Source organism: Perca fluviatilis, chromosome 13 (assembly GCF_010015445.1).
Source record: "Perca fluviatilis chromosome 13, GENO_Pfluv_1.0, whole genome shotgun sequence".
NCBI classification, from domain to species: Eukaryota; Metazoa; Chordata; class Actinopteri; order Perciformes; family Percidae; genus Perca; species Perca fluviatilis.
Window position 1 is genome coordinate 8070490 of NC_053124.1, and position 144179 is coordinate 8214668.

The 144179-nt window shown below is 40.7% G+C and overlaps 2 protein-coding genes across 2 annotated transcripts; one reads left to right on the top strand and one right to left on the bottom strand.

Moving 5' to 3' along the window:
* Positions 1–547: 547 nt before the first annotated feature.
* Positions 548–80828, bottom strand: LOC120571509 (collagen alpha-3(IX) chain). The gene is made up of 43 exons (XM_039820488.1): positions 80720–80828; positions 70953–71081; positions 69645–69751; positions 53406–53517; positions 52849–53012; positions 37711–37870; positions 33232–33320; positions 30213–30284; positions 29113–29242; positions 26319–26715; positions 25252–25332; positions 22915–22932; positions 22005–22094; positions 21846–21881; positions 18645–18716; positions 18438–18482; positions 18299–18334; positions 18174–18197; positions 18018–18071; positions 16237–16308; positions 13519–13557; positions 13307–13363; positions 11336–11389; positions 11013–11066; positions 10784–10837; positions 10601–10654; positions 9367–9420; positions 9229–9282; positions 9078–9131; positions 8619–8672; positions 8035–8079; positions 7521–7574; positions 7358–7411; positions 7175–7228; positions 6839–6910; positions 6695–6730; positions 6538–6582; positions 5543–5575; positions 5108–5254; positions 3932–3986; positions 3623–3817; positions 3043–3129; positions 548–1432 (listed from the first exon to the last, which is right to left on the bottom strand). The coding sequence occupies exons 6-43, from the start codon at positions 37737–37739 to the stop codon at positions 1230–1232; spliced, it is 2853 nt and encodes a 950-aa protein (XP_039676422.1). The 5' UTR covers positions 37740–37870; positions 52849–53012; positions 53406–53517; positions 69645–69751; positions 70953–71081; positions 80720–80828; the 3' UTR covers positions 548–1229.
* fam135b (family with sequence similarity 135 member B) lies at positions 43231–106890 on the top strand. Its single transcript, XM_039820487.1, has 20 exons — positions 43231–43396; positions 56727–56823; positions 62243–62322; positions 74531–74670; positions 79196–79266; positions 80744–80917; positions 83369–83495; positions 90492–90651; positions 91360–91409; positions 92703–92858; positions 94894–94967; positions 95052–95206; positions 95312–97289; positions 99234–99400; positions 100328–100419; positions 100560–100657; positions 102942–103093; positions 104608–104718; positions 105274–105387; positions 106592–106890. Exons 2-20 carry the CDS (start codon positions 56747–56749, stop codon positions 106795–106797), a joined length of 4182 nt encoding a protein of 1393 aa, XP_039676421.1. The 5' UTR covers positions 43231–43396; positions 56727–56746; the 3' UTR covers positions 106798–106890.
* The last annotated feature ends 37289 nt before the right edge of the window (positions 106891–144179 follow it).

Below are 144179 nucleotides of genomic sequence, written 5' to 3' on the forward strand. Positions count from 1 at the left end.
CATGCAAGCATGTTCCAGTAAATCCAATACAAGTATAAACCTGAAAATTAGCATGTGTCCCCTTTAATAGCTGAACCCTCTTTATCTAAGGGGGTTAGATGAATATGTAAAGGAAAGCTGTGCACCCTTTCACTTTTCCATACAACCTCAAATCCACTAGCTCCATACAATGCTACAATCTAGGACATCCCTACTGGGATGGCTGCTATGCTAACTCTTTCCAGCAGCTTGGTAAAGGTTATATTTGATCTGTGAATGTATTTGTGCTGTGCAGACAGAGGTAGGGATGATGTTGACTGTCCTTTGTAACTAGGCAACAGTAATTCCCTCCTGAACAAAACCATTTCACTATAGATGGGCTGTGGAATTTCATTGATCAACCACTTTTCCATGTGCACACCAATCTATTTAATCCTCTGTATCGTGCTGTGTAATAATGTGACTCATTGTCACTTGCATATCTTTTTTTAAAATAATAGCTGCAGCTGCTCTAAGAGACATTTTATGCACCATTAAATGGGAAACTTAATACAGTAATGTGCAACACTTCCAAAACATATCACTTTATTACATTGCTTGAAAAAGAACAAATTCATAGGACAAAATCAGGCAAGACAAATGTATGATCCTAAAGGAAATGCACATTATTGGACATGTCAGGTCTGCACAATTTTAAATGTTAATGTGAACCTTTTTTCATAGTTATGTTTTGAAAGCAAAGCCTCAAAACATAGTTCCACTTCCTAATTGGCTCGTGACTGCAGTGGAGAATCAGTGGTTCAAAATTGCACCTGGTGTGCTGTGGGCTTTACATGTAGCTAAAAGAGTAGAAGCAATGCTTTCAGGGAGCTTATTCAAGGAATGAAAAAGTACACGCATAAGAGAGAAATCAGAGAGAGTTGTGAGTACAAGTTGTCATATTAGTTTTCCGGGTCAACTCATGGGCATGCGTGCCTGTCGTCGGCTGGAAGAAGTCGCTTTGACATCAGTAGCAGCTATCTTTGAACATTAGATAAGCTCTCACTGTAATCACATACAAGTTAGAACGTCTATACATTATTCTACAATTGTGCCTTGTCTCTGTTTCCCTTTGCGTCTCTTAGATCCGTGGTTCAGATGGAGACGTTTAAGGACTCCCAAAGATCACCACGTCGCCCGTACTTCTGAGTAGCCCTGAAACGTGGTCGCTGCAGGATGAGATCTGGAGTGTGTCAAAGAGCTGCGATGTCTCATGGGTTTTTGTAGCCGGCGGACTTCTTTCCACTGACCATGTAGAAAGGTGGAAGTCTGCCTATACAGGTTGATGGATCACAAAGCCCGGGCGGACCTGAAGTTCCCTTTGGACCGGCTGCTCCTGGGACACCAGGACTTCCTGTCTCGCCGCGTTCTCCATTCTTGCCATCCTTGCCGATGCCAGGAGCGCCTGGTGCACCTGATGGGGAAAATACAAATGGTTAAATATAATAATATAAATAATAATATTTAAAGTATATACAAATATATCAGTTAGTTTTCACTGACATTTTTAATTACCAAAAAGAAGACTGACAATGTTGGTACTGTAATTTGATTGGTGCAACATCTGTGTGGGTGGTCACTGAAAATAATTCTTAATATCACTTAAATCCCAATGGCTACACAGATAGCTGAATGTTATTTCCCCATTCTAGAGTCCCATTTCAAATATTCTTTACATGTTATCCACAATGTCTCTGAAGTTACATAGAAAGCAGAGACCCTCCTGTATAATATAAGGATCCTAGAGGTTTATGTTAGGATCACCAGTTGTATTTATTTCAACTGTGTGTCTGAAAAGATCATGTTCTGTCCATTATTTTGGCACAGGGCTCTTCATACTTCAATACCCATGAGCCTGGGCTGCTGTTGATAGCCAGTCAGAGGCACCAACCAGAGAGAATTCAAAACGCTGCTGAAAAATGAATGGGACTTTTACTTCCTGAACCAGGAAAATAGCTCCTCAAACTTTGCAACTCCACTGATTTCAGCACTTTCCTCTCTTTTCTCCGTACGTTAGCTAGTTAGCCGAGCTTGCTAGCTTCCCTTATTGAGTGGAATACAGACTGAAGAGTCCTCCCAAAAAGCAACACACATCTTAAATTACTTTAGGACGTTATTTGATGGTTATGTACCTGCTCAAACGCTATGGTACACACTATGTGGCCTTGTATAAAAAAAAGGCCTTGTATTGGGCTGTGATGTATTCCAATCAATAGTGCACCACAGTTAAAGGTACCCTGTCGAGTTTTTGATCACTAACAGCAAGTAGCGCTATGGAGCTGTTTTTCCGTCCCGGTTGTCTCGTAGTAGCACATTAGGCCTTCCATGCATGCTCATGTGTGCACAGATGATGCAATACACAATCCTGCCGATGGTTTCTCACTATTCCACTGATGATTCCACTGGTGGCTGTTAAATACCAAGAAGCGCAGTAATGCAACAGCAAAGGACAGGAAAAAGACAACTGCTAGCAAGCAGACATCCATGCAGGATGTAAAATATTTCATACAACAGTTTTGCATGTTTTATCCGGTGGGAAATGCATTCAGCAAGTGTTTTAGTGAGTAACCCTCAATATAAACAATGTAAAAGAAAGTCTGGCCTAGCGAAGTTCGCCCTAAAAAGTCAGTCAACCACTGCCATGGAAATGCCCACCCAGTGGCTGGAAGCCTAGATCCTGTTACCACAAATAGCCAAATGTCCAAAAACAGTTTTTCTCTTTTGAAAAATGGACAATCTACACAAAGAGATCATAGCATTATGGTTTATATTTCCTTACACAAAAGGTGAGGAGAATTTCACTCAATGGTGTTTTAAGCCCCCAACGTTGACTTCAAGGCAGCACTGCGACCATCGACTTCAAGGCACCTAACCCTAACTTTAACCCTAACCCTAACCATTGCCTAATCCTAGTGCCGTTCTGGGCTTAAAACACCAAACACAGAGAATTTCAGTTCCAGTTGTTAATAAAGAGGAACATTCTCACCAACAACATGCTATAACCATGACAAGAACGAGCCTCACCTGGTGAACCCGGTTCGCCTGGGCTTCCTTTGATTCCTACACCATCCACTCCCTTGTCTCCCTTGTCTCCCTTCTCCCCAGTATCACCTGCAGAACAGAAAAGCATGTAGAGGACACACAAATAAATGCTAGGATGAAATGGAGAGACATACTGTTTTCACAGTTATGGGGATGTAATCAGGAAACTGAATGCCTCTGACTCTGCCTTGTTTAGTGAGTAATTAATTGGATATTGTTATGCGCGGGTGAAGCCCTTCCATCCGCTGAGCACTCTGCATAACTTCTTTCAGTGTGCTCTGGCAGTGTGAAGACAAAGTCTTACTGCCTTGTTTTCTCTAAAGGCTCCACTTATTTTCTCGCCATTACTTCCACTGTATGGGTTCTGGAGGCTCTCCAGGGAAATAAAGGGGAAGCAAAAAGCTATCACAGCGGCACAGCTTATCTATCACAGTGCTGGGGAATCACATGCAGTATTTACAAAGCACTAAAGGCTTTGCCAGAGGTTGCTAAAGGCAGCAGATTGGGCTATCTTAGCACTGGCTTTGGTGGAGTATTGGGCAATTAAAAAAGGCTCACTGACCTTTCTTGCCCGGTAAGCCCGGAAGCCCAAAGAAGCCTGGATGGCCTTTGGCACCTGCCGGACCTGGAGTCCCTGCTGCTCCTGCCACTCCAGCTGGTCCAGGGGGGCCGGGAGGTCCTGCCGGTCCAGGAGTACCAGGGGAACCAATGGCTGCCGGCCTCTTCAGAAACTCTTTCATAAACTCTGCTAATTGTTCTAAAAGGACAAAGAACAAATCAGCTTAAAACAGGAAGTATCCATGAATAGTTTTACTATGGCTTGAATATAAGTGAAGATATGGATGTGATTAATTAAAGTCAACAACTGCACCTTCAACAACAGCTGAGCACATATCCCGAAGCTTCTCGTCATTCACTTTTGGGCCCTGTGAACGGATGAATAAAAATTAACTCTTCAATGTGATTGCTGGTTGTTGTAATCAAGACCATAGATTTGTACAATTTCAATCACCCCTGCAAACCACATCCTGATGGCTTAAAAGCAAGATATATATATATAAACAAACTGTTATGGGGTCAGAATGCACTGCTTGACAATAACAATACTGCAACTCTACAGCCATGCTGGCAGCTCTGTGAGGCTGAACGGGAATGCTGAAGAAGAGCTAAATGCTAATGTCAGCATACTAACATGCTACAATGACAATGCTAACATGCAAATAATAATAAAAAAATATAATAAACTTTATTTCTATAACACTTTTCTTAACAAGGTTACAAAGTGCTTTTCAGAAAAAACAGCAGATAAAAACCAAGAACAACGATGTTAAAGTTCCAATAATAACATGTTTACATGCTTTAATGTTCAAAAACACATTATTTTCTCAAACTGTCTGTCTGAATATACCAGTAGTCACCCTGAAACCCATAGTTTTAGCATCTGTCTCTTTAAGTTGCTCTCTTGAAAAAGCCCAGTCTGCTCTGATTGGTCAGTGTTTTCATGTCTTCCACATCTTCATTCTCTGCATCATCATTGCAGCTGGGGAATGACTGTAACGATGCTATAGTGACACTTAACATATTAGCATTAGCATATTAAGTCAATTCATTACACATTTTCTCTGTTTTTGGATTCTTAGTTCACCGTGGAGGCATGCCAGACACACTCATTTTTCTTCAAGAATTCAGGGTAACACAGGGTGAGTAATTGATATACAAATGGTCATTTTGAGGGTGAAGTACTCCTTGAAGCTCAAAGTATAGCTGAGGCTGAGGGGAATGTCATTAGCTTTGCAGGTCTCTGGCCATGAACCAGAGCAATGGACAAATAACAATGTTGACCTGATGATGGCGCTGGATGAAAAGTCAGAGGATCACCAAAGTCATTACATCATATGTGGACTCTTGATTAGAGTTCTCAAGTCGTTCCATCTCCACTCATGGCTGAACTGTCTAAGTTTAGCTCTTGAAGGCCACTATGGGTAGGAAATGTGCTGCTGCTGAGGATAGTGTGTTCATTCTGTATATTGGCAATGGAAACACTCACAGGAAGACCTCTGGGGCCTGGTGATCCAGGAATGCCTGGTTCTCCCTCCAGCCCTCGAGCTCCCATTGGACCAGACAAACCGGAGTGGCCCGGCTGGCCTGGTCTGCCCTCGTCTCCTGTAGCTCCTCGTTGGCCTTTCTCTCCACGCTTAAGGTGAGAAAAAAAGAATTACTATCCCCTTCTGACATTAGTGAGACTACAACTATGTCCATTACTTTTTTTAACTGGTAAGTCTCAATTCCTTATTATTGTTATATGTGTGGGGATTTAGTGAAGATAGTTCATCTAGTTTACATTGTTTTGTTCACATACAATGCAAGCCACTAGTAATAGCAGGTGTTACAGTGCAGTGGTGGAATTATCAATTTCTAAGAGAAAAGATCCTTAGGCATCAGAAACAGAATTGTGTTGCAGTAAAGTCTGTAGTGTTAATACCTCTCCTTTGATTCCAGTAACACCAGGAGGGCCCTGAAAACACACAAAGATTAGTAGACATCTTTCAAATCCACTACCAGACATAGTGTTGCATTCTCTATCATAGACTGTAAAAACAATGGACAAAGCTTGCTGGCCTGAAAAGTGAAGCCAATGTGAAAGTGCCTCAAACATGCATTCTATTTAATTTCCAGCAGGGGGCGACTCCACTCGTTGCAAAAAGAAGTCAGTCTCTATAAAAGTCTATGGAAAATGACTGTACTTCTCATTTTATTAGCTCAATAAACATTTTCATAATGAGTTTATGGCCTCAATTGCCACTTTCCAGTCTTCTTAAATACAGCACGATGTTCATTATGTTAAATATAGTCCCATTTATTTTAAAATAGACAATAAAGCAGGGGATGCTTTAGGACGCTGACCTGTCAATCATGACAGAGGCTTAGCAATACTAACCATTGCCCTGTGTACATTAAAATAGCCATGGACTTGTTTTTGGGTGTGGTCTGTGTTTTCGTCTCAAACTTGTACCCTCTCACTGTGTGTTTTCACTTCATCAGAGTTGATTGAAACATTTTGGTTGCCTAAAATTGTTTTGGCGTTATGCCAAGCAGGCTAGCTAGCTACCGCTAGCGTTACTTGGTAAGTTATGGTAATGTATGCCAATTTTCTGTGTTTGCCGTACATGCAGATGAATGGCGGCAGTACCCAGAGGTCTGCGTTTACCAGAAGGAAAATCTCCACTGGATAACTCTCTTCAGAAGGGTTGAAAAGAGACAACCTTCCCCCTTTAGCGTTTAGCGCAGCGCCATTGCAACTATAAACAGCACTGACATGGCCGCGTCATCCTCCCCAGCCCAACTCTCTTGTCAAAAAATCGTCACATCCGACCAAGATGGACACGGCCATATTGCCAAAACTTGAAGCTATTTTTGCAGTCTATGTTCTCAATACACATACTGTACGTTCTAAAAACAAAACATAGCTCCACATACCTGGTCTCCCTTGACCCCAGGATCTCCTGCTATACCTGTGTCCCCCTGTAAACAAAAACAAGGTACCTAGTCTGCCACTGCTGGACCAATGAAATGGCTGCGAGACGTCATTCACAGACAAATTTTAACCAAATACAGGGGTTATAATAGTTCTTACCAAACTTCCTTTTGGTCCCATTGGTCCCATTGGTCCCTAGACAACACATGGGAAATTGAATTGTATTTACTTCACCACACCTACGGACTCTTATCATTATGGATGTGGAGACACATAACATTGGTAAAATGAGATTTGTCTAACCTGATCACCTTTGTGTCCAGTATGACCCTTCAGTCCTGTGGCACCGGTGCTACCTTTATCTCCTTTGTCACCCTGGAAATACAAGATGAATGAGCTAAACATGGTGCTAACTTACGCTGTGTTTGCACTGTTGATTCACTGATCAGCGCTATGATCTCCGTATGCGCACAAATATTGATTTAAAAATGAATGTATTGATTTAAAAATGATGAAAACTTTGTCAATGCCAACGGTCTGTTATACTTAGCAACCGTTTTGTTACTGTACACAGAAATAGCAGACCGCCGAATGCTGTGATAGACCAATCAGAATCAAGTATTGATAAGTATGTCTCACCTGGATGCCTGGAGGACCTGCAGGCCCAACTGGCCCTTGTTTTCCTGTTTCACCCTGGTAATTGATTATAGATACAGTTTACACTTCAACTTAGTAATATAACTAAACTACTAAACACGCCAAAAAAAACATTAAACACCAAAATCAATACATCTGACAACACACAAGTAAATATAAACTCACGGTTGATCCTTTACTTCCTGGTTTCCCATCTTCTCCATCTTTTCCAGGCTCCCCCTGTATGAAAACAGATGTTGGGTTTGATAATAGGACTTGCAGCACATTCATCAAACTAACACATGAATATGACGAGAGTGTGATAGGAGGGTTGATGAGAGAATCTCACAGTCTTTCCAGGAAGTCCGACTGGCCCGACAGGTCCCTCAGCACCAGCGTCACCCTAAATCCAAAACAGGAATCGTGTTAGTCTCTGCATTTCTATCCGCTCAGTCTGCTTGGTCGGTTCAAGGTTTGATTTTCTTTATTTGTCATGTGCACAATTACAGAAGTAATCGTTGGCAATGAAAATCGTAGTCCAAATTCCAACAATGCTCACTAAATAACTATAAAAAATAAACACACAAGCAAAAGCAAAACCTGAATCTAAGACCATTGAAAAAAAATAGTGCAAGTTAAGATAAAGGGCTAAAAACTAAGCAAATACAATATGAATAAAGTAATATAATTATATAATACATGTATGTAGACATTATTAGTATTGCAAATGAATAAGACTGAATGTAAAAAGGAAGGTAGTGCAGCATACTTAGTGAGTTCTGTTAAGGTCTAATGGTGCAACGATAACATTTTGAAGGCACTAGGTGGACATGCCTCATTAAATAGGAGATGATTCCAATTACCTTTGCACCAGAGGGTCCAACTACTCCCTGCTTCCCTGGCAGCCCCTAGGAACGACACATCATACGAAAAGAAATTAAGAATTTATACTGTATTTAGTGGAGGCTCTGTAAAAAAAAAAAAAATATTTCTAAGGTGGCTTTGCAAATTATTTACTAGGAAAAGTCCCCATTGTGCACTTTGTGTAATTTCTGAACATCTCTCGCCAGGAAATAAAAGAGGAGACTGCACAGCTTCTTCTTCAGAAGATAAGGGTCTAAAACATACTTTTTGTACTGTGCCATTTTGTAGACTCAGTTAAACAAATTCTGAGTGAGAAACCATATCTGTGTCCTTTCACCTAACACACTCAGAGGCAAAGGTACTGTAGATGTGCTGTTGGCATTAGATTTGTCTTCGTGCTGGTTGTTTGACTTAAATGTTTTATTGATCTGCCCTGCTCTGTTGCTTCAGAGAGGACCTTCTCCTCCATTAGTTTTCCTTGCTTTGACTTAAAAAAAAAAAACTATTCAAACGTAGCAAAATGTAGCAGACAGTTTTTTTCATATATAGAAACACTTAGAGAAACATAGAAAGTTGGACTTACTGGAATACCCACAATCCCCCTGACACCACTAGCTCCAGCAGTACCAGGCTCTCCCTGTTGAGTACAAGTGTAGTCATACAAATACATTAATGAATAGGGTTAGATTAGTAGTTATGAGTCCATACACGTTTACTGCCGATATAATGGGGCACACCTGATTTGATCTTTGGAAACGTACGCTTTTTACTTTGCATTTTGCTGTTCATTATTTTTGTAAATTAACATGACATTGTATATTTTGCCAAAATAAATGATAAATCTCTCTGACAATTGAAAATTTCAATTTAGTACATACACACGTTGCTGATACAAGTGCATAAAGCGAGTTTCAGTGTACCGTGATGGTCTGAGCGTTAAAAATTAACGTTCGACTCAATATGTGGATATTTGTGGTCACAATATTTAAAGACATTTAATACTGTAACAAAAAAATATTTGCTGTTGAAATTGAGAAGTCACCTTGGCTCCATCAACTCCAGGAAGTCCATCCAAGCCGTCCTTACCAGGCTCTCCCTGTAGTGTCACACCACACAGTTAGAACCCGGCCACACTCTTAACCACAGTGGGCTAAAGAATGAATGAGTTCACCCAATCCCATTAGCGTACTTACAACGTCTCCCTTTTCCCCTGCAGGACCCTGTTCTCCTTGAGGTCCCACAGCTCCCTAATCAAAGTCACACAAAATATTTTATATATTTCAGGTAATATTTTTTGCAACATAATCCAGAAGGTGAAGTGTAGAACTCACCTCATCACCCTTGGCACCCTCCAAACCCTGACGTCCACGGATTCCCTCCACACCCTGAGAGAAGAGATCAGAGGCACAGCAGAGAGTAAGAGTTTTCAATTACATCCTGCCCTAGTGCTGTTAGAGTGAATGACAACGAGTAGAGGACATAGAGCCGGTCAAACTAAGACTGCTTGCTCTCCACATTTAAGAGTAAGCTTAGAACTCTCCTCTTTGATAAGGCTTATAGCTAGTGCTGGCCCAGGTTTGCCTTGGACCAGCCCTTAGTTATGCTGCTATAGGTTTTGACTGCTGGGGGACTTCCTATGACACACTGAGCTCCTCATTCTTCCTCTCTCTCTCTTTCTCTCTCTCCATCTGTGTGCATTCATGTCCCAATAATGCATGTTACTAACTAAGTGGTCTATTTCAACGACGACTCATATAAGGAATTGCTCTGGTGCGGCCGGAGGTTCCGCTGGATGTCCCTCATTTTCGGCTGATAATCCGTCACCTTCCACTTCCTTTGTGTTGGCATTCTAAACTCCGGTGGATTTATGAGAACTGTGGTTAACTGCTCCTCAGATCTCTGCATGGTAAAACAATGTTTGAACTTGCACATTCCACCAAAACAAGTTCCTTCCCGAGACTATTTTGCAGAGACAATGAGGCTCCGTCCGGCGCTTAGCGCCACCCAAGACGATTGTGATTTGTTTAAAGAAATGCCAACAAACCAGAGCAGGTTTTTCTCCCATCTCGGAATGCTGTGTGGACTAGCCAGACCCTCTTCCGCAGCGCTGTGGAGGAAGGTCTGGCAATGCGAGACAACTAACTAAGCCCTTTCCCCAGAGTCCTTGTGCTTTCTCGCCTCGCAGATTTCCTTGGATTGTGGTGGCACCTGGATCGTGGTTGCAGCTGCTGAACTAAACTAAACTACTCAGTTAGGGTTAGGAATAGATTGTGTGTGGGGTTAAAAGTTTACGTGACACAAGGGACAAGAACCCCAGTCTCCTGCCCAGTGGACTGCTACGCCCTGTTACGCCCCGGACTGGTACTACCATTATTATTCATAGTTCTATTATCTTTGCTGTTACTATAATTGCCACTGTTCATCATGTAATTCAATTTTACCCACTGCTATCATTATTGTCGCACCCAATACTTGCTCTTTGGGGCAATTGTGTGGTCTAGACCTACTCTAGCTAACTTCTGTTATGATTTGACACTATAAATAAAATTGATGTGAATTGCTTACAGGAGCTCCAGGCGGGCCGGTAGGTCCTGGGACGCCATTGAAACCCGGAGGACCCTGTGTACAGAGAAGAGTCAGTTTTTATCTGCAAACGTAATGCTGCAAATGTTTAAGCTTAGTACATTTTTATTTTATTTTTATAAGCAGCCCTTAGTAGAAAAAATGTGATGGTTTGTTTGAACATACTCTGTCTCCCTTTTCCCCCGTGCTTCCAGGGAATCCAATGGGCCCTCTTTGCCCCTAAAATGACAAAACAGCATATTTACATATACATATATATATATATATATATATATATATATATATATATATATATATATATATATATATATATATATATATATCTCACTTTCTTTCATAGAGTCACGTACAGTTGTATAGTAGCACACTGTAATTGAGCATTAAGTTCCCTTACATCATCTCCCATGCGACCTGGTGGCCCCTGAGGACCTTCCTCTCCAGCATCTCCCTGTGGAAAATAAGATTAATTAAATTGTAACACCAGAGATAATCATATTAAGCTGTTTATTGGCTGCAATCGCATCATGTTTGTGCACGTTATTTTGGTATCAAACTCTTCCCATACCTATGAGCTGTTACTGGAAATGGGAATTCACACAGTAGCTTGTTAATGCAAAGGGACCTTGTTTTTTTCAAGTGTCAAAAGTAAAGGAGGGATATTAAGCAGGAACCTCATTTGCTGACTAAATATCTTTCTGTTTTTACTCTCTCACATACCTTTGCTCCAGGTTCCCCATCTTTTCCGGGCTCACCAGGCAAACCTGTGTGTCCCTAAAGGCAACAATCAATTGTATCAACAATGTTATACAACTTTATCAACACATTTATCAGGGTTTACCCTTTTACTGATTACCAACGGCAACAGCAACGCTGTGATTGCTTTTAACTTGCAAGTGTGTGTTTGTTTGTGTGTGTGTCATTATGGCAAAATTAGGTCTTTCGGCTGATTTTGTCCAGTGACACTGGCGGTATTGCAACAATAAATCCCTCTGCGACCCAGAAAGGATTTTCCCCACAGGCCACCATTGTAAAAGAGACAAGGCTGGACTGAGGTAAAAAATCAGCCCTGGACTTTTGAGACCCAGACCAGCCCACCAAAATCGGCCGGACATCAATCTTGCACTCCCCTTCAACACATTGGTAGAATGGTAGATTTGCTTGACTCACCAGCCCCCAAAAAATAATTTTAACATTCACTAGCCATTTGGATGGTGGACGCTAAGTTAATTTTGAACCCTGCATACCAGCCCCTAATACTCTCACTAAGCTGAGTGGTAAGTAAGGGAGTATGATAATGTACTCACTGATTCAAAAAGGCTGCCTGGCTCCTGATGACAAAATGGCTAAAGATTGAGGGTGGAGCCTCGCTGTCATCAAGATGTCTTGTATAGTATGTTTACAAATCTGTAAGTTAAACTAAAGCTGCATTTTGTACACAGTATGCAGCTTATGCTAATGGAATGTGGATGAATCAGAAAGTTATAGTACTATGTTTGCAAGTGCCTTAGCTTGCGCCACTGAGCTACTCTCATAGGAATGAACAGGGCACCGCCATTCTTATAATGCATCCATTAAAGACACCTACTGTAGCGGGAACTACCACAGACTCTGTTTTCAGGTACTTTGCCAGGTCTTATTTACGTTCTAAAAGGCCACCATAAGTCGTTTGTTCAAGCAGCAATTACGATGCTTATTTATGCTTATAGAGGTGGAGCCTTCTAGTGGCCATGGTCATTATTTTGGGAGTAATGCAGTATCATAACCAGAAGTGAACTAACTTCACAAATGTAATGATTAAATCGAAACCATGATCCTTTTTTAAATTTAAGTAGTTTTTTTCTTAACGTAAACTGAGATTGTTTTACAACGTTAATGATGTGTTTAAAACCACCACATTATGTTCTTAATTAGATATGAGGATGGAAAATGCTCCTGTGGGTCATATTTCCTGTCACCACTTGGTCCGTTAATTTATGAAAAAGGTCCTGTGGGTCATATTAGAGGGTAGGAATAAATTACCTATAAGGTTGTATGACTTGGAGGACTTGATGGACCGTAATCATGGGACACTTCTATTTAACGTAACGGTCGCGGTTTCAAACACGTAGTAAACGTTGTAGAACGGAACTAGTTAAGTTTAGGCAACACAAATACGTGAGGTTAGTAAAACATCAGGGATTGTCTTTAAAAAACAGTTACATGTACAATATGAGGACAGGCTGAGGTATGTGGTCATGAACTCAACTATTGGACAAAGTGAGATGTTGACTTGATGATGATGATGATGATGATGTTTGTGTTATGAAGAGTTAAGGGATCACCAAAGTTATTACAAATCATCTTCTGGGAACCATGAATGTCTACACACAATTTAATGTAAATCCATCCATTAGAAGTTGAGATATTTCAGTCTGTAAAAATCAATTTTTTTATTTAAATATTTTGTCAAAATTTGAATAATGCAATAGAATACAGCGCTAATGGGATATTCAGGAATACTTTGTTGTGTTGGACAATGAACAGCAACTATTTTACCTTATTAACTAAGCTAATAAAATCTGATCCTTGGGAATCCTACAGAGGGAACAGTTCCCAACATGGTCTCAAAACTAAAACTAAACTCAAAGCTAAAATAATAAACCAAATCTAAGGTGTCTCTAAATCTAAAGTGACATTGCCATTCCTCACCTTCATCCCTGGTAGCCCAGCCAGTCCCTGTGGGCCTGCAGGGCAGGCAGCAGGACACTAGGAATGAAAGAAAAAACAGTGAGATACTCAAGTATGGCTGCGGCAGAGCCACTTTAATGACTCCATTGTTTCATCAGATAATTACTGTCACCAATCCAATTGCCATGCATCCAGGACACATTTGGCAGCGTGAAAGACAGTAAAACACTCACAGCTTCCCCGCTTCCCTCATTGCTGGCACCAGGCGGTCCCTAAAACACAGCAGAGCGACATCTAAAACAGCCGCGAGGGTTTAGATGTCCACATAAAATCCACCAGCAGAAATCCCCAGAGAGGTAATGTGAAAAGAGACCGCAGCGTGAAAGGTCACCATGCACTCGTGATTTCGTGATTGTATGAGTATCCAAAGAGATGACACATTAGTATGGGGGGGGGGGGGTTATACACCTGTTCAGCAGGTGGTCAAGATGCAGTATGTGGCTGATGTTGAGCTTTAATTAAAAGGCATGCAGATACTGATAATTCCGTTTTGTCAACTTTGGCATGACAACAAGGCCCCAGACCCCCACTGACCCTGAATCTGAACCCTAGTCACTACACTTGTCACTAACCTTCATCCTGGACTTCACATCTGCCCATTGCATATACTATATATTCTTTGCAAAATTTGCACTCAACCTATTTTGCCTTTTTTCTTATGCAACTGTTACTTTGTATGTACAATATATATTTGTTTTTCTGTATTAATTGTTTATTTCATATTAATGTTCAATATGTGTTTTTTTTTTATACATGCACGTTTCACCAAGGCAAATTCCACATAAGTGTACTTATTGTGGCAATAAAACCTTTTCTGATTTTGCAGTGCCCTGCTATGCCATGAATTACTACAACTACTAGTTCTAGTCACTGATCCATTATCTTTATTGTGATTATTATTGCCACTGTTCATCAATTCAATTTTATTTATAGTATGAAATCATAACAAGAGTTATCTCGAGACACTTTATAGATAGAGTAGGTCTAGACCACACTCTATAATTTACAAAGCCCCAACAATTACAGTAATTCCCCCAAGAGCAAGCATTAGCAGTGGCTGTTGCAACAGTGGCGAGGAAAAACTCCCTTTTAGGAAGAAACCTGGGACAGACCCAGACTCTTGGTAGGCGGTGTCTGATGGGGCCGGCTGGAGGTCTGATGAACAGTAGCAATAATAGTCACATTAAAGATAATGGAACAGTGACTACAATGGTAGTTGTAGAAGTTCATGTCATCACACTCCCAACCGGCACCGTCAGACCAAGAGCCTGGTTCTGTCCCAGGTTTCTTCCTGAGAGGGAGTCTCACTGAATGCTTGCTCTTGGGGGAATTACTGGAATTGTTGGGTGTTTGTAAATTATAGAGTGTGGTCTAGACCTACTTTATCTGTAAAGTGTCTTGAGATAACTCTTGTTATCAGGGCTGGACTGGCATTTTCCTGGTGGGCCGACGCACTTTTGGGCCGAATCGCCGATAAATTGGCCTTTTTGTTTTTTTGTGCCCATTGGTTAATTTTCTTTATTGGCACTGGCCTAACCCAATCAAATCCAGGAACCCCCTTTCCTACTCCGGGCCGCAAATTTACGAATCCCACTATGGCCACACCTCCAGGCCCTGAGACACGAGCTCTAATAGTTTTGCTGGAAGTTAAGCAACCACGTTAAAATGGACAAACGACCACCAAAGCGCAAGGGAGGTGCAGAGCGAGTGGGAGCGAGTGAGGAAAAGATGGAAGAGAGAGTAGATGACGATGTGGTAAGGAGTAGGCAAATTAACAGGGACTCTCAGGAAGGGAGGGTGTGTGTGTGTGTGTGTGTGTGTGTGTGTGTGTGTGTGTGTGTGTGTGTGTGTGTGTGTGTGTGTGTGTGTGTGTGTGTGTGTGAGAGTGTGTGTGTGTGTGTGTGCGCGCCTCACGTCATAACAATAACAAGCACTTTGGCTGTAACATTAAGGTTATTGGCTATCAGGTATCATAACTGCTAAGCTTACATTGAAAATGCTAGCGGTTAGCCTGTTGGGTAGCTGAAAAGTCTGTGTGATCTACAAAATCAGTGTTGATACAAGCATCAGTGTTCCTTGAATTGCTAAATTAGCTCTTTTCCAGGGCATATACTACTCTCAGCTTTATTGTAGCTTTTGGGAAGGGTTATGGTTATTGTATTTAGCAGACACTTTTGTCCAGAAAAATAGTAATAAAAACAATAATGACAATACAACATAAAATATCAAAAATAAAAAATAACAAAAATACCATAAATATACAAATCATAACTCTAAGAATTAATTCATTATTTAAGTGTAAGATCAACAGATAAGTCTTGAGACCCCTCTTGAAGGATCCAAAACGATCACATGAACGCTGAAAACTAGGCAACTCATATCATAGAATGCACGCATATTTTAAGAGGACTGTCTGCAGGGAATGTGTCTGACCAATCACGGTGGGTGTGGGCTGCCTGGGCCAAAAATGCCAGGGCCAATTTTTTGTCCCAGTCCAGCCCTGCTTGTTATGAATTGATACTATAAATAAAATTGAATTGAATTGAATTTGAATTGATTTGTGATTTCTGATACAATCGGTTGTACACCTACAAGGTCTAGGTCTGGAGACACTGGAGTCATTTAGCATCGCAATGTCTAATATCTGTCTAAAAGGCTTTTTCCAAATAATAAATGTCTGCTTACAATATACTTATAATCGTTGGCGCGAAAAGTGTCCAATTCAAACACAGTAATATCGACAGTTAGCAGCTGTAATCATAAATATTAGCATCTGCAGATAAGCTTCCACATATTGAAGATCTAAAATGCCTGTATTGTATTGTATGAAATGTATAAAAAAAGATAAAGTAGTAGTTGTAAACCAAACATGGGTTAGATTTGGTTCTCACCGCCGGCCCTGGTGGACCAGGAGGGCCAGCAGGCCCTGCTGTGCCGGGTTTCCCTCTGGGTCCAGGTTGACCCTGCAAGTACAGGAAATATTATCATAACATTTTATATCCAACACTTATGAGCAAGCGTTTGATATATGACCATGACAAAATCTTTAAAATATCAAACTGTTTTTATAGTGCTGTAAAACCTTGTGTCACTGTGTGTAAACTATGATTACAACTATTTCCAGTGGTGGAAGAAGAACCTGGTCCTTCAGTAAAGGTAGCAACGCAACAATGTAAAAATACTCCATTACAAGTAAGTAATATCACCAGTGTATAATTACTAAAGTATTATTCAGCAACATTTAATTAAAGTTTTCAAAGTAAAAGTAATAGTTCTGCAGAAAAATGTCCCCTGGGACTAGTTCCCAGGCAAGAGGTCAAGAGATCACAAACCAAAAATGTTGTGAACCACCAGCTTAATCTTTAACAGTGTATTATATTTCATGAGCATATGTTTTCTATGTAAAATCTTAAAGGAAGTAGTAACTATAGCTGTTGAATACATGTGGTGGCAGCCCTGTCTCCTAAAAATTAGGTTTCCATACAACAAAACTGCATTCTCAGTTATGTTTCAATTGAAACGTATTTTTAGTTTCTAGAGAAACATATTTTTTCCCAGTTTGTTTTTGACGTATCACAAAAATGTCTCTAATCAGGGGTGTCGGACTGGGGGAGGGGACTGAGTATGCAGGGCCTTCATGTGAGGAGGGCCCAAAAAGATGCTAGAATGAATAGCTGTGGATATGGGGAGGGGCCCATAGAAAATGCCTTTCTACAGGGCCCAGAATTGTGTGCTACGCCCCTGTTTCTAATCAAAGTCTGCATAGGGGGAAGTTCAAGGGGGATGGATGGGTCAAACAATCATGGGACTTTTACCCAGGAGGTCGCTGCTTGTGTCCCATGTTAAACCAAAAGTCAACATTGACTTATCCTGACTTAAGTCCGCAAATTAAACTGATGTAACGTACTAAACTTACGTATATAACTTAAGTTATATAATACGTTAAAAACATACTTTTTTTTTAACCCAAACCATGATATTTTCCTAAACCTAACCAAATAGTGTTGATTCCTAAATCCAACCTAACCTAGTTTTGTTTCAATTCACATTAAAGATGCAGTAGGTAAGACTTATGAAACTTACTTTCTGTCATATTTGCTGAAACTGACCCTATGTTCCAGTAGAACTGTATGAAGCAGGTCATTAAAAAAAAAAAGGCTCCTCTGGCACCACCTACAGCCTGTAGTGCGATTTGCAATTCATTCTCCCTTGTGGGGGGAGAGGCTAAGGAGACCGTTTTGGGCTTTAGCGGAAAGGGGGGAGGGATTGAGAAGTTGTCGATGTTCAAATTTTTTGGGCTATCTTCGCAATCCTACCTACAGCACCTTTAATTACATGTTTTAAACTGCAACCGTTTCACAACGTATGCCTGTCGCCGGTACCATGACGTTTTGAAACAAACATAATCTGGGAGAAATGTAATTGAGAATGCAGTTTAGTTGTAGGAGGGCGTCATTTTTAGGCGAAAGAAATGGTAGTTGAGTAAAGAGTACAATATTTCCCTCTGAAATGTAGTGGAGTAGAAGTATGAAGTAGCATAAAATAAAACGCACAAGACCTTCACACAAGTATAATACCTTGGTAAATGTACATAGTTACTTTTCAAAACTGACTATTTTCACATTGGTTCATATCAACATGTATTCAAACTTAAAATGTTTGTTTGTCTGACCTCAGGCCCGATGTTTCCCTCATCTCCTGGGATTCCTGGTTTCCCTGGTGGTCCCTGTCCCAGACAGACACACAGCAGTTAATAAAGCAGCACATGTACTGTACGAGCATTTCAACAATGTGTCAGAATGCAACAGAAGATGTAGCAAACACATACAGCGGGGCCTTCACTTGCTGGGCCCTGTGAAACGAGAGACAGAAGAGATTAGCGTTGTCAGCGTCTCCATACGGCCGTCAAATGCAGTGCCATTTCCACGTATGTTGCTTTGATAAGATACTTACAGCGGGACCTGGAGGTCCTGGAAAGCCAGGAAGTCCCTGCAGTCAGGAGGTAAAATAAGTCAGAAACATTGTCTATGTTTGTAAAGAATTATAATTCTTATAACTGAATGATTTCAGAGTACTATAAATGGTTTCTCACTCTCTCCCCCAGAGGCCCTATGGGACCCATTGGACCAGAAGAACCCTGCAACAACAAACAAATAGTCACACACAAACAGTACTGGCAGATATTAGAAATACTGTGTGTGTGTGTGTGTGTGTGTGTGTGTGTGTGTGTGTGTGTGTGTGTGTGTGTGTGTGTGTGTGTGTGTGTGTGTGTGTCAGGGGATATAGTAATGTTTCCTACACTAGCTCCTGGAAGGCCAGGCAAGCCTCTCTGTCCAGGAAGACCGATCTCCCCCTTCTCCCCTTTGCTGCCCTAGGAAACAGACACAACAGGAATAAAAAACGCTTTATCTCCTTCTTGCATCTCTCTGCACCGTTGCTAAGATACACGGAGGCAGTGACAGTCAACATTTAATCAATGAAAGGTGGGCCGCTCTCGCTCCTAAAATAAAACATCCCAAGCTCGTGTAAGGATACGCAGATAACAAGTGGGTTGGACGGGAAGAGAGCGACAATAAAACGACAACAAAACGAGGCACCAGTAAACGTGTCGCCTCCACTTAACCCTCATGTTTGATCAGTAACAATTGTTAAAGCCTTTCAGGTCTGTCATGTGTCAGTGCAAAGACATTGTGTGGCGTTATATGTGTTATCTGTAAGAAGAATGACTTTAAAGAAAACTACATGGTGTTAAATTAATTATACAGTACAGTACATTGTCCGTCTTGGAGCTAAGAAAGAATGTCTAGATTCCATGCATTTTCATTTAAAAGATAAGAAATTGTTACAGTAGATCTGAAGAAATCTGGTTCCTTCACCAGATTGCCAATTTCTTTTTTTTTTTGATGGGGACATAGATGGGGAGTGGGATGTCTGTTACCTTTGCACGGCAGCTAGATTCTCACAGGATAACATATCACAAAAAAATCCATCTATTCAGGCTTCAAGTAATGCATTTGTGTCTGTACTACCAACTTACCGAACCAATCGTGGTCCGGTGAGGAGCGACTGGCTGCAAATTTGCGTTTCCTAGGATGGCGAAGGCATGTCCCGCCCTACTCTGCCTTTGATTGGCTAATACTTGTTGCCTTTGTTGGTTGGATTGGTTAAGTTTAGGAATGAGGAGTGAGACTAGGGTAGGGTAAGAATACCAGGGTGAGCAGGGCGGGACATGCCTTCGCCATCCTATAACCAGCTCAAGCGTGGTTTTGTTGTGGCAATGGCGGACGCGATAGACAGATGGTTCATCACATCACCTGCCGGGGAATATCTTTCAAACGTGCCTGCCCTTTTCCAAACAGTTTCCAATGACGGCTTATCAGATGGTTCTGTTTAATTAACCATCTGGCCCGTCAGGTTAGGATGTCTGGGCTATGATGGTGAAAGGTGAAGAACCATTAGAAATAAGCTTGCTCGTTAGCACACATTGTCTTAAACAGTATGGAGCTAAATCAGGGCCAAATGTTTTGTTAATTTGAAAAAAATATATATAGTTGAAAAACTAAAGCTTGAAATTGAAAATTTAAGTTTTGGTCTAAAACTTGAAAAAATAAAACCATTTATTCAAACTAAAAACAAGCGTACCATTTTTTCTTTCAGTTTGAATAAAATTTAGATTAAATTCTGCAATTGTTTTGAATAAATTATAAATTTATAAAAAGCCGTAAAAAAAATAAGTTTTGAATCTGAAAACATGAAATGTGGAACTGAAAACAAATATAAAAGTGAAAAATGAAAATGTATTATTTATTCAAAATAATTCCAGAATTTAATCTAAATGTTATTCTAACTCAAAGAAAAATTGGTACACTTAATTTTAGTTTGAATACATGGTTTTATTTTTTCAAGTTTTAGACCAAAACTTAAATTTTCAATTTCAAGCTTTAGTTTTTCAACTATATATATTTTTTTCAAATTAACAAAACATTTGGCCCTGATTTAGCTCCATAAAAAAGCAGCCCACAACTTTTTCTGAGAGTTTCTGTGACTTTGTGTCATGCATTTTTGTAATCCTGGAAGACAAATTAAACAACTTTTCTTACAACATAAGGTTTATTTCAACTGACATATTGGACTGGTCCAACATGAATATATAAGTAAGGACCATGTCTACAGAACAGGACATGTTTTACTGGTTATACAGTATAAAATATATAAATAAAAACAACAGGACACAACTTTTCTTTCACTTCTCTGATTCGTTCCATTTTGTTGTCTCTGTCTATTTCTTCACTTCACTCTGTCGAAATATACACACACGTGGTATGCTCCATAGAGTTTGTTACGTAGTGGACCCGGGCGCTGACGTGTACTAACATGTGCAAGTGGCACGGTAACTGGCCAATGGAACATGATCATTATAGCGTTTTAAGCGAGCTCTAAATCAAACCCAACTAAGCCACACAGCCAACGGACGGGACGCAGCGCTCCACAAAATAAACGCTATATTGCGATAAAAATAAAGATTGCGATAACGATATTGAGTCGATATATCTTGCACCCCTAGATATAATATTTCGTAACGTGATATTTGGATAACGATAATGAGTCGATATATCTTGTACCCCTAGTCACAACAGTTAAAGAGTAAAAAGAAGACACGTGGAAAGTCCTGATAAGTTTATCAGGACTATGTGAGAAAGGAACAGAAGACAGATGATAAATCAGCAGAAGAAGCTGATTGGTTTAACAATATATATACAAGCCAGAACATCCCCCCCCCCACCCTACTGTATCCCAGAATAGATAAGCGGTGAAGCCAGACCATGCTCCAACGCTGACACAGCGCTGTGGAGATAGGTCTGGCAATGCAATACTACATCTACCTTAATGCACAATGCGGAGAGCACACTATATGACCCAAATCAAACACACCAATGATGCGACCTGTACAGTAGCACCAGTCGCAGTGTCCATAGACTTTTTATGTACTGTTGTTAATTATTGTTTAATTATCTGAGTTTTGTTTCTTTGCTGCTTAATTTTAGTAAAGCTACACACAGGAATAATGTTGTATATTTATAATTGATAATTGAAAAAGTTGTAGGTATAATTCTATGGAAATGGTATTTACTGTTGGTTTTAGACATGAGGGCTCATGTTGTTGATGTCGTTCCACTAGCGACCAGTGACTTGACATTTATCGCAATTTATATTGTAGCCAAAATACTAACAGTTTTCGTCAATTCCTTGGAATTTCAGAGTAAAGGTTTCTGGGTTGGCCTACATAAAAATTCCATCTCCAGAATTCAAAAATATAATGAAATGCCAAGTCATAGCCATGTTGTCACGGACAAATCAATTTGTGAATTTCTGCCAATGCTTGACCACAGAGGTAAAGTGAATAATTTCCCTGAGGTACTGCATTACACAAAAAGAGGGAGAATGGATCCACAGCCTGCAGAGTATTTTGGCAGTAAATCATTTAGCATTTCATACTTACAGGATTGCCTGGACTGCCAGTAGAACCTGGAAGACCCTGGAGAGATGAATAAAACAACATAGTTAAAGAAAGCACAGACATAAAGCTCTGTATCTTAGACAATAAAGGACTTTAGGAATTTGTAGAGAGAAAGAGAGTTATTAATGAGGAAATACTTACATCTCTTCCATCTCTGCCGTTTTCTCCTGCGGGCCCTCGGGGGCCCTCTGGGCCAGGGGCTCCTGGGGGACCTTGGACAGATTTGTCAGGCTGAGAGTGGAGACAACAAGTCAGCAAATGAAAGTGAAATGACTTAATAAAAAACATGAATTAAACCTTGATTTAGAACAAATTATGAAATCACAACGCCTAACTTGGATTTATCAAATCATTGTTCCAGAATGGCAAATTCTTTATTTCTTTATTATTTATTTATTTGATATATTATGCTTTTCAAGAAATAAAACAGTAAATTGGACAAATGTATATGTTGTATTGTATTGTTAATGTAACAATCTTAAAGGTGCAGTAGGTAACTAACTTGCTGTCATATTTGCCATGTTCGAGTAGAACTACATGAAGCAGGTAAAAAAAAAAAAATCCGGCTCCTCTGGCACCACCTCCAGCCTGTAGTTCGATTTGCAAAAATGTTCAGATGCACCAATCAGGGCCAGGGGGGGTGTCTAATTGCGTGTCAATCGCTGCTCATGCACACGCATTCATTCTACCTTGTGGGGGGAGGGGCTTAGGAGACCGTTCTGGGCTTTAGCAGAAAGGGGGCAGGGACTGAGAAGTTGTCGATGTTCAAATTTGGCTAAATTTGGCTAAATCCTGGATCTTCCCAATCCTACCTACAGCACCTTTAATGTACATGTGTGTTTTTACAGCCTGCAGGCACATTTTTCAAATTGGGGTTATTTCAGGTATAACTCTACTCTCTGTACCCTAAAAAAAAAGCAAACAGGCAAAACCACCACCATAAATGAGATTCAGAACAAAGCATTGAGGCAAGTAGGCAACCCAAAGCACCGAAGTAGATTATTGGCTTAAAATCACAAAGCAAAAAGAAGTAGAGTAGATAAGTAATTACCTCAGCATTGGCATACATCTGAAGAAGCAAGAGAAATCAGATAAAGGGAGAGTTAGTGAAAGTAGTCACACCAACCTCACCAAAAGTGTCAGCAGAAGCCTGTTCATGATCATAGTAGTGAGTATATCATGCTGTCGTTTGAATATACAGCCCATAGTACCAACACTCCCCATGTATAGAACCACCTCACAGCTTGATGCAGGAATGTTGGCCTACAATCTAATAGAGCGCACCAGGCCAGGAAATGTTTCTGTCTTTAGTGGGAAGGAATATTTGCATCTTGATCCAAGTGATTGAATAAAAAACACTTGAGCTAATTCTAATTCATTGCACTGCAGACTCTAAACAGAACGAGATGTGAGACAGCAGAGTGACATTTTCATTACAGGCTACAAGTATTTCTCTCAGGCAGAAATCTTATTGTGATAAAGCCACACTGAAATGAAAGATAATATTTAATCATGAATGCCAAAAACCATACGCAGCCTTGCATAATGTGTTTGTTTTTTTGCATTGTCAAACTTTCCTACTGGTTACCAAACGCTTCATTTGTAGTCATAATCAGGCAAGACAGTTGTAAGATTGGCAGAATTGGATGTGTCAGGGTTAAAACGTACTGAGAATTGGGAATATAGCACTTTATCAAGTAAATCTAGATGTCATTACTTTCAGTGAGGGATTTTGACTTTCATGCAACATCCTTATTTGTTTAAGTTTATGTGCACTTCCATACTACTAGGTGCCAAGTTGACTTTCATAAAAATCGGACTTTTCCAGTTATAGTTACAACTTGGTTGTTGACATGAAATATTTCGCCAAGTCAAATCTGGTAGTTACAATAAAAAATGTACATGAACTGACAGCATAACCAGGAAATCACTTAACAGGACAGAACATGCAGAACATGGCGGCAGCGTGATTGTGTACAAGACACCAAGGGTTGCGCAAAAGTCTCTTTGCGACTTAAAAATGTGTCAACCAAGCAAATACATTTGAGCTTCCGGGGGCTTTATAAATTGACCTCATAAATGTACGAAAAGTATGAGAGGAAAAAAGGAGAGGGATTGGAGGGAAACAATCGAAATCCAAAAGTCCTGAGTTCAGATAGAGGCTGCATACATTTCTAGCTAGCTTATAGCTAACGTCTACAGTTTGTGTATTAGCTGTTGCGTACATCATCCAGTGGTCAAACTCGCGCAAATGAGGCTAATATTTGCTTTTCTTTCTGTCTGAGCACACCTTGAGAATATTATTTCTTCTCTAAAAATAATTTATTTTCCGTCTAACAGAAACCCTATGAAAAATGCAAATAACATACAAGGAATTTAGCCTAATTTATGAAGCCTGTTGCCCATATTACTAGCTAAAAAACTCATGCTATGGTAAACAATCTTTCTTAGCTAGTTAAGCTAAATGACCTTCTAAATGGGAGGTAGTAATAGTCATTTATACTATAGTTAGTAAGCCTGGTGACACTCCATCATAGCAAATACAGTAAAGAAGGTATAAATGATTGAAAAAGTGATATTTCCATGGCTATTTTTTTCTCAGAGAACACTGTTTAGTGTTGCCAGTTTACTGTGCAGTCCTCAGCAACAAGGGTGGACAAAACCACACTTAAATGTCTTAAACAGCAGGCGGCAGGTGTTAAATTGCATTCCTGTCAGCTGATAATCAAGTAGCAGCAGGTAGTGTGCCTGTATTAGGAAAGTATTATTTCAGGCAGGGAAACATACTTAACTTGTTAAAACATTTTTAATTATACTACATTTTATGTACCCATTACCAAGACCTTTAATTCATCTTACCCCAGTATGTGTGTGGGCAAAGTCAGTACAATAACTTTTCGGTTTAGATGTAACTATGCAAAACCATATTGTTGTTGGGCTTCATGTTGTTTTCGTGTTGCAGGAGCTGCCAAGCCAAGTGGCCCATTTGTGTGCATACAGCTGTATTCTATGCTGACTTTAGAAGAAATGGTAACCACAAACATCTTGCACTATGCACACTATGCAGGTTGGGTTTCTGATCTCACACTATTAAATTGTTCAGACTTCCTCATTGTTATTTGCCAGCTTCTGTAGCGAACTAACTAATACATGTTTGTAGCAACTACAACTCCAGTTTGCTGTTGTCCAACTTTGCAAATTGTTTTAGATGAACTGCAACCTCTGGGTGTACTAAAGGAAACTACTTGGCAGTTTGTATTACACTTCTGCAACTCCCTCTCAGCATTTCTGCCCTTGTTTTCTCTCAGCATGCTGGAAGACCTATCAACCTGAATGAAACCACAAACCACAGGAGATGCTGAGCAGATCCGAGTCCTTGTTACTGTACCTCGGTGGCAGGCAGCTCGTTGCAGCTCTCCCGCTGGGCCCTCTTTGGGTCACAGTGAATCAGCATCCACTGGAGTTCAAACTGAAAAGAGATGCTAATGTTACTGCAAATACAATACTATGCATTCGTTTTCAGATGTAACGCTGACATGATAAATGTTGAAGTGCTTAGCAGTGTAGTTAGTGTAGTTTTTTATCAGTTCCCTCTATGGATTGTTGAGCTTCCACTAGTCTGGATCAACGGAAGTACATTTCCAGGATAATTGCCTGATGTCCCTCACCTTCCGCTCTTTGCGTGTTGCCGTTCTTAAACTCGGTTCGCTTCGGGAAACAACGCCAAACTTGTAGCTTGCAAGCTACATGCTGAAAATGGCAAGTTTGCAAGAAAATTTGGATCGTGCATCAACGCAGGCCTGATTGGTTCTTTCGAGGAATAATTGTAGACTTACAAAGAATATGTTAACTGGGACGTTTTGGGACAGATTGGTGAGGATTGCTGTGGACGAAGCACACACGGCGATACACTGGTAAGAGCATGTGTCCAGCTAATTTAAATAGCTCACGTTACTGCATTGTGTGAACAGTTAACTTCATTTAATATTTACTAATCCTTCCAAAGACCATTTTGCAGAACGAATGTCGTGTCCGTAGCTAAGCCCTGCCCAAGGCAATTGTGATTGGTTTAAAGAAATGCCAGAGGGTTTTTGTCTCCTATCCTAGAATGTAGCTGTGGGGTAGCCAGACCTTACTTCACAGTGGTGTGGAGATAGTTTCTGGCAATGCGAGACTGAGAATACACCAATGCTATTTTCTGCTGGGATTAGGTTTTTCTTTTTTTCCCACTGGAATCCAGCTGAGCAGCTTTGCTGTGACAGCAACAATTTAGAATTATTTCACAGCTCAGCACACATAAAACCTTAACGTGTTTGTTCACAGAGAGCACCGTTTCACTGATGGAGCCTGTAAGTAACAAGGGAATATCCCCAGTGTGGGACCAATAAAGTATATCGTATCGTAGAGTCAGTGAGCATGATTGAATGCAGCAGGCACTTCTCCATCCCCACTTACCACTACGGAGGCATCGGGATCAGCATCCAGCCTGCCAATGAGAGTGTCTCCCTCTGTGTTGATGGGGCCTTTGCCTTTGATGGGTCTCTGATCCACAGGCTGGCAGTCCACGTACAGAGTGACCTGGTCGCGCTCTACGCCAATCATCACTTTGTGCCACTTGGTGTTGAAGAGCACAGAAAGGCCGGGGAAGGTGACGGTCTGCAGGTTGCCGTCGGCGCCCATCAGGAAGTACTCCAGAGCCAGCTGGTCGCCATTCAGCCTCAGTCCGGCTTGTTTGTAGCCGTCTTCGTCCACTATTTGCCAGACGTTCCACACCTTGTTCACCGTGTTCTTAATCATGCGGAAAGTCACCATGAAGGAGTACTCGTCGGGGAAGCCGCGAGGAAAGTTTAGCCTGAGAGGGAAATCGAGCGCAAGGGTGAGGTATCAGGTTCAAATTTTGCTTTTTTATTGAATGGCACTCAAAGGAAAAGCTCAAATAAAAGATTATTCTCAAAATATCCTTTACGTCAATTCAATTCATGATCACAAAACAGACACAATCAAGCACAAGATGTGGATAAAAATGCGATTTTGTGAAAGAGGCCGCCTTAGTGCATAAATCACTGCTTCATTTACAACATGCAGTCCTGGTTAGCATCCACAGTCTGGTGCTTTCTGTGTCTTTAACAAGCCAGATTCTCAGTAGGTGGTGCATTCATAGATGGGCGCTGCAGCCGGGCTTTTACCATCTTGTAAACGATCAAGGTGAGCCAATAAAAAAAGAGTTTCCTGTGAGCCAATAAAACAAATGAAGACCACTCTCTAGCCTTGCCTGAGGTGAGAAAGTCTAAAGTATGTGCTGCTTTTGTCCTGCAGAAAAAAAAGTTGAGGGAGTGCAGCATAAAGCCTGCTGGAAGGGACGGACTTCAAAGCACAAGTCTGTGCCACGGGACTTGTGGAGGAAATAAACATGTATTTACATTCAGTGTGACAGGCCCGGTTGGCGTAGGTGCAGGGTGCCAGAGAGTTACGTAACAGCTTTTTGAGAAAAGCTGGCCTGCAGGAAAAGATTAGCCAAAACAGAACTGGAGCAGGCACACAGGGAAACACCAGGAGACGCCTTTGGTTATGTAAAGTGGTGAAGCCATTAACCTGCACACTTTGTGCTGGAATCAGTGTTGTGAAATTGTCTTTTTGAACAGCATGTCTTTCACTTGTTTAATAAAGTGCAAAAAGCTATAAATGGCTTTATTTTGACCAGTGCAGTGATCGTTGAAGTGCTTGGCCTGTGATATTACTGCTTGTAGCTTTCTCCAGAACCATTATACCCCGAAATAACTTGCAGAAGTTCCTCAAAGCAACCCAACTGTGTACTACTGACTCGCGGTGTACTACCTCTTCAGAAGAAATCACTGTACTACTACATTTAACTGACAGAGAACTGTTACTGCTAATGTTGGAGATTCAGATTTTACTCGTGAGTGAATTTAAGCCGGGCTTTTATTGTGATGGGTATACACGGAAGAAGTGAAGCCAGCCTTATGCCAGCGTTTTTTTTCTTCTCATTTATTTTTTATTTTTTTGACAAGAACAGTGCTCATTAATCAACAGTAAGTAACTGTAATGAGCCAGAGTTAGCTCAGCAGGCTAATTTTAATCGGTTGTCCCTGTTCTTCAACCCTTATTGTGCAGTTGTTTAGTTTTGTTCACATTTTATTCATATCCAATACCCAACTCTGTCCAAACTGCTCCAAATTTCAAACGCCAAGTTCTTTGGGTACCCAGGATGCCAAGTGTGAAGTAGATCGGATGAACGGTTCTCAAGATATTTGACAACGGACACACACAGAGGGTCCTTGATTCATAGTTACTGTAGATAGTGCAGTTGCTACAAAGGGCTGCATTATAGACTGAGCTAAGTGGGAGGCTTCCCCAGGACCACGGACCTCAAAAGCCCCTACACCCCCAGGTCCTCTTTTTAGCATTTGGTTCATGGTAATTTGATTGGCATTGACATGGCATTCAGTTTACTCGCTTTGATGAGAATTACTCAGTTTTGTCTCTTGGGGGAATTTTCCCAAACATTTTTGGGGCTTTTTTCCCTTTATTTCAGAGTGACAGTGGATAGACAGGAAAGGTGGGAGAGAGATGGGGGATGACACGCAGCAAAAAAGGGCCGCAGGTCGGATTTGAACGCGGGGCGCTGCAAAGGACTCAGCCTACATGGGGTGCACGCTGCTGTTCATTTTCTGTTCAGACTAGTAGATTGTTTGATAAATTGATTTGTTTCAAAATAATATACCTTTTTTTCAAAGGGGCGTGGGTTGTCTCAATAGGGGCTCACAGCTTATTTTTGCCCCAGGGTGCCAACCAGGATAATCCGTCTTTATTGCTACAACTCACCGATAATTAAAAACTAGGGGGAATCCTAACATGAAGCCAGTGCTGCCTTTGTTCAGTCTAAACCTTTAAAGGGGTATGCACAACAGAAGACAAATCATTGCCAAAAGGCATGGTGAAATATCGCTTTACTGTACATTTCCTGTAGATCCAAAGGTCCAAAGTAGGGTCCAAAGGGTGCTTTTACAATCCTCCACTCCCTCAAAATCATACATACACAAACATGCCTCTCGTCTGCCTTTGTGTCTAAGAGATGCCAAGGTTCAGGTTCAGACATGTTTTTCTCTACCAATTATATGCTGCTCGCCATGCAGTAACATCTGTGGCGGACCTGTAATAACGCAACACCTGCATCAGGATTTCTGTGCGTTTTATCTGTTTTCTTTTAAACCCTCTTTACTGTACTTACATGGTTGGAATTTGGAAGTTGGCCTCCCTGTCAAGGCGGTAGGCCACCTGCAGGGCAGTGGAGCCGTCCACCTTCCTCACACCTTTCAGAGGGATCACATCCAGCTGGAACTGGGTGATCAGATCAAAACCTACGGAGGACAATGTATGACGTATGGGATGGTGCCAGAGGCTGATAAAGTGTGTCATTTTAATGCCTGTCGTTCTTATTACAGTAAGTAAAACAAATTGGCAGTGGTAGCACTTTAAGTTACAGCGGAGGTCAAAACAACATTAGCATTAGCATGTGATTAGCATGGTACACACTACTATTAGCAATAGGCCTGGGCGATGTGAAGAAAATCAAATATCACAGTATTTTTGGCAAATACCTCCATAGCAATATTGCGACCATAGTGTAGGGTTGACTATTGGTGCTTTAACAAAAATATTTACACAGTTTGATTTGAGATGAAATCATCAGTAATTTGGATATAATCATCAAGTGGGTGAAGGCAAATAATAGAACAGTTAGAACAGTCTGGTAAGTTTAGAATATTACATCACTTTAATATAATGCAGCCTTTGAAACCAGGAAAAGACAAGACTTATGTCATATTACGATATCCAAAATCTAAGACAATATCTAGTCTCATATCACGATATCGATACTATATATATATATATATTAATTAGCAATCATGACTTTATGAGTGTTACTGTAAATGTATGATAAAGCTTATGAGGGAATCACATGTGAAATTAACTTTTCTAAAAAGCAATGCATTACTTTTCCAAACAGAGAGCAGCATGAGAGCAATGACCGCATGTGTTTTCGAACAGGGCAGTGGTGAGCAATTACAATCTTGCTGAGTTCAGATTGTTCCAACTCAATTTCCGTAAAGCTCAAGTGGAACATTTTATTTGCCTCATTTGAAATCTAGAGGGGTTTTGAGGCATTAGGTCGGCCCACCCTGTTCAACTAATTAAACTCACCACCTTCCCTTGGATAGTCTATTTTCTCATTTAGAAATTTTTCGAGGCTTACGGGATGTGGTTTTACGACAACTTCAACCGCCGCTTTGAATTTAGTTCGATACAACCCGACTACAGATAATTTACCTGGAAGGTCATCTTGGCCACTTCTCATTGGTGGGCAGACTGTATCGCCATCCAGTCGGTTGAGGTCTAGTTCTGATAAGACAAAACAAAAAGCAATTATCTTGTTATCCTTATCATCCAGTTCGTTGCTGAATTTAAAGGAGCAGTGTATAGGATTTAGTGGCATCTAGCGAAGAGGTTACAGATTGTGGCCAACTGAATACACCTCCGCTTACTCTATATCCACGATGTTCCACCTCCGGGATTGCTCCATTGCCGTAGTTCACTCATTTAGGCCGGATATCCGTTACCTTGGGCTTTCTTTGTGTTGACATTTTCCAACTCCGGTGGATTTATGAGGACTATGGTAAACCTTTTCTCAGATCTCTGTAGGGTAACTCCAGCTAGCTAGACTAGCTGTCCAATCTGAGTTTTCTGTCGACTAAAACAACCTTTGAACGTATGTTCCACCAAAACAAGTTCCTTCCCAAGGTTATTTTGCAGAGGCGCCGTTGCTCCGTACGACAATTGTGATTGGTTTAAAGAAATGCCAATAAACCAGAGTTTTTCTCCCATCCCAGAATACTGTGTGGACTTGCCAGACCCTCCTCCGCAGCCCTGTGGAGGAAGGTCTGGCAATGCGAGCCCTCCGCTTAACCTTTCCTTTCCAAGCGCGCAGTAAAGCCTAAGGTGGCCTATCTGGTAACGTAAAACCGCGAAAGGCACTCTCTACAGCCAGTGTTTGGTTTGCCCATTCTGGGCTACTGTAGAAACATGGCGGTGCAACATGGCGGACTCTGTGGAAGAGGACTCACTCCCTATGCAGATATAAACTGCTCATTCTAAGCTAATGAATATACAATGATTCTTAGTTTCGAAAATATAATAAAGACTATTATATTCCATTTCTGCCAAAAGATCCCCCTAAATCCCACACACAGCTCCTTTAACATATGCAATATATAGAACTCAACAGTGACCGCCCACTTTTTGAACGGCTCAGGTTCAGGAAGTGATAATCCCCATTTAATATCTCCACTGAGGTTTAAGAAAATGCTCATAAAAACAGTTTTAAGCCTGAACCCAAGCCAACCAGCTACGAGATGAATTGTGACCATAAAACATTTAGTTTGGCGCTAAGAAAAAACATTTTGAAATATAAAAAAAGACAAATGTACCAGACCGTGTACATAAACGATAATAGAGTTTGGTGGTAGCAGCTCACTAGCCACTCGCGGTTTAACGAGTGGGATACACATTGCCACGGTAACAGCGAGCTCCACCAATATAGAGACGTCGCTGTTACGCTTAGAATTGCGGGTAGTGTAGTACTTCTCTGTGACATCACGAATAAGACATGTTTTTCTTAAAACAAGGTCGATTTTAAACAGACTTCTAGTTTCTACAGGGGTATACATCATTGTTTCCCAATCTCGTAGCTTGTGGTAAGTCTACCTTGGTTGGTTTTTGACATTATGGCTAATAATCAAAATCCTTATGGAGGAAATAATTGGGAATTTCATTTCCGGAACCACACTGTTGAGCTTTATTATCAGTCAGTTTAATTCAAATGGAGTATTCTGCAGACAAATACAAGGGAAAAGCATGGTGTTCAATGTCAGACGGGATTAACATCACAATGCACTGCGCTGCATTTTTAATGTGAGTTTCTCTTACAACTCCACTTACAGCATTTCACATATTCACACATTTCAAAGCATGGACACAAATCAACATAGTGTTTGAGATATATAATGCAGACGGCTCATACACCCTCCTTGTGATCCAAACAGGTCCTCAGAGACGGAAACATAATGTTGATAAATATAGCAGCTAGTGTTGCATGACTGTGGCCAAAGCCGTACGTCATGGGAGACATTTTAGAAGGTCAATTTGGCAGGTGAGCCGCTTTCCGTTTTATTTATGTGTAGGATTTATCAAGATGGAAGTCTCGTTTGGTGGAAACGGCAACCGGCAATTCATCACATCGCCATTTGAGCTGATCTTTCATCATGACTTTTTATCAGTTGTCTAAATCTATACTGTTTTTGTTTTTTTTATTCTACAAAATAAAAGACTGGCCTAGTGTTTGCATTGCCATTGACAAAGAGAAGAAACTTTATTTAAAAAACTTGATGTAATAGAACCTCATCCAGTTTCAATAGAACAGCTGTTTAGTACTTGGTACTGTACGCATTTTGCAGATCCCCAACTTAAACATGTTAAAAAAAAGGCCCCCCAATTTTATACAGTACAAAAAAAAATCAATTCCTTGAATGTGTCAGAAGAGGGGGCTATCCCTGCTGCCATTAAGTAGAAAAGCCTCTCAGAAAAAAACCCGTGAAACGAGCACGGTGACAGCCAGGGGGGCCTCCCCAGTCAATAACCTGAGTCAGCTCATTTACAGTGAGCAGCGAGGAACACGACACATCTGGAAGCCGTTCCCAGATCCCACATAACTGCTGAGAAATGAGATAAAGTGGTGAGACGGTATTTATAATGCCATATATACGACCACTAAACACTTATCTGACTGTGCATGTGGGCCTCAAGTAGTTAAAAGTTACTGCTTGCCGCGGCATTGCGCTCAGAGAGCCAGTCATTAGTGCAACGAGCGGGAGATGAACCACAATTAAGATGTCACATGCAGTTGCATGTGTGTGCTGTAATAATGAGGCGAGGTTACAAAAAGCAGCACACCGAACTGTGTCTGGCACTTACTGCGCGTTAACGTTAGATTTACTATGTCCCCCCCGAAACAACAGCAGAGAATTGGCTTGTTGTGATTATCAGAGGGGACATTTAATCTGATTTAATCCTACAACACAGACACAGGCACAGTGCGTCTGCTATTTCTGGCCTTTAGCTTTGTGTGTTCTGATAAAGAGAATGACTTAGCAACAGTCAACATGAACCTGGCTCCTCTTTGTGTGTTTACAGGACAAACAGTTTCACAGAAAAACGGTGGCGTTCATGCAATGTACGGTACACTGATTTTATGATGTGGCAATGACTGTGCATTGCATTGTGGGTGACTTACGTCCAAGTGCCGGGGCGAGGAGGAGGAGGGACAGGAGAGCCACACAGACGGGGGAGCACACCGACATTGATAGATGCCACGGTTGCTTTCTATTCAGGAAGGATGGAGAAAAATCAGTATTCAGTCATGCATCTAATACTCTTTGACAGTTTCTTTGCGTCTGAATCAATAAAACACCAAAGGGATGACATGAAGCATTTTGCTGGTGTCCTCTGTGATCTTCCTTAGCACATAAATAGAAAAAAAACAGGTTTGCACGGTCCCTTTGCATTCTGTACCAGATTAATCAAGTTAAATTCCAATAAAATTTTGGAGGAATCCGAGCCACTGTTTAATGCCACTTAGCTAAACTGGTCATCTGAAATGGCTGACAATGAACTATGGTTAAAATGTTGAAGATGCAATGAGATTTTTTTGAATTGTAACGATGGACAAAATGACTTATATGTAAAAGGTGTTGCTCATATGATAAACTTACAGACAATTATCATCCGACAGTAGATGAGTTGGGATTGATTTTTCCAAAAGTCGCTAAGTCACAATGAACAATTTTTTTTCCATTCTTACATCACTGTAGCTTTCATTATACTAAAAGATTATCAGGCTAGTTAATTAGCTTAAAAACTACCCTGTATCGCTTCGGCTCTCTGTGTTTTGCCATGTCAAAATCCCTTCGCTTTGGGAAAAAACAACAAACTTAGAGCTAGCAAAAAATGCGCGCTGAAAATGGCAAATTTTGAAGGAAATTTGTAAGATTTTACGAAGAATATGTTTACGGCATTTACTGACGTTTTTGGACCGATTGCCTGGGATTGCTGTGGGCAAAATACACAGGGCAAGACAACAGTAAGAGAAAATTATATTTGACCATGTATCCAGCTAATTCAAATAGCTCTCGCTACTGTATTGTGTCAAGAGTTACCTTCCTTTATTAGACTATTTTGCAGAGCCACTGGCGCTGCATCCAGAACTTAGCGCCGCCCAAGACAATTGTGATTGGTTTAAAGAAATGCAAAGAGCCCAGAGTGCTTTTTTCCCCCTTCTATCCCAGAATGTATGTGTGGAGGAGCCAGACCTTACTCCACAGCGCTGTGGTAAGTAAGTAAGTAAGTAAATGGTCTGGAAATGCGAGACTAGCTAAAAAGTAGTTAGACTGATTTAAGGCCAGGTCATTTAGACTCGTGATCTTCTTGACCTCTTGCCTTTCATTGGGCCTCAACTAACATTACTGCCCCCCCCCGGACCACAAGCAACCTTATCGCGAAGTCAGACACAGATTGGTGTTTTCTCCCAACTCCCATCTGTCTTCGGGATAGCTTGCTTGCTGAGGGTATGAATCACTACAAGCCTTCCATTTACCTCATAATTTACCATTGGCTGCATTATAAGTGGCCTTTCTGCTCCACACAAGTAGCCTTACGTCTGAATGTGCACTATTGAATCCTGGAGAAGGTGGATGATAAATGGCAGTAATAGCCATGCAGTTTTTCCAAGGTGATCTTACACAGCAGAACAAGTAGGTATATACTAGCATTAGCACACCTCCTCCTTCAGCTTCTCTATGTTGTGTTCTACTATGCATGTCCTGAGTTGTGACAGCTTTCCACAGCAATCCCAAATCCTTCATCCACATGACTGATAGTGATAGCGCAGACTCTTTTTCCAAAAGCAAAGGTTGTAGCTCATCAGTCGGAGAAACAAATGAGGTAGGGGTGGTGTTACTGAGGGCGTAACCCATCTCCGGTGTGTGAACTCTCTTGCAAATGTGTGTGTGTGTGTGTGTCTGTGTGAGTGCACTGTCAGAGAAATGACTAATGGCTAAGTCAGCAAGGTTTCTTCAGAGAAGCCGCTGGGCTCTAACATTCTGCCCTTCACGTTAAAGGAGCATCTTCAGAGCTCCAGTGGGATTGGATGTCTGCCTTCATTCCAGACAGGTGCAGCTACATGTCACTGATAAGATGTGACAAGAGGGAAGCTTTCAATGTTTCACCCTCCCAAATTACAAACCCATAGTTATTTAGGAATAGTTTGATATTCTGGGAAATACGCTTTTTTTGACGAAGGTTATATGAGAAGATCGATCATATTTGTCCGTTAAATATCAAGCGACAGCCAGGAGACAGTTAGCTTAGCTTAGCTTAGCAAAGGTAAAAAAATCCACCAATGTTTTTTTCACTGAAGCTTTTGTACATATTAAACAAGATCCTATGTGTTAATTAGTGTTTAAGAGGTGCCGGTAGGCATATTTGTTTTAGCTAGCGTTTAGCTAGCTTTTCCCACTGCTTCCTTTATAATAAGCTAAGGTTAGCATGTCCTGTGGCTGGTTTCAGATATTGCAAACTGGTCAGTTTGACCTATTACAAACATATTTCTGATCAGTCTGTGTAGGGAGGGATGGGTCAAAAAAACTTCTTTTCACCCAGGACACCCCTGGTCATATCCCATGTGAAACCAAAAGTTAACGGTAACTTATTTTAACTCATGTACATAAGTTAAATAAGTTTAATATATGTACGTAACTTAAGTTATGTATCAAACATACTTATTTTAACCCACACTATGACCTTTTCCTAAGCCTAAACAAGTAGTTTTGTTTCAATTCACAACTTTAACTACAATGAGTGCCTGTCGCCGGTACATGGACGTGTTGAACAAACGTAATCCTGGAGACATTTTTTTTTTCTTAATAACATATTTGAGAATATTTTTTTTGTATGATAGCATAATTTTTAGGAGACAGGGTTAAATTTGGCTGGACTATCCTGAGCCTGACTAATGAGTTAGCAGTGCCACATTAAGAAGCACAACCTCTCAGCTCTGCTACAGGCCTGCACTGTGTTAAAGGTTGATGTTAATGCATAGTTTTTGTATTGTAATGCTCTTCACTGAATTGTAAAATGACCTTGTAACTGTTGAATTCATCCAGAAAGCAAATTCTGCTGGAGTGGTTTGACACAGTTTTAACCATGTTTTTGTAGTTTAAAAAAAATCTTAATTTACCGAGAATTCATGGCAAATTGGTCCCATTTAAGATAACTAGGAGCCTATATATCTAGTTTGACCTATGCCATAGTCAAAGTCTATCTTTGTGAACGCAGCTCCTGGCTGTAGCTTAATAGTTAATGGACAGATAAGAGAGCGATATCAATCTTTTCTTGGCAAGAAAGCGGATCATTTCCCAGTGGACCAAATGTCAAACTATTCCTTTAAGATTGGTAACTGAGGCATGAAGAAAATGAACACTAATTTGGACAAAATCAAATAAATGTTCTGCAAAGTGTGATTTTTGTACCATTTTCCCTTAAAAGGATCTCCTAACATAATTGTCTATGACAACTGAAAAGGAAAGAGTGCATTACAATAATAATACAATCAGCCTTGCTCCTTTAGTATTTAATATAGTTATTTTCAAGCTGTCCTCACTAGGTTAATACAGAGACAACTTTGCAAAACAATTGCTGCTTGAAGTTTTTGGTGGCATAGGGATCCTCAGGGCTAAGTTTTCACTGAAAGTAAAGACATGCCATGCTATTTGAAAATTGAAGGACTTAGAGTTGACAGCTGTTTTAATGTAGGCTTTAAGCAGCAAGCTTCCCACCGTACTAACATAACGTCACACATGCATCCATATCACATTCGCTGTAATTATAAATGTGTGTGATCTGCATCCTGCAAGATGAAAGGTCCTATTTAAGAGTTGTGCTTCCACACAGAAAGGTATTCATGTGCTGCCGCATTTCAAAGGTAAAGAAAATACTTGCAAAGACAACAACAGAAATCCCCAAAATGTATTCCGGTTAAATCACGTCATAAAATCAATCAGTCAAGTCAATTAGGTAATAACATGTCATCTACTTTAATTCCTGACATTCATCAACATTTAATGGGACTTTCCCCTTCACTGCCACCCATGTTGTAATGTCCCTTAGGTGCTCCCAAAATGCTAAAAATGAGCCAACACTTGTGGCATGATTTCTGCTCTCTCATTTGTCTTAATTACCCCAAAATGGATCGCTGTTCCGCATGAAGCAATTAGCTGTACAATTCAGTCAAATTAAAGTTGGAGAAAATGTGCAGACTAAGACCTTGAGCAATAGATGTGGGAACATTTCTTTGCAGATGATGATGCTGTAGGCACTAATGAAATGTAAATTCATTAATTAAGGCTATTTCCCAACCAACTGAATGGAAACACTGAAGGGCTAAATGTCACACAGTAGAGGTTTATACTGTAGGCTGCATGTGTGGGCCAGATTAAAAGTCAAATGGCCATCTTCTTTTATCCGTGCTAAGCTACACATGTTATTGCAACCAGTTATCAGAGGGGAACATGTAGATGCTTCATCCTTCTAAAGGAAAATAATAAAAAAAAAAAGACCCAGTTTGAAATGAGTCTTTATTATGGAAATTACACAAAAAGCTCAAGGAGAAAGGTAGCTGATGAAGAGCCCTGGCAGAAATTCAACATGAGATACTTACCTCTTCAAACCAGAGTTGGGAAAGGCCATGTTTCACTCGCCTCCTTGACGGGAGACAGGTCAGATTCAGCGACGAGGAACAGAGGTGAGATGCAGAAGCAGAAGGAGCGGCAGACACAAAATTCCCCCCAGAAGTCAGTCCTACCTGCGCATGTTGAGGACTGGCGGAGAGAAGAGGCACAGGGGATGCTCAAGCATTTTCGGAGGACACATAAAAAATTTGTTCAATGGGTTCCCATTGGACAGAAGTTCTTCAGGAGGTGGTGGCTACATTTTTATTACCAACACTTAAAAAGATGCAGAAGCCCACAGGCCTCTATGTGTAACCCCCCCCCCCACCTCTGCTTCTTTTCTTTACAGTGCCTCCTAATGACACGTATGCCTGTATGCAATTCTCTTAATAATTATCGTCAGGATAGGGGGAAGAAGCAGCGAACGAGTGATGAAATGTGGATTTCATAATGACGTGTAGTCGTCAGTGTAGCTGAAGAATGCATGTTAGCCTGTGTTGACATGGAGACAGCCTTGTTATTACCAGAAGGGCCTTAGGCAGACATGCTGTCTGTATCCTGCGTGTTGTGTAATTGATTCTGTGGCGTTGCGATCTTTGATTTTTGCTGCGCTTTGGAAGATCTGAGAGCCTAAAACGAGCCGCGCTGGGGCGTATTTCTTGCAGGAAATCAGCTTGCACTTTATTTAGCGCGTACATGCAGGCGCTTTGACATTTCTGCCAGGTACAACCGTCTCATCCTAAAAAAAAGATTTGTCGGCTCCGACGGTCCACAGCCCTTTTGATGTGACAGTAAAGCACTTTTTCTTGAGGGTATAGAAGCGTCTGAAGCAAATATTATTTGCAGTTTAAAAGCATGAATGCACTACAGACTTTTGTAAACACCTGCTTTAAAGTAAACAGATCTGGAAAAAAGTGATTACTGCCGCTGTCCAGGAGCATAATGACCACTTTGTATTTTTTTTTTATAAGGGTGAATGCCAAAGCGTAAAACTTAAGTATTTTCTATCAAGTATTTTAGTCTGTTTTCCTGTGTGTATATCTTGAAAACATTGGTTTATTGATCCTAGCAGTTGCTGGCCCTAATATATGATATATTATTCGGCATCGATAACCTCACAGTCAACTGATACTCTGCAATTTACTACAACCAATAATATAAAGGTCAAGTACAAAATATTTGGTACTGTATCAAATTGCATGAATTGATTGTTGTTGTAGCTACACCACAAAAGCTCGTCTGAGAGTGCTGTGTGTAGGGAAACCTGATGCAGTGACTGGGCCTCCTCAGAGATCTGGCAGAGAGAGATCATGTGTCCAGCCTGGATAATTGAGAGCTCATGCTCTCAATGAGAGAGCAGGCACAGGCGGTGCGGGCAGAGAGAATGAGGAAACAAGTTGGGATTATTCATCCACATGGCAGGCCCCATGACTAGCACACTTGTGACCTGGCATCACATATGCCCAAAGGCCCTCCAGTCAGAATACAGCCTGATGAATTTGTGTGGAAAAATAAAAACAGTGAGCGTTATGTACACAGAGCCGGTAGGTTTTGGATGAAGTAAAGTCTCGCAGAGTCCAGTGTGGTTATGGGTGCAGATTAATGTTATGGACCGGAGGGGATCATTTGTTTCTAAAATGATTAATTAATATGTACAGCTGTTGTGGCTTCAGCTCTTGCTGCTCCCATTATGAGCTGCGGCTTTTCAAGATCGGCTCAGGTGACCTGAACAAACAGCTGGCTGACAGCCTTGTTAGGTTAGCCAGCGAGACTTTAAAGGTCCAGTGTGTAACGTCTTTAGTTGTTCACAAACTTGTGATTTTTCATGAATATTTACTATCACCATTCCAATTCCAAGTGGTTCTTACTGGCTTGAAATTTTACATTTGCGTTTGCATGAACTGGGGTAGACGTTCCATATTCATGCGCCATCTTGAAATACATTAGCCGTTAAGGGACATACAGTCACATGATAAACTGACAGGTACTGCTAATTCTGCTAATGGGTATCGTAGCTTCCCAGCCCCGGCAAGTTTGAAGAAGGAAACATGGAGGACCACACATATTCAAAATCCAAATTTTAGGAACAGGAGTCTTCTTCTTCGTCCAGAAAAAAAAAAAGGATACTGATAATGAGCAAGAGACCGGCTTTTTGAAGCGTGAAGGCTACCGTAGCTGTAGTACGTACTTTGAACTGCGTGGTGCGAGAGAGTTGATTGCGATATGTGATGTCAACGCTAGATGGGAGAAATTCCCACACATTGGATCTTTAAGGTAATATGAGAAACCAGAAGGAAACCGCTAGCTCGGGACTGTTCAAAGTGAAAAGAATTACACCAGAAACTGCCGTAGTTAGCATTTGCTACTATTGCTAGCTTTTAGATTAGCAGGCAGAGTAAATGTAACACAAAGACAGTGATGGTTTGTTTATCTTCACACAAAATGTGGCAGCACTTTCATTAAAATGAACAGTTTACTGTATTCAATTCTGATAGATTCCACTTTAGCGGTTTAGCTGTTTACTGTCGCTTGAGAGTCGAGACCTCCAATTTTGCTGCTAGATCACTGTTTCAACAGCAGTTTTAGTGTAAGTCTGAGTATTTGACAAAAAATGTATAATAATTAGATATAGACAGGTGACAAATTAAAGGAAAACTCAATTTAAAGTGCCTTTAGTAAAGCGTTAGTGCAAATTTTAACTCTAGAACATTTGCAAAAGAAAATGCTAATTAATGCACGTTTCAATCCACTTCAAACCAACCAAAACCAACATTTCCACCTTCGCCAAGAATAAAAACATATATTTTAACTTTTATTAATATGCCGGTATGGCTGTTCACTCACTTATGCTTTTCTGATATTTGTCACCTGTCTACATACGGTTTTACTTGGTCATAGTTGACAATATGAACTAAGTGTAGGGTAAGGTGAGTGTGTCTGTGACCATCCACTCTAGAGCAGTGGTTCTCAACCTGGGGGTCGGGACCCCCATGGGGGTCGCGAGATAATTTCTTGGGGTCGTCAGATTGTTTTTTTGTATTCTAGACTGGGAATGATTTTTCCATGACTATGTGAAGATTGGTACATTTCATGTGTTATATTCAGAGCTTCATTTGTAAATTAGGAGGTCCTGGAACACAGAAAGGGGTCTGAAGGCGGGTCAGGGGGAGAGAAAAAGACACAAACCTCATTATTCTGGGGGGGGGGTCGCGACTCAAAAAGGTTGACAACCACTGCTCTAGGGCACATTTTTTGCCAAATCAAATTAAAAGCAAAATGATAAAAAAAAGAACACAGCAATCACCTTCTAACGGTCTTACTTTTGTAGACCAGAATTAATCATCTGAGTTTGTTATTGGAGCGTGTAAAAGTGAGTGTCCTTGCTGTGTTTCCAAGACGATATGGTCATCCAGGCTTTGGCAACGGTTGGAAGAAAAAAAAGAAATCGATAGCGCTTGTCTCTTAATCAAGAGTGCTTGGAGCTTATGGCAGAACGCCATGCGAGAAAAGCGGCCATTGACTTTGAGGTTTTAAGGAGGAAGGTGAAGCAGGGAACAGTGGAGGGAAATGGTCATCACGCACAGGTTCATGTGGTGCATCAGAGACACCCAAAGAGACCGATAGAGAAAACTCATTTCTTATTGTTGACGACTGTAAAACACATTACCGATGGCAACAGCTTATGGGCCGTGGACATTTTGTTTTTTTATTATTTATTTGTAGTTACATAATCCTCCCCTCCCCCCTTATCTGACTTTGTGATTAGTCAGTGAGGGGTTGTTTAACCAGGACAGATGGCCTTTTCAATCTGTCTGCCAGGAACAAACGAGACATTGCAGGATACCGTAATGGTTGTTCCATTGTTACTTTGCTCATAATATGCTGTTTGTCCAAGAATAAAATCGGTTAGATCACGCCGTCTGAAGGGACGTGCACGCGCATCTGCATAGAATAGCCAATAGGAATGCTTACTCTCTGAAATGACCTGTGATTGGCCAAATGTTCCTGTCACAGGCTGGATTTTCTAAAGCCTGAAGACAGATTAAAGGTTGCCACTGTCGCACCAAATGCTTGCTATTGGGGACAAATTATTGGGTCTTTGTATTATAATTATAGAGTTTCTGTAAAGTGTCCTGAGATAACTCCTGTTATGATTTGACCCTATAAATAAAAATGGAATTGGAATTGAATTGATAATTGCTGATTTTTTGCCCAATGACAGGGGGGGAAAAAACTGCCTATCCCAGCGTCAAGGCTCACTGGCATGGACTCTGCTCACTTTGGGAATATTTTTTATAATTTTGTAGATAGTTAGGCCTACGTTTAGTGTAACTTGCGGCATCAATTCTTTTAGATGGGGTTCCCACTGACAAAAACCTTCACAGTTCCATAACAATGCCCGGATTATCCATAAGGGCACTTGGGCCAGTGCCCAGGGGCACCAACCATTCACAACCTGTGGGGGGACACCACATGACAAGCTTTAACAATCATTTTCCGTAAATTGTTATATTATTCACTTGAAATTGTTGAAAGACCATACGTTACTCGTTTATGAACACTAATTTCACAATAATAATAATAAAATTATAAATAAATCAATATTACATGACCACTATCACTCCCCTCCCCAATCTGTCAGAGTTGAGTTGGTCCACAAGTACTTGCAAATGTATCATTTGGTGGGGGGGTTAACAATAATCAAAAGTGGCCAGTTTAACCCCCCCCAAAAAAATGTTTTATCATAATGATGAATGTAAAATATTTACTGTTATAAAAAATTATAAGTGGTTGGCTTTCTTGATTCAATATAATTGGCAAGCAAATAAAAACAGGCCTTTGAGGTATAGTGCCCAGGGGCACCACATTATCTTAATACGGGCCTGTCCATAACAATGTCATATATCAACTGCAGATCCAATGTGAAGCTGGGAACTCAACAGTGGACAGCAAATGAGCACGTTATCTGTTGGTCACATATCAACCAGACAGATGGGGGTTAGGCTAATTCATGAATGTCTTCTCTGAACAGTGTTAACACTGACTCAGAAAAGTTAGTTTGCTCCCATTTCATCTCCGAGTCACGTGGTAGCCTATACTGGCAATGCATTCACGTTTTGTTAGCATCCAGGCTAACACTCACCCTTTGTGTGTTATTAAATGGTCATTTCTGACAGCACGGTTCGCTTCAGCTTTTAGGGGGGGGCAGGCTGTGACGTGGGACACACTACAGCGCAGCAGCAGCAGGACACACACACACACACACACAGACTGGGTGCCGACTATTAATATTCCCCTTATGAACCTATACCCACAGTCTGTTTTGTGTGCAAAACGCCGGGCGGACCGGGACATCCAGATTCCGCCGACAGACTGCGCCGCACTTCCCCAAATTAAAATCGCCGTCGGGAGAGTAAGAGACTGGGGAGAATTGAGAGAGAGAGAGAGAGAGAGAGAGAGAGAGAGAGAGAGCGAGCAAGAGGAGGGGGCGGAGGGTGGGGAGACTGCAGAACATACAGGCTCTGGATGAATAACCATGGCAACAGCAGCAGCAGCAGCAGGAGTAGTGGCGGTATAAACATTGCGAACCGCGCATCCTTCCGCAAACAGCGGATTACTCCGTAAAATCCCGGAGCCGAACCCCTCTGCGGATATCTACGCTTCATCACTGCTAAGGTGAGGCGTTTTTTTTTTTATTTTATTTTTTATTCTACATGATGTGACACCCTCCTTCTGCTTTAGTTGGGCTGGCTGTTGTCTGCATGCATGCGTGTGTGTGTGTGTGTGTGTGTGTGTGTTGAACACGAGAGGAGCTCGTTGTTTTACATTACAGCCTACAGCAGAGAAAGCTGCTACACTGTAGCTGCTGGTTGGTTAGAGCGCTGTCAGGCTGAATGAGGATGGGTTTTTTATTTTTTTTTATAGGAAACAGAGTCTAATGGGGGGTGGGGATTAAGCTTAACACATAGCACATCATGCTTCTTTATTGCTGCATTTCTGGGTCTTTGTCTGATTATTGTAGCCTACTGTATGTGTTACTGGGCATGTGTGCTTGTGCAAACAGACAACAACACTCCGCACTGAGTTAAGTTAACAAAGCAGAAAGGACCGGTTTAATCAAATAGGCTGAGCCTTTCAAAATAAAGGTATTAATACAAATAATAATAATAAAAAAAAAAGATCTGAATGAATGCAGTATTTGAATTTAGAGTGACAAACTATGCTGTGTGCCTGTGCAGTTTCTGCATCTTCAAGGCGAGCGAGGGTGTTTGTCAAAGCTGCTCCACGGTACAGTGGCAGCCTACAGTTCATTATCGGTCTTTCACAGATGCTGTGGTCTGAAACTGTCCCACACGCTGTCTGAAAACGAACAAAGCAGAATGGGAAACAATGCAGGGTCGTCATCACAGCGGGCTACGAAAGGAGAAGAGCAGCGGCAGCAGAACGACGACGCAGGGTTAAACGAATCACGGTTGACAAGGCTGTTCACACTGTAAATGTAGCACGACTTCAGGCCCCTGGTGTGACTGATGTAAACATTCGGAGCAGAAAAACCACAAGACCATGTTTGGGTGCTAGAGTGTGTTATTTCAAAGCTGAACAAGTGGTGATGTCCTTCATACTTTCGGACCAATTCTTTAAAGAGCACGTAGCTCGCACACACACCGCGCACTTGGTTCGCACGCACACCAATGGACAGTGAATCAGAGTTGTGGATACGTGGGGAGTCTGTTTAAATGGACTTTGAGTGCAGATGGCACGCTCCAGCAGCTCTCCAAACACTACAAAAGACTTGTGATGTAGTGGATGTAGGATGTCTTTGTTTTTTTTGTTGCATTTAATAAAAGCTCTTTGATCATAAGAGAATCTCATGTGGAGATAGCACAGATGCCGTTCACATCCTCTCAAAGTCTACTCTGACTCATTTAACTTGATAACTCCACTTGGTCCCGCTTTCTTTTCTTGCCTTTGCAGGGATTTGGCTTTGTAATTTTGACAACAAAGAGCCTAATACAGAATCACGGAGGGTTTTAGCTAATGCTAGATTATTCCCCTCACATGATTGCTGGCTCAGTGCTTTTCATCCAAAGGGCACTCTGTCCCCACATATCCAGTGTGCAAATTCCTTTCCCATTAAATAAGACATCGCGAAAAAGAAATATTGCCGCTTTGATTTGACTTATCTTAATATCCTTGAAATACTTCATAACCTGGACAGACATTCCCAGCATTGCATTATTTCCTTTCATTTCTTTAGCTCCAAGGGGATGCTCTAAGCCACTGGTCACGTCTCCCTTAATTTCGGTGATAGTCCTGTTTCTGTTATTGTGTTCTCCAGAGAAAGAGTTAGATGTTAATGAATGGAATACTGCCTGAGATTAATTTCCTGCTCTTTGAGCTGTGCACACATACAGCAGCTCCCAGTCGTGGCACACAATGACTCTCAGTGTTACAATGACACCTACGCCTACGTAGCCTGCAAAAATCTGCTCATTCCACATTCGGTCACTATGAACATGTTGCCTCTTCTTCGTCCTCCCCAAATTGAGACAGCAGATGTCAGTCTGCATTGCCAACTGTTCTGACACCACCAGGTGCGGCTGAAAAGGGAGGAGGGCAGCTTAAAGGGTAACTCAGATATTTTTCAATCTATTTCCCCATGTTTTTGTGTCTTAGTGACTGATAGGAACAACAGTTTTTGAAATTGGCCCAGTATTAAGCAAGACCGCTGTAGTCGGCAGCTGCGAAACAAGCTGCAAGATGTAACGTTAATGGGCAACTGTGCACCTTCAGTTTACGTCCACTAAAAGTGCTTGTTTTGCCACTGACAAGGTCATATTGTTATTCTAAGTGCCTGACAACATTATGGAAAGTATCCCTACCGAGGTCGACCTTTTTGTTAAAGAGTAAGATCCTTTTTGTTTAACATGAAGCAGCCCCCAAATCGCTATCGCAAAACCCACCAGACTCCATTTAAAAAAAAATGTAATTTTAAATCGTAAAACACTTTATTCAAAGTCGACAGAAACAAAACAAATGTATCAAAAGTCATCTTTATTCATCTTCCCACCGTTCCAACAAGTTCCACCACTGTGGGTAGGGTCTGGTGGGTTTGGCGATAGTGTTTCTGGTTAAATAAAAATGATCTTACTCTTTAACAAAAGGATCTATCTCTGTAGGGATCCTTTCAATAACGTTGTCAGACACTTAGAATAATTATCTGAGCATGTCAGTGGCGAAAACAGCACTTTTAGTAGACGGTAATTGACAGTGTCACTAAGACACAAAAACCTGGGAAAATAGGGTCCAGGTTGAAATATTCTGAAGTTACCCTTTAAGGGCAGCCTGGAGTCTTAGTTTTTTTGTGTGGATGAATAACTGCAAACTCTGGCCCTCCAAAAAAGCCAGTGCCTGTATTAAATAATATACAGACACCAGATGGCTATTTTGTAATGATTAGCGTTTAATGATTTGCCACAAGTAGAAAATCAGAAAGATAGTTTATGAAAATGCACAAGCAGAGAATTCTTAGCATTAGCTAGGCTACAGGTTGTGCAGATCTGTGTGGGACAGCAGCACTGTGCAGCTATCTGTGCACATAATGCATTTTAACTGGGATTTGTCGACAATAGAAAGGTTAGCAGGGCTCAGGAAATCCCTTATTAGGTAAAAATTACTTTTATTGATCAATTGATTGAACTGCCACATGAGTAGTAGGTTTTCTATGTAACTAAATTGCTCGGCAGTCTTTCATGCCAACTGCAGTCTGAGAAAGGCACACAGCTCAGAAACAAGCTAGTTACAGCTTTAAGGAAATAGATAAAGAGTTAAAGTTGATTTAAAGTCCTTTTAAATGATTTCAAAACTGGTTGATTTGGTGTCCCCCCCGTACTGGTGGAATTGTTAAAGGACAATTCCGGCGCAAAATGAATCTAGGGTTTAATAACATATGTGTACCGAGTCGAACGTTCTCTGGGACATGTTTTCATGCTAATCGAATGCGTCTCTAGCTTTAAACAAGCTACAGCAAACTGGTGGTTAGTTTTGGCAGAGGGTAAATACTATATCTATACCACAACTTCAACGGTAGCATAATGAGGGACCCTACATGTAAACCGAAGCATTGAGAACTTTGTAAGTGTACAGACAGTTTATTAAAAAGATAGTTTAGAAAGACAGTAGCGTTCATGTTTACATGCGGGCGCCATCTTGGAAAACAGTCATGAGCAGTCGAATCACAAACTGCTCATGACTTTTCCAAGATGGCGCCTGCATGTAAACATGAACGCTACTGTCTTTATAATCTATCTTTTTATTAAACTGTCTGTATACTTACAAAGTTCTCAGGGCTTCGGTTTACATGTAGGGACCCTGATTATGCTACAGTTGAAGTGTGGTGCTATTTTGAGCCTTGTTAGTGGTATGAAATAGCAATTTACCCTCTGCCCCGAAAGCTAGCAGCTAACAACCGGTTTGCGGTAGCTTGTTTAAAGCTAGAGACGCATTCAGTTAGCATGAAAACATATCCCAGAGAATGTTCGACTCGGTACACATATGTTATTAACTCCTAGGTTCATTTTGCGCCGAAATGGTCCTTTAACTGTGGTTTAATAGTATAGGTTCCAGAATTCTGGGTGCAGCAAACACTCGTTGAGCAGCTAATTTGCTTTAAGCACATAGAAAAGCATATGATTTATCTGTTTACAGTGCAGCCCAACAAATGCATGGTGTAGGTAAGTGAAGGGGAAATCGATGCAGCGTAGTATCGCGATATTTTCCGTGGCAATACTGTATCGACACACGGACGCCAAATATCGATCTTTCATTATTATATGTGAGATGAACGAACCAGAGACATTTCTACTGAAGACAAAACAGATGTTGACAAAGTTTGGCTTTGGGGACACAATTTGAAGTTGGAAAAAGGTTACGAATTGCAGTATATCGCAGATATGTGCAATATGTGTAAAATTGCAAAAATATCATATCTTGACATAAGTATCGTATCGTGGGGCCTCTGGTGATTCCAACCCCACTTTTTAGAAAGGTATTACAAAATGTAAATTGAAAGGCTACTGTTAAAAAAACATCAGTCATAAATAGTATCAAAAATAGGTTTTGATTTAATGAAAATCTTAGGAGTTATAACTTTAAAAAGCAGGAAAGAAAAAAAAAACGTTTAATTCTATTTTCTGCTGATTTATGTAAATGGGGCATTTATTTCAAGGGAATTCTTAAAAAAAAAAAACAGCTTATTATTAATTCAGTACACCTTACTAAACACTATCTCCATTTGCCATTTAATTGATTAAATAGTTATCTCCAGGAAATTCCTTGAAAATGATTAGGAAATGATCATGAAATAACAGACATGTAATATAAAGTGTTATCACTCTATACTTTACACCAACACAAAGGCATACATTCTTTTTCAAAGCCCTGTAAAATCCAGGTGGGGAAACATTGGATCCTGGTTGAAATAGTCTAAAAATAGGCCTGCTGGTATCAGCCTAAAAAAGGTTTCTATCTGTAAGATGCTGCTTGGATAAGGCTGCCAATATTCTATGTCTTTCGTTTTCAACAAATGAATGAAAAGACAAAAACCAACAAAGAATGTATCATTCAACAAGTATAGTCAGAGTAGCCCTAAGCCTTTATAAAAAACCAATACATTTGGGATTTAGTAAACATTTTTTACAAACTGTACATCTTTAGAAGACAAGGATTAGCTAAGGGCTGTGTGCCACAGGGAGGTCTTACACAGAAACTACTAACACATTGTTAGTAGTGTAAGTCTTTTCATTGGATTTCTTCACAATATGAAAATCGGAGTAACCCCACATTGCCCATTAAAGACATTGGCGTATGCTGCAGTCGATAAGGCTGTTCTCATAAACCATTCGTACATATAGCTACGAAAAGAAACAACCTGTAATTCATATGTATTCCATGTATTTCTTGCTGTATGCAGCACAGTGACTGCTGCTGTACTAGACTGCTCCGGTCTGTGTAGGGAGGAGATTGGGTCGGATAGGTGGGTCATAAAACACAGGGCTTTCGAGCTTAAAAAAAAAAAAAAACTTTCACCCAGGAAACGCATGTTCGTGTCCCGGGAGTACTACTTATGGGGGCCAGTGTTTTAATACAAACCACAATCTTTTTTCTTATCTTAACTAGTCGTTTTGGTGCCTCGCCGCATTACGGTCACCTTTTGGCAGCTAAACTCAACTGCAACAGCCCCTGAAAGTACCGTCACCTTGCGGTGCCCTGTACCTGGCTCACAGTCACAGTCTTTTCTCGGCTAAATTCAACCGTAAAGACTCAACTTAATTGTCATGTAGGATATCATACGAATTGGTGAGCATTGGTTTTCGTACGATATCACACGAACCCGTTCATGACAATGCATTGAGTTGATGAGTTGTATCATCATCATCATAATGATCATCATCGTCATCAAGGGAAACGTAGATGTATGACAGCTGTATGCCTTTGAAGCTGTCAGAGTGTGACGCCCTAATTTGATGAACTTATTGATGCGTATATAGTCTGCATCCTCCAGCCATATACTGTAGATTGTTTTGGTGGGAAATAAAGCATATTAAGTCCTAAGCCCCTGGACTGTGAGCTTCTATTTAGTACACTGTGTTCATTTTACTCCCTACTGCCTAGCGAACACATTCTTGGAGCAGTGAGCAGCTCCTGTTTTAAACCTCTGAGACAGCAGATAACAGATAACTAGGATGTAGGCTTCCAACTCAGTGAATTAGGGAAGCAGTGAAGCATCTTGGGCTAAGAAATCACAAGCTGTACAAACTCCAGTGTCTCGCAGTCTCACGCTAAATTGCCAATAATTGACTCACGGCAATATGATGACCACCGTCATCTGTGGTCAACCTGAAGCCTACTACACACCGAGCCGATAATCGGCCCTCGGACAGTCTGGTGAGGTCAGTGACTCGAGTCTGTTCAGTGTGTTCCATGCCGTCGTCCATCCGAGGGGCCGTCGTCCTTCATTTTGGCCGATTTGACATGTAAAATCGGCGGGGCGGGCACTGCCGGCTCAAATGACCCATCTGATTTACTTGATTTTCCGAGTGCTAACCCGGAAACGGAGAGCGGAATGAGCGTGACTAGAGTCTCTCAAAATCTGACGAAAATCTTTCAAACTGACCTTTGTCGATCTGAAATGAAGACCGATTCAGCAACTGCATGGCCTATTTCTCACTATAATGTTTTCAGAAACACGTTTCAGTGAACTATTTTAGTACAATATGAGATCGTATTCTGAACAAGCCGCCACGACAGCCTGTCTTTGAATCAGCTGCCAGTTTTCATTTTTGGGCGACAACACAGATTAGCGCCGCCTGCTGTTCCAATGCGCTTTTTTGACCAACTCGGCGAGACTAATCAGTCCAACTGCCTTTTCTGCCGAGGGTCGAACGTCTGGTGCGTGTGTCTGGGCCTTGACACGCACAAAGCTTACGGAGCTCCAAGTGTTGCGAGTGTGTCAATGTGGCACAACATGCCGAGTCAGCAAGAGAAAAAAAAAAGCCATTTCTTGTCTCTTTGGGCCATTTGTAGCAGTGTAGTGTACTACATTAGAGAAGGTTACGATGTGTCTCGGCACTGCTTCAATGCTTGCTTGCTTTACATGGACATGGTCACCTTTTTAATTGTCCTCTACACTGCTGGCTTTGTAAGGCAGATGTTCAGGTTTTACTGAAGATTTACTGGCCCTTCTTTCTCTACACTTGGCAAGATACGTATAGTATCTTATTAGCATAAGCGAGGGGGAGGAGGATGTTTTACTGCCAACTGAGACACCTTGGACGCAGCCTATTTGCACAAATTACATTCTGGTGTTGGTAAGGAAGGGACAAGGGAATACAATTATCAACCAACTACAGGGCTCTCAAGTTTTGAACAGAGTTCAGAGTGAGATTTTGGCGGCAGGGGTTTGGGTGGGGACGGGGGTCTGATCTGATAAATGACACATAAATTCGTACAAATAAAATGCTTATTTAATTCAGCATTTCTTTGTGTGTGTGTGTGTGTGTGTGTGTGTGTGTGTGTGTGTGTGTGTGTGTGTGTGCGCGCAGGGGCGTAGCTAAAAATTCTGGGCCCTCTAGAAAGGCATTTTCTATGGGCCCCTCCCTGCATCCACAGCTATTAATTCTAGCATCTTTTGGGGCCCTCCTCACATGAGGGCCCTGGGTACTCAGTCCCCTTTTTCCCACCAGTCCGACGCCACTGTGTGTGTGTGTGTGTATGTGTGTGTGTGTGTGTGTGTGTGTGTGTGTGTGTGTGTGTGTGTGTGTGTGTGTGTGTGTTCAATACTTGATACTATGCATTGTCTGGATAAAATATAATGAAATAGCCTAGGCCAAAGGTTTTCACAAAAATAAAAGGAAAGAAAAAACTAAAAATATTCCAAATGATTATGGGTACTGTTATAAAAGTATTATGGGTAGGCCTATTATAAAATGGGTATCTTTATAAAAATATAAAACTGTCATAGTAGCCCTGCAGCCGATTCAACATGTAGCTATAATAATAATAACAATAATAATAGGCGCAAAAGCTACCCAGTGTTTCCTCTATGTTGATTTCTGCCACCACAGTATCAGAAATAGGGCAGACGCACAACAGGGTTTCCGCTATGTACATGTGGTATATAAAGTCATAATTACACGACTCTACAGAGCCGTGTGCTCTACTGAACTCAAGCAAACTGTCATCCGCTCTCTCTCCCCTCAACTGGAACAGTGACAGGACGTCATCACTCGCGAAGTCATGGCAACCAGATAAACAACAGGGCGAGTACACCGTTCTCTTAATACATCCATGGAGTACACTTGTCACTCAATCTTAGGCAAAGTCACAAACAGCGACGAAAGCCGCAACTTGAAATCCGCACTCGCTCAGCTGGTGCGTGGCAGGGCCTTCTGAACTCTGTGGGGAACTCACTTGATTCCTCTACCTGTTCCACTGTTTAAAAAATACCGGCGCACCTTGATGGGCGTTATCCTGGTAAATGAAAAAAAAAATAAACTACTGTTTGTGTAGTGTTCAATGTTGTTATATGTTTTGTTAGTCTTTATTCCCCATTGAAGTTCCATAAAAATCTTGTGTTTGCATTTTCGATGCGTTTTGAGGTGAATTTTCAGGGTAGGACGGAGGGGGGAGAGGGACGGAGGGGGGGGAGACACTTCAACAGCGCGGCGCTGCACTTCTAGTGACACAAGCGCTTGTGCTGCTTGAGATTGCTGTTATAGCCTCATTTCACTCAGGGGAAAAATGTCAAAAAGACAACCAAGTTTGCTTAACTTGTTCAAATACGCTGGCCAATCGGATGCCGATCAAGAATGTGGAGACCACGGTGGGTTTTTTGGTTCATTTAATAGTCCGATGGATAATTGCTGCTTGTGAAAACGATTGTTGCAGTGTATTTTTTTTTAAATTCTTTTTTACATTTCACACCGATGCGGTGCGTGTTCTGAAATAAAAATAAACATTGCCCTGAACACACAGCGTTGTTTAGGTTTTTTTAGTCAGAGAAGCTACTAGGCTGTGTCATTTTTAATTTTTGTTCCGTTACCTCCAACCCCCGTTTTGAGTCGCCGGATCCACCCCCCCTCTGCGCTCCGGGACCTCCCACTTTACAAATTAAGCACTGCTCACGCCCAATGCGTGAGACTTGAGAGGTATGCAACTATTGGGGCTCATGTTAGCTTAATTAGCTAGCTAGCTACAGGCCAGGGTAGGAAGACTGGTGGTACTCAATGGATATCTGTATGCTGGAGTTAACCGTAATTGGCAGTAGCTTTTGCATTTTAGTCGCAGCCATTTAACGTCTTGCAATACCCCAGTGTCTGACCTCTGGTGAAATAAAACCAGCCTGTCTAGATCCATCTTCACTCCTTAAAGAAAGTGGACTGAAACTGCGTCATGTTTTTTCAGGCAGCTAATGTCTGGTGCACACAAGAGGATTTTCAAACTGATTTAAAAAAATGTGGGAGAGACCACAGATATAACGACAGGTTTAACAGTTTGCTAATATTTTAATGGTAATAGTGCACACACACCAGACGATTCAGTCAAGACTCAGGACCACACACACTTACGCTAAAGTGCCGATTCCAGGGACTTGGGATCTCACAAAAACTTGCAGGATCATATGTGACTTCAGAAGAAAAGAAAAAAAACATGGAGGTGGACTGTCGTCGTCAGATGGTTGCATTTGTGTGTGCTATGTCTCACAAGCTTGTCCTCCTCTTCTTCTGTCCACCTGGCTCGGGAGACAATAGAAAATCAATCAATACAATCATTTTTAGCTAATATTGCTAATAGCAACAGTGCAAACAGAGAATTAGTTAGCTTCATGGTTAGCACACTCACTTGGGCGACCTGGAGGGCCGTGCTCATTGGCTGTAAAGTTAACCGTCCCGAACGGTGTGTAATAATGTAGCGAGCGAATGTAATGTAGCGCGCTGGTCATTATTGCAAATTGAACCCCTACAGACTGATTCCATGTCGGGGTTCTAATTCGCAATGATGACCGGCTTGCTCTACATTATCATCCTTTATAAATTAACTTCTTTCTTTTAATGGTTCTATAAGTTCTCTGGCAGCCATGTTTCTGTTCTACACAAGTAAGCAACATTCAGTCGGTGATGCTTACCCGATCAGCTGGCTCTCATTGACTATTGTGTGTTTTTGCTCAATAATCCATCGCTGTTCCTTTCACACTGTAGGATTTCAAGTCAGAAATCGGGGGAAGACTCCGATCCAGTCTGTAACATTAAAATGATGTCTGTCAGATAATCAGTTCAGACCAGCCTCAAATCATGAACAACTGTCTGGAGGGGCGAACCGGACCCAAAATCCAGCCAAATATCCTCTGGGGCCAGCATTAGCTAAGGACTGGGCGTAATGCACAAGTGAAGATGCACGTGTGTGTAGAGGTGTGAATCTTCACTGATCTCCCGATTCGATTTGATTATGATTATCAAGTCAGCGATTCAATTCGATTCGATATCTCGATGCCTCACGATGCATCACGATGGGTCAAATACATTTTTCTATTAAAGCCATGTAGGATATTTAATTCATAGCTTTTCAAGCTTCAAAAACAAAACATTCTGCAGTGCTCTAATACTAAATAAATTGGATACATAAAACTACAGCACTGAGCACATGGCCCTTCCTGAATGTGCAAAACATAACAGAATATGTAAACAGAAAGGTTGTTAGGCCTACATTAAATTGTAAACAGAAACAATCGATTATGAGCCTGCCGATTATCGATGCAGCGTCGTCCATGTCCACGATTCGATGCATCGATTATTTGATTCATTTCAACAACTCTACTTGAGTGTGCACCTTCCTTTCTGGTTATGACTCCCCATGTCCTTCTTTACAACGCTTACAGGAACACTACCCACATGCAGCACACATGCAAGGATTATGTTCCAAAGCATTCAATGAGGGGTTATTTGAGACAATTTACTCTAAACAGTGTCAGGGTTTTATGTCCTTTTGTTTGGTTGCAGCTCAATTTACTGTCTCAGCTTCCACTGCACTTTCTGTGAATACTGCAGAATATATGTATAAGCCCACGTCTATGTTTAATGGTTAGAGGATTTAAAGTCAAATTAAATGGTTGGTGTTTGGACGTGCCGCTAATGGAAAACACTGCTCACGTGGATGTGTAATGAGCTTCAGCTAGCCTTGGATACGTTGATTAGGGCTGGGCAATATATCGATATTATATCGATATCGTGATATGAGACTAGATATCGTCTTAGATTTTGGATATGGTAATATGGTGATATGACATAAGTGTTGTCTTTTCCTGGTTTTAAAGGCTGCATTACAGTAAAGTGAACTTACCAGACTGTTCTATTATTTGCCTTTTCCCCACTTAGACATTATGTCCACATTACTGATGATTATTTATCTAAAATCTAAGTGTGAAGATATTTTGTTAAAGCACCAATTGTCAACCCTAGAATATAACACCAAAATTCTATCCCCGGTTTTTTGTTTTTAAAATTTTTTTTTTTTTTTTTTTTTCTTTTCTCCCCCCCCCCTTTTTTTTTTCTTTTTTTTTTAGTAAACATCCATTTTCAATGGTCTGATGCATTGAGGCACATTGAGTATTTGCCTGCAGTTGGCTAAATGAGTTCAGGTAATGACCATGTTTAGGCCTGTATTTATGTCTTTGGCTACAGATAACAGTCGTTTTCAGGGATGGGACAAAATATCGATACAGCAAAATATCGTCGTCCGTGCGATACGAGAATCGATTACGCTGGCGCCAAATATTAATATAAGGCGCTCTTAATAGAGTTCCCTGCTCCGAGCGTCGCTACTTCAAGGCTCCTCGACACATGAATAAAAGGAAACTTGAACATTTAGTTAACTAGCCGAAGAGGAAGAGATTTTCAACGAGATGGGAGAGGTTTTCAACGTGATGGCGGACAGCGGTCTAAGGAAAATAACAGATGCCCCAGCCACGTTTAAGCCCACAGTCTGGACCCATAGTTGCTCTCTAGTTCTGCAAGTTTAATTTACAGACTGAAAAACTGGAGCTGCAGAATTGTGCCGTTTTCTAACAGTTTGGACTTGGCAGTGAATAAAGAGAGAAAACCTGCACTTAACCTTTTCACAGGCATTTTGTATTTGTAGTTAGGCCGATATCGAGATGCGTCATTAGAGGATTGGATATTGATTATCGCTGAACTGCTGTATCATGATATTATTGGTATCGTGAGCCATGTATAGTGTATCGTGTCTCATCGTGAGGTACCCTGCGACTCCCACCCCTAGTCATTTTGGTCATTGCTAACTACAATGAAAAAAATGTCCGCAGTTTAGTTAGTCGTTATGTGTTTAGACATCTCCTTTAACCCTTGTGTTGTCCTTCGGGTCCCAGTGACCCGAAGGACAACACAAGGATTATGTACTTCCGTTTACTTTGTTGAGAATTGCTCTCTAAACCCTGTTTCTTTTAAAGTAAGTAAGTAAAGTTTATTTCTAGAACACATTTAAACACAGTTTAAGCTGACCAAAATGCTGTACAAACAAGAACTAAGGTGCTGTATTAACCCTTGTTTAGAGAGCAATTCTCAACAAAGTAAACGGAAGTACATAATCCTTGTGTTGTCCTTCGGGTCACTGGGACCCGAAGGACAACACAAGGGTTAAAAAGATAATGGGCATCAGTTCTGTGTGATCACAAAGGAGGTTTTCGGGTAAACTTAAGTAAAAGCGCACAGCAAGAAGAAATACCAGCAACAGGCAAACGAAATTGTGGTTGACACATCATTCTTTTGCTTGTGTAAATGGGAATCTACAACGCAAACTTTGTGTGCCACATCAAACATACATTTAATGTCACAAATGTTCGTGTTAAACAGGATAAGGAGACCTTCGTTTCCTCAGACTTTCATATTCGTCTAGTCGAGTCTCTGAAAAAGCATTTAAAAAAAAATAATGGCACACTAAATCTTGAATACGCCCAAAACACGAAGAAAGCTCTGGGATACATGAGGCCTTTGAATTAAAACATTAAAATCATAATTACAACATTTAATCACCAGTTTTGCAGCTATTTGATATTTAATTAAATAGTAATATATTAAAGCAGCAGAACTATACAGTATCTAGATCTAATCCTACTTATTATACAGGTAATAATGATACTGTACTGAAGTGCTGGCATTGATAGGAATAGAAGCTGAATTAAAGTCAGCTCACAATCTCCCTTACTAAGACGGATACAACAAAGAGAGCAGCTGCATGGTTTGGTGCTCATTTTTCGGTCTGTCTTATAGAGTCGGCTCTCCACACTGGACTATATGAGTCATATCACCTCGGCAAACTGAAAATAACAGTGTGAGCTAGTTTTAGAAATGTCTTCATTTGTCTCATCTTTCACTGTGGATTCTGCTTATTTGTCTAATACGTCATATTTGCTGTGCTTCCTCTCTTTTGACAGGTGATGAGTGGGATTATACCATGTCTGAAGTACAGGGAACACTGGAGTTTTCTGTAGAGTTGCACAAGTTTCACAATGTGGATCTCTTTCAAAGGGGGTAAGCAATTTATCTCTGCACAAATCACATTTCCAGAGTCATGATATCAGATTACCTGGCTGGCTTCACAGCTGGCAACTCCGCAAACTCACAGTGCCTATTCATGTTGCTGACAAAGGATCCACGCATTTTATTAATTGTGATAAAGTGTTTTTTTATTCTTTTTTTGTTTTGTTTTAGTACCTTAACTGAATATTTACACATTAACCTGAATTCAACACTTAAATGTGTAGGATACCTAGTCTCGCATTGCCGGACATATCTCCACAGTGCTACAGTAAGTGCACAGTAATACAGTGAGTTAAGGTCTGGCTCCTCAACACATCCATTCCAGGTTAGGAGAAAAAAATGCTCTGGGTTGTTTGCATTTCTTTTAAACCAATCACATTCACGTAGGCGCCGCTAAGCTCTGGATGCAGCGACGCTGGTCCTGTTAAATAGTCTCAGGAAGGAACTTGTTTAGTTGAAACATTTGCACCCTGCAACAAAAAAAACGTCACATACAATATTAAAAGTAGTTAACTGTTCACACAATACTGTAACGTTTAAATTAGCTGGATACATTGAAACGGTTGCTCCTACCGTTGTATCGCCGTGTGTACTTTGTCAACAGCAATCCTGCTACAATCGGTCCCAAAACGTCCCTGTTAGATAGTAAATGCCATAACATTAAATCTATTCTTTGTTAATCTTAACAAAGTTATTCCCCGGAAAGAACCAAGCAAGCAAATTTTCTTCAAAACATGCCATTTTCCCGCATGTAGCTTCTAGCTCAAAGTTTGTTGTCGTTTCCCGTAACGAACAGAGTTTTGCAAGGCGAGGGACATCGCCGCTAGATCTTCCGGTGATTATCACACCAAGTCGACTTTTTTCACAGAATATATTTTTTTAATTCAGCAATTCATATAGTTACGTTTTTTTTAAAACACCTGTGTACCTATGGCCTAGGCCATAGATTACACTGTAAAACTGACTTACTCCATTGGAAAGAAAAAACTGTGTTGAACAACCTTCATCTGAGCTCTATGTTGTCAGGCATGTTTTGTAAAGTACCCATAATCCCCTGAAAATGTATGTCAGGACATCATGGGGTCTAATGAATTTAGCATGGGTTGACTGCGCCTGTCATCAACATTAAGACAACAGATTACCCTAAAACTACAAAGAGATTGTCAACAGGGGGTCCGGGACCCCTAGGGGGTCCTCCAAGTTAATGCAAGGGCGCAACCAAATTATTGTTCATTTCTGAAAGTTTTTTCAAAACTTAAAAAAGTCTTACCATGAATCAGACATATAATATAAATCCTCACTGCTTACTGGCCTATAGGTAAGGTAGACACAATTATTAGGCTATTTTAATAGATTAGTATTTTATGCAAAAAAGGTATGTATAAAGGCTTTTGGCCACCCTACACGTCATTGTAGGCCCAGTTAATTTGATACAATGTATGTAGTAGGGGGTCTCTGCTCCATCTCTCTTTCAGTTAAGGGGTCCTTGGCTTAAAAAACGTTTAAGTCCCCTGTCCTAAAAAGCAAAACGCAGTATATTTTTTTGGATTTTTGGCATCTACCTTGCCATATAAAAATATTATACCATAAAAAATGTATGATTTCTGTGATAGTGTTCAATTTTCAGTAACTACAAAACCGAGAGCTTCATCAAGTGAAAGCTAGCTGCTGAGAGGGCTAGCCTTAGCTAAAGCTAAATATATGCTCACAGATTTTACTCTAGCTGTTATCTGTCATTTTAAAATATCAATTTTTATAGAGTCTTGGGAAGAGAGAGGTTTAGAGAGATCTTGGGAATTCAGTTTGTTGTTCCACATAAGTAAATGAGGCAGCAAAAAACACACCAACTAAAGCGCAACTGCTAAAAGGTAACTAGCTAGCAGATTTTAGAAGCTGCTATCTCTGCTTTTGACTCTAGAGGAGTTTGTGTGATTTGGCAAAGTTAAGCTCCCTTTAAACCACATATTGGAATATATTAATTGTGAATGAATTCATTGTATTGATTTCTATATAAATATCAATTAGTAGATCTAGAAGATCACACCTAGAAAAACAAACCAGACAACCAGAATCACGTAAACAATAATCTTTTAAAACTATCTAAAAGGAACACATTTTGTTGGAGAGACTGTGTTTTCTTCACATAACCTGAACGTTACAGTGAAAGGCATCGTGGATTTTTTTTTCATAATGGAGGTTCTAATATTTTTGGGGCTTTAAATAATCAGCCCCAAAAATGAAGGCATTACAACTTTTCCGTCTGCTTCTGTAGGCCAGCGCTAACCTGAGTACAACATTACAACGTACAAACATACACAAGAAGTAACTATTTAAAATATATTATGGGCTGTACCAATAAGAAGAATAATGAGTGTAAATAAAAGAGCTAAAATCTAATTATTTATTTATTTTCCAGTTGAGTCTTTATAATATTCCATGACATAAAAAGGGCCATGTTTATACCACTGCTGCGTCTGCAGGAAGATTAAAACCTCTCATCTGGTCAGATGAAATGCCAGCTTTATCAAAATGATTTTCCCTCTCCGAATAGGATGGGTTTAAGCTTTATCACGGTAATCCCTTCAGCTGAGTGCACTAATATGTTTGTTTTTACTGGTTGCCACGTTACTTCCGATAGCAGCAGAGATGTGATGTGGACACTCAGAAGAACTGGATCCCCCAATATAAAGATGATGCACTGCGGAATAAGAACGATTTAGTTTTTCCAGGACCTGAGCATCTCACCACACAGCAATGTAATTACTGAAATCAATACAAATCTCTGTGCCAGACTGGGGGGGGGGCATGCACCCGTACACTTTGAAGGGCCCAGTTGTACACTGATTGCATTGAAAATACAGATTAAATCTGCATTTGATTTGAAAGAAGGCGATAAGCATAACCCTTTTCATTTTCACTAATGTTGGCAAAGTTAGAGTCTTAGATTGCTTCAGATACTCGGATTACGAGCCCAGCTCTTGATTTTCGTCTTCGTCATTTATTCTGGTTTAATTGTGCTAAAAGTATATATGCGACAAAGTATTTCAGATGCGTGCCTTCTAAAGAAAATTATAAAGTAGTTTATTGAAAATTAGTCTATATCCACGACGTTCCACCTCCGGGATTGCTCCGTCACCACCGGAAATTCCGTCGGATTTCACTCTTTTCGGCCGGATGTCCGTTACCTTCCGCTTTCTTTGTGTTGGCATTCTTAACTTCAGTGGATTTCTGAGGACTATGGTCACCTGCTCCTCAGATCTCTGCAGGGTAAATCCAGACAGCTAGCTAAACTATCTGTCCAATCTGAGTTTTCTGTTGCGCGACATGTTCCACCAAAACAACTTCCTTCCTGAGACTATTTTTCAGAGGCACCGTTGCTCCGTCCGGCTCTTAGCGCCACCCAAGACGATTGTGATTGGTTTAAAGAAATGCCAATAAACCAGAGCACGTTTTTCTCCCATCCCGGAATGCTGTGTAGCCAGACCCTCCTGCGCCGTGCTGTGGAGGAAGATCTGGCAAAGCGAGACTAAGTGAAAATTAAACATTGAGCACACAAATAACAGCATACATCACTTGTAGTCATTTTGATTCTCTTTGTAGTCATTTTGCATCACTTTGTGGTCATTTTATGTCACTTACTAATCATTTTTAACTCACTTTGTAGTCATTGTGCATCTCTTTAGTTATTTTACATGTCTTTGTGGTCATTTTGCGTCCCTTTTTTAGTTGTCTGTTGTCTGTCTGTGGTCATTTCACATCTCTGTGGTCTTTTTGTATCTCTTTGTTTATATATTTATTTTGTTGTGCAAACAAAAAGTTCCTCCAGCATCTATTTACCACAAAATAATTCAGATGTGGGCCTCTAAAGTAAATAATAATGCAGTTTTGCAAAATTAAACATTGAGCACACAAGTCTGTACATCTGTGCTGTTAGAGGTAGAAGTAGAGAGGTTTCTGACCACTTCTTGGCCACTGAGTGACCTATTTCATTCCATAAATGGGTCCCTGGGGATGTGCCTTTACACAAAGCTGCTTTGACTTAAACTGTCAAAGTGAGCTTTCCAAAGACATGTTTTTTGGCATGTCAATAACCCTTATATTAGTCGGTAAGACTATTCTATTCGGTTTTCCATTTTAAAGCTCTGTGCTGATATCCGTCATTCTTGTGACTAAAATTACTTTGAAGCTAATAGCCTCATTTTCCTGGGATCAATACATTTTCATCCAACCTGTAATGTTTGACAGAACTGTAGATTTCTAGCACCAGTGCTCATCCGATACCATGCGAAGTATACTTTACAGCCTTTGAATATAGGTACATTAGTATGTCTTTTTCATTATTAATAATCAAGTGCTGTAATCCTTTAATTATTTAGCTACATTTGTACAAGTCATGGATTCATATTTTGTTTAAAATGGCATTGGTAACTTCTCGTCCATGCCATGAAGAGCACTTATGAAGCTTAAGAACTGCACTTGTCAATGCTGAGCATCCTGGATTCCATTTAGACATGACACTCCAATACATCTGTCCTAGTCAGCAAATACGTTTTTTTTGTTAAGGCATATTTCCTCACGTTTAACAAGAAACGCATATCTGAAAAATCAGCCTCAGTGATTACATTAGGATATAGGTTTACATAGTCTCGCTTTGCCAGACCTTCCTCTACAGTGCGGTGGACGAGGGTCTGGCTAGTCCACACAGCATTCTGGGATGGGAGAATGTGCCCTGGTTTATTGCCATTTCTTTAAACCAATCACAGTCTTCTTGGGTGGCGCTAAGCGACGGACGGAGCAACGGTGCCTCTGCAAAATAGCTTCAGGAAGGAACTTGTTTTGGTGGAACATGTGTACGTTCAAAAGTTGTTTTAGTTGTGCAACAGAAAACTCAGATTGGACAGATAGTCTAGCTAGCTGTCTGGATTTACCCTGCAGAGATCTGAGGAGCAGCTAACCATAGTCCTCAGAAATCCACCAGAGTTTAGAACGCCAACACAAAGAAAGCGGAAGGTGAAGGAAATCACTAATAAAACCAAACTTATAAAATGAATGCTTGAAAAAAACACCAGCGTGACCAGAACTACCTAAAACGACAGAAACCATCTTTGGGAAAAATGTATTTGATGTGTACTTAGATTTTTTAGTTTAGTCCATATCCCGATCTGCTTACATGGATAAGGTGGGATTTATGACTTATGGTGCAGCCAGCCACCAGGGGGTGATCCAGATGTTTTGGCTTCACCTATACAGTCTCTGCATCTACCCCTGATGGTGAACACCAGCATGGACATTTTACTATTCACATTATATATTTTCTTGATACCCCCCCAGGCCATTTAGAGACTACAGTATGTACATTTATTTAGTGCAGTTTTAAGTGTGACTGGTATGTTTGCATCCTCTCCGACAGGTTCTACCAGGTACGAGCAGGGCTAAAGGTCTCGCCTCGAGTGCCCCACAGGTTGATAGCGACAACACAAGACAATACAGGTACTGTAAGGGGAAGTGGAGTTTACACCACACACACTCACACATGATATTTTTAGGCATTGCATAGACTTTACCAGTCAGACAACATTATCCTCATCCTCGTCTGCAGATAAGCTCCCTATTTGCTATATTGGTTCTCTGTAATCGCACTTTTGCTGAACCCGTGGGCTGATACATTTATTCTGCAAATGAGTTATGTGTTAAGACTGGAGATTTTTAAGGTTTTTACAGGCCACAACTGATATTCAATCATGGATGGATTATGAGACAATGGGCCTCTGGGCACAGCCATGTTCAAGGCCCCCACCCCTCCAACATCGAGCAAGACAAAGCATCTCTTTGTAATCATTTTCTGTCTCTTTGTGGTCATTTTGTCTCTTTGTAGTTGTGTTGCACATCTTTTTGTAGTCATTTTGCATCGCCTTGTAGTCATATTTCAATATCTTTGTTTTCATTTTGTATTCATTTTGTGTCACTTCGTTGTCTTTTTTGTGTCTGACATTTGTAGTAATTTTGCATCTCTTTGTAGTCATTTTGTGTAATTTCGTAGTCATTTTGTGGTCATTTTGCAGTTTTTTTTCTCTTTATGGATATTTTGCATATCTTTGTTTTTCTTTCTCTTTATGGACATTTTGTGTCTCTTTGTATTTTTCTGTGGTCATTTTGGATCGCAGGGGACACCCTGACCACTTGGGCCTTTGCCCAGAGGGCCCATTCAGTAATCGATCCATGTATTCAGTTACAGTATGTAGACTATATGTAATAAAGAAGGACAAATACAGGGATAAGTACTGCACTTGAAATACAGCAGTTTAAATTTGAATACAGGTGTTTTTTTTTGTTTTTTTCCAGAGACGTTTCTAGGGTGGTGAAAGAAAAGTCCTCATTTGAAACCAGAAAAGTACAATCAAATATACTCCTACTACTACTAGTAGTAATACATCCTGCTACTGTACTTGTGTTCAGGTTAAAGACACTCTAATATGACTGTAGTTTGACTCAAATATACAAATAATAAATAAATACTATACTAGATAAATACTATTTAGTACTATTAACACTGACTGGCCAACAGTTGATTTAATCGAATGTCATTCTGGGTCTCAAATATTGACGAAGGATGATACGAGCTTGATCTCGATCATCGGTCCCGTACAGTTTGCTTTACATCCACAGTGGTCCATATCCAAAGGGAACTGAGTGTGAGAAAATCTCAAGTGACACACGGAATCGTTTCATGACCACAGTTTGCGTCTCAATTACACACATTGTGTTGTTAATGCTTGTGTTTGAAGTCTGCGTGAAAACAGTAATCCGTCGCGGCGTTTTGTGGTAAAGTACATGGTACTGTAGTGCAGGAAGTGCTCTTATTCTGTGCCTTTCCTGGAACTAGTAAGCATATCACGAGGATGTGAAATATATGAACATTCTCTATCAATCACTCTATCATTCTGTAACAATCTTCTTTGGATTATAGTCGTCTAAACAGATTCGTTCCTTCATGTCTCATGGCTGTATTTCTGACATCTGTGGATTTAAAAGAACTTCAATCAGAGACATGACAAAGGCTTTTCTTAAAATAAAGCAATCCACAGATGAGGAGACAGAGCTGCAATGGATTTACCTTGGAATGGACCAGAAACTTTAAATTTTCATTGTGGGTACAAGCCCTAGCATAAAAATAAAAATTGTTTTAACAATTAACCGTGAACAGTAAGTTCATCTATTGGTGTGTTCCAACCATGGTCCCAGCTTTCAAAGATATGCACCAGAGAAAGAGAGTGGCGTGTGGGGATTTTATGGCTTTACCTTGTTTCAGTGATTTAAGACATTTGGTGGAGTCATTGGGTTAAAGACAGACTGACACGCTCTGCAGAAAATCTTGCGTCTCTGATATCTTCCAAGGCCAAATGGTGGCAAGATGATTGAACTTGTTTCGAAAGTAAATCAATTTCAGTTTTCAAACCTAGTGTCATTTTCTTGATACATATTGAGCTTAACTTTTTTCTATGCTGTCTCGAAATATTTGCACTTTGTTATACTAAGAGGACTCCATTGGAATTTCTGTGCTCCACAAGGAACATTTTCCTGCTGTCCAGCCCTGTCTCACGGCAGTTCGTGAAATAGTCACGTTAATCTATTGATTTGTGTACACTGACACGTTTATCTTGTTTTCCGTGATATTAAACTAATGTATTTCAATGGGAAGAATCTTTCGTGAACACAGCACAATTCTTTAGTAGTATGAAAAGCCCGAAAATCCACGTAGGGAGGTTGGTTGGGTTGGTGGATGGGTCAAACAACAAAGGACTTGCACCCAGGGGATCGGGGATCGTGTCCCGCGTGTCACGTGTCCTAAACCCAACCGTCGCTTCCTTCTTTTCCTAAACCCTAACGTCCCGTTGTTGTCCCGCGTCCCGTTATTGTTTTCCTAAACCCAACCGTTGCGTTCTTCTTTTCCAAAACCCAACCGTTCCGTTCTTCTTTTCCTAAACCCGACAGTCCTGCTGTTGTCGTGCTGTGATCACGAAAGATGCTTCCCTTTGAAATACATTAGTTTAAAAAAAAACGTGCTGATATCACGAAAAAAACCCCGAGATAAACGTGTCCGTGTACACAAATCCATAGATTGAATTACGTGACCATTTCACGAACTGCCGTGAGACTGGGTTGTCTCGTCTAATAATGAGGGATTTAAGACTTAAGAATATGACAGAACAGGCGTGAAGCTGAATGTTTTTGCAGTGCACCATAAACCACAACAGAACAGCTAATCTTAAAAGTCCTTACTTCAAAGACAACTACGTTCATTTGTGGCCATAACATTTAAATTGAATAATTTTCACTTGTAAAAAAGGTCCTTTTGTCAAAGGTTTGTTTCTTAAATAAATAAAATGCTGTCGATAACTAGCAACTAAATATGCAACCAACGAGGCGAACAGGAATAAAAACAGCACTTTACTTCATGCTCTGTGCATTCTACATCCATTAATTCCTGAATACAATTACTTGCAGATGGTTTCTATCAGAACAGATACCTCGCCTCTTGTCCTCTTTTGTATTCATAGGTTGTGACACGGTATTTCTGAACCTACCCAAGTGTAAAATCTGGATCTCTGGCAATGCAGAAAGACGTTTTACTGGCAATACTGATTCACAGTAATAACGGCTATTTTTAGCTTGTCATGACTGGAGCGCTGTGTGTGTGTGTGTGTGTGTGTGTGTGTGTGTGTGTGTGTGTGTGTGTGTGTGTGTGTGTGTGTGTGTGTGTGTGTGTGTGTGTGTGTGTGTGCCTGATTTAGATGTACTTGTGAGGACCAATTCCTGACAGTGCAGCCCACTATCCTTGTAAGGACATTTTGGATTGTGAGGACATTTAGGTCCCACATATAATTTCAGGCTCAGTTTGAGGTTATAATGTATTAAGGCTAGGGCTTTGGTTTTAGGCATGTAAAAAGTCTGGCTACACCACAGATACAGGAATGTATCTGGGGGGGGGAACGCTCTGGATTGTTTGCATTTCTTTAAACAGATCACGATTGTCTTGGGTGGGGCTAAGCTCCGGACGCAGCGACGGTGGATCGGCAAAATAGTCTCGGGAAGAAACTTGTTTTGGTGGAAGACTTGTACCCCTCGAAAGAAAACGCCACTACAATATTAAATGTAGCTAATGTTAAATGTAGTTCACACAATACAGTAACGTGAGCTATTTGACAGTGATTCATGTCATTTTGAGTGTTTTATCCAGAAACACAGTGAGAGGAATACAAGCAGGGAAAACTATTTTCCTTTACGTCATTAGTTCATGGATGGAGACAAATCCTGAATAGTCAAAATATTAATAGATTGCAATGGAAATGATAAAAATAGCAGTTTGGTAGTCTTGCTCTCAATGGTCTATTTTTAGGAGTTGAATTCTGCAGGTGCAGATTTACATAATGTCAGGTGAGGAAAAGAAGGGAGAGCAAAGTCCAGCTGGAGGAGGCTTCAGTTAAACGGAGTACTGTATATGCTTTAATAGAGTATGTGTGAACAGACAAATTTGCTTCAGTTGACATAATATAGCCTAATGTATTCAATCATCTTAGCTCATTCTTTGAATTATTCAGCCTGATGTCAAGGAAACTGGCCTTGAGTGAGTCAGCTCAAGCAAATATCCAGTATGAAAAGATATAATTGAAACTTTGCCACATTTATTCTCTTCAGCTCAACACTACTTGAGTAATTAAATATTTTGTGAAATACACTTATTTGCTTTCTTCTGACGTATCAGGCAGCTCATTTCTGGGTAAAGGCTCCAAAAAAAAAAAAAACTGCATACTACCTGCCCAGCACCAAACAGTACAGACACAGTTAGCCCCTAGCTGGTGAACTTAGAGGAGTATTTAGATGCTAAAAAGACAGATATGTCCCTCAGGAGTTGGTGTAGACCAAAACTGAGCTAATAGGAGAGCGAATATAGGACTCATAAGGTGGCCAGAAACCAGTGTTGTATTCAAGTCACCAACTGCGAGTCCGTGTAAAGTCTCAAGTCCCCAGTCTTCAAGTCCAAGTCCCACTCAGAGTCGCCAAAGAAGAGTCCAAGTTGAGTCATAGTCGAGGAATGAGTCCGGAGAATAGCGACTCGAGTCACACTCAAGTACGAGTCCAGGACTCGAGGACTCGAGTCCTGCATATTAAACATAAAAGTAGTCAGAAACTTCATCCAACTTCCGAGTTCAGTTTCATAAATCTTCGAGTCCAAGTCAACAGTGTGCGATATCACCGGGGAGTCAGAAGCCATCACTGCCAAAAAACACGACTCCAAAATAATGAAAATGTTGCTCCATGTCCTCGAAGTGTAAACGGGAACGTTTAACTAAAAAAGTTCACCATAAAGGTGATAATATTTTAGTTGTGTGTTCGCAGCTAGTTTTTGCTGCCAGAAAAATCAGTGAATGAAGGTTTTGGTTGTAAAACAGGATGCATTTAGCCTAGCATAGCATAAAGCCTGGATGCAGGGGGGAAACAGAAAAAAACACACCTCTCATCTTTATATGGCAAAACATGTTCGAAAGCTGTTTATTCTAAAGGGTTATATACAACATTCCAAACATTAATATAGCAGCAAACAACTACTTAAAGATATAGTGGTAGTAATGCTGTTTCATAAAGCGAGCTTCTCTGTTCTTTGTTTTGGTAGCTGGGCCAGCTGCGCATGCATGCTAGAGCAAATGCTAACGCAAAATGCTAGGCGCAGCCATTTTGATGTTTGATTGTGACATCAGCGGTGAGAGCCATGTGTAGGCAATCCCTGCCCAGACTCTTAATGTTGTATATAGCCCCTTTAAGACAGTGTATATCTTTTGTTCAACACACACATAAACAGCAAATAAATTCTCTTTTATTTTATGGTGTTACACTCTGTAACTACAACAGTCAGGTGAAGTGACAGTGTAACAAAATACATCTTAAATAAGTCAGCTTTAGAGGTGTTGGTAGGTAGGGCTGGGCAATATATCAATATTATATCGATATCGTGATATGAGACTAGATATCGTCTTAGATTTTGGATATGGTAATATCGTGATATGACATAAGTGTTGTCTTACTCCTGGTTTTAAAGGCTGCATTACAGTAAAGTGATGTAATTGTCAACCCTAGAATATTGCCGCAATATCGATATCAAGGTATTTGGTCAAGAATATCGTGATATCTGATTTTCTCCTTATCGCCCGGCCCTATTGGTAGGCATATTTATTTTTCACATTGGGCAGAACAAACCTAGCTGTTTTCCACTGCTTGCAGTCTTCATGCTAAACTAAGCTGAGCTTGATTTTGATTAATCTTACACATGGAAAGAAGGCAAATAAGCCCTTCAAAAAATGTTGAACTCTTGTTATAGATTTATGGCCGTCAACCTTAGGTAAGATAAATTGCAGCTTAATTAGATTCACCCTCCACTACATACCTGTGTGCAATATATCTTTCTGTTGTCCTCTAGTCCATACCATGCATGTGTTACAATCCTATATTTAACCGTTGTCAACTCTATAAACAAAGTCGCATTCAAAAGCTGTTCTAAAGCAATGTAGCCAGCTGTATATTTAATCCAATGACTGCAATCCATCACATTCATATTGTAATTGGAAGGCTGCAGCCCTCTCCTCCCCTCCCATCCCTTTGCAGCTCCTTTCACAAGGTCATGTATTAAGCCTGTACACCTCCCAGGCAGAATGCTGAGAATAAATGCACCAGCCAGCTCTCCGGCCAGCCAGCGGGACGAAATACATTCACCATACACAGACGCAGGAAATAATCCCTTACCGTGTTCTCTGTGAAAGTGTATGCTTGACATTTCAATTGTCTGAGCCCCTCAGACAAATGAATTGTGTGTGCCAGACTCTCAACTGAAGCATTTAATGACTGTGATTCACGCACAAAAAAACAGTGATTTTTTTATTCAGGAATGTGAACAGGGAGAATTGGATTGCTGTTTAAGTTGTCTCCTACTGCACGGACTAATATACTCCCTCATGTTAGCATCCTGAAGAGTTTTGTGTTTTACTTATAGGGAGTGACTAGCAGACACACACTCTCTCACACACACACACACACACACACACACACACACACACACACATCCCATGCAGAGCACCGGTAGCTGTAAGCATATTATTTCCAGCACAGATTTACTGTGGCTAAAGCTTAAGGGCATTTCAGCAGGTTTTAAAGAGCAGGATGGGATAACTCCACCAACTCCTGTGAGAACTGCAGTGTATACCCAACATGTGGTGGGTTTGATGTATTTCTCTTGGTCTAACTCACTGTAAACATGAATGGGGAGCACTGAAATGTATTTTGATCGCATTTATAACCAACAGGAACCAAAAGAGCGTGGACATAATATTAAACATTATAAATATTTTAATAGTTTTGGCACACATATGGTGTCAGGGTCTACTGACATTTACGGAAAACCAGTATCTGTGAAGTCTGTGAGGATTCTCTGTCATACAGGTGATGATGTGGAGAAATGCAACTGGAGTTGCTTCATATTCTTTTTTTTTATATTATTTCATAATGCTGAATTTTGACTTATTGTCATAATTTTTTTTCTTGTTAAGTCAATGTTTTGGATAAGTATTTATTATATACATTATACATTTGAAGTGAAGAGAGATTTTTTTTAATCTTATAAGTCTGACGTATGGGCATCCTTTTAATAAACAATAAACTGTTGTTCTTTTTCCTGGCAGAAATGGGCTTCCATAGGCAAAGAAATAACACATTCCTCATGTTGCAATTTTAATTCATAAGCTAAAAAAAAAGAAATTACTTACTTGGTCTGGTATGACTTGTCACTTGCAGCATGTTGGCTAATGTAAGCAAACTTTGGAGAGAGATTGCTGGGCTCTTTAATCCAAATGTGGAAAAAGACAAGCCAATTCTGTAAGAAGAAAACAGTGAATTTTTCAATGTGTGCCTTTTCTGCATGCAAATGTCTTTATTCATGTAAATATTATTACTATTAATTAATTAATTAATCTGCTGTATTGTTCAAAACTTTCTGCAGATTCAAAACATTACTCATGTTTTGAGATGTTTTTTTTTTTGTTGAGAAATCATGCATATCTTAACAACAAATATTTGCTTGCCACAGCATTTAAACTCTTTGACTTCATTACCGTGGCAAGTTTTGATTATTGGGGTTGTAGGATTGTTGTAACCCCCTCGCCCTATGCCTCATAGTATGGCTGTTGTATTAGACTGCATTACATTGTACAGGTGCTGCCTTCCCCTTGTATGCAAACAACATTGCTATCAGTGTCAAAGCCGAAATCTCAGCAAAGCAGCTTTCTTATCAAGGCCTTATCGCTTCTGCTCCCCTGGTACTAAATGTGTTGTTTAATCAATCCTGTAAAACAAACTCGCATTCAAAGGGAAGAGAGTTTGCGCGAGTGTGTGAAAGTAGCAAGGGCAACTGCAGCAGCTTCATTGATTTAGTCACTTTGGCCAAACTGAAGGGCCACCCAGCAAAGGAAAGAGGCCATGAAAGCACCTGGGGGAGATCACAGGTCAATCATTTAAGTTAATTCCTGCGCAGTTCACAGTCTATAATCCACCTAACTCATAGGGGTGCAACGATACATCGATGTGGATCGATATATCGATCCAATCCTCAGCGATTCAATATTATTGATACAAAGTTAAAATATGGATGCATATCCTCATCTTTAATATGGGCCTTCATTTTAAAATTCCCAATTTATATGTATTCTTTTCATTAAAAATAGTAGTTTGTTTTTAATTGAAATGTCTGGAAGAGCTTAGTAATGAAATTGTCAAATCATATTTTAGTTGCTTTTTGTAAATATATTTAAATTTAACTGATTGTGTTAAATGGGCTTATGTATAGGCCCCTGAATTTAATCGAAATCCTATCAGGGCAGACTTTGTGATATCAGTAAATACTGTATCGTTTTCCAAAGAATCAATATAATATCGTATCGTGATAAAATGCGTGTACGGCCGGATAAAACACAAACAAACACAAGGAGACATGTAAAAAAAAAATATCTGTAACATTCGTCAGATTGTGAGGCGACTGCTAACACGGAGACACAACTCCTTCCGCATACAATACATACCCAGAGGGATTACGCTGTCTCTGGCACACGTTCACAAAGTCTTTGACAACAGTCATGCTCCCACGCATCTGTCGTCCTGGCTGGAGCTGCTTGATGCTGCTAGTAGTGACAGCGTTATCAGGAGGAGGCCTAGAGAAAGAGAGAGAGTAAGAATGAGACTGAAAAGAGCACACCCTCAGCAGGGGATTTCGGAGACCTATCACGGCATGCCCCTGGACGGCAGGGGAGCCAGGGAGAATGTGTCAGTTGGTAGGAGTAATAATATCGCTCACAAAAGTGTTGTAGTGTAGTTGTAGTGTTGTAGCATGGCAAATGTTGAAAATCAAAACACATATCTGTTTCCCCCATGCATCCAGCCTTTATGTTATCCTAGGCTAAGCTAAGCAGACACCGGCTGCAGATTCATATTTGGTACAAAGATATGAGAGTGCTATTGACCTTCTCATGTCTCTCACGTGTATGTCTCGAACATTTTCCCTTCATGTTACTAGGACTTTTAAAGGTTGAGCATGCACAAACGCATATGTAGGGTAGATGAGATTTAGCCAGCCTAATCCCACAGAAACATACCTGTCAAGTTTTGGATTTGAAAATAAGGGAAATTTTCCGGTGCCCACCTCGAGCAGTCCCACCACCCCAACCAATCTCCAGTATCCCTTACATTTTAAGACAGCTAAAATCACCACTTGATGCAGGATGCTGAAAACATTTACAATTTATAACATTGCTTGTCTTTACATTTACATTTTATTTTCATTCCACACATTCTTTTCATTTCATATTGCTTTTCTTATACAGTTTTTCTTTTAATTTCACATAACTTTTCTTTAGTGAGTTATTGTACACATTTGTTGCAGACTTTGCATTCTTTAAGACTGTTTTGGAAGGAGTGTATTTGTAGGCTGGGGCAGAGTGGTTCATTTTACATGAGAGTAGAGCGCAAACACTTCTGTTGTCTAACGTCCTCCCATTCTCTGTAACAATCTTTCGTACCGTGCTAAACACCCTTTCTCAACTTGCATTGCTATGGGGAATGCATAGTAAAGCCTTCATAAGTTTTGGCAGCACACCGTCTCTGTCGTAGCGTCCATCATCCGTCTCTGTTTTTTTTCTTCTTTTTTTTCCCCCGCGTTGTCACTCATCATCTGACCTCACACACTAACCTCGCGACAACAGCCACCTACAGTACCTGTAGTAGGCTACTGCAGGTGGCAGTTATCGCGAGGCTAGTGACAGAGCTCAGATTGGGAATGTTTTTGTGTTTTTTTTTACTCCGCTCGGGCCCGGGGGTATTATTATATTATTATATATATTATATATTATATTATTATTAATAACGCAGGTTAAAATACGGGAGATTTACGGGAAAATACTAATATGGGAGGACAGCGGGGTAAAATAAGGGTAAAATACGGGACTTTCCCGGCCAAAACGGGATACTTGACAGGTATGCATAGAAATGTGTACCTCTTAACACTGCATTACGTGGTTGGTGGCAAGTAACGTGTCAGAATTATGTGCTGGCATCACGGAAAACAATGCCAATAGAAAGTCAATTAGGACCCTTTATCATGGTGGACACACTAATTTGCCGGTTCAACACACACCTGTCTTAAAAGACAGGTGAGGTAGTATAAAAGTAGTATTTCACCCAGGAGACTATTGTTCGTGTGTAAGACCAAAAGTCAACGTTGACTTTTTCTAAGTTATGTATGCATAATAAAATACGTAACGTATTTAACTTACGTCACAGAGCCTACGTGACATACTACACGTACAGAATGTATGTCAACCCAAACCATGAAATTTGCCTAAACCTAAGCAAGTTGTTTTTTTTGCCTAAACCTAAATTGTCTCCGTACTGCTGGCACATAATTGTAAGCACCATATGCCACCACCACGTAATGCCGTGATAAGAGCTCGTTGTCATTTCATGTATTTCTGTGAGATCAGGTTGGATACATCATTGTTCATTACATGTGAGTATGCATGTTTGATGCTGCACCCACTATTTGAGAGGATCTGGGAGAAGGAGGAAGTACCAGCAGACGTGAAGGAAGGCTACCTGTTCAAGCTTCCCAAGAAAGGAGACTTCAGCAAATTGCCCAAACTACAGAGGAATCATGCTTCTCAATGTCAATATCTTCAACGGTGTCCTCATGGAGCGAATAAAGGAAGCTGTGGACCCGCTTTCGGGCGGGATAGATCATGGGTGGACCAGATTGCAACTCTAGTATCACAGTTAAGCAATCATTGGAATAGAACTCTCTGCCATACATCAACTTGATAGACTACGAGAAGGCGTTAGACAGAATCGACAGAGAAACCCTGGCACCTCAGGAAATTGAACAATCCGAAACTCCTGCGAAAGGGATGAGCTGCAGAGTTATCCATGGAGGACGGCTCAATCAAAGTTTCCAAATGAAGACTGGGATCAGACTAGGCTGTTTACTGTCCACTTTCCTCTTCATCCTGGTTATAGATTGGATAATAAAGACCACAATTGGAGCTCCAAAGAAATCAGCCAGCGAACAAAGCTCAGACTCCTCAGCTCCAACATTAAGCCTAGGCTATTCTACAGATCAGAGACTTAAAACGACAACCAGGAACTCAATGATGAAAGTAAAAACATTCATTAACAGCTGCCTGAGGCGGATCTTGAGCATCTGCTGGCCAGATACCATCAGTAACAAGAATCTCTGGCAGAGAACGGGCCAACAACCAGTGGAAGAAGAGATCAAGAGAAGAATATGGGGCAATGGATTGGCCAAGCACTCCGCAAACCAAATACAAGCACCTCCAGGCAGACCCTTTAGATGGAACCCCAAAGGCACAAGAAAGAGAGGGCGGTCCAAGAACATGTGGCGAAGGGACATCAAGACAGACACAAGCAGAGCGAGCTGACATGGAGCGATAAGGAAGTAAAGAATGCAAGAATGTTTGACGAAGTCCAGCTTTCTTGCTCGCACGGACATTTCCTACGCACACAATTTATTATTTGTTCTATCTATGCATAGTGCTATGGTGTCTGGATGGCTCACTTAATGTTATTAACTCTACAGGGTATTAGCTTGATTTCATTATAGCACCTTTGAACATACAAATTGGACAAACAGAAAGCTAGAAGCTGCATTGAAAGTGCGGGGACATTGAATATCAGTTAGACAAAACATGGGCCGCCAGTGTAATACTAATGCACATATTCATAAATCTTAGCACATGCTCCTCGATCTAAATATACACACTCCGATCCCTCATCAATCCCAGTAAACATTTGCAAATGTTAGGTCACACATTTGCAAGACTCATTATGCAAATCTGGGTACATATTCACAAATCTGAGCACATACTGCACATATTAAGGATGAATTTGCCAAATGAAAGGCCTAATTTTATTTGTGGTTATGAAAAACAGTTTATTTCTGAGACAACTCCATGTTAAACCGTTTAACTATTCATTTTGTTTAGTACTGTAAAAGCTCTGCATTTATTAACATTACTGACTTTTACAGGGAATCAGTGATACTGTTGTTGTTGTTGTTTGTGTTAATTGTGCATGTTGTCGTGTCCCACACCAGGAGAATGCAGCTTCAGCTCTGCAGGGGTTTACGACGGCGCCGTGTTCAGCCGGATATTTCAGATCCTCTACAGAAATGAGGAGATTACGGTGAATGACTGTATGATCTTCAAAGTCCACCTGCTATTGGACGGAGAAAGGGTGAGTCATGCTGGTGACATTTTCTACACACACACACACGTTTGTGGCACTATCTTTGTGGGGACCTGTCATTGACATAACGCATTCCCTAGCCCCTTACCCTAACCTTAACCATCACAACTAAATGCCTAACCTTAACCCTTACCCTCATCCTAACCATAACCTAATTCTAACCCTAATCCTACAACCAAGTCTTCACCCTCAAACAGCCCTTTAAACTCGTGGGGTCCAGCATTTTGGCCCCACAAAGCTGTCGGGACCCAACAAGTATACTGGACTCCGGTTTTTGGACCCAACGACTATAGTTAAACAAGCCCCCAAAAAAAAAAAACACACACACACACACACACACACACACACACACACACACACACACACACACACACACTTCCAGTTGAGAGAGAAGACTAGGGAATCCCACTGGCTGCTTGCATTTTATCAGTAGCCTGGCGGTGAAATGCACGACAGATTATTACAGTGAAAACAGATGCATGATACATGTAGTTGTATTAAATGGCCATTGATTAATGCATTTCATCATCCACGGTTCTCTTCTACACACGTTTCTGGTCCCCACTCCGCCTGTCTAAACCGACAATACTTCCTTTTCATGACAGAGATATTTAAGCCATTTAATTAAAGCAGAAATCGAACATTACTATGTAACTAGAAACTATCTTGCGATGGGATCACGCCAGTCACGATGCCAAATTGGGCCAGGGGTGTAAAGTGGGGGGGTCCAATGGCTGATCCCTACTTCCGGCGCCCTCGCTAGGATCCCACCCAAACTCCCACACCGGTAAAGTTGTGACGCTAATGCGGTGACAAAATCTGTCCGTAGAGAGAGATATATAAACACATGGCATAGTACTCAAATCCATTTCTGTGGTAGTTTCCCCTTGTGTCTCCAGGACCACATTTTGCCATGATGACACACAAACACACACACACACTCACACACATACACACAAAAGGTGAAAACAATACCCACGTTGAGGTCAAGGCTGGTAATGAAGAAGTCATATAATCATGTTGAATACTGTAAATAATGTAAATAATTTGCTTTAAAGTGGCGTGAAATGTCTACGAGTGACAGTTTTTTGTTCATTAGTTTATGTGCATGTATATAAAGCTTCGGTGGTATTGATATATTTTACCTTAAGCACCCGGATAGGTTGGCAACATGTTTAGCTCAGCTTTGGCCATTGACTTTGACAGACTTACTCAGAGACTTGTGCTGACTACAGTGATCGTGTGTTAGGTTCTGCTATGGGTGAGATAGTTTTGACAACATCAACTAATTTTGATGTTGACTTGACAGTTTAATTTTTTAGAAGTCTGAAAACTACAGGATTACCAGAAAAAAAACAGACTAAACATACATTTTTTTTACTCCTTTCAATCCCGTTAATCACCTCAAATCCCATCAGATTTATCTTTTAAGCTTCTACTGGGGGTTTAGAGTCTGACCCCCAGCCTGAAAACTATTGATTGTTGTGCTACACAAACACTGCATCGCCCTTCCCTCAGGAAAGTGCAGAAACTATAGCAAATATACAGTTAGGCACAAGCAAATTGATGAAAGGTTGGTGAGCTCTTCACAACAGTATAGCCCACCGGCCCTAAAGAGACTCTTAAAAGAAAAATACTTAAAGGTGCCCTGTCACACAAAATCTTTTTTACCTGCAATTTTTTTAAATATGTTAGGTCCATATGTGTTTGTGTTATGTCGTGAATGTGAAAATTAACGGCTACCTCCTCTGTCAGCTCTAGCCACTGAAAAGAAATAAGCGGAGAAATCAGGCCAATTACAAAAGCTGGTCAGTCTGACATCATGTAGCCTGAGCTCATTACTATTCATGAGCTCGCCCAGTTGCGCTGGGTAAAGGATGCTGATAGCCAGGCTCTCATTGGCTAGCTGTTAGCCAATCAGATTCAAACAGCTTAGCTTGTTGAATATTAATTAGAACTGGCAAAAATCGAGCTGAGTCTTCCTGCAGGCTTTCTATACCATGTTAGAATGGCTCGAAACAAGGTAACCAAGGCATTTTTTCCACAAAAATATGTTAGAGTCCACGGTAGAACTTCAGACATTACCACAAAGTAATGAAATACGTGTGGCAGGGCACCTTTAACAACCGACACCGTACGTGTAAAGGCCCTAGTAATAATTGGACCTGTAAACAGGGCCAGGCCCTCATCCTTTCCTGGGTGTAACTAATTGCAATTGTTTCCTTTTTAACCAAAGATATCACTGGTTTTGAAAAGGGGATGAAATGATTGGCTGTAGTTTGGGCCCCCAAAGCAAAATAGTGCAAGCGGCTAACCCTAACCCTAACTCTAAGGCTGGACCTGACGACCCAAAAAAATGTATTGTACTAATTCTTAGCTAACAAAGGTAATCTCCTTTTTCAAAACAATTCAGTCTGAACTATTCTAGACACAGAAACAGTATGAGGCTTGTGGAGTTCCACAACTTGCCTCATGGAATTAATGTGCTTCAATTGACGGACAAATGTAAATTGCCGTGTCCCTGACTGCCCATGTTCAGTTGAAATGATCAGGTGTGTAAACCTGCCAGACAGTTATTGATGTTCTGTCCTTTATGGTTTCACCGTGGGCAAAACCCCCGAAAATCCACTCTGCCTGTTTTTGTTATTGGACTCAAATTGATCAGTGTTGACAGCGATGAGACAGGCTCGAAGTTGCGATGTGGGGGAGTAGCGATGGCCCCCGCTCGAAGCTAATCATCCATGTGATAGCCATGGCTCAGACATTGACATTACCTTGCACCATCGCTCAGCGGCTCTGACATATGTCTATAGTACGGATGGCTGTTACTGTAGAAAGATCCCTACTGCTGTCAGAATGTGGATATTCTGTCTCACATGGCTCAGCATGGCTCCTAATTTTAGAAGATTTCATTAAACATAGACATTCATGTGGAGGTGTGGAGACAGAGGAGCTTCAAGGCATATCAGATTTCAGCTGTAAGCTCTCCCGAAGGCTCCCCGCTCATTAACCTTCCGGAGGTTATCTGCCGCTCACAGCTACAGATAGCACAGACAAAAATAGCCCCTCGTTTCCCCTGAGTACACCCGTAGACTGTATGCTTAATCAATCTGAACATCAATATCGGGCAGAACTGCAACGATTTGTATGTTTGCTGTACAATATGCAAGTACATTTTAGACAAATGTAAGAAGAAAGAGAGGAAGAACTGTGTATGCCCTTTATAATAATTAGCAACACTGCACCTCAGTCTTCAAAAGACTCCACTTATGGCACTGCCTTTGTAGTCACCCAACCCTTTTGTTTTTCCACTTTCTTTTTGAAATTCAAATAGGTGCTCTGTATTTCCATACACCATGGTATTCTATGGCTCTTTGAACATGACAGTAATACAAATCAGTTCGATCTAGATCAGATTCAAAGAAAGGCAGGATTACAGGTTGTAGATCACACAGTGAATAATTAAAAAGAACTAAATCAGCATTGCAAACAAGGTCGGTCAGATTACATTCTATGCCAAATAGCTAAATTCAATCACACCATACTGAACGGTATTTAGTGTAAATGTCCATCATATGTCATAAGTGACCAACATATGTATGTTGGTCACTTGTTGGTGATCTTCATTAATTCATTATTTCATTTTTCATGTCATAAATGGTCAGGTCCGATTTCGGAAAACCCTCAAATCCAAGTCATTCATATTGTGCGATTCCAATTCGAGTCACAAGTCCAGTGAATAGCAACTCAAGTCCGAGTCCAGGACTCGAGTACTCCATCACTGACGGAAACATTTTACCATGTATTGTGTTTGCCTATACAGCCCAGTAATCCTATGGATTTACGTCCATATTGAAAGATTCCACACCTTTTGATTTACATCCAATGCCAATGTTCAGTGCCAATGCAGGAAGAAGTGTCGCCCCTTAATTAGCAAGGCAGACAATATGAGAGTGGATGTTGGGGGGAATCCAATATTTCCATTCCTGTCTGGCAATAGGTTAGATGAAGAATTATTGTGTGGACCATATTAATAAAAACAAAAAGGTAAAAAAAAACACACCAAATGAGAAAATATAATTTGTTTCAATGAGAATCAGAATCTATGTTCTAGAACGGTGTAACAGATCCAATGCTCGTTGGCCAACGAGCATCGGAGCTTCCTTTAATCCATTACACCAATCATCTAAACACACTGCCCCCACACAAACATGACACAGAGAGCTGGTCTAAAATAGGCAAAGTATCCCTTTAAACATTTCGTAGATTTTCTCAGCGGAAATGATTTGTTCTCTTTGCATCTCTATTTGCTGTCTCATGTTTAAAACTAACAAATGTACAAACTGGCATTCAAGCTAAAACAGCAGTAGTGCTTGTCTTATTTCCATGACAACTGGACGATTTAAGTATGTTTCCAATTGGCATTTTCGTGGTTTTGTTTTCCCCCCTTCCATGTCACCTTGTTCCTATAATGTTAATGCATTAACAACAGTGCTGTACCTTTGTTTTACAGGTGGAGGAAGCCTTGAGTGAGGTGGACTTTCAGTTGAAGCTGGATCTTCATTTCACCGACAATGAGCAACAGTAGGTTTTTGAGCAGTTTGGAAATGTGCGTTTGTGTGTGTATGTGCGTGTTTGAGAGGGAGAGAGAGAGAGAGAGAGAGAGAGAGATCACTAGACTTTCTCCTTGTGCAGCTTTTATGCAAGAGTGAGAATGCAAACTAGGCATGAATAAGGGCTATTATGTCTTTTGGCTCATAGCCATCTTTTTAAGCACCTGATCACAACTTCTCTGCTAACAATACATGATGACTGTGATTTGTCTGTTTGCTTGGGACAAATAGAAGAATAAATAGTTAGTTTGCATTAGCATATGGCAAAAGTCAATGCTTTTGTTGGGGAACGGCTCTTGTATGAACCAGCAGCTGCACATCAGTGATGAGTGTTTGTGTGCTTGTACTGTTAATTTCCCATTTTTGCCATACCTGTGTGATTATAGTACTTGTCAACACTACACAGGACTGAGATATGGAGCCCCTTGTCGATATCATAGCATGGGCACTGGTTGCCTTTACTCAGAGTCTGTACTGCTGTAGAATATCTAGGTCTCCTTTTCAATTCAAGTCAAGATTCAGACTCTTTCTCTCTGACTCTATTTCATAGCTCTTAAGGACAATATATACAGAGCCTTAAGAGGACATTGGGGGAAAAAAACTAAATATTTTAGCGTTATCCCGGGAAAGCTGTTGTAAAAAAAGTCAATGTACTTACGGGAAACAATGGAGCGCACACACCAATGGAAGAGGTTCATAATAATTTAATTTTTTATTGGCCTTAAATTTAAAGATTATGAATTAGTGCTTGGCAGTAGGCACCCTATGAACCTCTCCCACAGGTGTGTGAGCTACATTGTTGGGATTGTTTCCATGATGCTGAACTGAGCCAGAAGTATATTGACTTTTTCTTCCTCCCAAACCCGATAAAGTCTTGCAAGAGAACACTAAAGTTTCTCGGGAGAACGCAAAAGTATTTCTTTTTTTGTTTTTGCTCTCCCATGTCCCCTTAGGGGCTCCGTAAATACAGTATAGGCTCAATAATGATGTTAGATTATTGTTCAGCAGTAGTCCACATTCTCAGACATCTTTTAAAGAGTCTGGTAAAACGCAAAGGGCTGCTGCTTTGAGGTGCAGGCTCTCCAGAGTCAGAATAAATAGATATAACATTTCTTTTTAATGTGTGCAATAAACTCCCTTAATATGCATTTTATTAATCTGTTCTCTCTGTAGTTTTGCATCAGCATTGTAGCACGGCAATACAGAGTTTGAGTGATTTTTAGTTGTTTTACAGTGTTTGGATTTATATATTGTTACTTTAAAAACAAACGTATAATATATATTTTGATGCTGTCCATTGGTGAGTGTGTATAACTGGAATAGGCATTAAAAATAGGGAAAGCCTACCAAAAACAAGAATTCTTCAGATTTTTCCTATAAGAGTATGCTGAAGCATTTGTCATTTGTGTATTAGTGTAACTCACTGTCGCTCTTCTTCCATTCCTCAGGCTTGCAGAGATAGCGACTGTCCCGTTGATCAGCAGTCGGACCCTCAGCCTCCACTTCCACCCGCGGAGAGGCCTCCACCACCACGTCCCTGTCATGTTCGACTACTTCCACCTGTCCGTCATTTCTGTCTCCATACATGCTTCACTGGTTGCCTTACATCAGCCACTAATCAGGTAGAGTTCGCAGGGGCATTTTGCAGACCATTTGCAGACGTTGAATTCACAGCAGAAAAACCCTTTTGGTATGATCTGAAAACAGGGATCAACTTAACATAACTAAGCCCTGTCCTCCTTTGTAACTATATGGCACATATCCAGTTTACATTCATAACAGTGGCAGATTTATCACTCAAAATATAACGTTATTTTTAAAACAATGGCTCCTCGATTTCAGACATAGACAGACAAAAGCAGCTTTTCATTTCTAGCTAATGACTTTCTGTTTTGAAAGCTGGTCCTTCCACAAAATCAGTGCCTTTTCAACTTTAAAAATTGGAAAAATATAATTGTTTAAAACAGATTTTTTTCAATACCCATTAAATTAAGACATCTTAACATGACCAACAATTGTGTTGGGCCATCTCAAGTTATTCCATTTATTATTTATATGTATAATTGCTCTGGGATAGTAACAGGACTGATGTTAACTGATGGTAACAGGACTGATGATTTCATGCTAATATGCTAATTTCTAGCTAACAGGTCAAGGTCAGAAAGGCACATGGTATGTAATCTGAAAGGCTATTACTTCTAGATATTGGTAATATCAGGATTAATAAATAATTGTTTATATGTACACTTTAAAAAATGGTAACAGGACTGATGTTGTATGCCAACCCCTCTCTAACAACCCTGCTAAAACATGAAAAATAGGACATTTAAGAAGAGAGAAACTTAACTTTAACAAAACTGTGGATCCACTTCATCTAAATGATGTCACTTCCTTGAAATTATTTCCCTTCTGGTTTGTACCATTATGTTATAGGGGGGTTTTGGTGATAGTAACAGGACTGATATGAAATTAGGGGACAATGATAAAATGATTATATTTCTAAGATAATATATCTGTTTATGTCAAAACATTGCTTAACAATGAGATTACACTTGAAACAATATAAATGTGAAAATTGTATCATTTTACCAACATTTTACAAATGAGAAGTCCTGTTAAAAAAGAACTAACCATAGCGAGGGACAGGCCAAAATCGTCCAAAATCCTTACCCATAGCATATAATATGTGATTTAAATTATTTTAAATTATATTTTATTGGCTTTTACATGGTCTTCTATTGATGCATATGATCTATAGTAACATACATTTTTTTTTATTTCACATTTATTTTGTAAGGGACGCAAAAGGCACCGATTTCGTGGAATGACTATGCAAGCTGGCAGATTTTAACAACTGTAACTAGCTAGCTAGTTAAGCTAAAGCCAGCTCCATGAGTTGGTTGAACACAACTCTCTGGCTGAATAATTAATGTTTCCAGCTGACAAATTTCCATTCTAACCTTACCCTGTTTGCTGCTTAGCTAACATTTATTTCACTTTTTACATTACAAGAGAAAAAGGCTTTTAGGATGTTTAAACTTCTCTGAATTCAATAAAGGGAAGGATAGAGCTAACGTTAGCCTGAACTCTGGTAGCATCCAGGACTGCCTTCGAAATAAAAAAAAAGTTGTTTTTTTTTAAATATAAACTTACAATTACAAGCAAATGTAACCTAATAAGTTAATGATGTGCTTCTTTTAAGCCCTGGAAGTAATGCTTGGTTAGGTTGTGAACTAGTTACACAGACACTGACAAGTGCAGCTTGCGTTTGAGCAGTTAATCACTGTTAAACCCATTCCTTAAGGCTAAAACATAACACCACCTTTCAAACTCTTGGAATTGTGGGTATCACTAGGCCCATGTTTGAATAATAAAACGAGCCGGCTACTTCCGGTTTAGCGCTCCGCTAACTTGTCCTGTGGCTCTTCTAGACTTTCCAAACGTTACCGGACCGAATGGATCAAATCCTAATTGTGAAACGAGTCATTTCACGGGGGTTGTGATTGCTCACGTGACAAACATGGAAATTGTAATTCCACTGTTTGGTCCCTAGGTTGTGTCAAATTGGCTTTAAAGCCTGGGTGGCACACTTCCTGGGGGCCTGGATAGGCCTGCTGTGCCTAGCTATGGCTGCTAATCTATAGTTGGACAATTGCTATTCGTCGGAGGGGTTTAGAAAACAGTCAATTGTAGAATTTGACTTGTAAAGTTTTAGAACTGGCCACACCGGGAAGATGTAGAGTGAAAACCATAATTGCAATCCATAATATCAAGAACAGAAGAACTCGAGTGAATGAGCTGCTAGCACAGCTTTTTCCTCCTTCCTATTAGCTTTGGCAGTCACAATTAAGAGTTGTATCCATAAACTGCTTGAATGGATAGTTTTCCAGACACTTATCTGATTAATTCAGCCGTTAACATCATATACTCAGTGTTAAGCCATGCATTACATAGATTACTGCAGGAACTGATTGATTGGAACAGTAGCAGCTCCCGTCTCTCAGCTTATCTGTCTTCCTTAACGCACACTAATGGTTTGTCCCTGCATGTGTCCCTTCCTGTTCTCTCTGCAGCTTTGCACGTACGGGGAAGGGCTCCTGGCTGGGGAAGGGCTCGCCAGACAGCCCGAGCGACCCATCTGCCATGTCTGTAGAGAACCTTGTGTTCGGAGCTGGCTACTGCAAGCCTGTCATCTCTGAGGTATGTTAACCTTTAGCAGTTCAGCTGCGCTCAAATAGAAAGTTACCGACAGTCAAAGCCCGTTTTGTCTCACAAAGCTAAAAACAAAAAACGCTCAAAATGAGCCAGGATCCGTTCAGTTGGTTGTTTTTCTTTTGTAAGCACGCAGCTAAATGCCAAGCGATGACGTAAATGTGATCTCGGTTTGGGGGACAGAGGCTGATGGATTTAGTTGTGACTTGTTTTGGCGTGTCACCCAGAAGCAATAGGATTCAGCCCAAGAGCCGAGCAGAGAGTCATTCTGATCTGGATTACGGATCCTGGACTGGTCTGCCCCAACGAATCTGCAACTTAACGCTTAAAGACCAGAGGCCAACAGAGATTATTACTGCGCTGCACCGTGGCTTTTTTTTTTTTTATTTATTTATTTTATTTATAAAATCTGATTAACCCACCTGCCCAGGCATGCACAGTAGGCTCTGTTCTTTGCATCTGGAAGTGATAGCAGCTCTCACTGGACATGATGGTGGAGTCTTGTCCCCTCCCTCTCATGCTCTTTGTGCCCATGTACACAGTGTAGTTAAGCTGCACAATTGCATGATGACTGAAATGAGAATCAAATAACTGTTATCATAATGATTAATCACGATTATATATGTCTTACTTTAAAGGAACTAAATGGTGTGAATACGACCCTTTAATCACTTAAACACACTGTTGCTCTCAGAGCAGTATTTGTCAAGTAGCAGTAGCACTTTATTTAGTTTACCAAGCTGCTTGGACAAACTTGGCACATAGTCTGATCTGGTTTGCATTGACTGGTCTGTGACAAGTGATAATTCAGTTTCAGGAAGTGACATTATATTCCAGGTTTTGTCTCTCTGGTTTGGCCAATCCGTTCTGCTCTCCAGAGTACATGCAGTATTAATAGTATCCAGATTGTATTTATATACTTATCGTCACAGTAACCTGTATTTGAACCCCTTTGGAATAAAAAGCTAGTAAGTAGATCATGATCATGACTCCGGTCAAACCACACATTGATGTTTTTTACATTTCGTTTTTTGTACAGATTAAACTAACGAGATAGAACATACTAAGCAGCGAGCTTTAGAGGTGCTGATACGTGTATTTGGTATCTTTAGGAGCCCTGTTTCCAGACTCTATTTTTTTTTATTTAACCTTTATTTATTCAGGGAAGGTTCACTGAGAGGCAGCCTCTCTTTTGCAGGAACGCCTTGATCACATTCACACAGTTCTGCTGGAAGCTGCCCGGTACAACCACACTCTGATCTGCTGGCCACTGAGCAGCTGAGCAGTGGAGCCGTTGGAGGTTAAGGGCCTTGCTCAAGGGCATCTCAGTGGTGGTAATGAGGGAGGGACAAACACTGCTCTTGCACTTTCCCCACCCAGATTTTATCCTGTCGGTCTGGGGATTGAACAGACGACCTCCCGGTCACAAGTTCGCGTCTCGAACCTTCAGGCCACCACTGCCCAAATATATCTATAGCTATGCAAAGCTAAGATAACCTTCTCCAAAACATTTTGCAGCTGTGATCTCCCCAATTCCATATGCATTGCATTAATAGAAAATACAGCATGTTCCAAATCCATACTACAAACCAATTATTATCAAGTTTTGAGTACTGTATGTATGTGGGTTCACAGAGGAAACGCAGGAAAAAAAAGTAGACGTTAACAGAAGACGGAAGCCATTTTGGTCAACGTACGCTATTTTCCCACAATGCATTCTACAAATGAAATGCAGGAGCTGCTCACAGCTTGGAAAAATTTAAATAATAGTTTGACACCTTGATTTAGATCCTGTTAGTATGAAATGTTAGTGGTTTTCTTTGCATGCCAACTGCTGCAACAGTATACTTCTGTATGATGAGCCGTATGTAGTACTCACTGTATAGAATCAGCGTGGAGTATTTAACACATTTGAAATGAAGTGGATGTAGTTTGCGTGCCGATCTTTGAGTACAATAAATGTAAGTCGGCTTGCCAGTGTCAACATACCATACTCAAAACCTGCTTATAATTTACATGTGGTAGCCTGTAGCCTTGAAACATATGGTCCATATGAAAAGAACCTCTTTTTTTTTTTGGACTCTTCTCTGGACTGCATGTCATTTTGCACCTTTTTCATTTCGTAAACCATGGAGCCATTTTCTTCAATCAACATCTCTTATCTATAGTTTTGCTCTTGCGTTTTGCCAATTATTCCAACTTATGTACAGTTGTGAAAGCGTCGGTTTCCATGCATCTCTCGAGTCCCTGCGGACGTCACATTCTACACTTTAAATCTTTATGAGCCATATGAAAAGAACCTCTTTTTTTTTTTGGACTCTTCTCTGGACTGCATGTCATTTTGCACCTTTTTCATTTCGTAAACCATGGAGCCATTTTCTTCAATCAACATCTCTTATCTATAGTTTTGCTCTTGCGTTTTGCCAATTATTCCAACTTATGTACAGTTGTGAAAGCGTCGGTTTCCATGCATCTCTCGAGTCCCTGCGGACGTCACATTCTACACTTTAAATCTTTATGAGCGCCCCCCCCCCCCCCCACATACACACACGTTTTTACTCCCACCCCTGGCTAGGCACTTTAATAAGCTCTGCGTTTAGCCAAGCAGGGGGGTTTCCTTTGATCACAATAATGAGTTCTGCTCGCAAGCACCACGTACCACATAGCTGCAGGTGAAATGTACACCTCCTCCTTCACCTTTATTTATTTTAGATTTTTTTATTTATTTATTTATTTTTTTTATCTGCGGCTACACTACGTTTTCAGCACTTCCCTCTTAACACCACAGCACTTTCTGGAAGAAATAAAAATCCCATTACATTACATTTCCATTGATATCAGCTGTTGCAGCTCAAAAGGAAGGAAAAAATTCCCTCCGTGCAACGGTGGAAGAAGTATTCAGATCCTTTACTTGACAAAAAGTACCAATACTACACTGTTAAAATACTCTGTTAGAAGTAAAAGTCATGCATTATAAACTTAAAGGTCCAGTGTGTAACGTGTTTAGTTGTTCATTATCAAAATCGGTGTTGTCCTTTCACAAACTTGTCCTTTTTCATGAATATTTACCACCACCATCAATTCCAAGTATTCCTACTGGCTTGACATTTTATGTATCGTCGCTTCCCGGCCCCGGCAAGTTAGAAGAAGGAAACATGGAGGACCACACATATTCAAAATCCAAATTTCAGGAACAGGAGTCTTCTTCTTCGCCCAGAAAAAGACAAAGGATATTGAAAAGAGCAAGAGACCGGCTTTTTGAAGCGTGAAGGCTACCGTAGCTGTAATACGTACTTTGAACTGCGTGGTACGAGAGAGTTGATTGCGATATGTGATCTCAACGCTAGATGGGAGAAATTCCCAGGCATTGGATCTTTAAGCAATAGTATGTAAATATCACCAGTAAATGTACTTAAAGTATTAAAAGTAAAAGTACTCGATGCAGAAAAACTGGAAACGATCCAAACAGTTGTGTCAACCAACTAAGTGTTTAATCAGCTAATCGTTTCAGCTGGACTTGTAGGCAGAGCGGTACGGAAAGGACAGAACATTTTCATAGAATTCCTAAATAAAAAAAAAAAAACTCCATTTCATCCCTCCTTCTACTCACTTCTCTTAGTGTCTAAACGTCTAAAGCCAAGCACAGTAGTTTGGTTACTTCTGTTGGTTCAACCAGTGTAGTTCATACAGCAGTGATGAGTCTTTACAGGGTCATATACAGTAGGTACATATAGGACATACAGTACAGTACATTCTCCAACCTCCAATACTGACGCTTCCTCTGGAACAGAGGCTACTGAGGCCCACTCTTCTTCTTCTAGCCTACTTATTTTGTGTGCAAAAATCCTAACTTGTAAAGTAACTAAAGCTGTCAGATGAATGTAGTGGAGTAAAAAGTACAATATTTCTCTCTGAAATGTAGCGGAAGTAGAAGTAGAAAGTGGCATGAAAAGAAAAGACTCAAGTAAAGTACAAGTAGCTCAACATTTGTACTTAAGTGCAGTTCTTGAGTAAATGTACTTAGTTACATTCCACCGCTGCCTGCGTAGCATAAAATGATATTTTGAGAGGAAAATGATGCCGTCGGGAGGCAAACACCTGACAATCTCTGGTCTTTTTGGTGGGAACAAATCATGTCAAATATGCTGTCCCCTGCCAATTTAAAACTTCTCTAACAGCAGCAGTGATTGGACGCTGAGATACCACTGCACAGTGCGACGGGGAACTGCAAAAGCTGCGTCAACAAAAGCATAAATTCTCACGTCAGGTGAAATACAGGACTGAAGGACATCCCGGACATTGTCAGCGCAGTGAGAAACTATGGTTTCAGGATAATGACTAGTTCATACTGAAAAAATAGCTATTTTTCTCTGCCCCTCGCTCGCAGACTGATCCAGGCAGGCCTCTATAAAAAGGTAAAAAGAATTATGAAAGTAAACATTACAGATGTTCCTTCCTGGTTTTGGGTATCCTGCACTGCGGCAATTACAGAGCGCACGCAGGTATGATGATAGGGCCCGAGACTTTACCTGCTAGGGGCAAATTACAGTACATCCCCAGATACTCAGGCACTGCATGCCTTTCAAAGCTCAGAGCCCCACTGGCGCTGCCAAAACATCCCAGACATGAGGAGGTGTCGCTGGGTAGCAGATCAGCGGGCGAGGGCGGTCACTGGTAGGGCTGGGCAATTAATTTTGGTACCACTTTACTTGAAGGTATCTACATAAGAGACACTGTCATGGACACATGAACCCTAACCCTAACCTGGCAGCGTGGTGGCTCAGTGGTTAGCACTTCTGCCTCACAGCAAGAAGGTTCTGGGTTCCAATCCAGGTCGTTCTGGGCCTCTCTGTGTGGAATTTGCATGTTTCGGGTTACCTCCCACCATAAAGACATGCATGCTGGGTAACTACTAGTTGAAAATTAGCCGACTGGCTAACACTGGTGCATTTACAGCAATGTTGATTAATTGTCCTAATCAAAAAATAAATAAATGTAATGACAGAAGTGTTATGTCATAACCGTATATGACTTGTTTATTAGGTTTATGTTCACTCTTATGTAGATGCCTTCAAGTGAAGTGTAACCCGAAATTTCAATCGCGATTACGATTTTTGGCCCGTAATGATTAATCAAAAACAGATTAATCGATTATTTTTGCATATCAGATTTTGCAATTAAACTCTTGTTTTGTCTGGTGCTCTAAATGAAGAAGAAAAACTTTCAAACGGCAAAAGTATTAAGAGATATTTCACAATTCAAGTTGATTTCACTGTTGATTTGTTAAACTGTTTTTTTTTTTTTAAGTTCACATATTTCCAAGCGCGTTTGAAATACTCTTGATTTCAAAATTGACCAAAAAATAAATCGTGATTTTTTTTTTTTCCACTATCGAGCAGCCCTAGTCGCTGGTCACATTCAAGGATCCCTGGCTCCAGATTAGGACAGCTGCTACAATGATAGCTGTTTGGGTAGAATGCTATTAGCTCTTCAGGAAGATAAATGAGAGACATGATTATACAGCCATATCAAGGCTTTGGCAGTTTGGACTCAACCAGTGGTGGAATGTACTGTAACTAAGTACATTTACTTAAGTACAAATTTGAGGTACTTGTACTTTCTTTTCATGCCACTTTCTACTTCTTCGCCGCTACATTCCAGAGAGAAATATTGTCCTTTTTACTCCACTATGTTCATCTGACAGCTTTAGTTAGTAGTTACTTCACACATTAGGATTTTTGCACACAAAACACATGTAAAATATGTTTTATTATGAATGAAACTACCCAACAATATAACGGCCTACATGTCCAGCTGACATGATTAGACCATTAAACACTTAGTTGATTGACAGAACTGTTTGGATCGTTTCCAGTTTCTAAAATGGGAGGATTTTTCTGCATGGAGAAATTTCACTTTTAATACTTTAAGTACATTTTCCTGATGATAGTTACATACTATTACTGAAGTAAGATTTTCAATGCAGGACTTCTATTATTAGGTATTTTTACAGTGTGGTATTAGTAATTTTACTCAAGTAAAGGATCTGATTACTTCTTCCACCACTGGACTCAACACATATTCTAAATTGCAATGGCGGAATCCACTTCATACTTCTAGTGCATTGTTAGGGAGCCATCTACTGGAAACATGGTCCATATTACAGCTTATATTTAGAACACTCAATAGCAGGGGCAGATTGTATTTGAGCTACGGGAATTCTTTCGGATTTTAATGTTACTTATCAAGCCACTTGCTTCCTTCAGCTTTGTACCTCACATGGCATTGTTGAAGGTTTCATTTTATGATTTTAGCTCAACAAATTTGATCTTCAGCTTTTATTTTTTGAAATTAAAGGCTGGATATTTAAAAAAAAAAAAGGGTAGGAAGCAAAAAGCATTTAGCTTCTTCCTACCTTCCTTCCTTTCGGACAAGAGTATTTATTTATTTAGCTCATTCTTGCCTTTTATTTTTCCATAGTGAACTACTTTTGCGTCTTGCATTTTAAGTTCTTTGTTCTATGTCGTCCGAAATAAACTATCCATTCATATACACATCATTTTATATCCACAATTTACTGTTCCTTTTACCCTTTGCGCCCCAGACAAACGTTGAAACAACTTCCGATACTTGTGAACTTTTAAAAGTTCATAGCAGGGGATGCCTTACATCCTCCTCGGGCCACGTCCACGTATTGATCTGCTTTTACGGCTTTGCAGCAAGCTGTGTTTAGGGGCCATTTGTTTTCTAACGTCCTATTTGATCTTCCAAGTAATGACCTTATTCGTTCCTATTCAGACGGCACGCTCCTTTTAACCACCGGGTCAGCGACGAGCCTATACAAGTGTTGCTTCAAGTATACTTGAACTATAAAGGTCAAGTATGCGTACATGTCTGTTATTAAGGCAGGCCATTTGCTGAGAGGTGACTGCTGACCTACATAGCGGCTGACTTTTTCCCGTGTGTCTGTCTCCTTCTCTGCAGGGGAGCTTTTATGTGCCCAGTGAAAACTGCCTGCAGAGAGCTCATACGTGGCACCGGAGGCTCTGTCGCCTCCTGCTGGTCGCACACAGGGGCCTGCACAACTACCACGCTGCACTCATGAAGGAGATCCCACAGCTCCAGCAGACTCCACTAGACTCAGGTGAGCATGGGGGGGGGGAGGAAGCTCTGCAAATAAATATTGCAAACAAAAAAAAAATTATCTTAATGTAAGGTCTATTGAGAGTTAGGGCCTTTCCCATTTCCTAAATTTGTACCTCCTCGACTCCTTGATCCACGATCCTCCGGCTTGTGACCAGAAAATCATTCTCAGTGCGCCATGCTGAAGGACGTCCCGATTCCTAAAATGCACATCGAGGAGTGAGGATCGAGCATCGAGCATCAAGGAGGCTCCTCCGAGGAGCGAAAATCGAGGATACACTGATGTATGTTCAGTATGTATGGTGCTGCTCGCCATATTTAACGGACGTCGCTTTTAATGACGGCTCGGAGGCAGAGATGTCTCGTGTTTGTTAAATGCCCGTCGCCTCGACCCCTCTCTCCTCGAGGCTCTGCCTTGACTCCTCTCTCCTCGAGGCTCTGCCTTGACTCCTCTCTCCTCGAGGCTCTTCCTCGGCTCCAATCTCCTGTGGGCGGGACTAAGACGCGAGGAGGGGAATTGGAATTGAAAGGACCCCCTTGAAAATGAGATGGTACATCTCAAGGGGCTATCCAAAATAAGGAGAGGAGAGGAAATGGGGATGCACAAACTGGGAACTAGGAAAGGCCCTTAGTCTCGCATTGCCAGACCCACGCCTGGTGTGTTCAAACCCGTTGCACTAAGCTCCGCAAATGACTTTTGTTTCCACAGAGGTGCTGCCTGTAGAAGAAACTCTAAATCAGCTTACAATAGAGTTACAGGTATGTTCATTCAACAAACTACATCCACATGTTAAAGTGCCACCTGAAAAACAAGTTTTTCTTTAACAATAAAAGGATTCTAACTTTATTGTTACAGCCCCATTTTTATGATTCTCTGTGGTTGTCTTTTCCGGGTTTTTTTTGTTATCATTTTCAATTTAGAAGTAAAGAAACTTCTTTTTAGCCTACATGCTGTACCATGTATGTAAAACAGTAAATTCTATGCACAGACAAATTTAATGCCTTAACCTAGATGTGTGTGGCTGAAAAAAAGCTATAATTTAATGTTGGCATGCTCACCAACACAGGGTGAATTTGGATGAATTGAAAAAAGGAATTGTGCCGTTTTGTTTTTTTTACTGTAGGACCGTAGATTTCATCTTAGACAATGGTATTAGTTTAAGGGGATGGCTATGATTACAATATATTATTGGTGACTAAACACAGTGTTTTGGTATGTAAGACAGAGGATGGCAATACTTCACGTCCTACTTCATGTCCTGTGATAAGGTCCAGGAATTTTGGACCGCGATGCATGATAACCTATGTCAGATTGCAGGGACCCAGGTTCCATTTAGCTTAAAACTATTGTTCTAGGAGATGGATCAATTCCAAACAGGATGGATAAGCACATAAGAAGCTGGGTCCAGACTAGTCTAATGACAGCCAGACAGATTCTTCAGAGAGGATGGAGGAATGAAGGGGGGCCGTCAATCCACGAGTGCGTTTATGAGATGGCTAGGGTGGCGGCGTTTGAAATTAAGGTCATATAAATGGTTTGCTAGATTGAGTGTTTACACTAGAAAATGGGGAAAGTACTTAAGCTTTCTGGAGGGCCTCTAAGAAGCCGTGTGCTGTGGAAAGGCATATACTGTAATTATATATATATATGGCAAATGGCATATACTGTACTATACTGTAATTTTATCACATACAGTATACATAGTTTTTATGGTTTACGGTTTGTTGTCTATTTTGATATTTTATTGTATTGTCTTGAATATTATGGTTATCATTTCATCGTGTCTTAGTTTTTGTCTAAGGAAGTGGGGATGGCGAGTGTGTGTGTGTGTGTGTGTGTGTGTGGGGGGGGTCAGGGTGGGAATGGATGTGTTCATGTTGTGAGCTGTAGGTTTCATGTTTTGAAAAGACTAGAGAGACTATATTGTTCGTAGGTATAAATACGTTAGCAGAAAACCTGAGGACCCTAGAATAGAATGCTGTATTTTGGGATGCATTGACTCTGATATTATAGGAATCTTATTTCATCTCATCCCTCTCTGTCCCCATCAGCTGCAGGAAGGCCATGAGAGGGTAGCGGAACAGATCAGCAGGGATGTGAGCCAGCTCTGCTCCCAGCTGGCTGCTCTGTGGAGCCGCTTCCTGGAGGCCGCTGTGCTCAACCCACACATCCTCTCTTATCTGGCCCAGGAGCACCACACACTCAGGGTGAGAGTGACACTTCATCAAAGGCATGCTTATACAATGCTCAAACGCCAACATTTTCCTGTGTGTTCTCCGAGCCACAGTCCAGATAGTCTCCGTATTAGAGTTTAGTGATGACCATTTGTGCTGATGGGTTTAAATTTAGCCATTTGTATCCTCAGCACCAACCCTGAAATACAAAAATACTACCGAACAATGAAAATGGTTTCATAACCATTGGTTTGAGCTCTGTAAACAGCTCCTTAAGGCATGTTGTCACCTATTTTCTTAAAGGTCCCATATTTTGATCACTTTCAGATTCATACTTGTATTTTGGGTTTATACTAAAACATGTTTAAATGCTTAAACGTTCCACTTTTTTTAAATTTATTTTTCTAATACTGTTTCTGATATACCTGTATTCACCCTCTGTCTGAAACGCTCCATTTTAGCTGTCTGTCTCTTTAAGCCCCCCTTCCGAAATGCTCAGTCTGCTCTGATTGGTCAGTGTTCCCGGGTCTTTCAAATCTCCGCTCATGGAATCTCACCATCATTACAGCCGGGGACTGACTGTAACGGCACTGTAGCAGCACTTTCTACACACATATACACATACATATATATATATATACATATATATATATATATATATACATATATATATATATATATATATATACACATATATATATATATATATATATATATATATATATATATATATATATATATATATATATATATATATACATATATATATATATATATATATATATCATATATATATATATATATATATATATACATATATATTGGACCACAAAAAGGGTATTAATTTTAATGTCAAAGGTCAGATGTATGACTTAAACTGACCGAACTCTGGAGACTCTGGAGCTCGGAGTGATCTGTGATCTGCAAGCTACATAGGGAATTAGGGAAATGATAAGATGCAATTCTAGTCCTCAGTAGCTTAAACCCAGCTGAGCAAGCTAATATGATTTCCAATTACATTTCTATCCAATCACTGGGCTGTTTCATATGAATATGTGCTTCACAGTGGAGTAGCTCTCAAGGCTCTCACATTCAGTTGTCTGAAAAATAATGAACATGTTTGCTTTGATATTAGATTACCCCAAGGGGATATTGGCATGCCTCCACCCACCAGGGGAGTAAGGATTTCAATTAACACTTATTCTGTAATTATTGCGGGGTGAAAATACACCAGAAAAAGTGTTCCTAGTGATGTGCCTGTCACAGTGGCTGACTTTCAATGATGATGGATTTCTAATTGGAGCTGGAGAATTAAAAAGCTTTTGGATCAAGTCAGAGACCGGAGGAAGTGATTTGAATCCCTCTGTGTGCAGACCTTGAATGTTTGACTCAATGCGACTGACTGTTGGAAAACTGTTTTGTTGTCTTGTTTCTGATAGTCTCGCATTGCCAGACCTATCTCCACAGTGCTGTAGAGTAAGGTCTGGCTACACCACAGATACAATCTGGGATAGAAGAAAAATAGTTGGCATTTCTTCAAACCAATTACAATTGTCTTAGGGGGCACTAAGCTCCGGTGTCTCTGCAAATTAGTCTCGGGAAGGGACTTGTTTTGGTGGAACATTTGCACACATGAAATATGAAATTAAGTTAACTGTTTACACAATACAGTAATGTGAGCTATTTAAATTAGCTGGATACATGGTTAAATCTAATTTGCTCATATCAGCGTATAGCCGTGTTTACTTCGTCCACACCAATCGGTCCCAAAACGTGCCTGTTAATTAGTAAATGCCGTAAACATATTCTTTTAAGTCTTACAATCATTTCCCGAAAGAACATAGCAGGCCTGCCTAATCGCACAATCCAAATTTCCTTTAAAACTTGCCATTTTAAGCATGAAACTTGCTAGCTCAACGTTTGTTGTTGTTTCCAGTAGCGAAGGGATTTTGAGAACGGACAGAGCGGAAGATGAGGGGCAAAGCCTGACATCACGCGCCAGATCAGTCAGGCTTTATCCTGAAAATGTACTTCCGCTGATCCAGACTATGTTTCTGATAACACCCAGGTCAGGAGGTTCTCAGAGGCATACTTCTTCACCGAACACCCTAAAGAGATATCTCTGACTTTTGAAGAAGAACTGTAAGTATCAGACTTCTCTGGGAAAGTATAATTCCTTCTATAAATCAAGAGAAGTGCATTTATGATATTATTCTGCTGATTCAGAATCAACAGACATGGCCAGATAGCTGCAGAAGTGCGAAGCTCAGACTACCTGACCAAGATGCCTCCTTTACCTGTTGAGTGCCTAGACATCGATGGAGACTGGAACAGCCTTCCCATCATCTTTGAGGACAGATATGTGGAGTCTCCTCAAACAGGTAATATAAAAAGTGTGGCTAAAAATATTATCATATTTAAACCTAATCAAAGATTTTTTTCCTTTTCAAGACAAAAGGTGTACTCCAATGTCCTTGTCTTTCCAGAGTCGGTATCACATGTGCCAACCGCTGATGGGCAGACCAACCCACGTCCCGCCATCACTCATGCCGAGATTTTTGAAAACGGCCCGGGAGCCAGATCACCAGCAATACCCCAGGATCCCTTGGACAGTGATGACTGCATGGACCTGCCCACATATGTCTCACTCATGGCAGAGCAGAGTAAGACCAGTACCAACATCAGAAGTACCCAGAACCTCATCCCTACCGCGGACAGTACTGAACCCTCTCTAGCAGAGGAAGAACACTTAAAGGAACCAGACGAAGAACAAGGCCGGGTTGAGGAAAGCTGTAATCTAGGCCCAATGTACATCGCAGTTAAGCCTTGTGATGTGGATCCATGTAGAGGAGAAGCAGTCCAGATTCTCGCCACCAACCACAATCCCCTCACAGTCTCCAATAAGAGCTGTGATGAGTGTCCTGCTCATCAAATAACAGAAAATACCGTCCCACTTTGCGATGCCACAAATGACAGCAATGAAAGAGAGAGTGAAAACAATGAAGAGGAGTCCGATATTGCCATGCCATTAAACCACTCCATGGATGAAGAGAGTGAGGATCTTCCTCTCACCAGCCTACCCGCTGCCTATGGGCATCCAATTATGCCTCCCTTTCCCGGTGATCACAGAAAAGAGATGACTCAACGTGGAGGTCTGGTCGGCTCCAAGATCATGAAGCGCTCCTCCTCAGTTATTTCCGACTCAGGTATCGAGAGCGAGCCCAGCTCGGTGGCCTGGCCCCTGGAGGCCGCACTGCGAGGCCGACCTCCATTAGATTTCTCTAGTGAACGGGAGATCCCACAGCAAATAGTGCGTCGCCACCCGGCCCATCGGAGTTCTCTGGAAGGCCTGCAAATGGAAAGCAACGGCAGTGGAGGTATACAGGCCTCCCTCACCTCTATTAGCTCCCTGCCCTACGAGGAGGACCAGCAGCAGAGGCAGCTCAGCAAACTGACCAAGTCGGTCTCTGCACCGCAGATAAACAGCCCTGAAGACACTGAGGAGGACCATGTGCTGCTCAACCAGGAAACAGATGATCATAGCTTAGTGCAACAACAGGATTCATTGAAGATCAACTGCTCTTCTTTGAACAGCAACCTGGATTTGGAGCAATCTGAATCATCTCTATTAGACCCGAGTTCAATGGAAAATCTTGGCAATATCCTCAAGGAGAATATTAGCTCTGAAAAGTCAAACCCTCCACAGTACCTGTCAGAGACATACAGCACCAAGTCGGTGTTAAGTGGTGTGTCTGATGTGTTGCTTTTACAAGTGTCTGTAGAGAGCCCTCATGTGAAGGAAAGCGCCGTTATTGGCAGCCAAGGGGAGAATATGAACCATCAAACACACATCAGTGGAGTAAGCGCCTCAGTGGAGGATGTGCATCTCGTTGAAACGGAAGCAGTGCCCTGCAGCTGTGGAAACAAACCATGTGTGCATAAAAGTCCAGCAGCTCACGAGAGAATTAACACTGGAGATGAGTGCCTGCGTTTCCATCAGACCGAACTGCTTAGAGTTAGGGACCAGGAGCGTCCGGATCCCTCTCGAACACCTCTTGGGCTTCAACACACCAACGGCCTCCCCAGCAGTACCACCACACAGAGGCCGAGTGACCTTACAGGGCTGATAGCCAATGATATCGCATCACCTGTTGACCTCATTGGGATATTAGCCAGTGAGAAGGAGCCTTTAGACTGCCAGACTAAGCCCTCTAAGATCCCCAACTCCGGGCTGGCCTTCATGAATAAGAAGATGGTGGAGGTGGTGAACATGTCAGTGTCCTGTGCCCCGACCTGCCTGCCATTTTCTTCTGCTCTGAGAGACTCTCCGTCCGTCAGTGGAATGTCCCCTCGCCAAACTACCTCACCTATCACCCATCAGCCCCTGGGCTCCTTTGGTATAATATCCTCGTCTTCGCTCAATCCCCTGAACATGGACGACGAGACCAATGAACGAATGCTAAAGTGAGTTTATGTTTTAGCTCAGCGTGTTAGCAAACGACAAATTGAGCTGTAAATGTGTTTTAAACCCCAATTTAAAAATCACATAGCATGTTATTTCAGCTTCACCATACAGTCTGCTTTGCGAATCAAACTTCATTTGGTCCCTTGAGAAAAGTACTAAAAATGAAGAAATGTATATGTCTACCTTCCTACGTCTATGCATGAATAAGCAGAATGACATTGCCTCTCTAGAACTGCAACCCACACAAGCTTTCTAGCTAGCATTAGCTTTTTAGTAGGCAGAATATCATTGCATCTCTGTGACACTGACTAACAGCCAGGCAGCAGCCTGCTACACACAAAAACAAAAGACAGACTGTGAACTGCAACCCACGTTAGCTTTCTAGCAGGCAGAATGTCATTGCATCACTGTCTACGTAGACAGGCGGTGACATTGACTAATAGCCAGACAGCAGCCTGCCTGCTACACACAATAAAAAAGCCACAGACTGTGTGAAATGCAACCCACACACTACCACTCAAATGTCTGGGGGGGGGGGGAGTGCCAGGGTGGAAAAGATGTTAGCAGACTACATAGCAAAACAGGGGGCCATGCATTTAGTTCAAAAGCCCATTATTACGAAACCCCAATATTTAAAAAACTTCCAATTGGACTGAAAGCCAATAGTCTGATGGCCCGTTATCCCGAAAACCACCTTTTTTTTTTAAACTTAGTTCACAGAAGAGCTGTGAGAGTTAAATATTAGCCGAAATGAAAAGGCAAACAAAGTCATGTTATGATTCATATGTTATCTGTTGAAAATGTAACAGATTTAAGATATATTTAAGAAACTGACATGTTCACCACCTCCACCATCTTCTCAGATAACAAAAATTTTATTTAGTTATGACGTGGTATGACAAAGTAATAAAACTTAGAGGAGCTACTTGTATGGCTAAGGGACTTTTTTTTATACGCTTTGGTTAAAGCTATAGTGTGTAATTTCTGTCGTCCCCATGAGGAATTCTAAGTAATGACAACAAAACTGTCGGCACGTCTACATGATAGAAGCTTGAAGATATCGACATAATCGTGACATGACACTGTCATAACTATGACATGACACAGTCATGAACGTGTCATAAACGTGATAAACAAGTCATATACCTTCATATACCAATACCTTCGAGTAAAGTGTTACCCAATCTTCTAAACATGCTGCCATACTGAGAAATAGAGAGAGAGCTGTGTGGAGCTGATAATCTTAATTAGCTTTTGCATTTGGCAATGGCTTGAATGTAATGGACGTTCATTAATATCAAAAAAGTTATGCACTAAAGCTTTAACTAGAAAGTTGGCAAATGTGAAATGAAATTAATCAAATAAAGAATGCAAGTGATTCACCTCTAAAAGATGCACTTAAAGTGTTATACAAACCTTTCTGTAAAATTACATCTTAGATCAGCATTTCATGTGTATAACTAGGGCTGCATAATTACAGTAATAGCAATTTTATCAAAATCACAGTATGGAGTAGTGCAATATCCAAATCACGGTGGGAGGGTATTTATCAAAGGCAACACATGTGTCAAGCCATTCTGAATTAAGTATTGTGGTGCTGCAGAGAAGTCGCGGCCTACAAATCCTGTCCTACAGACTTTCTTTGTTTGGTACAGATCCTCGCAAAAATCACACTTATGATCATCATTTTTTACTTTTAATATTTTCCATTGAAAATGAGAATAATGATACAAAAATGATCATTCCCTCCAATATCGTGAATCATAATCGCAATATCAGTCAAAAACAATCGCAACTAGGTATTTCCCTCATATCGCACAGCCTTATGTGTAACTAAGATTGTACATTATTTAGTTGTTTTTGCGCATTACTAGAAAGGTGTGTTTCAATTTATTGCTAACATACAGAATATAATCTCTTGTGTTTTGTTTTTTTCTCTCCAGTTTCTACAAAGCCAAAGAGGACCTGCTCAAAGAGCTGAGCTTTGAGGCCAGTTTGTACAGCGATCTTCCTCTCCTGGCATCAGATCTGCCCTACTTCCCGCCTGAGGAGGACGATGAGGAGTTTGATGATGGCATACACCTTGTGGTTTGTGTCCACGGGCTTGATGGTAAGGCTGCATACAGCGGAAGGTTCTGGTTCACTGCAGTCCAATTCCAACCGCAAGAATGTAAAAGCTATTCCTGGCCGGGTTAGCTCAGTTGATAGAGCAGGCGCACATATAGAGGAGAATTACTCCTTGATGCAGCGGCCATGGGTTCAACTCTGACCTGTGGCCCTTTGCTGCATGTCATTCCACTTCTCTCTCCCCTTTCATGTCTTCAGCTGTCCTGTGGAATTAAATGCTTAAAATGTAGGGCTGTGCAATTAATCTTGATTATGATTTTGGCTCCCAATGATCACAAAAACAGAATAATCAAGAAAAACAATTATTTAGCTCATTACGTTTTGCAAGTAAACTCTTATTTTTCTGTTGTGTTCTGAATAAAAAAATAAAGTAAAAAAAGAATTTCACAGTTTGTTTTTTTACTGTCGATTTATTTAACGTTTTCCACTGTTTTTTAAATTCAATAATGGCAACATCTTTCCAATCGTAATCGTGTTAAATTATTGTGATTTCAATATTGACCAAAATAATCGTGATTATATTTTTTTCCATAATCGAGCAACCCTACTAAAATGCCCCCAAAAAAATAATCTTAAAAAAAAAAAAGAATGTAAAAGCTATTAAACGGACACAACTACAGCATACTGTACATCCTTGTTTAATTTTTATTTTAGTGTCCTATTAGCAGGGGCGATTCCAGGATTTTCCAGGATATCTATCTATCTATTTATCTATCTATCTATCCATCCATCCATCCATCCATCCATCCATCCATCCATCCATCCATCCATCCATCCATCCATCCATCCATCCATCCATCCATCCATCCATCCATCCATCCATCCATCCATCCATCCATCCATCCATCCATCCATCCATCCATCCATCCATCCATCCAGAAACTGTGTATAATTTCCTCTTTGCTTTCAGGAAACAGCGCAGACCTTCGTCTGGTGAAGACTTTCATTGAGTTAGGACTGCCAGGGTCCAGGCTCGACTTCCTCATGTCTGAAAGGAACCAGGTAAATTCGTAGATGACATGACGGAGATGGGAGCAAATTGATTACATGTGCTGTACCTGCTGTCACATTTTCTGAAAGTGCTTTTAGGCAATATGTGGAGCGCTGACGGCCGTGCTTTCCTTTTGCCGTTTCCAATGCAGACCGACACGTTTGCAGATTTCGACACCATGACAGACAGGCTGCTGGACGAGATCATTCAGCATATCCAGCTCTACAATCTCACCGTAGGCAGGATAAGGTCAGTCGCGCAGCTTAAATGCTGTGCAACACACACATTACTGACAACTCTGCTTGTGATTGACTTTGATTGATTATTTTGGGGCAGAACATGGGGGCAATCTTTATCTTTAAGTAGCATTTTCTTTGGACGCCAGATGGCAGCAGAGACTGCACATTGATACTTTGACTCAGCATGAATGCTTTGACTCATGAGAATCACTGTTCCATGATAATATATAGACTGTACGAACTTCAAAATGGATAAGCGGCACAAAATGGATGAAAAGCTCTTATCATACAGTGCCAATACGTTGCGGACTTTCACTTGATAGACTGTAGTCCTTTATGCAGCAGTGTGTTGTCTAGTTCCCATCAAATTAAGCTATTCATCTTCCTGCCTAATTGCCCTCGATGTGCCAATTTGTTTTTTTGTTAGAAGTTTTCTAACCCAAGTTTGTTAACTTTCTTTATTGTGGCGTATTCTCTAGAGAGTAAGTATCAAAGACAAAAAAGCATTGGAGTGCCACAACAGCATCTGGCTCTTTCCACATTACTTCTATATTTAGTCTGGGAGGAGACAGATGAAAAGGAGCCGACATGTAAATGAGGGATTTGGGGTAAAGCTGTAACAGTACAGTAATTAAACTAAGTGACAGACATATAGCTTTATGAATCTAATATTTCCCTGTGCTGGGAAGACTATTCATCTATGTGGTATGTGTCCTCTATGTTAGCATCATTAACTTGTCATTGCCTTTGAGAATGTTTAAACATTTAACAAGTTAATGATTTTTTTGTAATTACTAATGTTGTAGACAAAATCTCCAAATAGCCTCAGCTGCAGTGGCGGAATGCAACTAAGTAATTTACTAAGTATTAAAGGTCCCATGACATTGTGGTCCCCTAATACTGTATCTGAAGTCTCTTTTATATAGGCCTTAGTGGTCCCCTAATACTGTATCTGAAGTCTCTTTTATATAGACCTTAGTGGTCCCATAATACTGTATCTGAAGTCTCTTTTATATAGACCTTAGTGGTCCCCTAATACTGTATCTGAAGTCTCTTTTATATAGACCTTAGTGGTCCCATAATACTGTATCTGAAGTCTCTTTTATATAGACCTTAGTGGTCCCCTAATACTGTATCTGAAGTCTCTTTTATATAGACCTTAGTGGTCCCCTAATACTGTATCTGAAGTCTCTTTTATATAGACCTTAGTGGTCCCCTAATACTGTATCTGAAGTCTCTTTTATATAGACCTTAGTGGTCCCCTAATACTGTATCTGAAGTCTCTTTCCCGAAATTCAGCCTTGGTGTAGAATTACAGCCACTAGAGCCAGTCCCACAATGACCTTTCCTTAGTATGTGCCATTTCTGTGTCTGAGGAGGAGAAAGGGGGGGGCAAAGTGGAGGGTGGGGTTGTGGCCTTGACCAACTGCCACTTTGCTCGTTTGAAAGCCATGATGTCTCTCTCTCTCTCTCATGGGCAGGCCAAATTCTCTGGGCGGGCAAAGCAGAGAAAGGGGAGGTAACCTTGCTCCTTATGACCTCATAAGGAGAAGATTCCAGATCGGCCCATCTGAGCTTTCATCTTCTCAAAGACAGAGCAGGATACCCAGGGCTCGGTTTACACCTATCGCTATTTCTAGCCACTGGGGGACCGTAGGCAGGCTGGGGGAACTCATATTAATGTTAAAAAACATCAAAGTGAAATGTTCATGCCATGGGACCTTTAAATACTGTACTCAAGGACAAATGTTGAGCTACTTGTACTTTACTTGAGTCTTTTCATTCTACTTTCTACTTCGCTACATTTCAGAGAGAAATATTGTACTTTTTACTATGCTACATTGATCTGACAGCTTTAGTCTCTAGTTACTTTACACATTAAGCCTACAAGTCCAGCTGACATGATCAGACCATTAAACACTTTGTTGGTTGACAGAACTGTTTGGATCGTTTCCAGTTTCTACAATGGGAGGATTTTTCTGCATTGAGTACTTTTAATAATTTAAGTACATTTTCCTGACGATACTTAACATACTTTTTACTTAGGTAACATTTTCAATGCAAGACTTTTAACAAAGTATTTTTTTTTACAGTGTGGTATTAGTACTTTTACTTTAAGTAAAGGATCTGAGTACTTCTTCCACCACTGCTCTGCTGGAACCAGTTCCTCCATACAGAAGAGTCTATAATAAGATATTGCACAGTGTCATGGGTCAGCAGCGTTGGAGGCACTGTTTTTTTCCCAGCCGCCCACTCCAGTTGAGCTCTGAAAGTTGTTTGTCTCCGGCCAACAGCTTCATCGGCCACTCTTTGGGGAACGTCATCATTCGTTCTGTGCTGACGAGGCCTCGCTTCCGCTGCTATTTGCCCAAACTGCACACTTTCCTCTCGCTGTCAGGCCCACACTTGGGAACGCTGTACAACAACAGCACATTGGTCAGCACAGGTGAGTTGTTTGCTCCTCAGCAGCATCTTTCATCTTAGGGTGTTTTCACACTTGGTCCGTTTCAGCCCTCCAAAAGAACTCTTAGTTAGTTAGTTAGTTTTTGCACATATGTGAACGCTCCAAAAAGGGACTCGGACCCCTCTGGAACGAACTCTCCAAGTACGGTTCGCTTCAAGTCTGTGTTGCGGTTCTCTTCACCGGACATTGTGAACACAACACGCTTCAGGCACGTTTTGCCTTTTGCCTATGTATTTTAGCCCTGAGGCCCCATCAGAGTTGAAGTGGACTAGAAAGAGAACGGAGTCCTCTCTCAAGTAAACTGACAATGTGAACACAAAAAGAACTGAGTCCCTTTGATGTTGGTCCACATTTTGGTTCACTTTAAGGGGGCTTTCACACCTGCCTCATTCAGTTTGGTTGAATCGGGTTAGAGTTCCTTTTCCCCCTTGGTGCGGTTTGTTTGGGCAGGTGAGAACGCGGCAATCGCACTCGGGTGCGCACGCCAAAAGCGGACCAAACAAGCGTACCGAGACCTGCTTGATGTCTCGGTACGCTTTCAATCAAACTCTGGAGCAGTTAGTTAGCAGTTGGTGGTGAGAATGTGATCCGACCTCGAACCGCACCAGCTACTGCATGTGTATTCTGCAAGTCTGAGCTAATGTCTCCTGTAGTCAGGTGTGGTTAGCAATCTGCGATGCGGCAGAACATGCAAACTGTAGCAGCTTGCAGTTTCTCTCTGACAAAAACAGACTGCGGTCAAGCTCGCCGTCACTCGCATTTCCGTGATCAAACCAGCAGCGGCTACAGTTGGAGACAGACGCCGGCACAGCAGAGCGAAAGTCTCGGTGACTATGTCTGATTATTTAAATGAAATGAGCTGGTTTGACCATGGAGATGCAATAGACCTTTTTCACGGCAGACATGTTGACATGTCATAGCAGGAAAAGCACAGGTGTATTCAAAACCATTAATGATGGCTGAATTCCACTTAGGAGAGGCCCTGGTATTGGGCATGCTGACTCACTGAAATAGCTTACTGGGACACTTGATGGAACTGAGCCATCGTTAAGGTTATCAATTTCAGCTGTGCTTTTCCTACTATGACAAGTCAAAATGTCTGCTGTGAAAAAAGGTCCATAAAATATTCCTAAGTCCAGAACACAGGACCTTCTTCCTGTATTGACTTTCTTTCTCCCGCCCCCAGACACATCTGACCAATAAGCGGAGTGAGCGTTGTTGCGGGATTTGTAATGACGCATCTTGGTACGCTTGGATCGTTGCAGGTGTGAAACCAAACTGAACCAAACTCATCAACTTATTCAGACCAAAGCAAACAAACTATAGGTGTGAAAAACCCCAAAAATTACTGATTTTGGTTCGTTTAAAAAACACTATATGTGAAAACACCCTAAGAATATCGTGCATACTGCTCTTCTTCTATGCAGGGTGTCCAAAAAGCTGGGCTCCTGATTGATTGTGTGTGTGTGTGTGTCTCTCTGTCTGTTTGTTTCTAGGCCTGTGGTTAATGCAGAAGCTAAAAAAATCTGGATCCTTGCTGCAGCTCACCTTCAGAGATCACGTTGATCCACGGAAAACATTCCTCTATCTCCTGAGTCAGAAGCCAGGTATTGTCTCAAAGCGGATAAATACTGTATTTCACAGAGAGTGCATTGACAGCCTCACTTTACAGACTCTTACTCGAAAGACAGTCTTTTCAAATATTCATGAAAATGTTTGTCATCTTGTGTTTTTTTTGTCAATTTTATTTTATTTTTTGTACGCGTCATCTCGCTAACACTCAAACCCCCGCCAGCGAGCTGCGAGAGGCCTCCCCACTGTTTGAGTGGAACAAAGCAGTCGTTTGTCACACAGGCTTGAAGACGAGAAGCCTGAACACAGTATTTTACCCCTCCAGAGCTGTGGCAGGCTGACAAAATGATCCAAACCCTGTCATTGGAAACCCACCAGCGCACTTTCTTAAAAGCACACTGACAGGAGACTTGAGAAAAAAAAAAAAACACGGTTATATCGTATCAAGCCTGTCATTGTACTTTGTGATTGTACTTTGCGTTTTTTACAACCAATTCACCCTCCTTTTCTCGGTCTTCCACGCACGCACACACGCACGCACAAACGTACGCACACGCGCACATTTACTCATTTGTTTTGTTACCTTTTAGGGCTCCAGTTCTTCAAGAACGTGGTGTTGGTGGCGTCTCCCCAGGACCGTTACGTTCCTTTCCACTCTGCCAGAATAGAGATGTGCAAAACTGCTCTTAAAGACAGGACTACAGGTCAGAAGTGCATGCATTAATGCTCTATTTGATTCTCTTCCAATATTTTCAGAAAAAAACAAACACATTTGTTTTATTTTCTCAATATCTGTGTGAGTACTGAGTACCAATCCTATACCAGTGTGTCTGTAAACATCCATCTGTGGAACTAACTAGCATTATTTAAAGTGACACTTCGTAATTTTTTTGAAAGAAGAAATAACACATCCTTCCTCTTTCAAATTAAAAGTCAAACTAATGAGCAATAAAACGCACCTTTGCTCAGTTTAATGTGCTTATTGGTTTTGCTGCTACAGCTGTATTTGGTCTGGTATGACCAGTAGGTTATGGTGGCTAATGTTAGATATAGATATTGCTGTATAACTGATGTTACTGATTGAGTACGCTGACTCAGTAATCTGTCAGTAGTATGGCTCTTTTCAACTACTGGTACACTTTTTTTTTTTGCATATACTGTACCATTAGCCCATTATTGCCACATGTGACCACAATAGCCGTTACAAAGGGCGCTCTAAGTGTAATGTAACATGAGGGCTCCTAAACTTAAACGCCACTTCGTAACTACAGCATAAGTGGATACACCGACATTCTTTTTGGCCAATCTGTTCTCATTCCCAACAACTCATTCCCAAATACTGACACTTGGTCAGTTGCTCTCAGTGTCAGATACCGACCAAAAATCACTCTGTAGCGTCTGTATGGAAGGCACTGCTGGACCGTGGCAATGGCAAGTTAGCGAGTAGTGTGAAAGACCGAAAATTCGCGTAAGCAGGTAGGTTGGGGTGGTGGATGGGCCGAACAACTTTCACCCAGGAGAGCTGGGTTTGTGTCCCGTTCTTGTCCCGCGTGTCACCGAAACGTAGATTTTGTAACCCCGCCCACGCTCTTTTCCTGAACCCAACAGTCCCGTTCTCTGGCGCCAAATTGGTCCCGACCCAGAGCGCCAAAAAGTGACGCAGAGAGTCTGGACCAAGCGCGAATTATATGAAAGCCCCACTGTAACTGAGACGCTTAAGGGGTCAAATGTTTTTTTTATTTTCCAAGGTGTATATCCAACAACCAGCAGGCGGTTAGCTTAGCTTAGTTTAAAGACTGGAAGCAGCTAGCCTAGCTCTGTCCGAAGGTAAAAAAAAACTAAAAAAACATACAAAACACAGTTTAAGAAGTAGGACTCACCATAACTTTTAACATTTTTGCACTGAAGGGCCCGTGTACACTGAGATGATCAACAACCTCCTGCAGCCACTCGTGGAGGCTAAAGAGTGCCGGCTGATCCGCCAGAATGTGTTTCATGCTCTGCCCAACACAGCCAACACCCTGATCGGCCGCGCCGCCCACATCGCTGTCTTGGACTCTGAGCTTTTCCTGGAGAAGTTCTTCTTAGTGGCAGGGCTCAACTACTTCAAGTAAAAGGTGCTAGTACTGCAGGCTTACAGGACAGTACTACTGTTGGTGGTGGTGTTGCTGATGGAGCGGATTTGGAGAATAAGGTCCTATCATCTTTACTTTTTTCATTTGTATTATTTTGTACAGTATATTCAAAGAGGTGTATATCTCATTTGTTAGGATTGCCGCGCTATTATTAAAAAACAGGCAAGGGGGTTTTTTTTTTGGATCCATGTGTATTGTGACTGTTTAAAAATGCTAACTCAGAAGTCTGAGTTTGACGTGTAGCCATGCAAAAGAAAACATCTGTCATCCATCACAGGATTGATTGGAGATGTTTTATGGCCTTATTAATAACCATAGTCAGCCAGAACACTAACAGATGCTAATTGTGGTCGAAAGCATTTAACTACTTTCCCTTTAGAGATGGTTGAAAGCCTTCAGTATTGCCGGTTGATCGAATTCTTCTTTAAAGGTTACACCGACGATAGTCTTAAACTATCCGTTAAACCGAGGCAATAGATAGGCATTTAACCCCTTGATTGTACATGAAGTATTTTGTTGTACAAAACCTGTGTTCCTTCATACAGAAATTAATATATTGTTTAAAAGTATTTATTTTTTATCTGCTCATGTATCTACAGCGTAAGTCTAACTTAATGTGATCGTTTGTGTGTTATCATGAAATATATCAAATGAAAGCAGGCTGAAGTGTTACCCCATATAACACCAATAATTCAGTATAGTCAATCCCTCCAGAAAGATGTGATTATGCGATCGCATAATTCAATGCATAATCAGCCAAGGTCCGCATATTTATGCGGGGACCGCATTTTTTTCAAATACGGCGCACTTTCGCCGCATAAATTGCAGATTTCCGCGCAAAATATGCGGGGCTTGCATGATTTCATAATCCCCGCATTTTCGTGGCAAAAAAGTCACATATATCTTAACATAAAGTTGAAAAATGTTGCGTTTACTTAACACAAGAGCAGCCATTTTCCCGTTGCCATGGGAACGTTGTGAAGTGACGTAATTCCGTAAATTACGCAACGTGAACATCATCGAAAAGCAGGGTGTACCTGGTGTCACTTTTTTTCTCTTTTTCATCAAACCGCAGTTTTTGCAAGTTCCTGCAATTTCATCGCATAAAATTGCATAAATATCCCACATATTCCATCGCATTTTTTAAGAAAACATGCCGCATAAAAAAGAATTTTTGCCCGCAACAATCACAAAAAAAAAGAGACTGTAGAGTGGATATTGACTTTTTTTCCCACGTTAACTACAATCTAACTCATTGACCCTGATTAGTTCAGTGTAAGGCTCAGTATAAATGGGCAATACGGTATCTTTGTATTGGCTCTACCTGCTGTATTAGCCTTTGATTGACTAAATGTATTTATTATTTATCATTGCCCTGCCTTCCTAACTTAAGGTTGCTATGATGTGATTTTGTTAGGATCCCCATTAGCTGATGCTACTCTTCCACTGCCTGTCAAGCTTTCCAGACCCGCATGACACATACAGTTTATGGTCATAACTCAGATACACTCAAATTCGTAGTCATTTTTAAAACAATGGGTACTTGAATTAAGAGACAAAAGCAGGCTTCTTATTTCTCTCGGCTTTGTTTTTTATGAAAACGGTCGCTGTAGCTGCATGTTGACTATATCAGCTTATAGAGAATGTGAAGTTGTCGCCACGGTCATGCTGTGTTGAATTTTGGTACAGGGCCGCCATTTTGTGAGGACACGATCTGTTTCCATGTGCCTGCTATGGAAGTTACCTGCTTAGCGTGTTTTGTTTGGCTTAAAGTTGTTTAAAACAGTCAAATCTAACACGTAGGCCTACCAAAGTTAAACACAGCTTGAAATATTCGCCACATTTTCTATAGCTAGCTAGCTAATGTTACCTACATGAGTTGGATGAAAACGTTTTCTCTGACTAGCTGACTACACTACATCATAGCAGAATCAGCAGAATCAGTTATTTTGTTCCAACATGGCCCTGTTTAGATGCTTAGCTTACATGTGTCCATGCTGTAAGATGACGTAGCATGAAGAACGACAACGGTAGAGAGTAGTTTTAAAGACCGGAAAATCTGCATAAGGTTAAAAAAAACAGGACTTTCAGCCAGGAGACCGGGGTTTGTGTCCTGTTGTTGTCCCGCGTGTCATTTTTTTGCCCGACCGCCACTCTTTCCCTAACCCTATCTAAGTGGTTTTACCCTGCATGTTGAAAAATGACGCCAAAGGGGTACCTAGAGCGTTAAAAAGTGACGCCAAGGGGTCGTGACCAAGTGTCAGTATTTGACGAGTTGGGATTGAGAATGTGTTGACTACACAGTTAAGGTGTGCTAGTCCTGCATGGAGCTTTGTATAATGTACCTGTAACCCACAAACCAGTGAGTACAGTAGTTAGTTAATGATAAGCTCCTTGGCATTGGAAATAAGTGTCGGTTTCCTGCTGTAGGCCAAATAGCCGGACATGCTAACATTTGCAGCTCACGTTAAACTCTCGCTCATGTGTGGTTGGTTTTGGAAAAGCTAAACACGGACACCACTCTGGGCACTATTGGAATGCTGAGCATCACTCTAACTACAGTATAGACCCACGTACACCGCTTTAACATGTGTAGAAGAGTAGAAAGGAAAGCTTGACAGGCCTATTGTGCATATGCAGTTGCTAAACTATGATGGGATTGGACAATTGTTGTTGGTGGGGGGGGTTCAGCAAACGGTCGATTCTTTTGATAAGCTATCCCACAGCGTTGAAGCAAATCTACAGCATTATAACACAATAGCAATTAATATACATGACTTATTTCCATTTTGTTCCTTAAATCATGGAACAGGGAGACAGAAAACAGGCCTACCGATATAATTAACAGCAAATATGCTATACGTATAACGGGAACGATGCCCATTATCCAAGACTATACAGTACAATCTTATGGTCTAATGACCGTCGCTTTCTTGATGAGCCGTTTTAAATTGTAGATTAAAATTGTCTACACAAGGATGGATTTCATAAGGGGCTCATTATTTTTAAAATGGTTTAAATCAGGGGTGTCATTGCTTTTGTTTTCCGGAAAACTGCGTAACATGGACCCACTGCCAAGATTCTCCCTCACACACTGTCATTTTCTATAAACAAACTTCAATATGATGCATGATGATAGCAGGGAAGCACCGTCGTAGCAGACACTGTCTTATGTTTTTTTAACATGCATACGATGCCATATTTTGATCATCTCATTGGCTAAATCATGTCGTTTCTCCACAACCTCTGCTGTCACATTCAAGCGTGACACAAGCAATGTCGTTTTCCAGCAAATTGGTGAGGACTGTTCCCTCATCGCTGAACTGTCCATCAAATGATGTTTACATTTTGACATTAGAGAACTGTTATCGTAGTGTTGCCACAGACGTCTCATATCCAGCAACGGTTGCTGGATATGAGCTGCATATGTAGTTATGTACATACAGAGAGCTATATTTAACCTTTGCACTGGTTTGACGCTAAGTGCACTTTATTGACAACCTTGAATCAACCTCCGCTAGCTTTACAAAATCCAAACAGCTATTTTTTACATGCACTGCTTCTTTAGATCTGAAGGTCGCATCCTGCATGGGTTGTAAAAACCGACCACGGCTGTCCGTTTCAGCCATTCGAGCATTGTACCAGTCCCGTGCAATTAATTGAATTTTCGGTGAATGCGGTTTCGATTTTGGCTCCTAACTATCACTAAAACAGAGAAATCGAGAAAAATGTCTCGTGTTCTGAATGGAAAAACGGGAAAAGTATTGAGGGAAATTTCAAAGTTCGAGGTGTTTTCACTCTTGATTTATGTAACCGTTTAACTGATCCTTAGATTGAATGATTGCAACATCTTTTTTTTCCCCAAAAGTCAATGAGCAATCGTGTTAAATAATCGTGTTTTCAATATTGACCAAAACAATCGTGATAATAATTTTTTTTCGCCATAATTGAGCAGCCCTACTAGCTTTACAAAATCCAAATAGCTATTATTCTTCTGAAGGTTGCATCCTGCATGCGTTGTAAAACCTGACCACGGCTGTCTCTGTCTGCCATTCAAGCATCGTACCGTCTTCAAAGAGTACAATAGATTCTACTCCGGAGCTGTTGCTGCGGCGCTGCACAGTAAGCAGTGTGTCACCGTGATTGACTGTAATCAAATGGGCTCCTTCAGGACGCAGAGATCGTTCTCTAAACGCCACTGAGCAAAGCTGCGTAAGCAATCTGTGGGAGCTGCCGTGCATCATGCATCATTTCTCAACGCGAACACACACTGTATATGGATGAGGCTTGAGCTTGTTTGCGTTTAGGGCCACGCGTGTTTACCCAACGGGGTCAGCGGGGAATCGATGGAGGGAAAAAGTGTTTGTGGCATTGAGATTGGCCCCCTTCAAGGGCAAATGCAGGTCTGAAATTGTTTCACGAGATGGATGGCTACGTGTGGAAGGTTTCACTCGAAGGCACGGTATTAGTAGGGGTGTAAACCGCACGTTTTATCACCATACGATATTGTATCAATTCTTTGATACAAAACTATACACTATTTACTGATATCACAAAGTCGGCCCTGATAGGATTTCGATTTGATTCAATTCAGGGCCCTAGGACCGAGACGAGACGATACATAAGCCTGTTTAACGCAATCCGTTACTTTTATATACATTTACACGGAGCAACTAAAATGTGATTTTTTTTTTTTTTGGGGAATTCCATTGCTAAGCTCTTCCAGACATTTAAATTAAAAACAAACTCCTCTTTTTCATAAAAAGAATCAATGTAAAGCAGGGATTTCAAAATAAAGGCGCATGTAAAAGATGAAGATATGTATCGTGTTTTCCCTTTGTAGCGATAATATCGGATCGTTGAAGATTGAACCGATATATCGACCCAGATCAACGTATCGTCAAACCCCTGGGAATAAGTTCAGAGAGAATTGCATCTACATTAAATGTCCTCCAAACCTTAAGACGGTAGGAGTCGTCTGTTCCTACCCTCTAATACGACCCACAGGAGCGTTTCGTAAATTAGCGCCCGTAGCGGTAGCAGGAATACAACCTCTTATCTAAACCGGAGAACGTCGGTCGCGGTTTTGAACGTAAAGGTCGCGATTTTAAACCCGTCTTTAACGTTGTGAAATGGTCGCAGTTTGGTCATGTTTAGGCACCAAAATTACTTGGTTATGTTTAGAAAAAGACCGTGGTTTGGGTTAAAAAAAAATAAATAAAAAATCACACGTTCCTTTACTTCCGGTTACGCCCGTGGCGCTGAATGTGGCGTTCGTAAAGTTACAAAAAAAACTGGCCACCGTCGCTGATTTGGTTATGTTTAGGCACCAAAACGAATTAGTGAAGTTTAGAAAACGGTCGTGGTTTTGGGTTTAAAAAAAAAAAAAAAAAAAAAGGACAGTAGTTCACTTCCTTAAGGTTACGCGAAATTCGCCGCTCTTATATTTCGTCGCATTACGCCCTGCTTTGCTCCTGCCACGCGAAACATAAATATGGGTCAGAATTTCTTGCTGCTTGTACAAACGACGTCTGCGAGCGTTTTTTTTCCGGGGAGGAGAGTCTCCTACATTACGCTAATCTCCATGCTGTAGAGAGAATTTTTTTTTCGTTTGAATGACTAAATGTGTCTCTGAGAATGTCTGTGACTGAGAGTGAATTTAGAGGTGATCCATAAATCCAATAGATCCTTGCAAGTGCTGTCAACCTTCAAAACTAGCTGACTTGAACCTTTTTGTATTTGATTGCCCTTTACTGAGAGTCCTGTTTGTGTGCGTGTGTGCATGCGTGGGTGTGCGTGTGCGCGTGCTATCAATATCTGCTCGTTCATGGAACATCCTTCATGCGTTTGAACTGAATGTAAAAAAAAAATAAAAAATGACTTCACTGTGAGGAACATGTATTTATTTCATTCTGCACTTATTTTGCTGAATGTAAATAAAGTACAGTAAATACTACTTCATCCGTGCCAATACTACTCAAATATTTTTCTATGTTGCTGACTGTACTGTATGTATTCCTTAGTAGCTTGTGTTCTATGTAAAAATATAAATACAAATATATATATATAGCATAGTATTATTATAAACTGATATGATGTTACAATAAAAATGTTCCTTTTGCATAATTATCTTGTTCGCTGTTTGTGCTTTCAATTTCCTGTCTGCTTCAAAACATTTTTAACTTGTTTTTATTTATTTTTATATTAGCCAGTATTCCTATCAATTATGACATTTCCCTTCCAGTTTAACCTTTTTCTATTGTAACAGGCATCAAATATTGATGGGCTCAGACAATTAATATGCAGTTAAAAAAAAAAAGAAAATTGGCATTTCATCTACAAACTAAGAAACTTGATGAACATTTTCTTGGACTGGGTAAAATATCAACATACTAAATGAACTTAATTTGCACATATTTGCACTGGAGAAAACAGGATTTCATTTTTTTCGATGGACATCAGTCTAGACCAGTGGTTCTCAAACTTGTTTTCAATAATGTACCCCTTATGAACTGTTTCTTTAAGCCAAGTACCCCCTGACCAGCGCTAGCCATTTTCGGTAGAAGAACAAAGTCTATATAAACAGGAACAGTACAGCGCTGTCAGCAATAGATTTACTAAACAACAGCCTTGGAACTGATAAAAAACATTTAAAAGCTGATGAGAAAAAGAGACAAAACTGTAAAAAAAAAAAAAAAGACAAAAACTTGGGAAAAGGTGGTAAAAAGAAGGAAGGAAGGAAGGAAGGCAAGAATAGGTCAAAATAGTATCAAAAACTTCAAAGTGACAACAGTGACATAAGAATAAAAAAAGCGAGAAACTTGTAAAAAGTAGAAGGACAGTAGAAGGCAGGAAGGCAAGATTAGGTCCAAAGAAGGCGACACAAATGGCACATTTATGGTAGGAAAAATGTTCTGGACAACAGCCTTGTAACTATTAAACATTTTGTTAAGTATCTCATGTACCCCCTGCAGTCCTCCAAAGTACCCCTAGGGCTACACGTACCCCCATTTGAGAAACACGGATCTAGAGTGACATTAAAATTGACATAGTTCCTAATATTGTACCTTTAGAGTATAGTTTATCGGTGTTTTAAGCCCCCAACGTCTCCTTCCAGACAGCGCTGCCTGGAAGGCACTAGGATTAGGCAATGGTTATGGTTATGGTTAAGGTTAAGGTTAAGGTTAGGGGCCTTGAAGTCAACGGTCACAGCGCTGCCTGGAAGGAGACGTTGGGGGCTTAAAACACCTTCGAGCTAGAATATACAGCTACAGAGGTTATTAGTTATTGTTACAGGCAATATACAACCATGCACGTTTAAGATGCCTCTGAATAAAATCCCTCAACTTCTGAACTCATATTAGTATACGTTGTCAAAGTATTACATTGTTCCAATTGAGAAGTTGAACCCACAGTGCTCTGTGGGTTTTAATGGGACAACATCTGACTTAAACCAATATATTGTAGGCCTACCCATGGTTATAGTTTTCTTCATCATTTTGTTCATTGATATGTATTTGATATAGGGCATACATGGGTCAGCAGTTTGCAAGTTTCATTTCCAGACAGGTAAATGTGCATAGGTAAATACCTCTATACATGGAGAGATAGAGTGATAGTAATAGTGATAATAACTATTACATGGATGGTATCTTTAAAGGTCCCACAGCATGAAAATGTCACTTTATGAGGTATTTATTATGCGTTCCCCCAGCCTGCCTATGGTCCCCCAGTGGCTAGAAATGGTGATAGGTGTAAACCGAGCCCTGGGTATCCTGCTCTGCCTTTGAGAAAATGAAAGCTCAGATGGGCCGATCTGGAATCTTCTCCTTATGAGGTCATAAGGAACAAGGTTACCTCCCCTTTCTCTGCTTTGCCCACCCAGAGAATTTGGCCCACCCATGAGAGAGAGAGACATCATGGCTTTCAAACGAGAAAAGTGGCAGTTGGTCAAGGCCACACCCCCACCCTCCACCTTGCTCCCCCCTCTCCTCCTCAATAGCATTTAAAGATACAGACACAGAAATGGCACATCCTAAGGAAAGCTCATTGCGGGACTGGCTCTAGTGGCTGTAATTCTGCACCAAGGATGAATTTCGGGAAAGAGACTTCAGATACAGTATTAGGGGACCACTAAGGTCTATATAAAAGAGACTTCAGATACAGTATTAGGGGACCACTAAGGCCTATATAAAAGAGACTTCAGATACAGTATTAGGGGACCACTAAGGTCTATATAAAAGAGACTTCAGATACAGTATTAGGGGTACACTAAGGTCTATATAAAAGAGACTTCAGATACAGTATTAGGGGACCACTAAGGCCTATATAAAAGCATCCAAAGAGCACCATGTAATGGGACCTTTAACGTTAAAACGTGATGTATGAATATTATCTATTCGGCCTCAATTGTATACAATATACGTATGTAAGTAGGGGTCCCTGCTCTGTCCCTCTTTCAGCTAAGGGGTCCCTGGCCTAAAATACGTTGAAGACCCCTGCTCTAGCTGCAGGTAGACCGGTCCCAGCCAGGCTGTCACCCTGTCAGTGCCAGTGTCCCTAAGTGGTGCTTGTGCCGTGTGCAGGTTATTTGGCAGTTTCCTGGCTCCCTGAGCCGCAGGGTCCACAGAGGCAGATTTGTCACGGCCTTTAACTTCTGTCTGTGTATATTCTATTAACGAGCCCTGTTGTGGGACAACAATGACTCGCCATTTATATTGTCGGTCAGTGACACGCGCAGTAAACGAATCATAGCAGCAATCCCCCACTGACGCCCCATTTCAACTGCATCAATTTATGACTTCCAGGTTTTGGGATACCCCAGAGCTATAAATCTAGGCCACAACAATCCATACTCAATTTGATTTCAGGGTGTTCTTTCTCATTCCGCCGTCCATTTGTCACTGCATGTTGAACTCACGATCCAACAGAGGCTAGTTGGAGTCCCTCTACTTTGCTTTTTTCCCCCCTCCCTTTCCTGAAATCAATAAAGCTCATTTTTCCACACCGACCCTAAAGACATCACTCCGTCGGAGCAAACTGATGAGGGAGCCACGCTCACACATAGTAATGCATTTCATTTTGCTGCAAGTTAACAGCAATTGGTCGGTCACATTCACTTATCATCAAACGCAACGGAATCACGGCAAATAAAAGCAGCGCTCTTGTTTACAGCTCGGCTCTGGCACAAACGCATCCCCCTCCGAGGCCGATCTTATTCTGCATGTGACGCTCCGCCTCGCCCGTAAAGTGGAGGGAAAATGATTTTGTCATTAAATCCATCACTCCGTGTTGATTGAAGCGGTGTTCATTCCGTTGTTTGCCTTGTGAAGGAGGGAAGCCATTAGTCCCAGAGTAATACTTTTGGGGCAGGCATAGTCAATAAGAAAGCTGCCAGTGGGAGTAATTATTGCTGCATGAAACTGTCGGTGTTGGAAGGTAATCAGATCTCACATGGTCTCATTATCTCCCATGACACGAATGTGCAGGATTTCACACCTAAGCATCACGAGGATAAAGCAGCACAAATACAGCAGAACCGACCCTGCTTTGAAAGATGTCTTTCGACCTTCATGATGTTTAGTTTTTTTTCATCTGGAAGAGTGAAAGATGCAACACCCGGGCACAAAGTGCAGTGTGTTATTATGACCGGCAGACAGTGAAGACTAGACTCCTATATATACTCATCTATCTATCTATCTATCTATCTATCTATCTATCTATCTATCTATCTATCTATCTATCTATCTATCTATCTATCTATAAATAAAAGGCACTGCTCCATAACAAAAAGTGACCATAATGGGGGATGACAGGGATGTCAATTAATACTAGCAGTAACCGATGTTCGGCTTTCTAAACTCACTTTCTGTCCTACTTTGATATGATGTTCAAATGGCACACTGTCTTGCCATTTGAATATATCATAGTTAATTTCACAGAAAGTCTTCAAAAACTGGAACCTGCATTGATGCTAATGAGAGAATTTTGGGTGCGATGTTTTCTGTAGACCGATCATTTTATGAAATTTGGCATTTTGGCTAGCCCCAGTTTGTGCCCCTCATGTATTACCATTTCCATTGTTCCGACTGCTGCACAATAAAATAGATTAATTACGGGAATGCCATTAGCTTTGTAGTATTTGGTCATGAAACAAAGTATGGTGTGAATTACAATTTTGATCTGATGACGGCACTAGATGAAAAGTAGAACAGAAAAATACTTTGCACATCTATAACTTGAGACAGGTGCGTCAGAGGGGGAGGAGTAGGTCAAAAGTTGAAAAGAAACTCACACACCCTGTCCAACTTGGAAACAATACATTTAATTTAAAGTTCCAAAAAATTAATCAAGTGCCAAAAACTGCAGTTATTTGAATGACCACTTGAGGCTGGCTCCAAAAGAGAGTCAATCCCTATAGACTTCCATGTTCCAATGTTAAAATGCCCAACTTTACAGCAGAACTAAACATGTTTACAGCCTGGTACAAAAAACGGGTTTGGTCTCTATAGCCAATCTCCCCATTTATGATAACTGCAAGGGGGTGAATTTATATATTACTCAACCGTTTATATTAGAATAAGGCTTAAAGTTAGGCATAATTAAGGGCGTGGCTGCTTTGAGTGACAGGGCTGCCGTCTTTAGGCAACCAGGCTGCATCCAGCCTGCCTCAGCTCCACCCATGCTTCACCTTCGGTAGCAGGCAGAGTCAGGCCCTGCCTAGTCTATATCGACGACGGTTCATTTCCAGGATTGTTCAGGTGCTGCTGGAAGTTCCGCCGGATGTCCCTCATTTTCGGCCAGATGTCCATTACCTTACGCTTTCTTTGTGTTGGCATTCTAAACTCCGGTGGATTTCTGAGGACTATGGTTAACTGTCTCCTCAGATCTCTGCAGGGTAAATCCAGACAGCTAGCTATCTGTCCAATCGGAGTTTTCTGTTGCACGACTAAAACAACTTTTCAACGTACACACATTCCACCAAAACAAGTTCCTTCCCGTGGCTATTTTGCAGAGGCACCGTTGCTCCGTCCAGTGCTTAGCACCGCCCCCAGACGATTGCGATTGGTTTAAAGAAATGCCAATAAACCAGAGCATTTCTCCCATCCCAGGAATGCTGTGTGGACTAGCCAGACCCTGCTTGGCAGCGCTGGGGAGGAAGGTCTGGCGATTTGAGACTAGGGAGTGCCAAGATTGCGATGGCTGGAGCCGTCCACACTGACGGACAGATGAACATTCATCTCTGTTGCCACACAGCTAGCATGGTTAAAATGAATGGTCAAAATCAGTGCAGCACAGGCCGAGATTTGCTGACATTTAGTCCCTGATATGGGTCAATATCAAAAAACGCCGGATCCTACCCTTCCAATAATGCATCTCAATAACGTATTTTTATAATACCCTCCCTGACTGGTTAATGTCTACATCGTTTTCTGTTATGAAAGCCAAACTGAGATTACTCTGGTGACATCACTGGGGTGATTTTCTCAGACTTGAAGTTCTTACCGAGCCGATATTTTACAAAAGTGTATACAGGCTGAGTATTGACTCATCACTAATAAACTGATGTTATTATGCTCACTGCCAATGTAATAATTAATATCGTAAAAGCTCAGTTAACGAATTTGACTTACTATAAAACATGCTATTTTAGACTTTACAAACCAGATATCACGCCAGCTGTTCTGAACCAGATGTTATGTTGCTGACATCCAGCCTGTTATAAAGTAGAGGACTTTCAGCTTCTTAAAAATGGAAACTTCACTCATCACTGGGATGGATTGAGATCCTCTGAGACAGAAGTCCATGTCTACTCCACAATTAGTGTCTGGCCCCCTACAGGAAATCTATCAGCGTAATCTTCACAGAAAAAGTACAATTCCAAGAGGGACTGTAATTGCCAGAGATTTTTCTGCATATCCCAGAGATGTCATGTCTTCCATCAATCTTTTTATAGCCCTTTTTTTTTTCTTTCCTTTTTGAAACCAGGGTCTGTCAGAATGAGCAATAGATGGTGGCATATTTCAGAAATGTTCACATATACTGTATGCTGCAACATATTAGGTCATAAATATTACCTAATTTCCATTATTTCTCCCGTTTCTACACTTGCCATGCAAGGTTATTAAGCCGTGGAAAATCTTTTTAGGAAAACTAAACATTTAACCTAAGACTATATTGCCAAATAAAGTAATACAAATAAAATAAAAATGAATGCAATTCATTTCAGTTTTAGTCGTTTAGTTTTTTTTAGTCGTTTAAAAATTTAACAGACTTGTCATTGACATTCCAGGTGATTGTGCTGTGACGCAATTGCTTCCCATCGGACACTAAAGTAGATCACAGATTGGACATTAGTCATCATGGCCATTCCTATAAAGTACTCCAAGCAGGTATGTTGTACGTATATATAGCTACACACGTCTGAGACATTAAACTACTAATTCAAAACTCTAATAACCTTGTTGCCATGGCCATTATCTGATATGAGGAGACTCTCCAGCAGATGGTGGTACTACTCTCTGTTCACACATGTTATGTGAAACAGGCTGCAGTTCAGCAATGAAGCCATTTTGTCAGCAATGTGAGTTTGTCGGTAATAGGAGATAGCACAATGACCTTTAAGTTGTGATGTGAAGATTGTCTTGCTTGATTATCGTTAAGTAGATCCCATTTTTGGTACTTTTGGAGCTGGACTGATGAGCTGCAGGACAATGTGCGTGTATGTGCGCTACAGGTATCTCTATCCGCTGCCAGGGAGCTGACGTCTAATGAGCGGAGCAGTGTGAGAGGCCCGGTACAGTGCAGAGCTATTGGCAACAACCGTATCGATCCAGAGACGTTTAACATTTTCTGTAGCATCCTAACTGGCAATAAAGTGTCAAGATGCCGCCTCGTCTCTCCAGCAAGTAGTTAGGAGGACAAGGAAAAACTTCTGATTAACAAAAGTGGGAATAGAAGGCCAAAAAAACAACATAATATCGATCGATCCTAGGGCATCGGGAAGCTAGTGAGAGTCCATTAACTGAACTTTTCCTTTCACCTTTTCCTCAAGGTGATCAACCCCGTTCTGGTGCTGGATAATAGCTTGCAAAAGCGATTCCGACAATACCCACCAATTTTGTAGCCTTCCTGGTGAACACACACTTGGCCAGTCACATCCATATCATTTCTCTGATGGGGTGTGCTGTAACTGTAGAGGTCAGTGAATCCTGAAACCAGATATATATCTGCGGGGGATGACAGGCTGTCAAGACAGAGAGATGCTAAGAAGGGAGAGAGATGGAAAAAGAGATGGTTACTACTATGTTGAACGAGACAGTTTTAAAGAAATTCTTCAAGCATGTTGGGAAATAGGCTATTTGCTTTATTTCCAACAGCAAGATGAGGAGATTCAATTCAATTCAATTTATTCATAGTATCAATTCATAAGAGTTATCTCAGGACACTTTACAGATAGAGTAGGTCTAGACGACACTCTCGTAATTTACAAAGACCCAACAATTCTAGTAATTCCCCCAAGAGCAAGCATTTAGCGCGACAATATCAATTGATATCAGTCTCGTTTCGGGCAATTGAAAAATGTCTAGAGTCCGAGACAATAGTAACATGACTCAAGTCCTACAGCACTGGGTTCCGGTCACTTCAAATATTATAGTCAATTCAAGTCCAGGAACACACACATTGATATTAATATTCTCGCTGTCCGAGAGATGGCAAATAGTTGCATTTCCCAAAATGTTCGATTATTGCTTCAAGTAGCATGCAATACTTTATCTCATTTTGTTTGTATTTTATGTTGGCTTCACATGCCTTTATGGTGACAAGATTTCCATGCATAATCTTTTATTCTCTCTATTCCATGTAATATGTCAATTCCATAATGGCAATGTCATCAGAACATGACCTTAACATTTTCCCATTATAGCTTGCTGCCTTGTCAATGATGCGTTGTTTCCTACACAGCACGGCTACTGTATCTCATTCAAAGTCTTAAGGGACACATTACAAGCCACGGCGTTTGAGTCTTGAGGGAATTTTGAAGCTTATTTGGTTAATCAGTATAAAAAAAAATAATTTTAAATTGTAAATTGACATTGGTCTTTGAAAAGATGGAATAAAGAAACAGGGATGCACATAAATCCCAGGTTTTACTAATGCCGATGAAGTGGAAAAAAACATTCAGCATGGTGGAGATTCAGCGTCTTACCAAAAACTGCCGGATGAAAAAGATAAAAGCAGATCTGGCACGGAGGGTGGGGGGTTAATAAAAAAATAAATAAATAAAGTAATCTCCCTGTAATCCCAAGAGATACCAGCATGCAAAGAAATGGTAATCTCATGTAATGATAGATGATCCTTCCAAAGGTCCACTCTCTGTCATGCAAAAGAAAGGCTGAAAGAAAGGTGAAAGAGGATATACTGTGCGGGGAGGAATATCCATATGGGCTTTAATGTGTGGACTCTCGAGTAAGTCGTAGTGACTTTGTCCCTTCAACAAAATGTGCTGCACTGGCAAAAAAAAAAATCCAAAAATGCTGAGGGAGAGATATTGTGTCTTGATATGTTCTGAATCCATTTCATTTTTAACCACAGATTAACCTCGATCCCGCATATCTCTGGATTATCCACTCAGTGACAAGTGCATATGGTGTGCTTTTCTGAAATGCATCCAAATCCAACATCACAGCCACATGTATTCATACCCATTTTTCTCCCACCGCCCCTCCTCCTCCTCCTCCTCCTCCTCCTCCCCCATCATGATCTGCCTCCTGATCTGGAGCAGCGTTAGGACTCTTGGGAATCAACGACGCCGTCTTCAGATGTCAGGGGCCGCTGTGATCCTCCTCTGAACATCACAAAAACTCCTCCGAGGCACAATCAGATTCCTTTCTCGCGCGACATTTGTCCTCCAGATGCGTTCTTGTTCAACTTGTGTTTCTCGCTGCAGTCTCCAACCCGTTTCTTTCCCCCAGTGATGTGGAAGCTGCAAAAGGTGTAAACTCCCTTAACTTCCCTCTAATGGAGCTGCAGCAGTCAGCCCTGTAGGCCAGCCTCAGGCTGCAGACACTGGTGAGGAGGAACAGGTGAAAGACTGAAAATGAGGGTTTTAATTGGGTAATTGATAATAATTGACGACGACATAATAATACAAGCACGTCATTTATATATGACATTTTAGGAGAAACCCAAAAGTCGTGGCTGGAAAGATCAAACTTCAAAAGATCATCAAAACAAATTGTGACTTATCTGTTTTCTTTATATATATATATATATATATATATATATATATATATTAGGGCTGTCAAACGATTAAAAAAATGTAATCGCAATTAACCGCTGAATTTCTATAGTTAATCGCAATTAATCACTTTTTTATCACATGATTAAAATTCTATTATTTTGCATTTCAGAACTGTTTTCAAGTTCATATTAAGAATGGAAAGCAATTCTTACCAGAGTATATTGATTGGGAATCAAATGAATGCAAGACTTTTTGAACTTGATTTTAAGATTTGTATTTGTTTATTATTTATTTATTTACTGTAAACAAAAGAAAAATGTGTGAATCTAGTCACACATTTGAATCTAGAGTCAATATTAGGGTTGGGTATTGTTTGGTTTGGATACCGGTGCTAAAGCGGTACTTTTAAAACGGTACCGGTGCCTTAACGGCTTAATGCTGACAGCCCTAATATATATAGTGTGTTACAAATGGTTGAAATAGATGACAGATGTAATGTTGATGGGTCCAGCTTTTTTCTGGATTCAGTACTTGCTCACTGCTGTATAATATAGTTGGTTTTTCGCTGAGGTTTGGATTTGTTGCTGCCTGGGATTACAGAAGGAACTACACTTCCTATACCAGACTTATTCTGAAATAAAATGACAAATCTGCAACATCTCAGTCAGTGTGGATGGGACCCAGCGGGTAGACACAAGGACTCAAGTTTTAGATTTCAAAACAATGGGTTTTTATTTACCCAGATAATAAGATTAAAAATGAAGCAAAAGCTAATTTTGTAGGCCCTGCAAGAGGCCAATAAAGCAGAACTTGGTGCAAAATTCGGTAAATTAAACTGCAACACAAGTGAATACCTGTACGATGAAATGGGGTAGGGAGACTTTAGCCAGGTTAGCCATTGTTAGCAATACCAGTTAAGAAACGCATTATGTGGTATGTTTGCAAACGCCGAAGCAACATGTCCATGGATAGAAGATGGACAGTACTGTGTGTACGACTGATTTAATGAGAAACAAATAAGACAGAAGTGTTAATAAACAGTATATTCATACAGCTTTCACTACTGTTGCTGCCTGGGGCAGCCATGTTGGATTGTAACGTCGGGGATGGTGAGGTTCTCCCAACTTTCCGAGTCGGAAATCCGACTTCAGGGGGCATTCCAGCTGACAATTCTGACTGGGAACTCGGAAATTCCGACTTCGTAGTTCAACTGGAACGCACCAATATCTGCTGGCTGGCCAAACCATTTTGACACATTAGGGGTGGACAAAACTCAAAACTGTAACAACTAAAAATAAACCTATTGCATTCCACTGTATACTGCCCACCTGTGGTGTAATTTTAGTGAGTCGAAAATGGAAAAAACTTCAAGTGGCTTACAATGATGCACTGAGAATTGTGCTTAAAATTCCTAGGTGGAGTAGTGCCAGTGAAATGTTTGTGTCTAACAATGTGCCCATTTTTAATGCTGTTTTAAGAAATTTTATGTATAGATTCATGTGCAGACTGACAGGGTCTAAGAATATGATCATTGTGTCCATAGTTAATGTTTCTAAGAGTGACACAAGGTACACATCTTGCTTTTGGAAACATTGGACTCGAAGCCTGTATATGTTTTATAAATGATGCCTTATCGGCACCATTCATTCTTAAATGTTTTGTATTATTTTAGAATATATATATATATATATATATCTGGATTGTGTTGTCTCTATGGACCTCTGTGTCTTGAATAAAGTTGATTGAAACACTACACAGACAGTTTGCTGCCAACTTAATTGTAATGATGCAAAAAATAAATAATAATAACTCTAATCTCCTAAATTAATTTTATTTGTTCTGATGAGAGACAGTTTTGAATTAAACAATACCTGTTTTTTGAACAAGCGCGCTTCATCAATGTTTTTTTTTTGAGGAAGTTACGTAAACTTACTAAAAGCATATACAGTAGTGCTGGACTCGGTCGAGACCAAGTAGAATATTTGAGTCAAGTCAGAGTGCAAATACCAACGAGTCCAAGAGAAGTCCCAGACAATAGAAAAAAGTATTTAACTGACATGCGGCACAGGACAGTTAGGCCTAAGAAAAGATGGTGGGTGGGGTTACCAAATGTAGGTTTCAGTGACACGCGGGAAAAAGAACGGGGCACAACCCCGGTCTTCTGGGGGAAAGTCCTGTGTTGTTTGACCCATCCTCCATCCCAAGCAACCACCTTACATGGATTGTTGGTCTTTCATGCTACTCGCTACCCAATACAAATAATGATAACACAAAATTAAATATGTGCAAATAAAATGATTGCAAATGAACTTTGGCATGAGAGAAAAGGACACATGAAAAGAAAATGTGAAAATGAGTTTTAGTCTGCCGGTGTGGCCATCACAAACAGTTTCTCTTTTCAGTCTTTGTGATTTTGGCTGATAACGTACATGTAGCCATACATAAAATAACAATAATAGCCTTGACTTACCATTTCTTCATTTTTTTACTCAATGCTTTTGTCCACCTTATTTTGACACATGAGCTAGGACATGGACAGATGGGGGAGGATGAGGCGTAATAGTTGCCTGGGTTTCTGTAGATGTGTTGGAGTGGTCGAGTCTGCGCGACCTCTTGATCAGACACGGTACACAAATTTGCTGATCTTTACTGTATGCTCCCCTCCCATAATCTGTGGATATTTAGCCGTACGTATGCAGGTAAAGTATAACGCATCAAAGTCTAATTCAAAGTTAATAGGCAGATTAGTCAATGAAGGTCATCCTCAGAAAACTTCACTTGCCTTACAGTTACATCAAGAACAATAAAGAGGAGCAAATGGAATCCATCAATTCCAAACATGTAGCCTCCCCTGCTAATACAGTTAATTGGCAATTTGATTAAATTTCAGAAATGAATTGAGACGTTGGCTATTCATCCTTTCTGTTCCATTTTCCAGTTTAGAGACATAGTTTTTTTTTTTTTCACTCCAGTCTACGAGGGAGAAGTCTATTAATAAAAAGTAATATGATTCTGAGCTAATCTTTAAAGCTACAGAAGCGTTAAATCACTAGCAGATGTGGATTCCCTGTAAAGATAGTCGAGTCAAAAGATTTCACCAGAGATTACTTTTAAATGTCCTCCTTTGCGGCCGTGTGATGTAGGTCAAGTTTAAGTGTATTGTCATATTAAAAGGTACAATTTTACATTCAAATGCAATGAAATGCATCTGCCCTGGCTCTCTCAGCCCTAAAATGTATATGTCAGCCCTAAAACATATATATGTATGGATATGTATATATAATAAAAGACAGTCAAACCGCCTGGGAACTGCTTTGAGGAGGCTGGCCCGAGCTCTGATGCTCTGTAGACGTTTTCCTGAGGGAAGGAATGAGAACAGACCGCGAGCCTTTCTTCTGCAGCAGAAAGTGAAAATGTCCTGAAGCTGTGGCAGTGATGTTCCTATCATTTTTCAGACCAAGGTCCCCAAGCTTTAACATCGATGAAGAAAGGTATTAAATGCAGAGCTATAGTCGACAAGCAACATTCATGACATGGGCATTTTCACACAAATGTGCCAGTGTTTTTTTTTTTATTAATTTCTATTTTTCTTCCTATAATGAATAACTTTGCATAATGTCAATATTGACATTTGAGTATGGTCTCACAGTTCTTTCGCTGCTGTTCGCAAGTCTCTGACAGCGGTTGATAGAACAGTCCAGAGACTCTCGACTTCGCCTCTCATTAATGAGGAGAAATATTATACAATCTCTATTTAATATGGCATATGACAGTGTTTGGGCTGCGCTGAACATTCGAGAATGCACATGTTGGATATTGTGTCACAAATATCTCCTACCGCACTTAAAAAGACTTCAGTTGACTTATATATGCAATATATAGCTCGGGTTGGGCTTGGACAGAAACTATTCAGGTTTATGAAGGGTCGGGCCCATAGACAGTAAAAATAGTGGACTTACCATCCGGGACATCAGCCATTGGTTTGTGGACTTGAAGTGTTGAGTTTGGCGATACATATGCCGCCATCTTAATTCTTTGCAACCCGATGTGACGATTTTTGACAAGAGGGTGGAGCTGGGTAGGATAAGGGCGGCCAGTGTTGTTTATGGTTGCAATGGCTCTGCGCTAAGCTAAACGCTAAAGTTACAGATTTTCAACCCTTCTGAAGCAAGTCATCCAGCGGAGATTTACCTGCTGGTAAACACGGATCTCCGGGTACTGCCGCCATTCATCTGCATGTACGGCAGTACAGAAAATCTGAAAACTTTTTCTTAGATTACCAGCTCACACTAGCGGTAGCTAGCTAGCTTGGTTGGCAGAACACTGAACAAAACATTTTTCGGCAATCAAAATGTTCACCAAAATGAGATCACTGAAAACACACAGAGAGAGGGTCCAAGTTTAAGACGAAAACACTGACAACACTCAAAAACAAGTTAACGGCTATTTAAATGTACACAGTGCCATGCATTGCTAAGCCTCTGTCCCGATTGACTGGTCGGCATCCTAAAGAATCCCCTGCTTTATCATCTATAAAATAAATTTTAAATAAATGGGACCATAATTTACGAATTGAACATTGTGCTGTATTGAAAAAGACTTGAAAATAGGTAGAAGTAGACCTAAACCAAGGTTGAAGTAGCGTCATTTCCCCACTGACTTATTTTTGAAAACAGTGCAGTCGCCCCCTGCTGGAAGTTAGATAGAATGCAGGTTGAAGGCACTTCCGATTTGGCTTTGGCTTCACTTTTTAGGCCTGGAAGCTTCGTCCTTTATTTTTTACAATCTATGGTGGATACAGCATCTCCCGCAGATCTATTTGACCAATAAGCAAACTTTAGCAGATCGAGGTTGGCTGAAATGTTAAGATTTAGGTATGTCTTAGCTGATTTTTCAAAGCATTCCATCATAACGGAGGTTAAAGCAACAGGTCTGCAGTCATTAGGACAGGATACAGACGCTTCCTCCCATTTTTTGCAACAGTTTCCATTGTTGGCGGAAATGCTTGCAACAGGAATCAAATGCTCGTTATTAAACAGGAACCCTTCGTCTTTCTCAGTGGAGACATCCAGCAGAGATTCTAGCGAAGACTAGAGAGGGTAGATTGCTTAATGAATTTGAGGGTAAAACATAGTGGCACAGAGAGCTGTTTTGGCTTCTTCAGCACAGGCTTGAATGTACTCTCGCAGAGCAAAGTGACCTGCTGGAATGGCTGATGGAGGCGGAGCCCACATTACGCGCTCCGATGTGGACAGCGGCCTGTTGTGACCACTCTCTGTTTCATTATAATTTCTAGGCTAACCTACGGTGCTGCCAACGAGCAAACGAAGAAGAAATAGAGTGAAACCCCTGTGAGGTGAATTAATGAGGAGCAGGTGATGAAAGGGTTACAGGGAATACACGAACACACGATGCCCAACAAAAGAACAGTCAGTAGTCGGTTTTAATTGAAAGGGGGCCTCATCTCATTTGGGCAGAAGCGGCTTTGATGTTGGGTTATCTAACTGTCAGGATTACATTTTAATGGCGACCAGGTAGGACAAAGAGGGAATAACAGAAATAAATGAGGACAGTTTGTTCGAGGGAGTCAACGTTGTGCGAGATTTGCAACAGAGAGGAGATCACCGTTGATGCATTTTTCATTATCTTACTGTGGGAGGATGTTGAAAACTTTTACCACTGCAAAGCGGGGCTTCAGCGAGGACGGCTGAGCACATGCAGGCTGGTACCTGTTGATGTACAGTCCATGCAGAGCAGTAACATTCAGAGTAACACTCACTTTCTAAAGGGTTGTTTGGTTTGCCATCGGTTATTATCTGCAGTACAGAACTAGAAAATGTGGTAGTGCTTTAATTTACAGCTTAGAAATCCCAGTGTCAATATTTTTCCAGTTTTTTTCCAATTGCTAACACACTAAAATGACATGCATAGCACAATTATTTAAACTGGCACACAGAGAGCAAAACCTCTTCTCAAGTCTCCAAAAGTCTAAACACATTTTCTGCTTTACACACATTTTGCAATTCAAAGTGGCACTTTTTAAATGCACTGAACACGGTTCTCTGCATAAGACACAACAATCTGACATAAAGTCACATGTTTGCCATTTCAAAACACTGCCATTCCAAATGACACTACATGAGCTAATTGGCCAATATATGTGCCACCTGGCCAAAACACCTCAATGGTTCATTGTTACCACTTTAATCAGGAAGTAAGCACTATGATGCCTCTTTTTTTCTATATATTTTTTCTGCACATTTTTTCTGCAATTTTTTTTTTCAGTTTACTGTTTTTTGTGAGCATATTTTAGTTCAGTCCAATGTAAATATATCTGCTGTGCATATGTTGCACTGACTTGTTTGGTGAAAAATAAAAAATAAAAATGTTTCAACAGCATGTGTGTGTATCTGCAAATATTTCTGTGCATGTGAACAATCTGAAGAATTTTCTACAATTTCAACTATTTTAGTATTATGACAAAGCACACTAAAGATGAGAGTTCTTTTCATTATGCCCAACAGTGTGTACTTGGTTAGACAACAATCTGGTAACATGAATGAAGTGTGCGCCATGTGGTGCAAAAGTTTGATAATGCTATATGTAGTTTTTGGTTGCAGTGCTTCATTTTGCAGGATATATGAGGTATTTTGTAGGTTGGGTGTGTGGTTTTGTGAATTGTGTTAAGTATTTTGATAAAACCAGCCTAGTTTGCAAAATTGTGTTTTAGCAATTGCAAAAAATATAATACATACAGGTTACAAATAAAAATGCTTATCGGGCACTTACAGTTAGAACTGATTACAGTTTTTTTCGATCGCTGAACGACTAACTACAGTCTGCACAGCAGCAGTTCATGTGGACCAAACTCTAGTTCGTTTTTCATTGCTTGAATACAGCTTTCAAACCTCTACACACTTATCCCGTGACTTTAACCACAACGTGCACAACACTCTGGATTTACAGCACTTTGTTCTAATGCTAACACGCTGCTGTCAAAACTGTTAACCACACACTCAAAACAGAATAGATTTCAGTCTGGTGCCTATCAAACACTGCTGATTGGAATTTTAGCTGAAAGCCTAAGCAGGTGTCTTGTTTTAGACTAGTTAGTGAACATACACTCACCTTAAAGATTATTAGGAACACCTGTAAGATTTCTCGTTAATGCAATTATCTAATCAATCCATCAATCAATCAATCAATCACATGGCAGCTGCTTCAATGCATTTAGGGGTGTCGTACAGGTCTAGACAATCTCCTGAACTCCAAACTAACCCTAACCCCAGCAGCAGACCCCACCGGGTACCACTCTTCTCCACTAAAAATAGGAAAATGAGGCTACAATTTGCACGATCTCACCACAATTGGACAGTTAAAGACTGTAAAAATGTTGCCTGGTCCGATAAGTCTTGATTTCTGTTGAGACATTCAGATGGTAGAGTCAGAATTTGGCGTAAACAGAATGAGAACATGGATCCGTCATGCCTCGTTACCACTGTGCAGGCTGGTGGTGGTGCTGTAATGGTGTAGGGAATGTTTTCTTGGCACACTTTAGGCCCCTTAGTACCAATTGGGCATCGTTTAAATGCCACAGCCTACCTGAGCATTTTTTTCTGACCATGTCCATCCCTTTATGACCACCATGTACCCATCCTCTGATGGCTACTTCCAGCAGGATAATGCACCATGATGTCACAAAGCTTGAATCATTTCCAATTGGTTTCTTGAACATGACAATGAGTTCACTGTACTAAAATGGCCCCCACAGTCACCAGATTTCAACCCAATAGAACATCTTTGGGATGTGGTGGTACAGGAGCTTCGTGCCCTGGATGTGCATCCCACAAATCTCCATCAACTGTAAGATGCTATTCTCTCAATATGGGCCATCATTTCTAGAGAATGCTTCCAGCACCTTGTTGAATCAATGCCACCAAGAATTAAGGCAGTTCTGCAGCCGAAAGGGGGTCAAACACGGTATTAGTAGGGTGTTCCTAATAATCCTTTAGGTGAGTGTATATGGTATTTATACAGAGAATGCTCAGAAAGCCTTTTTTTTGTATTCAAACACCAAATAAGAATGAAACAATTATACACTGAGAAACGGGTGAAAGAGCTAAGATACCAACATGTCCAGGTAAGATGTCTGAGGTTACATACACAGCTATCAAAATAAGTGAAAAACACTAGATCTTTACTATAGTAAAACTGCATTCTTACCGTTTTTCAGAAAGTTATGGAGGTGAAAGCAATGGAAACACCACATTCATTAGTATTTAGAGATGATGAAGACATCCAATGTGATGAAGAAAACTTGCCACATGATGCTGGAGAGAGGCACACTATTCTTTGTTACTGTTAGGTACATACATTTAGTTTTTTACCCCAGTGATTCCATAAATTACTAGAGACAAAATACTATATTGAAGAAAACTGCTGATTTTCATTCCTTCTTGTTTACCTTACGTAAAAATGGGTATATTATACAATCTATATCTTTTCCTCAAATAAACTATTGACTAGTGTCAAGTCACTCAAATTGTTCAAACTGTAAAGATAAGAAAGTGTGTAATTTCCGTATTGGTGTGTGATGCTAGTCTTTTTACTCAGTGTGTTCTGAGTGACGGTGTGTGTTATCTCAGTGATGATTGTGCACAGTGTTTGGCTGCACTGAGCCTGTTCTGAGACATATGTTAAGAGTTGTGTTGCTTTGAATGAGTTTTGCGAACTGTTTAGCTCTGGTGACTGTTGGTAATGCAGACTGTGGTTAGAGTTTTGCACATGTGACTCCAGTTGTGCCCACTGTCGTATAGCAATCAAAAAAAAACTGTAAATACAAAGATTTAAGGCATAGTTACACCAGAATGTTTGCGGTGAAATCAGTTCATTCCAATGGAACTGCAGTGATCAGAGAATCTACTTGTTTGAAACTTGCAACTACTTGCAACTTTCTAAAACCTGGCAGTTTACACCAATGCCACGAGGCGAGACGGTGTATCATCTCCATAGCAACAAATATATATCCAACGATATATAGAGCAGCTGGAAATATCAGATCTAGATATGAATGTGGAGAATGTTAGTGAGACACTTGCTTCAGTTGCATTTCTAGTGATGAATCGGCAAAACAACATTTTATTTCTCCGATTCACTGCTTTGTTCTAAGGCCACTCGCTCTCTTTAGTCAATCCCTAGCTTGCTGGACCACATACCGTGCTTGTAGGCGGCCGCTGAGCCACGGTCTAAAACTCTGTGATTTCGACCAGTTGACAGTTTGTAGACATGGAAATAAAATGGATTGTGGATCATTTTATTTCTATTGTTGTAACTGACTGTACAAGCTGACTTCGCTATTGGCTGTTGAAATTAAATAAAATAAAAACAGCCACTGGCGACTTGACAAGCTGAGTCGGAGTCGACGCCATCAGGTTGGGTTAGGGTTATCTGAAACGGGCCGGTTCAGACCGCTGAAACCTTTCCCTGCAAAGTTCTAAAACGGATTTGTCTCGTCACAAATCTTTGGTCTGAACAGGGCTTTAGACAAAAAAGTCTTGGACAGTGTAAAGCGGGCGGCACCACAGTTGGGAGTCTTATGTGGGTAATACTGTGGCAGCATAAATCAGATTTACTGAGGCTGCAATGTGATCTACTGTGATGACCAAAATCAATCCGGTGTGGGCGTACTGTCTCCCTCCCACTGTGCAATATTGAGCATTGGTGAAGTGATCCGAATAATGACTTACTTCCCTTTTTCTTTTTCAGACCAACACCCACACACATGCACGCACGCACACACGCACGCACGCACGCCACGTCAAGGGAGAGGAGATTCAGCAAGCTCCAAAATGTACACAGTTCACTATTCAAACAGCACCTGTTCAGTAATGATAGATCAACACTGTGAGGAGAATGAGAGAGCATATTTAATTGGATGTTTACATGAGGAATAACTTCAACCATATGGATTAGATTATTGGACCATATGCACTTCGGCACTTCATCTGTGCGCCTTAGTTACTGGAGTTATACAAAGCTCTCCACAACAGGTTCTCACTCCCATCTCGTAAAAATACGGACGCATAAAAACTGGCAGGAAAGACGCAAAAGCTGCTTCAAATCTCATAAAATCCACCATATTTCTTCTTAAACAAAACAAAAATGATAAAAATGGGGACATCAGACACAAATCTTTTTTAAACCCTGCAAACGGCACCATGCCTGAAGACCTTTGACAAACAGAAACTGAGTTATGGCACATTAATAGCTTTTGGGGATTTAAGCAGGCGAAATTAGACATCTGTTCAGGAAAAGGCACCTTTGCTTTAAATTTCAGTGTCTTTAAGAGTATAAGTTACTCACTGATCTCAGCACAGAGGCCATTCATAACATTACTTTGTAGATAATGTATTTAACAAATACCTTATTAAAGCTTTAGTGCGTAACCTTTTGATATTAATGAACGTCCGTTACATTCAAGCTGTTGCCAAATGAGTTGCTACAAAGCTAATTAAGACTATCTGCTCCACACAACTCTCTCTGGATTTCTCAGTATGGCTGTGTTCAGAAGATTGGTGTCGTCGGGCAACTTTTGCGCGCAGAAACTCGAGTGAAGATAATTACCTCTTCTGAAGAGTCCATCATGTTTTTTTAATCCTCCGTGTTCCTCCTTGGCCGCTAGCGATTGCGTGGAGGAGAGGGGGTTGGGGGGATGGGGGGGTGGTGCCCGGTCACGGAAGGCTTGTATCATGTGGACTCGCCAACAGTTTTGTTGTCATTACTTAGAATTCCTCATGGGGGCGACAGAAACTACGCACTATAGCTTTAATCTGCTTGCAGGGCAAACATGAACTGTGGGCCCCTAATGGCCTCAGAAAATAAATTCATACTTACTAATTTGAGACACTGATTAAGCCAAACAGCCATTTTGGTTCCAGCTTCCCAGCTGTTTGGATATATTGCTTTTCTCTGTTGTATATTTTTGTGAAATTTATGTCTTTGGGTTTTTGGACTGTTGGTCAGTCAAAAGCTATTCAAAGACTTCACTTTAGACTAGTCTTGCATTGCCAGACCTATTTCCAGAGGGCTGTGGAGTAAGGTCTGGCTCCTCCACACATACACTCTAGGGTTAGGAGAAAAAAATTCTTTGCAAACCAATCACAATTGTCTTGGTTGACACTAAGCTCTGGACACAGAGACGGTGGCTCTGCAAAATAGTCTCGGGAAGTAAACTTGTTTTGGTGGAAGATTTGCACCCAACAAAAGAAAACGCCACATAAAATATCAAATGAAGTTAAACGTTTACACAATACATTAATATGAGCTATTTAAATTTGCTGGATACATGGTTAAATGTAATTTGCTCTTACCAGTTTATCGCCGTCTGTACTTCGCCCATAGCAATCTCACCAATCGGTCCCAAAACGTCCCACTTAGTAAATGCGGTAAATATATTCTTTGTGAATCTTTACAATCATTCACCGGAAGAAGCAAGCAGGCCTACCTTGTTGCACGATCCAAATTGTCTACAAAACTTGCCATTTTCAGTGTGTAACTTGCTAGACATCTGTCAGGCGTTTTTCTAGAATGATCCAGAGTACTTTAGGCAAACTTTGACAGCATTTGTCGTTGGGTCAAATATTTACAACATTGCATATGTCAGTGCCTTTAAAGTGATTATTTTCCTAACCATAACCAAGTAGTTTTAGTTTCTGGAGCTTCAGGGGTGTGGGGTAAAGCTAAGTGATAAGATAGATACAGCCTATAATAATAACTACAACTACTGCATGACAAACAATGGTTTCATTATAGTAATATACCATTGTGACCAATAGTTGAGCTCTGCTCCATTTATCAATCCATTAACTAAAGACAAAATTGTCCATTTCAGTAGATCAAATAAACATGTTCCCATGTATCATCGCTAAGATTATAGCCACTTCATTATCCACTGCACAAACTCCATAAATAACATGCCATTAAAACTAAATTCTGTACAACTTAATTAAGTGAATTCATTAAATAAGATGACTCTTTCTGGTTCATTCATCTCCAAAGTCAATGGGAAGCCGCACATTACTGAGCAGCATTACAAAAGTGAAGTATATTGTAGCTGGGTGTATTTGATTTGATTATGCATTGGTTCAACAGGTAAAGACTATGGCTGTTCTGATAGCCCGAGCTCTGAACAAAAATCCTATTAGGTCATGAAAAATGATTGTCTTTCTGTAAAGAAAAAAATGGTTCCATCTTTCTCCCATGTGCCTCCTAATTATGTTCCTTGGCCCCGGTGAATTTAAAGAGGTAAATAATGATATGATTTTTTTATTACGATTCATCAACTTTGCTTTACGCTGCCGTTGGGAGCCGGAGAGTGCCCCGAGTCATCATCTCTCATTAAGTAATGAATAGTGATTGGTATGAAATTACTTCACCCCACTCTGCTGCCTGTCCATTAGTCCGTTAATCAACAATATGTGACTGCCAGGCTGCACAAAATCCTCTTGCAAACAAATCGCCCTCGCCCTCCATCCCTTCCCCTACCCTAAAATACAATTCCTAATTTGCATAATGAGGGCCAAAGGAGGGCAATGTTTGCTCATAATCAAAATGCATTTATTCACAGGAAGCTATCCTGTTGCACCCGCTTAATTCACACCTGCTCCTTTCTGTAATCGAAGCCAGGGTTCAGGTGGAGGCGCGGGCCTTGTAATGTGTTCTCATAGGGCCCAGAGTCTGAACTGACAAAAGAAAGATGTTTATCACTCAAAAAGATTGGAAAAGTGCAAACGAATCAGGAATGTAAATCTTGGCCAGTACAGTACAATATGAACATAACCAATAATTCTCAAACAAGGGTTATACAATTGGCATAACTAAAACATATTTTGTCTATTACTTATTGTACGTCATTAAACTACAATGTCCCAAGCACTGGGGAGTTTTTATCTTGAATGCTCCCCTTGATAATTATCTCAGGTTGTGAAACCTTTTTTGCTCATTTGTTGAGAGTTCTCACTTCTAAAGGACAATTCCGGCGCAAAATGAACCTAGGGGTTAATAACAGATGTGTACCCACTCTGTCGTTCTCTGGGACGTGTTTTCATGCTAATTGAATGAGTTTGTAGCTTAAGCTTTGTAGTTTGTAGCGCGGACCGCTGATTAGCTTACAATGCTAGTATTCGGGGCACAGGGAAAGTAAAAATGAATTGCTATTTTGTACCACTAAAAAGGCTCAAAATATCAATAAACTTCAACGGTAGCATAATGAGGGTCCCTACATGTTAACCGAAGCGTTGAGACCTTTGTAAGCGTACAGACAGTTTATTGAACGAAGAGCTGCGGGAGCTCCGTGAAAGGGCTACCAGAAAGAGAGAGAGAGGTACACATCTGTTATTAACCCCTAGGTTCGATTTGCGCCGGAATTGTCCTTTAAGTCTTTGTAGTGCATGATAAATGCATGACACATGGCAGAATGCTTGAAAATGATGTGCAAATGCCCACTATTTCATCAGATCTTATACAAACCATTTATAGATTGTTTAGTTTTAGTTTGTAACGGCATAGAGATAATCCAAATCAATACTGGCACTTGACTTGAATCCAACTGAATTGACCCTGATGCCTTAGTGTTGCTCCTTAAAGCTGCTCTGCTTAATATTTGGATCATTGGCTCAAATGACTATGTATGAAGTCAAACGCAGATTTAAGCAGCACGGTGGCCCAATGGTTAGCACTGTGGCCTCACAGCAAGAAGGTACCGGGTTTGAACCCAAGTCTTCCCAGGCCTTTCTGTGTGGAGTTTGCATGTTCTCTCTGTGTCTGCGTGGGTTTTCTCCGGGTGCTCTGGTTCCCCTCCCTCTCTACCAAGCTGATGTGTGGTGAGCATCTGGTCGTCGTAAGGTTGCTGTGCATCACCCAGGTGGGTGCTACACATTGTTAGAGAATAGTCCCCCCCCGCCCCCCCCGAAGCACTTTGAGTGTCTATGATAAAGCGCTATATAAATGTAATTAATTGTTATTATTATTATTATGAGGCGGCATGAGTTAACCTGATGCTCTAGATTGTTTGTTACACAGAACCATCTGTTGCTATTGCAGCATCAACACTAGATGGTCTTTATATAGCCAATCCAAACACAAACGCATGACAGGATGGATCTTCAAGTGTTCTCGCAATATTGCGGGAATCTACCTGCCGTGCAAGGTAGGCTCTTAGTAACAACCCACAGAGAATGATCAATTCATGCAGCTTTAAAAAATAAATATATTGAAAAATATAGACTATTTGATGCATCTTGATTGACATTTGTACGGAAGAGGATTAGGCCCATGTGAGTTTAAGGTCAGAATTTAGAGTTTATGAAGTCAGAATTCTGACTTTAAACTCATAATTTAAATAAAACCCTTTAATCTTACAATTCTGAGTTCAAACTCATTACTCAAATAAAATGTTCACATGTGGCACTAAAGTTTTTTCTCTATTATGCTAGTTTCATGGCAGTGGATATTCCATTTTGTTTTCCAATCTGTAAAAACACACAGAAATTAACTAGGCTATATTGTGCAGCTTCCTCATCTATATTTTATAATGATTTATTTCATTGAATAGGCTGCTTCCATGTCATATTGTTGATGCCATGTTTTTGGAAACAATTTTCCACATTGTGAACAATATAACAAATTAATCAACTACACAAACTACTCTTCCATTAAAGTTACATTAATTTAACAAGGATGCACTCGAGCTGATTAATGCTAGATTTTAAATGAGAGCATATGTAGGCACACAGCTAGCAAGCCAGTTAACTTGCTAAGGCAGTGATTCCAAACCAGGGGTAGGTGTACCTAGGGCTGGGCAATGTATCAATAATATATTGATATCGTGATATGAGACTAGATATCGTCTTAGATTTTGGAAATCGTAATATCGTAAATGGCTTAAGTGTTTTTTCCTAGTTTTAAAGGCTTCATTACAGTAAAGTGATGTCATTTTCTGTGTTACAAGACTGTTCTAGCTCTACTGTCATTTTTACCTTACCCACTTAGTCATTATATCTACATTACAGAAGATTATTGATCTTAAATCTCATTGTGAAGATATTTTGTTAAAGCACCAATTGTCAACCCTATAATATCGCCACAATATCGACACTAAGGTATTAGGACAAGAATATTGCGATATCAGATTTTCTTCATATCAGCCAGCCCTACATGTACCCCAGGGGGTACTTCTACAGTTGCCAAATTTTGAAATTATTAATACAAAAAAAATCCACATATTTATATTAAGTCAACTGTAACATGTTGCAGTTATGTAAAAGAAAACTGGTTAGCAAGCGAGCACAGAAGTTTTAACAGGTAGCTGAAAGTAATGGCTAACCGCTCAAATGATTAGTTATAAGTGCTGGATAAATGGTTGTAATTGTTGTTCACAGTAAAAGTAATGTTAGTGGATAAATGGTCAAATGTTCAATTTCAGTCTAAGTAGTAGTAACCTATTAGGCTAGTAGTACGATTGCTGACCAAACCAACCGTTCAATTGTATGAGAAACAATATCCACTTTTATATGAATAGTGTCATACATTTGGAAAATACATTGGGAATCGATGAAGGTGTACGTGAGTTCCATCTGACAGGGCTGTGGGGGTACCGCAGACCCGAAAGGTTGGGAACCACGGAGCTAAAGAGCCAAATAGCAGTGGCATATTTCTGCAAAGAAAAAGGCAGCTCATCTTTTTTCAGAAATAGGTTGATGGGTTGTCCTCTAAAAGAACCACATGCTGCATTCCCAGTTTAACTATACTGAATTTCAAGTGTGACCCTGAAAGGTGAATTGCTGCAGGAGATTTACTGGTGAACCAGTAGACTTTTGATCCAGCAGAACAGAAAAGAGAATATGCTGTTTGATAGTTCTTAGTGTTCCGTATTTGACAGGTGGATGGGTCTTTGGGGAGAAAGTTACAAATTAATCAAATTCCATAAGTCCTCCCCTGCAAACTTTACGCCGCCTTCACATTGGCACAGTAGATATGGCGGCGAAACGAGCGGAAGTCATTAATTTCCTATGCAGATTCGCAGGCCGCATGCGAATGGGTCCGAACCGATGCGAACGAGTGCGGTGCGAAAACAATCGTGTCCGTCCGCTGGTCATCCGGATACGTTAAAAAAGTTGAACTCGTACGACGGGCAAACGGACGGTTCCTATCCCACAATCTGAGCGGAAGTTAGCGTTGCTATGGTACTGATAAACACATCTGAATTCTAAACTTTTAATAAAATAAATAATGATTTCATAACGATATGTTGTCATGTAATCGATTCATTTTGGAGTATGAGAAAAGTTCTTCCGTGCAGAAACAATACGTAGGATACCTGCTATGGCTAAGTTGGTTAGCAAAAGACATCGAACCATTGACATTAAGGCCGATCTTGCACTCAGCGCAATTGCCTTTGTACACCGACGCATGTATCATTCCTATTTTGCACCAGATGCACAGCGGACTTTTCCCTCCACAGACGCACGTCGGTAAATTAGGGAATGTATTTGCACTCCCGGGGGCGGTTCAGCGAAAAGAGGAGGCGTGTTCCGGTGCAAACGTTCCCTGGTGCTATTTTGCAGTTTCAGAAAACAATTCCGCCACTGACCAGGAAAAACCTGGTCTAAAGTCAGTGGCGCTAGTCTAAAGTCAGTAGTGCGTTATTCAGATGCTATTTTAGGGGCGCATGCTTGGCCATAATGTAGCGTGTGCACAACGCGTATACACTTCTCTCATCTATACGGACGCAGCAGTTCTCATTTTTGCAAACCATACATAATTACAAAGAAAAATATTACTGAAAATGTGCTTCAGGTGTTTGGATAGATCAGGAGGCACTTTACAGTACAGTCCTCAAAAAGTCCCAGCATTCTTTGTGGCTTGTTGTGTTTTACACAACATTTCCATGAATCATGGATGTGTTGATGACATAAATGAGGAAATATTAGAGGACTTAAGGAGAAGTGATGTTGAACTACGGTGGGATTGGACACTCCGGCGGAATCTGGTCCGGGAGTGGCAATGCGCGATGCGCTCCTGGTGGAGCGGGTGGACGGAGATGGAGTGGGGGGAGGAGGAAGGGGCACAACAGGAGCAGGTGGTGCGTTTGGAGACCCACGCTCCATGGCTGCAGCAATCCTCTCCAGACTTGAGGAGATGCGCCCGAGAGGCCACAGCAACATCGCCGCCCGGTAAAGACGGGCATTTATTACTTTGCTGCATCCCAGACAGCTCCTGCTGGCGTGCGCAGGGCTTAATTTGAGCCGGAACATGCCGGAACATGTTCCAGCACCTCCGACATTGGATCCGGAACCTTTTTATTGGATCCGGCACCTCCTGTGTCACCATGAAAAATTTAGCGCCTAAATTAAAAAATGTAATTACTGTTTGTGTAGTGTTCAATGTTGTTATCTGTTTTGTTAGTCTTTATTCCCCATTGAAGTTCCGCAAAAATCTTGTGTTTGCATTTTCGATGCGTTTTGAGGTGAATTTTCAGGGTAAGACAGAGGGGGGAGAGGGATGGAGGGGGGGGAGACACTTGAACAGCGCCGCGCTGCACTTCTAGTGACACAAGCGCTTGTGCTGCTTGAGATTGCTGTTATAGCCTCATTTCACTCAGGGGAAAAATGTCAAAAAGACAACAAAGTTTGCTTAACTTGTTCAAATACGCTGGCCAGTCGGATCCCAAACAAGCAAAAACCGTTTCTGCCGATCAAGAATATGGAGACCACGGTGGGTTTTTTGGTTCATTTAATAGTCCGATGGCTGCTTGTAAAAACGATTGTTGCAGTGTATTTTATTTTTTTTACATTTTGCACCGATGCAATGCGTGTTCTGAAATAAAAATAAACATTGCCCTGATGTGCATTGCGTATTACGAAGCTGATTTTAAGTGCCAGTGTGAAGGCGGTGTTGGTTTAGTATAATCCACCTTAATTCTGAAATGACAATGACAGAGTGGTTGTGTTGTGCATTATAATCGCCAGATGTTCCACTCTCTGTGTGTTGCCGTTTTCTAACCCCGTTCCCGCTTCGGGAAACAGCTACAAACTTTGAGCTAGCAAGCTACACGTTGAAAATGGCATGTTTTGAAGAAAATTTGGATCGTGCAACAAGGCAGGCCTGCTTGGTTCTTTCAGGGAATGATTGTAAAGATTTACAAAGAATATGTTTGTATTTGCGATGTTTTCAGACTGATTGGTGGAGATTGCTATGGACAAAAGACACATTGGTAAGAGCAGATTACGTTTAACCATGTATCCAGCTCATTTAAATAGCTCGTTACTGTATTGTGTGAACAGTTAACTTCAAATTTTATGTGTCTTTTTTTTTTTGCGGGGTGGAAATGTTCCACCAAAACAAGTTCTTTCCCGAGACCAATTTGCAGAGCCACCGTCGCTGCGTCCGGAGCTTAGCGCTTCCCAAGACGATTGTGATTGGTTTAAAGAAATGCATGCATGCTGTGGGGACTAGCCAGACCCTCCTCCGCAGCGCTGTGGAGGAATTGGTCTGGCTCCTCAGCACATACAATCTGGGATAGGAGAATAAAATGCTGTGGGTTGTTTTGCATTTTTTTAAACCAATCACAATCGTCTTGGGCGGTGCTAAGCTCCGGACAGAACCATGGAGCCGCTGCAAAATAGCCTCGGGAATGAACTTGTTTTTGGTGGAACGTGTATGTTCAAAAGTTGTTTTAGTCGTGCAACAGAAAACTCAGATTGGACCCTGACCGGAGTTAGCGGAATTTCCAGCAGCAACGGAGCAATCCCGGAAGTGGAACGTCGCGGATATAGACTACTCTGCGGGTAACAGCCTTTTCTCCCTGTTGAGGTTGGGAAGAAGGCACTGGAAACACCAGGCCAGCACTGAGAGACTCTGCTCAGAAGGAGCTTCTACCCTCAGGCCAACACCCCCTCCAATCACACATTATTACTGTTTTAATGCACACATGGAATTGTATTTCATATGATGTAATGTGACAAAGTAATTGATTGATTGATGTATTTTTTTATTGATATATGAATCACCATAAGTTTTTATAATACTTTGTTCCATATTATGCGATGGTTGGTGGAGTATGTCAGGGTGAGTCTGGGTCAAATTTCCACGTCCATTCTTTTATCTGCCGCTGCACGCCACAGACCTCAGGTGCTAATCCTGATTAGCATCTGGCTGTGGCATTTCTGCACTGCACCTCCCAGAGGTCACTTGTCAATCAAGCAGTGTGTTTGGTATGTCTCTTTGATTAACTCTCTGACTTTGTGAAGGCAGCAGCACTCTTTTCTTTCATTGTGTTCAGCTACAGTAGCTTCTGCTGCTCAGGCCAACTGGCTATTGTGCATTTTTTATTTCTTTTTTTATAGCCTGTGCATCTGAGGGTTTTTTAATGTAAAAGTCAACCATAATCCAGTGAATGCTTTCATGAATTTGGTCCATATTTTATGTTAATGGCCAAAATATTAAGGGTGTAAATCACATGTTTTATCACGATACGTTTCGATGTTTGCTGATATCTTAAAGTCCGTCAAGATACGATTTCGATGTGTTTTCAATTCAAGGGGCTGTGATTGAAATGAGATGATATCATATGCCCATTTGACACAGTTACATTTATAGTAACTCAAAAAGCAACTAAAATATCATTTGACAATTTTATTACAGTGCTCTTCCAGACATTTCAAATAAAAACAAACTACTCTTTTTTAATAAAAAGAATAAATATAAAGTGGGAATCTAAAATAAAGGGGCATCTTACAGACAGTGTATCGATATTTTCACTTTGCATCAAGGATATTTGGAAAGTCGATCATTTAAATCGATATATCGATCCAGGTCGATGTATTGTTACACCCCTACAAAATACATATTAATTTATATCAAAATACCATTTGCTTAAAATCATGACACAGTGAGATTTCAAATGGAAAAAATGAAAAAGAATATAAGTTGTTTCAGGTGACCTGCAGTCAGAACAACTCCTGTTCATTATGAGCACACCACAAATATGATAGTCCCAGTGAGACATGTAAATATGAACATGCCTTGACCTAACAAGGACGTGTTTTAACCAACATCATTCTATATACTGAAATGAGGAAACAGCACCCTTATCCATCTCAGTCAGAAAAACAAGCAGCCTAATAGAAGAGATAAGGTCAACAGCAAATGTCAAACGTGTTTGCCGTCCAGAGGCCGACAGATTGGCCAGTATTCATCGTAAACACAACAGGTTCCCCTTACTGAAACATTCCCTCACATCCCATGTTGAGACGCTCCGGCCCCTTACTCGGGTTTAATTGTGTGAAAATAAAAAAAATAAAAAATGAAAGGAAAGAGTTGCAGGAAAACTCCCGCTAAACGCAACACGGTGTTTAGGGACAGTAGAGGTCATGAACGACAGATTGCAAGCCTACAGCACTAAAGCAACACTATGTAACTTTTAGTGCGAGCTGTAGTTCCAATGAGACAACCTGTAAAGTTCTACTTAAGTAAAAGTACAACTACTTTGAATAACTTTTACTGAAGTACAAGTAAAATGAACGGTAGGGGTGGGCAATATATCGTGATATGAGACTAGATATCGTCTTAGATTTTGGAAATCGTAATATCGTAAATGGCTTAAGTGTTGTCTTTTCCTGGTTTTAAAGGCTGCATTGCAGTAAAGTGATGTCATTTTCTGAACTTACCATACTGTTCTAGCTCTACTATTATTTTTACCTTTACCCACTTAGTCTTTAAATCCACATTACTGAAGATTATTTATCTTAAATGTCGTTGTGAAAATATTTTGTTAAAGCACCAATTGTCAACCCTATAATATTGCCACAATATCGGCATCGAGCGATTAGGACAAGAATATCGCTATATCTGATTTTCTCCATATGCCTAATGAACTGCATACTTTTTTATATCCTTCCTATTTATTTAAACGGCTCTTTTGTGCTTAGATAAGGGCACAAAGCTATATCGCGCTTTCAATGTTAGTTTGTTGACCGATACTTTGCAAAAGCAATGGCGCAAAACAACATTAGAGACCTATTTTATTCACTTTCGTTTTTTCCTCAGTAACGGATGGGATTTAAAATGCATCGAAGTACAACACTTCAAACAAAACATGCAATATGTAACTTTTAACGTTTCTGAAACTGTGTCACTTTTCATCTGATGATCAGAAATGACCTGTAACAGCAAACGAGACCAAGAGTGAAAAGAACGCTATTTTTATATAGTTTTTATTAATGCCTTTGCAAATGCTGAAAAGGGAAAGTGAAGGACGACAGGTGAAACAGAGTCCAACTCGGTCGGGCTTTCAAAACCGACCCAGAATTGGCCTTCAGGTATGTAATGTGTTTATTTCATTCATGAAATAACTTTAGATGGCGCGATGTGGTTGTATATGTCAGTAGCCGACATTAAAGGTCCAATATGTAATATTTGTACTGTAATAAATCCAAAAATGACACCAATGCCTCATCAGATATTAAGGAAACATGTTAAACTGAAATACTATCTTTTCTGACAACAATGCTAATTTCAGTATTTTTTTCTTTTTGAAATTTACATTCCGTGACGGAATTTATGTTTATGTTTTGATCTGTGTGTTGTTATTTATTTATTTATTTATGAACATTTATTAGAGGATCAACCCCATGAGATGCAACATCTCGTTTTCATGGGGGTCCTCCGGATCATGTACAGAGCAACAGAACAGCAGAACAACAGAGTAGATACAAACAAATAGGAAAAAAATAAATAAAATAAAATAAAAAAATTAAAAAATACAGAAAAACAAACATAATAAAAACACACATGCACACTCTACACACACATAAGCTCTCAATAATATCCCTACCCCCATCCCTATCACATGTAGAATGTCTGAAAAACGACTAATTTAACATATAACACAATATTCCCACATATAACTGACAAAGTTGACATCACAATGGACATTTATGTACATAAGCTCATTCATATATAGCCTACACACATACATTACATGACACATATTAATTACAAATCTGAAAATCTAGAAACATAGACAAGTATTCTGAAGATGTGTTAACAGAGCAGTTCG

Bases quoted from the DNA above. Each gene is read 5' to 3' on its own strand.
- LOC120571509 (XM_039820488.1), bottom strand. From the start codon at position 37,739: ATGGCCTTTCCCAACTCTGGTTTGAAGAG. The intron at 18,198-18,298 runs GTAAGTATCTTA...CTCGTTTCACAG, and splicing joins CAGGACCTCCAGGTCCCGCT to GGCCCAGCAAGTGAAGGCCC. The intron at 10,838-11,012 runs GTAAGGGAACTT...TTGTCATTTTAG, and splicing joins CAGGTCGCATGGGAGATGAT to GGGCAAAGAGGGCCCATTGG.
- fam135b (XM_039820487.1), top strand. From the start codon at position 56,747: ATGTCTGAAGTACAGGGAACACTGGAGTTTTCTGTAGAGTTGCACAAG. The intron at 83,496-90,491 runs GTATGTTAACCT...CCTTCTCTGCAG, and splicing joins GCAAGCCTGTCATCTCTGAG to GGGAGCTTTTATGTGCCCAG. The intron at 91,410-92,702 runs GTATGTTCATTC...TGTCCCCATCAG, and splicing joins AGCTTACAATAGAGTTACAG to CTGCAGGAAGGCCATGAGAG.